The following is a 144,179-nucleotide window of genomic DNA, read 5'->3' as shown; positions in this document are numbered from 1 at the left end:
TAATTTTCCAAAAGTTATACCATGTACCAACTTTTTCCCAAAAGACTTTCAACATCAACTTTCCTGCCAACGGTTGCGTCTTGAATTTCTTTGTTGCAGGAGACGATGGATGCTTCCACTGCATGCTCTGAACCCACGTTTCATCACCAGTGACTATCTTCTGCAGAAAATCATCACCTTCTTCGTGATAACGGCCATGTGTCGGGAACAAACGTCTAAGCACTTGAGCTTATGCTCCTCTGTGAGCTGCTTAGGCACCTACCTGGCACATACTTTACTGAACTTAAAGCTGTCATGAATCAGAGCATAGGCAGATCCTACACTCACATTCAGCTTTCCTGCAACTGTTATTCTTCTGTTTTCGCAAATCAGTTCCAGGGTTCTTTCTTCATTCCTTGAATCTTTTGTAGTCGTGTCTGTAGCTGGACGTCTAGAGCGCTCTGCATCCGCCACACCAGTACATCCATTTTCAAGCCTTTCAATCCACTCATAGACAACTCTACTCTCCAAAGAGATACCCCATATTGAGCACAAATATGAAGATGAATTTGTGCTCCTGGCACACCTTCTGCCCACAAAAAAGCGTATGACAGAACGCTGTAACTCTTTGGTGCAATAAGTTTTGCAGCCATATTCACCCCAGGATGAAAACTCTTATACTACACTGCAAGGGCAGCCGGCTTGACAGACAGAACTAGTCACATGACACGCTAAGACACAACCAATTACTACTCTGCCGTTACCTTTTCCAATGAAAATATAAAAGTGCAGAAACTTTTCGAACATCCCTCATATAAGTGTGAGTGGGCATGGATAAATATGTATACGTGGTGATGGATGTCTGTATATATTTGAGCATGAATGTCTATGTATAAGTGTATCTAGGTATGAATGTCTATGTATAAATGTATGGGTGCATGCATGTATATAAGTGTATGGGAGCATGAATATCTATGTATAAGTATGTGTAAGCATGCATTTGTATGTATAAGTGTGTGTGTTTGAGCATGAATGTGTATGTATAGGTGTTTGTGTGTGTGAGCATGAATGTGTATGTATAAGTATGTGTAAGCATGCATTTGTATGTATAAGTGTGTGTTTGAGCATGAATGTGTATGTATAGGTGTTTGTGTGTGTGAGCATGAATGTGTATGTATAAGTGTGTGTGAACATGGATATGTATGTGTAAGTGTTCGTGTGTGAAGATGTCTGTGTAAGTGTTTGTGTGACATGGAGTGTGTGTTAGCATGAATGGTGTGAGAGGGCGTATTTACATATGTGTACCCGAGTGTGTGTTGGAGGGGAAGAAGAAGCAATGATGGCACAGTTAAGCTGTTTGGGGGTTAGAGTGGCCCTCACAAGCTGTTTAGGGGCAAAGGTGGCACATGTTGCTTTGTGGAGTTGGGGAGAGAGAGAGAGTGCAAGAGCGAGCTTTTGTAAGTGGGGCATAAGCTTTACTTATGTCCAATTTGGAGAGAACATAACAGTATAGGAGATAAATTAGAGTGGCATAACATAATGTTATGCAGAGACTAGATTTAGTCAGACAGATTAAGGTGCCAAGTATCATCTGATTTTTTTAAAAATTGTTTAATAGGCTTTGTGATGATTATCTGTAAATAACTGATCTTTTACTTATTATTATTTTTGTCAATATTATAGGTAAACAAAAGCTTCAATTACAAAATAAGATTATGCCCCAAAGCTATGAAAGGTACATTCAAAATATGTAATGGAGAGTCTGAGAGTTTATCTATGTACTCTTGAATATACATTTCAGAAATATCACAAAACGGCCATATTTCTTTATTCTCAGAGAGGCCTGCTACTTAGCAACAGCTAGTGAGTATTCAACATGCCTTATTGACCAAAGTTGGTCCCCTATGGACGTGTGTAGGTGCGTCACGTGATTACATCAAAGCATAAGCACTCCTCAGTTTTCTTGTTATCCCTCAAACTATATAAATGTCTTTCACTTTATCCAAGAAGAATGCACAGGGTCCACCCTCATTGGCATACCTAGGAACTTCTGGGCTCCGGCTACCTGGAGCCTTCCCTTGCGGGACGCAGCCAGGACTGCCCAATGACATCAGCGGGTAGTCCCGTGACATTGGTGGGAGTCCCCACTGACGTCAGTGGGAGGTCGCGATGATGTCAGTGGGAGGTCCTGATGATGTCAGAGCGTTCCCGATGACATCAGGGGTGTTCCCTCTGACATCAGTGGGAGTTTCCGCTGACGTCAGGGGAGTTCTTGCTGACGTCGGGGGCCTGTCAAGACCCCGCGACCCGGAGGATTCGAGTCTTGACCCGGAGAACCGGAGGAGCAGCGCTCACCCGGCAATCTCCGGGCAAACCCGAAGAGTTTCCAGGTATGCTCATTGCCAAGAAACAAGGCAACAGAGTCCACCTTTTGTGAAGTGTTACTCAAAAAGCTGTATAAATGCACTTTAATTTATAATGATAAAATTATGTGATTACTGGTTGAACTTTATCCTCATTAAAACAAAATGAACAATGCAGATCTCTATACATTTTTTATGGCTTGTATCACTGAATTAAACCTAATTAGTTAATTACTTTGATCATTGGATTCCAAGTGGTTTACTTTGATCTCATTAGATCACAACAGTTAGGACTTGTAATCAGTGAGCAATGGTGTGATTATGAGATACTCTTGCTAAATGTGTATGTGGTATTAAATATTTAGCGCTTGTTATTTAGATTTGTGCCTTGGGATTTGAAGTGGTTACCGGTGAGTATACAGTTAGCATGCAATCTACTTTTCCTGAAAATGTCTAGACTTCAGACAGCTCATTTGAGTAAGACCATTATGTCCATGACTGCAAAATAGTACTAGGAATAGTAATATCTTGAATTTTTCTATAAAACAGAAATAAACATTATGTAGGATAACATTTAAAAAATGGCTTTTTTGTTCTTGCTAATATTTTTCCCATGTATATTGAAATCTTAGTTTATTTTACTTGTTTTTAGTAGAGGGTATATTTGAGTAATGCCTCTTATGAGATCTAGATAACTTTAGTGAGTGTATCATACATGATTTTTTAAACTGTTATTGTTATAATTATTCATGTTTTGAAAAAAGCAATTAAATCCTCTTGTAAAGTGGCAATTTCATTAAAATATATTTCTTTGAGCTCATTTACAATTTGTCAGCGATAATAGCACGTTCAAAAACATTAAAAAATGAATTTGTTTTTAGTAAATTTCTTAAACATGTACTGTGTAATGGTGGATGCTTATTTCATATGATTTAATATTGAAATTACATCCACCTTACAGCTAAAGTATAATGACAAAATGTAAAAGATGTAAAATTAATTAATTGATTTTGTAAATGATTAAATTGTTGGTTTTTTTGGAGAAATTATCCTGTATTCAGGCTCTAAAATTGTTGCTTGTCAAAGGGGTGGCAAAAGGACAGCTGCTATGGGTTCCGAAGTTAAGCCTGAGTCCAGACCAGATGCCCCTTGATGACATTTTACTTCTTTTGCTGCATACTTGGGTTGCCAGTCGTAATGCTCTTGGTTCATGCAGATGAGATCTACGTGCTTACCTTTTCAGTTCCCCTTATTGGTTACCCATCTGCTTTCAAGAGATCATGGGAACTTATTTCTGAGCAAAGCCATGACTAGTCTTATGTTACCATAATTGCTGAAGACAATTAATAACATGGGCTTGCACTCATAGTACATGCTTTATGCTGCTTTTCCTACGTGTGAGAAGATCTATCTATCTTTATATACATAATATAAGCAAAGGTATTGGGACACCTGACCATTACACTAACATGGACTTTTATGACATCGCATTTTAAATACATAGACATTATTATGTATTTGCCCCCCCCCCCTTTGCAGCTACACCAGCTTCCACTCTTCTGGGCTTTCCACAAGAATATGGACTGTTTCTGTGGCTATTTATCCAGTAGAGCATTTGTGAGGTCAGGCGCTGATGTTGGATCAAGAGGGCCTGGCTCACAATCTCTGTTTCAGTTTATCCTAAAGGTTTTTGGTGGGGTTGAGGTCAGGGTTCACCCTCTACTAACTGGTCTCTCCCACTTCCCACCCTTCACAGCTTCAATCCCTCCTCAACACTGCAACTAGATTAATCTTTCTCTGTAAATTAGTGTACCCACACAAGTTACACATTGCTTTATTTCAGGACCAGAAGGGCTTTCTTTAGATGCCATTATGTTGATCATATTATTTAATTTATTATAAAAATATATATATATATATATGTGTGTATATATATATATATATATATATATATATATATATAGTGAAAAGTTGAAAAAAACACCTTTTCTTATTTTTATTTGTTTTTTAGTCATTTTTTTTTTTTAGCAAGTTATAGGGCAATAAGTACAAGTAGAGCTTTGCTATTTCAAAACCATTTTTTCCATCAGATCCAGTCATTCTGCCCCATGTGTATTTTGGGATATCTTTGAACCTGGTCAGCTCCATTTACCCCCACCAAACCATATGTTTTTTTAAAACTAAACATGCCAGGGTATTTTAAATGCTGGTATTTTAACTCTTTCAATGCACTTATTATACCACCAGCTTTTGTCAAAGTTTGTGGTAGTATTTTTTTGTGGGTTTTTTTTTACACAAATTGTACTTCAAGTATAAATTTATAGTTTCTGGCATATGTCAAACATCACCCCAATATGTGTACATCAGCATCTCGTGACCACAGTGATACCGCCCATGCATAAGTTTGTTGGGCTGTTTGGGGGTTAAAAGGCCATATTTGGGACATGCGCAATTCACTTTTTCGACTTGGATTTTTCATCCTGCCCCATGTCCTATTTGGGACATCTTTGAAGCTGGGCAATTCAACCCCATCGAGCCTTATATTTTTGAAAACTAGACACCTCAGGGTATTGCAAATTCTGGTATTTAAATTATTTTCATGCACTAATTTTACCACCAGCCTTTGTCAAAATTTGTGGTTGTAATTTATATTGTGTTTTTGTTCACACAAATTGTATTCAGGTATAGATTTACAGCTCCTGGAATATGGCACTGCCAAAAAAACATCCCAATATGTGTCCAGCAACATCTCCTGAGTATACTGATACCACCCATATCTAGGTTTGTCAGGTTGTTTGAGAGGTAAAATGACTACTACAAACTTCGACAAAAGCTGATGGTGGTAATACTGCACTTTAAAATGTTAAAATACCACTATTTTCTTGCAGAAAAAAAACATTATTTTATGCTCACCTATATCTCCCAAGTTAGTTTAGCTGCCCCAATTCAAATTCCCCCATATTTTTTTCCCCTAAAACAGTAGTCAACAAAGTGTATTGTTTTGTATACTTCTATTGTATTTCTATTGGTAAAATGTATTCACTTTAGGTAAATGAGGAGTGCTGTAGGGTGTGGGAAAGATATTTTTAAAATTATATTAGCACTGATCAACATATAGAGATCCACTTTGGGGTCTTTTATCAATCCAGGAATCTCTATGAGCACAGAAGGAATGAAATGTCACTGGTGGGGTTCCCAGCACAGCAATCAGGGTGTACCCCTTTAGCTGTGCAGCAGAGCATTCCCCTGTGGTCTTCCCCTCTACAGTAGTGAGGGGAATTCTAAGGGGGGCTTTGACCTTTGTATGCAGCCCTGTGACAGCTCTGTCATAGGGCTGCAGCATACCTGCATACACACACATTGTGCGATCAGTCAGTGATTTACATTAGCAGGGGACCTGATCAGTCTCTATAATGGACAAAATTTGTGACCTCAAACTTTTGAACAGTAGCGTAACTAACTTATGAACCAGTACACACACAATAACAAACTCTAATACATACAAATTCACTGTCACATACTATCACACATATTCATACTCTTACATATACACATTCACTGTAAAGCACACACTAAAACATATGCACTCCAGCATTCCATCACACCTTATTCTGTCAATCACACACTTTTACCACAGGGGTCACGTAAAGTCATGTTACATGACTCCACTGTGCTCCAGTCTCCTTGAATGCGCCAGTCCATCTTGACAATTGCCCCCTTCTGGGCCAGCCTGTTAATTGCAATCAGCAATACGAGGCTATGGAGCCCTGCTGGATGATCACAGTGAGATCATTGCAGAGGAGGAGTGCAGAGGAGAATAAAAAACATTTCTTCCTCTTCCTAAAAAGTAAAAAAAAAAGTGTTATTTTTTTAATGCATAGGGAGTATTTTTAAGCCTGTACAAAAAGGTGACACTCAACATATATGATGGCTGGAGTGTCCCTTTAAGCATTTGTTAGTGAATGAGTTTATGCTGCATTACTGAACAAAGCAGGGGACATAATGTTTGCAAACATTTTTAAAACTCTGCAATTACTCATCTGTGATGAAAGGACCAGCGCTGGCAATGTTTAATTTAAGTATAGTTATAGAGTGGATTCTTTTTAATATGCTTGTCCTTAATACTGCTATTTCATGGAAACTGCTATTATAGTTTATAGAACATTAATATTTCCTTGGATCATGCAATGCACAGTTAAATTTGACTTATTTAGAACCATGCGCTTTAGTTGCTTAGCTGCAAAATGCTAAGTATACATTAGTTCAGCATCATTTTCATATAATTTATACTCTACCAAATGTGCCAAAAGACTTAAATATCCACAAGTAGACTATATCATATGTATAGCACAGCTATCTGTGCACTAGTACCCCTAGGAGTAGGCTGGCCTGGAGGCAGGGGCAACTTCTCTCCAGGCTGGTTCAAAGGTATTCACAAAAAGGCTGATCTGGCTTGGACCAGCCCATTTCTGAAGGCAGGAACAAGGGAGGGAGTAAGTATGTATTATGCATGTTAAAGTGAGTGTATATGTGTTAGCATGAGCGTGTATGTGTAAGTATGTGTGGGAGCGTGTGTTAGCTTGAATGTGTACAGTATGTTTGTGTGTTAGCATGAGTGTGTAGATAGAGTATATGTTAGTGTAAGTAAATATGTGTGTGTTTGTGTAAGTATGTGTGTATGCATTTGTGTGAGTGTGTAAGTGTGTGTATATTTGTGTGAAAGTGCAGAACCAGAAGTCCTCCCCTGATTAGCGCCTCCAAAGTCAAAGAAGAGCTGCTCTGCTCCAAAAGGGCTTCCAGTCTCAATAAAGACAGAAAGTGCAGCACATTTTGCCTGCAGTATCAATTAACTTTATTATTCAGAAGACATACAGCCAGGTCCTGGTCACACTTGACGTGTTTCACACACAAAGTTTTTAATTGTAAATTAGGTGCTTTGTGCAATAATAAGCAAGTGTGAGCAATTTATGGTCCTGGGTTTATGTCCTCTGAAGAATAATAATAATAATAATAATTACAAATAGTTTTGATGTTGCCGAACACAATTGGCACCCTGTTTTATTTAGGCTATTCACACAATAATCCGTAATATGTATGTCTAAAAATGTAATCAGAGCCAAGTAATGTATATGTGGGCCTGAAAGCATGAATAGAGCGAGAAGGTGGTCTGTGGAGCCCATGAAACGTGGGCTCTGAGACCCCCATGTGGAGTAGAGGGAACAGGGGGATTTTCCTCAATCCAAGGACTCTTTCTACTCAATCATTTTTCTTTTTTTTGCAGTTATCAAGTAGTGTGCCAAAGGGTTTCGGTTCTAGGGCCAAGTCACAAGAGGAAATACATTTAAAGTGTGCAAAATGCTAGTGAACTAGTCACATCATTATGAAATATGCCTATAAGCAGTGGCATAAATATAAGTGGCTCTGCATCTAGTAGTAGATTGGCAGAGTAGCCAATATTTGTTTGAAGGCACACACCTCCGTTCTCTGCTCCTATGGCAGCAGATTGTGACAACCATACATGGGAGCGTCAACCCACCGACTCTAGGCCCCAGGACACAGGAGAGGGCAAGATGAACATTTTGACAGCTGGGGTTGTAAATGAATTCTTGGGACCTCTCACTACTTTATCCATTACTATCTTTTACACTTAGCCCCCACACCACTTACCAAATTAAAAGGTTTGTTATGTTAATTATGCAACATATATGTGGGCATACAAAACAAGACAACTGTAGTAAGGACATGAACTGAGTGATCTCAAACAATGCCAACATTGCAGATGTCCCAAAACCTGCAATCACATCAATTAGAACAAGGGTAGCTCTTGAGTGCATTTCTGGTTATTAAGTTTATGTAAAGCAGATGGAGCTTAAGAGAGCAATCATTATGAATGTACCAGTAACACGAAATGTGTTTACATAGCCTTTAGCTAGTCTCAATAGATTCTCATGGCTCATTTATGGTCCTTGCTCAAACAGTTTAAGATAATTTGAAGCCAAGTATCTACAGAAGGGACACAGAGCACAACCACTCTGTCCTAGAACAAGTTTTGAATTAAGTAGCACAGCCGGTACCACGTACATACGTGGAAAACATGATCACGTCATGTCTATTGACAGCAATTCTGGAAAAGCATTGGAATTAGTGCCCATGTACTGGATAAACACTTTATCAATGGCAACAGAAGCTGACACAACAAGCATCATGGGAGTCAGATAAGCCAATGTTTGATAATGATCTGCTGGCAGATGTGTGAATGCCAAGTGGGTTAATCAGGGTGCTAGGAGGATTTACTGTCTCAGCTGTGCTACGGGAATTGTCCTTAAAATCTGTTACATGAGGACACGTTGGATAAGCCCTAGGATCTTGTTTATCCTCTCACTTTTTGAAAGAAATATAGAAGTCATTTTGTAAACAGTTTAAACACATGGTGAGATACGCTTTACCCTAAAAGTAGTGTTCTGGGCTTAAAAATAATAAGTCCTTAACCTAAAGGTCCTAGAAATAAAAAAGTGTGAAGAAGTCATTTCAGGATTGCCTTCTTTTTGCAGCAGCTCCAGACACTGTAATTCCATACATGCTCAATGTCTATCCCCTGGAGCAAATGCTAACACACGTCCCAATGTGACAAGACCATTTAAAGTTGCCATTTCCACTATTCAAGTGTCTGTACAAGGAGTCTCCTGTCACATTTGTGAATGTTGCTATTTTTTGAATGACTCAGGTCTATAGCTTGTCTCTGAACCTGTGCTGCTGGCTCTGCCTTTGATTTTCTACTATTTCAGAACTTGTGCTTCTTGCTCAATTTTGCTTCCTGACCCTGGTTCTGTTGTTCCACAGAAAATTAATTTAGTGTACCATTGATAGAAAGGGTAAAGTGCATTTTGTGGCTGACACAAATCTTCCTTAGAGAGATTCTAAATGTTTTACATTTTTCTGCACAGCAGATCTATTTTGTGGCACTTCCACTTAGTCCCATGGAAGATAGGTATGTTTGATGCATAATCTCCTTATGCGAGCGAGGCAAGCTAATGCCTAACTAATTACCATTAAATATTATTTATTGATTTACATGGTGCCATCATATTTCACTCCAAAGTACCATGGGTATCAAAACCGCATTGTTGCCTATGGAAGCCACAGAGAATAGAATAAATAATGGGTGCATATTGCCCGTGATGGGAGCAGGAAGGTGCTCATGGTTGGAAGAGTTTCTGCATTTGCCTCAAAGCTTAGGGAATCACAACTTATTGTCAGGGCAGTCCTTTCATTTTCTGAATGGGTGGGTTGACCTTCTCATCTGCTGGAACCTATCCAGTTTTGCCCACTCTCTGCTCTGCCTGCCAGGTTCATGGGTGCTGGGTCAGATAGGATTCCCTGTACAGGGGCAGGGTTAGGCTCAGAACTTAGCTGGAGCCTGATGGGTGTTGATGGGCCTAGTTGGAGACAGCTGTCTGCTGTAGCCTTGGACATTTTCTTTGGGCCATCTATAGACACAAACTATAAGAAGCAGGGAGTCTAAGAACAGGCTTACAGCAAAGGGGTCTGTGGAATGGGCAGATGCCAACAGGGTCTGTCACAAGAAGACAATAATATGGTACCCAAGGGTAATACAAATGAGAAGTCATATGTCTATGGCATATGTGCATTGCTGGGTACCAAATTCATTACAATCTCTTTTTCTTTTTGTATTCTCTATGTTAGTGGCTTAAATTTTAACTCCTTGACTTATGTCTCTCTAACCTGTTTGCAGATGTGCGGAGACTGCTGGTTGGTTTGTAGCAACAAGCCTAGCGTCATCATTCTTACTAATGCAATGTGTAGGAGACTTATGTCTCTATGAGCTTAGATGGAACAATACTGAAAAACTCAAAATATTACAATTGTTGTAGTTCCCACCACCCTTTACAATATGCTGTTTTAAATAAAGCATTAACTATGTAATACCCCAATAATTACTCAACGGGACACACATGCATATCTTCAGGTAAGTTTTCCAGTGCAGTGCTTCACCTAACACCTACCTATGAAGCACAGATTACTGGGCACCCTATTGACTAGCTACCACCAATGAAAACAAAATCACCTTTGAATATGGCAGCATTCCTACTAGGTAATATTACATTGTAATGTGCAGGGATCAAATGTTTATCAGTAGCTAATTATGGGTATCTCCTTTTCAGTGTTACACATGTTAGTAAATATTAGTATAGTGCTGTTGATGGAGAAGACTGGCAAGATAGGCCAATATTCTAAGGGTGGCATAGATTTGGAGATTTAGGGTCACAACCAGAAACATTTTATTTTTGTATATATTACAAGAGTGTCTAAAGTAACAAGGGCTTCATGTAGCATTTGGACCTTGACTGAATTCTGTGCTCCATTTTAAGATTTTCGATGCAGCCGTTTTTGGCAAATGTGTTTTAATCGTGAATGAATGGTGCTATGCTGTGCATCAAAGGAGTTCAGACTGCTATATCACAAAGTTGGTGGCTAGACTTGGGCTAAAAGCTGCTATCCTCCACCTAATCTAAGATCTGGCCACTGCACATGTGAAAACCATGTTTCACTGTAAAACAGGCACTGTGGATGTGCAGCCAATGAAGTGTCAGTCTGTTGGACAGGACTGTTGGACGTGTTATTAAAACAATTGCAAACACAACACAGGCTTATCATAAAAAGTGAAATATATATGTAGCAGAATTATTGGTATCCCCATGAATTCATATGAGAAAAATATAGTTAAAGTATATGCCCAGTGATGTTTTACATTTTTAGTACACCTGGGTGACTAGGAACAGGAAATTGTTCAGCCATGACTTCCTGTTTCATAGGGGTATAAATATTAAGTAACGCACAGGCCAAATTCCCTGAGTCATCCATCATAATGGGTAGGACCAAGGAAAATAGCTGCGATGTGCAGCAAAAGGTAGTTGAGTTTCACAAAAAGTGGCTATACGAAAATAGCCAACGGATTTAAAATGCCCATTTCCACCAATAACGTCAATCATTAAGTAGTGGAGTGCACTGTACATACCTGCTGTTGAGTCAGCTGTTCTCTTCTGGTGTCCTGGCACACTTTAATCCAGAGCTCAATGGCAGCACAGCGTATGAGTGGAGCTACTGTATGATGTGGGGCTGTTGAGCAGAGTCGGATTAACGGAGAAGCACACGATGCCATTGCTCCAGGGCCCCAGAATTCCTATGGGTCCATACCTGTAACCTGTGCCCAGAAGCAGCAATCTGATCAGGTCCAACCATGTGCAGCAATCACCCTCCTTCACTGACACTGCACACCCGGAAATTACATCGCTTCTCACAGTGTGGTATGTCAGTGACGGAAGATGATTGTCATACATCAGGGAGGAAGCTGCAGGCCACGAAGGACATACAGGAAGGAAGTGAAGGATGTGGTAAGTACTCTGTGTATATATGTGTATATGTATGCACGTGTGCGTATTTGTGTGCACACATATATATACATGCACGCGGCCAGGACTGCCCACTGACGCCGGGGGCGTTCCCGATGATGTCAGTGTGAGGTCCCGCGGGAAACACCCCCATTTAAAGGTAAAATCGGCGGGGAGTGGGGCATGTCAAGACCCTGCTCCCGCGACCTGGAGGATTTTGGTCTTGACCCAGAAAAGCGGTGCTTCACCCGGCAATCTCCGGGTCAAACCCGGAGAATTCCCAGGTATGTATACTATAAAAGGTGATCATTGTTAACCTTATTTGCATTTGCCTACCCAGAATTCCTTGTGGTTGTGGCAGCACCATGGGATTTCTGGGGAAAAACAAAAAACAAGGCTTCTGGCTCGTCTGGTAGATGCAGATGAGTATAAATATATATATATATATATATATATATATATATATATGCATGTGTGTATATGTACATATGTGTGTATGTGTATTTGTGGGTTGGGGCAGAATAAAAGACAGGCAAGATAGAAAAAAAGGGGAAGACAATAAAAAAAGTGAGAAAAAGATGTCAGAAGTGAGGTGGAGAAAATATTAAGGAGATCTAGTGAAGGGGCCCTTCCTGTGTAATTGCCCCTTAATCCAACCTTGGGGCTGAGCCCTACCACTTTGGGGCCTGAGGGCTGAAGCATATGCTTTGTGTGCCTCTTGGTTAATCTGGCCCTGGGTTGATTAACTGCATTTTAGTAATTCAACCCCCATGGGTTAGGAATATCAAGGGAGTTAATGACTCCACCGCTTTATTGACTGACATCCTAGTGTGATAAGCTAATGGGTTACTGTTACCTGTCCAGTAGGACATCGTTTGGTTTAAGAATCATATGCTTTTGTTTTTTTTTTTTAACCTTGAAGCTTCATTTCATTTTCATAAAGCAAATAATCCTCTCTGAATTAACACATATACACCTCCTACATGATTTCCTGCTTTCCTAATTTGTGGTGCGTTTGCACAGCTGGTGATGTAATAAACAGCAAATAGCTAGGGAAAAGAACATTATGAAGTGGGTTCCCCCTGCTGAGATTTGCAGGAATGCTATAGAACCCTAAATTGTGTATAGAAAAGAAACCTCTTCATAAACACAGTACAGATTAACACACTGCTCCTGTTATGCCAATTGGAGTTTTAAGCATGCCAATAAATCTTGATCTGCCATGAAATAACTTGTTGTTTGCGTATTTGGAGGCCTGTCTGTTACAAATCAAAAACTTCCCCTGAGTGCTTTAATATAGGGGTGACGTAGAATCTGCAATCGAGCACAGTGGGTAAAGGGAAATTAACAGAGTAAGGACAGCTAAACTGAATGCTGGTGTTAATTCCCTTTTACTTCCAGAAAGACAAGACGTTAATAAGTAACGTCAGTGTGTATTCTTCAACATGACTCAAGAATAATCTAAGAGTTTTGGCAGATGGAAATTAGGGCAGTGGGTGATGGGATCTGAATTATCCCTGAAGGGCGATTCAAACAAATCAAGCAATAAAGTTTGAAGAACACGATCTGCTAGAAAGAGATTTATACAGGTTGGTAAATAATAGCTTTCTAGGGCACATTTTCTCATGATCTTAGATGAATATTACTCCACAATTTAATGCAGTAATAATGTTTTCTGGTTCCATAGCTCTGCAGCAGCTCTGTTATGTAAAATATTCATGATGAAAAAGTTAAAAGGGAAAGTGAGGACAAGAATATTGGTTTTAACCCTTCTGAGTTCCACTGCACTGAATGGTGATTGGTGATACATAACGTTTTGAAAATGGGTTTATAGCTCTATTAAAATTGCTCATAAGCGGCAAGCAATCACTCTTTAATATTTGTTATATAAAATGCTTGTAATAGATCTTGCATTTGGAAAAGTATTTAATTATGTTATGCTGTTCTTTCTATTTTATAAACTTGCCTTATAATGTATATGTGGGAGACTGACACATGTATGGTCATGCCTACATTTTGGGGTTTACTTGCAAAAGTGGGAATGCGATAGGGTCACATAAAGCAAAGTTAGTGAGTAGGAGTGTGTGTAATTGTGTTACTGTTAAAGTGAGTGTGTAGATTGTAAGCTTGCCTCTAGATTTATCTATTGTATTAAGCGCTGCGTAAACTGTTGGCGCTATATAAATAAAAGATAATAATAATAATGTGTAAGTGTGTGCTAATATAGGTGTGTGTATTAGCATGAGTAAATATGGGTGTGTGAGTACGAGTGTTTATGTGTAAGTGTGTGTTAGTGTGTGTGTAAATGTGCTTGGTAGTCCGTATGTTAATTAGCCAGGGACAAGGGGCCTATGGGCCCCAGATAGTGCCAGCCCACCCCTGGAAGATAATGAGAAACTATTTTCATTAGAGAAAGATTAACTTTAAAATACTTAATGATCTGCCTCTCAGATACTGTAATCTTCATAATAATGATCTCTCATGTGGAGATCAGTGAAATGTCTAAACGCCCTTATTCAGTAATGTCTCGATGACGAGTGCAAAAAGAAATGAAATAACATATTTATAGCAATTTTAACGGCAACATGAAATGTATGCCTTAAGCTACGATTATCTTTCTCCCTGACCTCAAGTGATACAGAAAAGGTGACTTGAACAAGTCAAAAAAATGGAAACCCTGCAACTGTTTTCTCTCTTGACGGGCGTACTTGATGGGGGCCAAATAGCGCTTGTCTGTCATCATATTGTAGGCTTTGTTGAGAAATTTAGAAACTTTCCATAGCAGGAGCCATGTTTTAATTCTAAATATGTTACATTGCAGTGAAAAAAATTACAGATTTTATCAACACATTAATTTTGTTGTACATATTATTAAGATATCATTTTTCTTTAATAACCAAAAATTATTTGCATTATTTTGTGTTTTCATTTCAAAATGAATTCAGTACATACCAAAAGTAACACTGAAAATCGATGTAAGTAATATAGGTGATTGAGGCGTGAATTGCAAAGGTTCACCTATTTTTCTTATATATGAGTTCTAAGAAAAACATATTGTCTACATAATTGCAGAGCTGGTGCAATATCAAAAACACATTTAATTACACTGAAAAACCACAAAGCTGCTGCATTCTCATTCTCATTCAATTAGCATTACTTTCTATGTGGGATACAGGGCTAATTGCATAGAAGACAATATGGATTCTCTGAAGAATATTATAAATTTAGGCTAAACTGAAATGGCAATCACCATTAAAAAAAACAGTTTATGATGATGATAGTGCACCATAACACATGTCAGGTGTATTGATTTATGGAAGCCTAAAAAAGAAAAGGGATGTTTGAAAAGAATTGACCGTATCATGAGCATTGACGTATGACCTGATAAAGCCATGGATTTTAATGTTTACATGGATAAACGTCTGTGAAAGGTGTTGGATAATGAAGTAGAAATCTTTGCTTTGTGGATCCCGGCTTCCCTAATGGGTAGTTTGCTGTAAACGAGCCATAATTGAACAATATGAAATAACCACTCTTTTTATTGGAAATATATTAAAAGATAATAGTTATAGCCTTAATGAATTGCAGTGGCTACTCAACGCTGTCTATTACTATAAAATGTTATATATAAAGCTATCAAAGGAATGATAAATAGTGCATACTTCTCAACGGTAACCTCTCTGCTGAATGAAATTGTGATTTTGCAGTTTACTTACACTAGCTAGTGAAGGTTTAGTAGAATACTGTTTATAACAAAAATCTTTTAAACTGGGATCTTGGAATTAAACACTGCTGGCCACTAAGAAGCCTCTCCTGCTCCTTAAGTTATTTGGGGTCAAGCCAGGGAGCTCTCACATTTAACCAGGGTTTGCCCCCAATATTTGAGATCCCTGCTTTTAGGTGAGAGTCCTAAGGAGCTGTTTTAAGATCAAATAGCACACCAGGAAAATATAATATCTAGTGCCCCCTTTTTTTACATTTTAAATACATAGTGAAAAAATCATAGTACAAAGTGGTCTTACGACCATAGCAACCAAATACATAAGTTTGCCAGCACTGAATACTTTCCTTTGGAATGCAGCCTGGACCATATTATATACCAGGCTGTCTGTAGCCAAGTTCTGTCTGGATGATTCTGGCCTTGGTTTGGAGGTCCTACATGCTCATTGATCTGATAAATAAGCGCAGCAGTCAGCTTGCACACAGTTGGCATGGTTGTTAGTTGAGCCGTACACTGGTTATCACATTTTCCTTTGCATGGTATTATGTTTCATAGCTCGTCCCAGAATTTTCCTGCAATATCTCGGATGAGCTAAGTATTACAGATGCAACCCGAGAGCTATCTGGATCTCTCATCTGACCAAACCGAGCACATTTGGCAGGTTTACAGATTTATAAAATGGAAAGTGCAGTGTGGGAACAGACGACCCGCTACTACTCTGATACCCATACAAAATAATTAACAGACCTTATTGCATAAACCTGAGGGTAACAGCAAGGCATTTCTCAGTGCTCGTAAATTCTACCAAAATATTTACAGTAATGGATGAAGATGCCTGCATTGGAAGCAGATGTTCACTTATGCCTTAATATATCAGGGTTTGGCTGTGCTGTGTAATGCTGGTGATTATGGATAAGGAGCAATTCTGCTGCGAAGTGTTAAACATGAGATAATCACCATAGCAACAATTAGAATGAACCTGCAGATTCCACCACGCGTTCTACTTCCTACCTGAATTTCTCTTTATATATAACACATGCATTGTTTGTTTTTTTTACCTATAAAACTTTGATTTGTTAAAATTACTATATTAATAGAGAATCAGCCACTGTCTTGCTCTCGATATTAACTTATTTTTTCTATGTGAAGTATGTATGACACTTGCTTACGATATAAGATCTGTATCACGCAGCTGATATGAGACATTAGACAATGAAGTGCACGGGAACTGCTTCAGGACAACGGTGTGATAAGAAACAGTGCTATCTGTGCTCTGATTACATGTTCCCTTTCATAAATCATGAAGGGTGCACGTGGTTTCATATTGTGCAGTGATCTGTACAGAAGTTGCGTAAATGTGTTTTCCTGACAACAGTTGTTAAATGCTGAATCCATTTAATCAATCAAATGCTCTCTCTTTGTATTCCTTCTTCAAGTACATTAATTTAAACCCAATTTCCTATTACTAAAGCAACTGAGACATTAATGCTGTTATGACAACAGTATACACATGATTGACACTATTCATGGATTAAGTGCATGACATTTTGAATATATATATATATATATATATATATATATATATATATATATATATATATATACATTGCCCTTTGTAAGCACTGCAAAGACAAGCAGGACACAAATCTTTAAGACACTTTAAACCTTGGGGGTGTTTGGGGTGCTCTTAGACAGGCCTAGTTCAGTTAATACTTCACTACTAATGGCAATGCCTGGTACACAAAAGGTTTAATACTTGGTATGCAGCTACTTTTATTTTCTAACAAAAAAATGGAAACAAGTCACCTCAGTCCTGGCTGTGTTGTGTAGTTTCAATGCGTGTTATGTGGTGTAATTAGTTATTTATTGAGTTCACTTATAGGACTCTGGTCAGATACAGTGCAGTCTAAGGCTAACAATTGCTCTGTTAAGGACCCGCAAAAGTTAGATTGTTGCACAACAAATCATATTAGGCGTGAATATAGGTGTCAGGGCTAAAAAGTGTATTTTCATTTTCAATTGTAGCAAAAACATTTAAACAAAGCTATCCTTGTTACGAGATCCTGATTTTAATTACATAGTTATATTACTATGATAGGTTATTCATTGCACTAAATTATTACCCAGTGAATATTATGTGTGTATTTTGATCAGTATTTTGATTACCGTTGTACAATAACAGTTGCTTAGAAGTGATAATATGCTTGGGTAGTCATACACCTCCATCTTTCATAATAATTATGACAGTTTTTTTTCCTTTACCATGTACGCAGGTGCAATTGTAAAGAGTACTTAAGCCGTACAAAAGAATTTGTTAGTTTTTCCATAGGCTTATGTCTGTTCTGCTAGTTTTCATTTCTGTAGCAATGCTCGCTAATAAGGTGGATATACTGGCAGATGGCTGGTTTAAATTTTACAGCATGTGCATTCATAGGTTTGTTTGTTAATGGTGTAGTAGTTACAATGTATGTTAGGTTGATGGTTAATAATATATTTTCTTTTAATAATGTAATTTTCACTTATAAAAATGCTGAATGAAATAGAACATCTATTTGTCCATCCAATCGGTAACATTTAAAGTTACAATTCCACTCCAAAATATGTATTCAGATGCAAAAAAAGAAAAATATTTATACTGCCATCATACAGTGCATTTTGGGATAGCAAATGAGGCATAAAATGTATTTCTATCGGCACAGGAACAACATATAGCTGTGAAACATAAAAAAATAACGTGAAAACTTTGGGTATAAATATAATTTGACATGATATAAAATAGATTGCTCTGTGAAGAGTTGTTTTTCATGACAAATGCACTTTAACGCCTTTGAATCATTATTCTGTTCTATATTCTCTTCCCAGCTGCCTATATATTTTTAATAGAATATAACTCGATTCATAAAAGTAAATTCTACAAGGATGTATCCACAATGAGCTTGTAATATTTCATATATCGGGGTTAATAGCAAGTTGCAATTGCATTTAAGGTGTTTATGCCTTGAGTCTCAAATGGATAGGCTTGTGTATTGTAAAGACAATGTAATAAAAAACATGTTAGCAATAAACACTGCCTGCAGGCTAGCTTTCTTAAAGGGACACTCCAGGCTCACACGCATGTGCAGCACATGGCACCCTGGAAACTAAGAAACCCGGAGTTCACAAAATACATGTTCTGTGACCACGGGGTAGTAGGGTTGTGGCAGTAAGGAGAGTGTGCAAGGAGCTTGCAATGAGAGTGTGAGCTTCAGTGAAGGCACCTCACTGTGTGGTAAGAAGGAGAGCGAAAGCTGTGTGAGGTGCACTGAGGATAGGAGAGGGAGAGAGTGTATGTATGTATGTGTAAGAGTATGGTGTTAGAGTGAGAGTGTGCATTACTGTAGGGTATGTGTATGGAGTCAGTATGTGTGCACGCATGGTGTTAGTATGAGTTTGTGTCAGAAAATAGTGTTAGCATGTGAGTGTTAGCAGGGCCGGCCTTAGCACAGGGCGCCACGGCAACAGGGGCGCCTGCCCAGGACTTAAATTAAAACATCGGGTTTTTTTTGATTTGTTTTTTTTTTTTAACTTTATTTAACATCCTCCATGTGTGTGAGCATGCATGTGTATGTTTAAGTGTGTGTCCATGAGTATGGGTGCATGTGTGTTGGCGTGAGTGTGTAAGTCTGTGCAAATGTGGGATTGAGTGTAAAAATGTGTGCCAGTCCATTGGTGAGTTACTGTGAGAGGCAAGGGAAAGATGCCAAATGTAATAATGAATAGGTGAGAGATAGGGAGAAGCAACAGAGATAATGAGATGGAGGACAGATAAAGAGATAGAAGAGAGATTGAGATATGCAGAAATGTATACAGAAATGCCAAATATAATAATGAATAGCGGAGATATAGGGAGAAACAAGAGAGATAATGATATTGAGGAGAGATGAAAACAAAAGGGGAAAATAAAGAGATAGAAGAAGAGTGATAGTGGGAAAGGGGAGAAAAGAGAGATAAAGAAAAGGGACAGATAAAAGAAAAGAGGTAAAGACAAAGGTGAAAAGGGGGAACAAAGAGACATAAAAAGAAAGGGGAAAGATAAACAGAAGGGGAAGAGATAGAAAGAGGAGGTGAGATGAGAAGGGGGATCAAAGGAGATAGATAAAGAGAGAGAGAACAGAGTTAAAGAAAAAGTGGAGAGATAAAGATAAACGTCGAGAGCTGACATAAAGGTAAATGAAAGAGATAAGGAGAATGGGAAGGATCAAAGAGAAGAGGAGAGGTGAATGGAAAGGGATTAGATAAGAGGAAACATCAAAGAGAAGAGGAGGGATAAATAGAAAGGAAATAGATAAAGGGGGTAATGAGAAAAGAGTGAAATGGCAGAAAGGGGAGATATAATGATTGAAAGGAGAGATCATGATATAGGGGAGAAACTATGAAAAGGGGGAGAGAAAGAGAGCCCCAAATCTCAACTTCATAGCCCAGAATAGAGACTCTGGCGATAAAGCATATCCCAGAGTCTTCATACAGGGCTATGGGCAGATCATAGATCTCCCTGTAAAGAAACGTCAAACTAATGCCGAGATCTGGCATATAACACCATATCTTGGTGCTCAGCACCAGTAGTGTTCGTATGCATATCGGTCCACCTCGGGTGCTACACGCAGGACCCCTGGGCCGGTCCAAACTTGTTCACAAAGGGCTGTTCTGAGCCGGTCCAGGGAGGACCAACCCTTTGTGAACAATTTTGTACTGGCCCAATGAAGCAGGAACAGCACATGGTCATGTAACGTGAGGTCTTGAGACCCTGCTGCTAAAGTGAGGCTGCTTGCAGCTGAGCTATGGGGGGCAAGTGAAAGAAGGAGTGATGGAGTAAGGGAGGGCAGAAGGGAAAGTGTATGTGTTTGTGACCATGTATGTATGGTATGTATGTATATATGTTTGTGTTTGAGTGTGTATGTGTAAGTGTGTATGAGCATGGATGTGTAGGTATGTGTGTTAGCATGGATGTGTCTGTGTGTGAGCATGGATGTGTGCATGTGTGAGCATAGATGTGTAGGTCTATGTGTTAGCATGGATGAGTTTGTGCCTGTGTGATCATGGATGTGTATCTGTGTGAGCATTGATGTGTCAGTGTGTCAGAAGAGATATTAAGGGAGGTCTGTTAATGCAGGCCCCCGATCCTGCTCCCTTGCGATGCACGCGGCAACTGATGCTGTGCGTCGGGATTTGATGTCATATCCCGGCACACAGCACTGAAGCCACGCCCACCACCTTCACTGCACCGGAAGGACAGGACACAGAAGAAGAAGAGTCAAGAGGAAGAACGAAGAGGAGGAGGAAAAGTAACTAACAGAGGAAAGGTAGGAAAACATTAAGTGAGAGTGGATTAGTAAGTGTGAGAGTGATGGTGTTATGCTGAATGTTTGTGAATGAGTGTGTGTGTGTGATAGCATGGATGTGTAAGTGTGGTGGGGTGGCATGGCATAGGGAGGCTGTAATCACATTCATATGATGCCCAGGTTCCGGCATTTACTGGCTGCCTGGGCATGATAAGAGTGTGATTGCTGTTAGCAATTATATATATATATATATATATATAATATAATATTGTTGTTGGGTTTTTTTGTCCAATTTTGGTGTGTTATTTTTAATAAAGTGGGTTATTTCTTTTTAAAGGGGGGGGTCATTTTCAGTTTCGGTCAAGTGAATGCTGAATTTTCGGATTCAGTCCAGAATTTTCATTTTGGTGCATATATATATATATACTAAGCCAGACACTGAAGCGGTAGGCCTACACCACATCAATGTTTGGCTTGGTATATAGTGATAGGGGTTATGCTACATTATTGGCAATGTCTGGCTCAATGTATAGTGATAGGTGTTGTGCTGTGCCTCAGTATATAGTGATAGGTGTTATGCTGTACCACGGTCAGTGCGTGCCTCAGTATATAGTGATAGGTGTTATGCTGTCCCACCGTCAATGTTTGCCTCAGTATATAATGATAGCAGTTATGCTGTACCACCGTCAATGAGTGCCTCAGTATATAATAACAGTTATGCTGCACCACTGTGCATATTTGCCTCAGTATATAATGATAGCAGTTATGCTGCAACACCGTCAATGTCTGCCTCAATATATAGTGATAGGTGTTCTGCTGTACCCCTGTCAATGGTTGCCTAAGATTGATTGATTCTTTATGCAGCCCGGAGCCCCCGCTCCTGATTCACTCATAATTAACTTTTGCAGTGAGAATTTCACCTTTAAAATAGACCATGGAGTCAAAAGGGTTGGAAATATATAGCTCCACCCTCCTTGCAATGTGATTTTGCACAACAGAAATTTTCTGCGCACACCACCTAAGAAAAATTAGAGGGAACATTGCCTAGGACAGTCCTGCAATGGGACTTTAGTCCTGGGCAGCATCAATCCAGGACAATGTATCGTCCCGGAATGAGAATTCTGAGCGAAGGAGGTCTTAGCCAATCAGGAAAGATTTTTCAACCATCCTGATTGGCTGAGAGTTCAGAAGCTACTCCTGATAGGCTGTGTCCCTCCTTCACACAGGGTCTGTGTAAGCTGCAGCCAGCACCAGATATGTATGTCTGTTTGTGTGACTGTGTGTATGTGATTGTGTTTGTTTGTGTGTGTGTAATTTCTGGTAACAAAGGGGTTAATTCTCTAAATCTGCTCACGTCTGGTAACAGAAGGGTTCATTATTTGAATCTGCTCATGTCTGGTTATAGAGGGCTTAGTTATCTGAAACTGCTCATGTCTGCAATGATTGTATGTATATTATAACATAAATATACGGTATTATTAAATCCAAAATTAATATGGTTCCCAAGGCTTTGTAATAATTAATATAAAATATAAAATGCATTTTATGTGTATGTGACGGAATGTACATGTGAATCAGTGTGTATGTGAGATATATATAATATAAAATGTATTTATGTGAATGTGATGGTGTATATATGTGAATCAGTGTGTATGTGAGATATATATATAATATAAAATGTATTTATGTGAATATTATATATAAAATAAAATGTATTTTGTGTGAATGTGATGGTGTGTATATGTGAATCAGTGTGTATGTGAGATAAATATATATATAATATAAAATGCATTTTAATGTAACCCCTTAATGACAAAGCCAGTACATGTACAGGATCAAAATGCATTGTTTTCAATGCCCATTGTCCTTAAGGGGGTTAATGTGTATATGACAGTGCATATGTGAATCAAACATATATATAAACCTGTGTGTGTAATCTCATCCGCTTCATAGTGTGTCCCTGAATGGCAAGAATAAAATGTGCGTGTTATTGTGTGCACTGTGCGAGAAAGTATTTATGAAATTACACAGAATTTACGATTAATGTTTGATGAGAATTTTGATATGCAATAAATATTAATATGCAGAGTTATGTCTCTACTGCAACTTTTTTGTGTAAGAAACATGTATAGTATTGAACAATAGTGACACCTAGTGGTAAAAAGGTTAAAAAGAGTTATCTGAATATAATTTTGTAGAGATTAAAGAAGCAGAGAGTTTATAGTCACAAACACAGCAGTGTTGTTAAGTTTTTTTTTTAATTAAAAAAGTTTTTTTTTTTAAACATCACCCCCCTGAACCCCTTATTAATCAAGATCAGGTGTAGTGGGCACCCCCTCTACCCCCAACCCCATTAACCTTACTGAGCCCCTGGCCCCTCATCCATGAAGCAAATGCCCAGCAACTTTTTTTAAAAATGAATCCTTGAGTTGCTGTTTTTAAACTGGAGTTGATTTAAGTCAAGTTGAATGCCTAGTCAAGTTGGCAATGGTAAATTTGCTAATTTCATGCAACTTGCTACTTGAAACTCAACTGCCTTAGACCATTACTGAATTGAAGCAACTGTGATGAGAAAAGTGATTGTGTAAACGCCATATGACTCATTTCATTTTTTCCTTTAATTTTTACCCATAGTAAATTAATTCATCACTGTTCATGGGAATTAATTTTACATGAGCATTGTCAAACTTTTCTGAATTCTCTGTCCCATTCCCTAAAAACATGGAATCACAACTTAATGGTAAATATGAACTGTTTGGCCCATGTAGCCTGACATTTTTAGCCTAATATAATTCCTAATTCCTTACTCTTTCCTTGGTCTTGCCTTGTCAGAAAGGTAGTACATAAAAACACATAAGGTTACAATCCCTACTTTCCTTTTGTGTGGTCGCAGAAACACTTAACCCCTAATATTATAGTCTATTGTTATAAGAACAATGCACAACCTCTGGATAAGTTAATGTTACACAACCAGATGCCAGAACTATGAAGACTGTCATAAAATGGCAAGAAGTAGATAATCTAGGTGTGAGCTGAAGAAGGGTCACAGAATCATACTGGCAGATGTCATCCCTTGGAAAGAAGCTGCTGTCAGCAGACTGGACATTAGTCTGTCTCAGGACATAAATTATAGTCCTGAAGTGATCAGAAGTCCCAAATCATACAAATTCATACTCTAGGCTACAGATTAGGAAAATAATCTTTCTTTGTCAAAGGGCTGCTGGTGACACACTTCCCACATGCTGTAAGCAGTACTCAGACCACAGCTTGATGCGGCCAAAGTGGTCAGGTCATGAGAACTAACTTATTCTTTAGGATCTCTTATAATGGGCAACACAGTATGGGTGATTATCCAAGTGCTCTCTAAACATAGGTAGTGAACTCCATTAAATCTGTTTTTTCTTCATCTCTGTATAGTGTTTTTAATATTAGGACATTTTCCAATCAGTCCAATGTGTTCCAACAGCACAGGCATTTTCCCTTTACCGGTTAGTAGCAGTTGCCCTCACTGGTTTATTGGTCATAGTGCCATAAGCTGGAAAAGCACAAGATTGGAAAACATCTTCCACAGTGTTTCTAATTCTTGACTAGACAGATAAGCAGCAGTTTTCAATATGTAAGATAGCAAATTACATCACAATAGAATATTTACTTTATTGTGCCATTTTATGGTTATGAGGTAATAATATCTCAAGGACAGCAGAAGGATTTATGAAGATAAGTGAGGCAAATAACCCCCTCTCATCTACCAGATACAAGGTTTTTGTCCATGGACCACACAAACAGGCTTAACTACTCTTTGATAAAACATAACATGTTTTCCATATTATGAGAACAAGGTCAGACACTTTTGTAATTATGTTAATTATAATAAAAAATCTTAGTAATAAATCCACAAACTACAATTTATCTCTCCCTCTCCTTTTCTGGAGTAAACTAGTCCCACCTGGAAACATTGCCTCATGAATAAACCTTTCCATAACTTTAATGTATTGCCCACCTCTTCCAGTTTTGAGCAATTCCAAGCCTGCCATCAAAACCTCAAGATAATACTAGTCAGTGGTGTATTTTGGTTTTGTGCTGCCCTAGGCAAGACTAAACTAGGGCACTCCCCTAATCTAAATTTGTCCCACCCCTTCCTGCCAAGACCACACCGCTTCCTGATTAAGACCCGCTGCTTCCTCTGTAAACTCCACCTGTTACCCTCTGTACATTAAAAGTGGACACTGAGTGCCTACTTATCTTTAAATAAAGTGTAAATTCAACCATTCAAGGCAGACAGCGACATGACACCTCGTTGTCTGCATGTGGGAGACAATCCGGCGGCAAACACAGTGAGTTTCAATCGGATCCTGCGGCGGCGCCCACAAGAAAGTAAAGGCTGTGGTTGAAATATAATTTCAAAATAACAGCTGAACTGGCAGTTATTTTTCATTCTTTAATATTAGCCCCTGCTGCCGATATATATTAATATTAGCCCCTACTGCCCATATATATTATTATTAGCCCCTGCTGCCAGTATATATTAATATTAGCCCCTGCAGCCAATATATATTATTATTAGACCCCGCTGCCAATTTATAAATATTAGATCCTGCTGCCAATATATATAAATATCGGACCCTGTGGCCAATACATTTTATATTGAAAAAATTGGACCCCAGGAAAGCATTTCCTTGGGCTGTGCTCCACACTCCCTAGCATGCAATCACTCCCTCCACTCCCGCACCAAAACAATATAAGCCACACTGACTGCAGATTAGGGGAAGACTGTGAGAGTCAGTGCAGTCTTCTCTCTTTCTGACCCTACTGTGACATTGAGAGGTCCTCTCCCCAGCAATCATCCCCAGAGTCCCTTTGTCCTCTCATTCACTAAGCCACACCTCTATGTTACTTACTCCCTGTAGTTATTGATCAAATAAACAACACATGTAAACAGCACATGCATGCATAGATCAACTGAATAAGACTCAGCGCTGAGGGTATGGGTCAAATAAACAACACATGGAACCAGCACTGCAGGTATTGATCAACTCAATAAGACATACAAACCCTGTATTTACAGGTATAAATAAATAATGTATGGAAACATAGCATGGCAGATATGGATCAACAGAATAACAAAAAAATAGATCAATTGGAATTCACATAAAAACAATATTAAATGTATAGATAATACCCCCTAAATTAGAGGCATAGATCACAGGTTTTACACCCCAAAGGTCAGCCCTGGCATCCACACTGCCCAAATAGAACCTGACCAGCACCCAAATTATACACATAGGACGTGCCATCTTTGTCACCAAACAGTTGCATGAGTCAACTTTTTCCCCAAACAGCCCAGCGTATGACATCTTTGTCCCATAAACCTGATACCTGTGCCATCTTTGTCCCATAAACACCCTGCCTGTGCCATCTTGGTCTCCAGGGCCTAAACATCCTGTTTCTGCCATCTTTGATACACACAAACACTTTTTCAGTCACTCACTAATTCACATAATTCATTCACACAATAATTTATTCTCTCACTCTCACACAAATCATTTACACATATTCATTAATCACAAATTCATTAATACACTCACTCATTCAGACAATTCATCCACACATTAATACACTCACTCATTCAGACAATTCATCCAAACATTAATTTATACTCTCACTCATTCAGACAATTCATCCACACATTAATTTATACTCTCACTCAGACAATTCATCCACACATTAACTTATACTCATTCTCACTTTTTACTTATTTAAATATTCATACTAACCTCCTTTCTCGCTATCTACCCCTTCCCCCCCTTTTCTCACTATATCCCCCCTTTTCTCATTATCTACCCTCCTCTTATCTCACTATCTACGCTCTCCCCCTTTGTAGTTCACTTACCTTATAGAAGTCCTGTGGTGGGAATGTGAGGCCTCGCGGAGGAGAGGGGCACCGAGGGGTTGCTGAAAACTTATTTACTGAGCGACCGCTTGGCGCCCCTCTCTCTCCTCCCTCGCGGCTACAAAAAAAAAAAAATGACGGCGTTTCAGTTGGGGGGGCCACATGGTGGGGCACAGCATAACCCCCTTTGCCTCCCCTTCCAACGCCACTGACTTGCAGGGGACGTTCGATGGGCGTTTGGGGCGGCGTTTTTTGCTGCCGTCCTGAAATGTGCCACCCAAGACAGTTGCCTTGTCTGCCTCGAGGCAGATACAGCACTGCTACTACTACTACTGCGAAGTCCATAAAAAGAAAACAGATAAGCTCATCATGTGGAATATGTGGAACTGTATAATAGTTGTTGAGGATAAGTTTTGGACATTTATTTAATAGTGAGCAAATGCTAGAATCATTAGGTTTTGAACCATTTTATGATTGAAAACTTATATTCGCCGGCGCGGATTACATTTAATGTTAAATTAGGTTAGCTACAAAATACATCACACTGCGACAGATAAAGAAAGAAATTGCTTTCCGAGAAAAATGCTGCTTGAAATGTACATTACAGATATTTAATTTATTTGCCCTAATCTATCCTTAGTGGAACATATTAACACACTTAAAATTAGTAGTATTATTGGACTAAAATGCTCTTTGTTTATATAAGTGTAAAATGTAAAGCTCCCTTACTATATTATTCATAAAAAGGGATTCACAGGGACTCATTTTAAAATTGACCTGTACCGGCGCTTAATATTCAGTAAATGGGCCCTAACCAAATATAAACTGAAATTTCTTCATACACACGTGTGTATAAAGTGCCCCTGTATGAGGGCTCATTAGCCTGTATTTAGATGTGTCATTCTCTGGAAAAAGGGCTCATGTGCCTGTATATAGGATTATAGGAGCAAATGCCTTTATTAAGCGCTGGGTGAGGTATAGAGCAGAGGTAACAATCCCATATAGGGCAGTGCAGTTAGGTGGGAGAGGTGGAGATCATTCCTGTATAGGGAGGGGTGAAGCTCTGGTATGGTGCAGGAGAGGGATAAGGATTGGTAAGGGTTGGGCGACTCAGGTACAGGTCAGGAGAGGGGTAGTAAAGTGTCGATTCAAGGCAATGTATGGTAAGGATCTGGTACAGGGAAAGGGAAGTTCCAGTATGGGGCAGAGCAGTTTTTCTGTGTGCTGAGATATAGCACAGCTCGTTGTTTCTCTATAGCACCATCTGTACAATGGCCCCACATAATGTCTGGGCTCAGGACTCTCTGTAAGCTATGACACCCAGGGTCCCATCTGTGTGCCCATCCCCCAGACCACCCTCAGGCCAGTTTCTGTTGGTAGAGAGGTAAGCCGCTCTCACTGTGAATCCTCCAGCAGTAATGACTCTCTGCCCTTTCCCTGGCCCCACCTCATGTTACTCACTTAGTTACCCAAGTCTGTCTTATTACAGAGATTCTAATCCAAATGCCCCCTTTATAAATGAAAAATGCCTTTATTTCATTGGGTTTTACTTTGATATATCTATTTTTTATCACATTATATCTTTTTTATCATATTGTCAGTTGGATGCATTCAGTTTCTTGTTGTGTACACTGTGCCTGCCCCCAGCAAGCTACCATTCAACATCAGGGTTATCATACACAGAAAGAGGGGAATAGAGGCTGACACTCCATACTGAGGTGTATAGGCCCTTCATTGCTTATCAGAGAGAGCCCAAGATCAGAAACATTTGTATTAGGGGCCACACAGGGCACCTTAAATAAATCAAACATTTTTGTTACTAGTATCAGATTAAAAATATTTTTTCAAATATACTATGATGTTTTCATTTTTAAAACAGTTCAAGTTTTTAAATAATGTAATGTTTTTGGGCAGTTGCATTTTAGCCACCCTAACTCCTTATCATACTGTGCGTGGTAAATGATAGAATGGCTCAGTCTTATTCAACCAGTTGGACACTCTAATAAAAATCTATGTAGAAAAGGATTACTTTGTACAATCAGGACTTAATTGTCATTACCATAAAGAATCAGCTCAATGTGGTTTTTAAGAAGGGAAAGTCACCCAAATTATCACATGATTAAAAGAATCACGATATTTGCTGGAACTTAGTTACAGTTATTTGGAATTGTGTAATTAGGAATCTGTTTTAGTTCTGGTAATAGGATGCCAATTATATGGATTATTTTATGTTATTTTTATGTTTTTTTTCTAGTATTGTTAAAACTGAACTGTGGATGTTTTTCTGTTTGTATTTCCACTTCCACATACCCCCAATATTTTCTGTTCAAATCAGGACACCTGTGTTGGATGGTGTACCAATTGGCGGTACCAGAAGTGTGTGTGTGTGGGGGGGTCCTTTAACCTGATTTAAAGAGCCGGCATGTGGTGCTCAGGTACAAAGTTTTGCGATTTGGCTATGTGGGAGTTGAAGTGGAGGGCCGTGCTGCAACACCACAGATTATGCAGCTCCTTGAGTTGGACAGGTGAGATCAGAGTGCTTCTCCATCATAATTCCCACTGTCCATAATATCATGACTGGTCCATTAAACATAGGGCTGTTGCTCTCATTCTACCTAGTATAACTGACCTAATGCAAGGGATAGCAAAGTCATTCTATGACTCTGTTGAACCTACATTATAACGTCTTTATCACTCATACTCAGCAGGGAAGGTATCTGATCAATATGGAGGTACTGTCAATGGCCCATTATAATATATATGTTTCCCAAAGGCTGAGCCTCGGGCATTACATTAACATTTCCTGAAATTTACACTGCCATCAGACACAGACTAGCCATCTGGCGCACCAGGAAAATGCCCTGTGGGCTGCTGTCCAACAGCGCCAAACACTCACCTGATCTGCCACTCCAGAGGCAGATTCATGCTGCACCGTGCAGGGAGTGGCTGGATACCACTGGGCACATGCTATGTGAGCGTAAAAACATAGAGTCTGGCTGTGCATATCCAGCCATCAGCTCCACTTACATCAAGCAGTTGCTGGAATGTCTGATCATCACCAGTCAGGTCTTGACTGCCATTTATATAAATGTAATATAAAATATACATAAATATAATATATAAATGTACAATCACAAATACTTCATGATATATTTTCATTGCTAAATGCTGCTATTAATGTTATGCGTAAACTGAATTAAGTGCATAGGGAATTCAGAATATAATGTTGCTCAACACTACCTCCCAGTGTTGGATTTGAAGTTTGTTTCAAAAGCTACACGTTTTTTGGAAAAATAGAATTCTGGTTTTTTTTTACCATTTTATTCACTGGTGACATACTAGGTACGTCACAGGAAGCTGGCCTTAATGACCAGGTACAGTCCTCATCTGAAAACCAGGATCACAGAAATAGAGTGCTGTTTAACAGCAGCCTTGTTTCCTTTGTGTTAGCAAGAGCCAGAATTGCTTGCTTTAAGCTGATAGATTCAATGTTACAGCCATGCATAAAGTGGATATAGAGGTGAAAGGTGATCATTGTTGACCTTATTTGTATGCACCTACCCAGAATCCCTTGTGGTTGTGGCAGCACCACAAAATTTGAGAGGGAGCTGTCCATCACCTTTACCCCACAATAACTTTTGCTATTTGTATATTTTATGTTTGGACATCAACTTGGGCATACTGCTGTACCAGAACCAGCATGATGCTCTCGTCTAAGCAAGCAGAGAGCACCTCCACAAGGGCACACTGAAGCAGGTGCACGCCATGCAGACACCCGGTACCTGAGGTGCCCAGTGGGATTAGCGTGTGTGAGTTTATGATGTTGTTCGTGTTACTGCATTGCATTAGCACGAGCGTGTCAGCATATAATGTTAAAGTGTGTGTGTGTACTATTGTATGGTGTTAGCATGCAAGTGGTATGCATGAGCATATGGTGTTAGTGTGTGTCTGTTATTGTGTGGTGTTAGTGTGTGCATGTCTGTTACTATATCGTGTTAGAATGTGTAATCTTATGTTAGTGCATGGTGTTAGCATGAGTGTGTGTGGTAGCATATGGTATTAGTGAGTGTGTGTCAGTGTATGATGATGGACTTTCAAGGGTGAGCCTAGGATTAGTGGCACCTAGGAGATTGTGAGGACGAGCAGGAGAAAAAACGTGTGTGTGATGTTAGAGTGAATGGATATTCAAAGGAGTTTGTGTGTTAGTATGTATGTGTGTTAGTTGCTGGTGAGGGGCCGAAGAGATACTGCACCCAGGCGCAGTATCTCTCATAAAGTGTGCTTAAGCGTGAATTTGAATATGGTGGGATGGGTGTAACATGGGGGGGGCAATAGGTGGGACAATGGGATGTAACTGTATAGTGTGTAAGGGGCTGTTTGGCCCTCATAAACCTCAAAATCCAAGTTGGGTATTGTTCTACTCTGGGATTTTGCTAAACTTAAACTTTTTAACAGCGACACTTATGCTGTGGAAATACTGAACAAAATTACCAAAAAATTGTGTTTTTCTATCTAATTGCTAATAAATAATCTGCACTTGTAAAACATCATTTGTATGGATACACTAAATGACAATTTAGAGAATTAAAGAAATTAGGGTTGAAAAACCAGCAAACGCACAAAATTTACAGTGTTTTTGTAGTTGTCAGAAAATAAAAAATGGGTTTAATTAGTAGATAACACAGAGCTTTAGAATTCATACCCATAGAAGGTTGCATAAACAGTTTTTACTGGAAAATATTTGTCATCACTGCTCGAGCACTTCCAGTCATCACTTTTGTCACTAAACACAACATTAAAAACATCTTTCGTAGTACGGCTGAATGTATGAACCCTTCCCTGGCGTTTGGCGTGGCTGCCTTGCATTATATTAAAGCTGAGCACCCTGAGGTGGCTGGCTGTGTAAGATGCGTAGGTGGATATGAAGATGTGAGGAAATGCACATGGACACACATGAAGGATGAAAATGAATAGTATGTTTTTTCATGTTGAACCTGAGATTAGCATGCTCTCTGTTATCCTTCATAGGATGAAACCATTCCCTTCAGTGTTCTTTTGCACAGAAAATCATCCACATACTTGGGAAGTCTCCAGGTTCTCCGAATCTCCAGGTCAACAAACAAATCCTTCGTGTGGCGGGGTGCTGACCCACCACCCCACTCCCTACCCATTTCCTCCATAAATGGGGGTGTGTCCCACTACCTCAGTGGGAATGCCCACTGATGTCAGCAGGACCACCTACTGAGGTCAGCGAGTAGTCCCAGAAGGGTAGACTTCTGGTAGCTGAAGCCTAAAAATTCCCAGGTATGCTCTCCGAATTATATTGTGTTATGCACATTTCTAAACATTCTACATGGACTTTGCCTGTAGTTACACGAACAGAACCTTTAATTTAGTTGTAAAAGTTGTTAAGTTTTGTGAAAACTAGTCTAGGATGCTGCGTGTTCTTGCAATATGGACAAGCGATAAGCCAAGGTTATCCAGCAATTAGCATCTAGAGTTATTTTTCATCACATCTTTGGCAAGCAATTAACCGTCTGAGGATAATTGGATTTGCAGTTTCACTTGAAAGCTATGGTATATCTTCTACAGGGATAAACCTTAATTATCTTCACAGTAAGTTAGATCGATTAGTGCCAGCCTAATGTATTGCTATTGCTGAACAAAGATGATACAAGGACATTTTTTGTAATTATTCTTGTTTGATTATTGTTTTATTGAGATTTCAGATTTTAACCATTATTTGAATGCACGCACCCCCCAAGCTATGTTCCTATACAGCCTGTTTAAATGTCACCATCTATTTGTAGAACACGTTGTTTTCCAGTAGTCTTAGGAACATTTTTGCTTATTTGTGCATTGTATTAATAGAGATTCGGAAAATGGGGACAAATCCTGGCTACTATATTTTTTGGCTGGCTCCTAGACCCCAAGCTCATTTGCCAAGCACTGATGTAATTGTTGAATAATGAAAAACAAGCACTGGTTGTTGGCAAAGATATTGAAAAGGCTTCTTAAGAGTGTATGTGTTATTTTGATGTGATTAGAAAGAACATGACAGATCTACTAAGGTGTATTTGCTTAACATACTAGAGGGCATGTTTTGTCTAAATGGACCGGCACCTTTAAAAGGGTACTCTATGCCTATAGTTCTGACTACATAGCCAAATCATATTAAATGAACAATGTTGGTGTAAGTTGCTGAACAAACCGTCCTAAAGGGCCCTCCCAATCTGTTCAGGCAGTTCTGGGTTAACTGCTTTTCACACCCTGTTATTTTGGTCTTCTGCAGATAGATAGTGTCTTCAACAAAAGCAAGGAATCTGTGCATGCCAAGCAAGCACACACGGCAAAGGTTATTTAAAAGCATCTAAAGAATAAATATTGGGGATTCCATCATATTATACCGCCATTTATTGTTTCATACACAATGCGACGCAGGTGGATCACGCTCAAGGTACCAGATCATCTAGTTGCTAACTGCCCCCTCATTGAAAAACAACAGGTCTCGAACATAGGGCTGCCCATTTTCCCTGACCTGACAAATATACGGAATGCTTTCTTAATAACAAAACAAGAGTTGCCGATGGCAGTAAACGCGGATATGACTTACCGTATTGCGTATCAGGCATATATCTCCCCTGTACGACTCCATAAATGGGGTCTACGTCCAGACAGCAATTGTCCCAAATGTGGGGCTCGAGCATTTCTCACAAAGGGGGATATCTGCAATTTGCAACTCATCCCTGACGTGGCAATATTAAGGCTCAATCAAAACAATGGCGGATCTGTTACAAGGCTGGAGCAAATAATGGCAGCAGTTGCAAGGAAAACTATTCTGCAAAAGTGGATGAGGGCGGAAGTGCATTGGGTATACTCCAAGAAACGACCTGGATTCAATTGTGGTTTAAGGATGTTTATTAATGTTTTAAGTCAGGGTGACTCCACCAGAGATGCTGCCCCAAGACATTATGATTATTACCAAACAAAATCATCGTGGGGCACATCGAAGGGCGCCTTGGGGGTCCACGGCAGGGAAACGCTGGTATCTCAATGTCTTTAATACCTCTAGTCCTCATAGACTTCAGCACTATCACGATGTTCTAACCGTTAGAGTCTGTATTTGGAAACCTGCGCATTGAACCTTTGGGGTATTGTTTGTACAGTTGACTGGATATAATACTAACGTCACCTTTTGCTGTAATAATATACTGCATTACCTGTAAATAAGAAAAACAATAAAACATTTTATATCGTATATACAAAATTTGGGGTGCTACTGAAATGACCGTTATGTACACACAACAAAGAAATGAATCCGAGCGCATCCAGCCTACTGCAAGTGCTGCTTAAGAGTACATAGATTATATCTACTGACTGACAGATGATCTGTTGAGCTGACCTGTTTGGAGAGCTCCTTGATCTTCATGGTGCCGCTTGCTTGGTGGTGCCTTTTGCTTAGTGGCGTTGCAGACTTTGGGGCCTTTCAGAACAGGTGTATATATAATGAGATCAAGTAATTAGATTGCACACAGATGGACTTTATTTAACTAATTATGTGATTTCTTGAGGTACCTGGTTGCACCAGATCTTATTTTGGGGCAAAGGGCTAAATACATATGTATGCATCACTTTTTGTTTGTTTTTTTGGGGGGGGGGTTAAAAAATGTGTTTCCTTCATTTCACTTTACCAATTTGGACTATTTTGTGTTTGTCCATTACATGAAATCCAAACAAAAATCCATTTTAACTCCAGGTTGTATTTGAACACAAGACGTATTTCTTTTTCAAAGATGTTTGGTGTGTTCTGTAAGTTAATTCTTTTTTAACATAATTCTAAAAGACTTAAGAATTTAGGCATAATAAATGAATATTGCTTCGCATTTTCACCAAGATAAACAAGTACAATGTAATTTACAAATTGTCCACTAGATGCAGCTGTAGCATCTTAACCTTTTTAAGATTTTAAACCCCAAGGATTGCCAAATATGTCCCCGTACCCTCTTCACCAGACTGTCAAAATCATCACCAGCATTCCTATTCGGTACCAGTATGACTTCAAAAGATGCCAATAGCTTGTTTTTACTTTACATATGGATAGCTAGGAACAGAACAGCCAAAAGAAAATAAGGTTTGTATCATATTTATACAAAATTGTCACATCACGAATACACAAGAAAGTTACAACTAGTGAGGTTTTTGCTGTTTTGTGCCGAGGTACGGTTACTGACAATGTCACTCGCATGTCATCAGACCATCAAGGCCATTTCGCCGCTTAGGATTCTCTGAATTACAGAACTTGAATTCAGTTTCACAGACATAAGTAGTCGTGAAGGGAAGCAAAACATTCATTGGCCTCATATTTTGAAAAGGACACTCTTTTGTAACAAAAAGAAAGGAGTGTCTAAGGTCTGAACGGAGGGAACAATCAACTGGGAAGACATTGGTGTTGACCATCCTAATTGTTAATTGGTAGGCAGCCTTGCCGCCTAAAACCATAACCATAACGCTGATAGAATCGTATCTAATATTTTTTTTGAGGTCATTAGATTATTAATTGTGAACCCCTGTTGTAGTGCTAAAGAAAACGTGAAATTCACCAAACGTCCATCAGAACACCGTCAATGAATATAAGAACAAACTCAATTTAAAATGACGATTTTATTAAATCAAACTGTTCTTAAAACAGTTACATAAGTTACACATAATGTTTAAAGTAAGTTTTCACGTTTCATTTTTTTCAGTATACAGGCAAAATAGTACCGTACAACATGTACATTAAAAGAAAAAAACCTCAGCATTCAAATAAGGCCATTGTAATAAAAACAACAAGTAGTATTTCTTTTGTCGTAGTTTTCTAAACTTCAAACTATCTTCTCAGTGTACAGACCTTCCTTCAATCAGTGACATTTTGATGATAGCTAGATTTAATGTTGTCAGAACATATTACATGATATGTGAAATAAGGCTCATTTTAGTAAATACAGCTGCCCTTGGAATTTCAGTCTCTGGTCACCATTAATTTAAAATTCACAAAGTGCACAAGAAGGATACGTAAAAAAAAAAAAAAAGGAAAAAATATATATTTACATATGTATTTTTTTTTTCAATTAACTCTCTATTCTAACTTGACAGCTGCCCATTCTTAATACTTAGTGGTCTATTAAAACAAAATTACAGTCTTCCAAAAAGAGAATGGGGGGAAAAAACCACCGTATAATATTAAGATATCTAGTTTAACTGTAAACTAAACATACAAAAACCATGATGTCTGGAGCGGCAAAAATAACCCTTTATGTGCCAGTAGGGTGGGCAAAGCAGCTCCCTCTGACATTCCAACATTTATTAGAGATACAAAACACTATAAATGACCAAACATTTTCAAAGAACAAGCACCACAATTTACATCAGCATTCCAGTTTTTAGTGTGTAACAATGTGTGTGTTCTACTCCAGCCATTCCACCTCATCAAACTCTGAATCATCTTCAGAGTCGCTGTATTCCACAGCAATGCGCCTGGACAGAATGGTAGCCACGTCATTTTCGATGCGTTCATGTTTCGCTTCCTGCTCCCGTTGTTCTTCAACTTTACGGAGCTGAATTCCTGAAATTGGAGGTATACAAGAACAAAGTTGTCGGAACAGCAGCACCAATCTTATTAATCGGTTAATGATGCAGAAAATCGAGGGCATTTTTCCTTTCTATTAAAAGTTACACAAATGTCTACCAATAATATTTGAAATGTATCTACCATAAAAGGTCAATAGACTTTTTTAATATGCCATCTTTACAAATACATCAAGCGTCATTATCTGAAGAGATTGAAATTTCTGTGAACTGGACTAATACCCAAAGAAATTACATTTGCTATAGACTGTTAAGATATTAATAATAAGATATTATTAGTATATATAAATATCAGACCATGTTCTTATCATATATGTAGTGCTATGTATTGTGAAAAGTACATGCCAAATGTGTGGATTTGGCATGATAATACAATAAAAATCCACATGGCCTACCCCAACACTGGGGCATCATGTAAAAGTGGACAGAAAAACATGTTTTCTGTTCGAATAAGGTTATACTTTTTTCTTGAAGCAGAAGCTTTACAGCTTGAGCTTCACTATATATGTAAAAGTAAACAGAACAGTGTATTACATTTTTCTTAAAAAGAAGATGAAAGCTTTAAAGCTTGAGAAATTAAACCTTGCAACTTGCATTGGACTTTTTAATGTTTACAAATTTTTTTTTTGTCAGTTTACAACTTTTCTATGCATTGCTTTTATTTAACATAGAAGTTGCGGTTACACTCATTTTCGAGCAGGGCAAAGCTCAAAAAGGCTTGGAACAAAGTACCCGTATAATAATAAAATGTATGTCATATTACATATCTATAGCTGCATACGTGTTCAAAAGTTTGTAATATGAGAACATGAGAAGTTAGCTCATGCAGATTATTTACAGATTTATTGCAATGCTTTTGCAAAAACTCTCTGCACCAAGAAGTCGTATTATGGTAATTTTGAGCTAGGTTCCAAGAAGAACTTTACAGAAAAATAATAATTTTTAACTAAAGTTAAATTTCTGCATTTTCGGGATTTAGTTTACCTATAGTGTGTAAACAAACCAAATAACATGTCATCAATCAACCAACCTTTTCGTATTGCTTCCAGAAGTACGCTTCTAGCATCACTGATGACCGGAAGAGTTGATGGATGTCTCTTACTCTCAGCAACCACTTGAGATGGTGGGGATGGGGGCAGTAAAGGTGCATGTGAACCGGGCACAACAGAAGCAAGAGGATGCAGACCGGTAGGAGGATGAGAAAGAGGTGGGACAGCAACAGGGGAAGAAGGTCGCTTTCCAGGTGGGGGTAGAGGAGGAGGAGGTGGTGGTGGGGGAAGCCCCTGTGCCTCCATCTGAGGAAGTGGGTGAACTGGCACATTTTCATTCACTTGAGCAGCACGTGATATCGGAGGTGAAGGCTGTGCAAGAGGAGGTGCTACAGGAGGTGGAGCAGGGTGGAGGACACCAGGTGCTATCTGGAGGGGAGTTGGAGGTGGTGGCATAACAGTAGTCTGCAGATTAGCAGTAGGTGGCGGAGGTGGTGGGGGAACAGGTGGAGGAGGAGTGGAGGATATAGATGATCGCAGTGATGACGCAGAAAGCGCAGATGGAAGGGGCGGAGGAGGAGGAGGTAGAGGGGGAGGAGGGGGTGGAGGAGAGGGGCTCACAAACATCTGTGTTCTACCAGTGGCAGGAGACTGTGGCCTGTTGTCATTCAGCCCTGATGTGGCACTAAAATATTAAACAGATTTGATGATCAGACACTTAACACTACCCGAAACTGCAGTCATTTAATCACATTAATAGTGAAAATCAGTGATAAAATCTGGAATGCAATTATCCAATGCAACACTGGATGTAGAGCTACAAACAAAGAAAAATGAAGCTTCATTAGGTGAAGTGTTCTCTATAAACATTGAATCGTATTGTGTTCAAGGACTTTGCTGTTTTAATGCTTGATAATTGGATGTGTTTTGCATTAAGCAACTCCAGATGATGAAATTACAAAACAATTCTTGCCAAATAAAATCTAATGTACCGCTCTGCTTTTATAACACGGACAGTTCCAGTTATCCAAGTCTCTTGAGTAAATCTGCAATGTCAACCACTATTCAGATACATATGCAATTACCTTACAAAACACAATGCAAAACTGCCAGTAGTCTTTCGCATGAGAATTCAAAATACTTGTGTATTCATAGCTTCAGAACGACATATGGCTGCATTATAGATCAACAACAAGGGTACCTAATCATTGGCGGCATGGCTTTTCCATCTCCTGCTGCATGCATTGGTGGAGGTGGAGGAGGTTCATGTGGTCTCACCAACACCCGATCTTCGACCCTGTTTAGGAGATCGTTCATCTGACTGTAGGGTAGTGCTGCAAGTGAGAAGGGTCCATCGACAGTTTCTCCATATGCTTGAGGTCTAGGCAAAGCAAATATAGCGGTTTTACGAATGGTGATAAGTTGATCAATATAAATGTACAGTACATTTATATGGGTGATCTTGAACTGAAGCAGGCTTAAGCTCCATATGCATTTAGGCTGGGAATTACACACACTAAGATACAGTATGTTTAAAAAGGAAAGAAAAACACACACAATTTGTTGAGTTCATTCTATCCAATTTGTGCTGTACAGATTTACAAAAAATCCATCCTGACTCTATGGACAGCATGCCAACAACAGCCCAGTTAATTCTTCAAGTCCTTAACATTACTTGAGATCATAGAGCTGTATAGCAATTACTGTGAAGAATGACTGCTGCATACATGAAAGCATGGCTCTTCCAATCATAATAAGGGACCTCGTGTCATTGGCTGTGTTCGTGGGGTGAATATTCACTTGAGGACAATTTATATGATCCTCGCGTAAACTCTGATGACAACACTTAAGAACCTCTTTTCTAAAATAAATAAATTCAAATCAGCTACACGCGCTTCACAATAAAAAATCTCCTGTCTTGTTTATTACCTTGTGGCCACCCCATGTACTCTTTAAAATCCAATTAAATGTTTCTTATGAACTAGTGGTCTTATCTGTGTTCTCCATAGAGGCAATGTGAGAGAACGAGCTCAAACAGGGGCACTTTGAATCAATACTGGAGTACTTGCAGGCTTGCATTTTGGCACTTAATCTAAACTCCATAAAAAAGAATGTAGAGATCAAAATAGCAAACAAAAATGTAAGCTGATTTTTAGAATACAGAGGTAAAACAAAACTACATTTGGGTATGTATGTATAAAAACTGACAAAGTGAATTATTACAGAAACAAAATATGAACATACCTTGTTTCATAGTGTGAAGCAGGGCCATTAGATATTTCCATTGGTTTATGAAGAATCTCAATATCATCGTCCGCCAGCTCCAGACCCTGAGCCAACTTCTGCCATTCACGGCGTCTATCATGTGGCGCTCGAGGCACCTTTTCTGGCTCATGTGGTCGATCTAGATTCTTTTGCTGCAAGGAAAGCATGGCTTAAAATACTTAAAGTACAAAATATGATGCTGGTGCATAGCAATTAGTGCTGAAATAATTAAAAGAACTAGAGTGGTCAATGGAAGTCAAAATGATGCATGTTCTGTAACATGAAGACACCATTAAAAGTCTAACACAACAGTGTCGTGGAACAGAAGGAGTGTTTGCACCATTTTTAAAGATTTTGCTGCTTTGGATGTGCTTTGCGGTTACCGACTCATGCCATGAAATGCCTTAGGATATTTTGTAGTGGTAGCATCACTAGACTAAAGTCCTTCTAGTTTGTAGTGACCCTCAATTACTACCAGTCAAATAGCAGTTTTAAAATATCCAGTCACCCCCTAAAGTGACATATCTGAAATTCATGTATTAAGCACAGAAAAGAAAAGAAGACCATAACTAAAAATAACATGGCCTGGAAAAAAACACAGGCATACCAACGAAAACAATGTCAAGTTTCACTTCTTTGTATGGTGGATCGAAACCCACTATTCGATCTCTACAGTAAAAAGATCTCTCATGGTCTGCAATGTGAGACAATATAATATTAGCTTATACGACTCAGGCAGAGGTGTATCTGACAAGCTGTCTTCAGTAGACACAGCCATTAATTTGCATAAACACATTTGATGAAATAAGTTTATTTAGCTGAAAGAGGAGGGACCCCCCACCCATAAATTCCATTACAAGCAAATAGATTTTTAAAAAGATTTTTTATATGCCATACTTTCTGCTTTCGCTTCTCTTTCCGCTTGTCCTCTGTATCCTGCAGCATCTTTTCTTTCCATAAGTCAAAGAAATAGGATGGATTAGTGTAAAATTTCAGACCTTCTTTGCCATCATCTCTGTTAACACAAAAAAAAAAATTAGAGTATTAAAAGTAACTGTTCATGTTAAACACACATAATTATTCATAACATCTGCAGATTATGCCTGTATCACTATAATTATTTGGCCAGTATGGGATACGTGTAGTAAGGTACGCAACACATTGAAATAGGGTACTTGCTGGGTGATCATAATTAACAGGAAAAGACTGCTTAAACACAGTTGTACCCACCATGGTGATTAAAAATCCATAAAAAATTATTTCTGGAAGGTTAAAAGTTAACAATGGGACTTGCACAGACATCATTAAAATTTCTCTGTGTTGTAGGTGTAAAAGTCTAATTAGGTAAAACCCTGTAACAATTTATTTGGCATATGGTTGCAAGCCTTTTATCTCTGGGATTAAAGGCACTTGTAATATGACCCACTGTTTCTTTCAAAATACTGGCAATACAGTAGGAACTCTTGTTTGAATACAGCAATTTCTATATTATATGACCTACTTTCAACAGCATCCACTGTATATATATTGCTCTATACGCAGCTCAATGCCTGACTGCACACAATGGAGGTTAACGCGTGTATCCTCCAACAGAGATGCCAGCAAACTGGTTTACATTTACATTCATTCTACTTGATCTCTACCTAAGATAAGAAACATAACTTTCTTTACATTTAAATCTTACTAAAACCTATTAATATAAGCCAAAGACATACATTGCAAAATTTCAAAGAGAGTAGGTAAGAAATGGAGCCCCTATTTCATAGGTGACTATGATGTATCGATTAGAGTTGATTAAGCTATTTATGTAACTGATTTATTCAGAAGTATTAATTCTGAACCATTCTGAACCATGAGAAAAGAAGGATGCCATGTGGAGAAGGGGGACAAAGGCATATGTACTGCAAACAGCAAATGCCCCACCTCAACATTTCAGGGGTATGCTAAAAAGACCTATAATGCCAATACTACCTAAAACATTACCTTATATTCCCCAGCTACTGCTTATGGAGCTCAACAAACCTCAGTCATTAGACAAGGGAGGGGGAGTGTGTGCTGTACTGTTAAGAGTCACCGTGTGTATATACATAGTGCTAGAGTAAGTGTGTGTATTGTGTTAGAGTAAGCGTATACAGGGTTTGACAAACCCCAGCCATGGCAACCTAAAATTGTACATCACCAGTACCGGTGAACCTAAATGTTAGCAATCTCCAAATCCCTTAATCCTGGCCACATACCCCTGCACACCACTGAGTCTGAGCATGGGGATATGATGTCATTTCCCAGCGCTCAGATGGAACCAGTGTGGAGGGTCACAAAGGAGTGTAATAGCTGGTAACTGTATTTTTTTTTACATTTTGGCATCTGGTCTGTTTGTGCCCATTCCCTATTTGGGACATCTTTGAAACTGGCCAATTCAATTTACTCGATCAAACCATATATTTTTGAAAACTAGACACCCCAGGGTATTTCAAATACTGGTGTTTTAACTCTTTTCATGCCAGGAAAAGTTTGGTTTTTTTTCTGTTTTACATTTTTTTTGGACGTATTTTCTTTGAACTGGATGGTTCTCTTTATGACGTCAGAGTAACCTCACTAGAGTCTTTCTTATTTTAAAGTTTTATTACATATATATATATATATGTATATATATATATATATATATATATATATATATATATATATATATGTTTTTAATTTTATTTTACTGGTCACAGTGATTAGTGAGCTGGGCTCCATTGACCTGCATGGTTGGCTGAAGTACCTGTAGTCAACCTTCAGGGGGAGCTCAGAGTTCACCTATGAACTCTTATTTTGAATGGGCGCCACACCATCTTGTTGGGCAGCATGTCCTCCTAGAAGTGATCAAACTCCTGACTTTTTTGTGTTGCTAAATGCTGATTGTTGATTCTTTTAGCCGCTGGGTCTAACGGGGCCCGTACAATTTGTTTGGGTGTTGCTGAATACTTCAATGTTGAGGAATTGCAGCAACACCAGCTGAGCAAAGAAAGCAATCATTGATTGCTTTGTACACTCGTTTAACCCCATGCCGTGTCAGGCACGTCAATTGTCCTCAAGGGGTTAATTATTAATGTGATTTATCAATAATTTAATGTATTTATCAGTTTATTAAATTTGATTGATGTTTTCACTAGTTTATCAATTCTTTATAAAATGAATTGTCATTGGTATGCATTTGCCAAATACTTGTATGTATTGGTCTATATGTACTATATAAATGTATTGGTCAATACTTTATTAAAACCTTACTGAAACTTTCAATATATGAGAACAAAAACATGATCAGAAAACAAAAACATCATTGGAAAACAATAACAAGCCTTACTAAATTAATACTTTAATGCTAACTATAGGGGAAAGCAAAGGAAAAATAGCAAAGGAAAAATAATACAGCAGGGGTGCATTTAACTAAATGGTAAAGAACACTCATTGAGATACTGAGAATGAGAAGGTAAGAAGGCTAATCCAGAAAACCCAAGGTAGTATACCAGAGATAATGTGGATGGACTATTCTGTAGAAAGACTCAAGCGTTAAGTAGAAAGCTGTTGGAAAGCTATGAGTGGAACCAAGGGGCACACTGTTGTGCTGCTTAGCCGTGATACATTGGCATGCAGTATGACTCCAGATGTACGGCCCTATTATCAGCATGGTGAATCAGGCCATATGGGACAGGAACCAGCTCATTCAGAATTCAGTTCACATTGCGCAAGCAACTGAAAGCCACAGCATCAACTGTGTATTTAAAGAATTAAGATGCAAACTAAATATCAGTATGAAAAGGTTCCCTGTAATGGCAATTAAATTTCTCACTTGAACAGAATGTTCAGAGAACAGTACATTTTTTTAATTTAATTGGTTTGCTTAAATAATAGGCATAAACTTGTGACATCTGTTGCACACCATGTGCTCTACACAGCAGTTTTATAATTTGAAAGAAAAACATATATAGTCTTACTTTACTGTAATAAAGTATTACTGACCGTGAAATTAGGAAGCAAAAAAGGCAAAACAAACTTAAGAGTTTGGGGGGGGGGTGAGTGGGCATAAGGCTTTGAACAGCCTATCACACATGGATAGGCATTATATCCTGCATCAGATGGAAGAACTAAGGGGTTTCCTTAAAGCTGCAGGTCACATAGCTCCATTTCTGTCTGTACCCCCTCACTGTCAATAAATTACTATGAAACAAAGCTTATTTTAGCTGAACAGTCAATCCTTGGATTGGGTGCATAGCTCTGAAAAACAGTATTTGTCTATTTCTTGTATTTTTGCATATTTGTCATACTTAAATGTTACAGACCATCCAACTAATTTTGATATAAGAACAACCTGAGTTGCCTTTTTAAGGTTATATCACAGCATCTCAATCGGTTTCAAGTCATGACTTTGACTTGTAAGTGAGTTAGGCCACTCCATTTTGCCTCTTTTGAGCCGTTCAGAGATGGACTTGTGTGCTTCAGATCTTTGTCCTGCTGCATAACCCAGCTTCGCTTGAGATTTCGGTCAAACTGACGGTCAGACATTCAAATTCTGAATTTTCTGGTAGAGAGCAGATGGTTCTATCAGTTATGGAAAATTGCCAGGTCCCGATGCAGCAAAGTAGCCCCAGACCATCATTCTACGTTTTACTGTTGGTATGATGTTCTTATTGTGGAATGCTGTGCTAGATTTACTGTTGTAGAATCATAAACACTGGCCTTTACAGAGGCAAGTGAGGCCTGCAGTTCTTTACATGTTAGTCTGGGTTCTTTTGTCCTGGATGAGTTGTTGATGCGCTCTTGAATGAATTACGGTAGGCCGACCTCTCCTGGCAAGGTTCATCGTCCTTCCAAGTTTTCGCCATTTGTAGCTAATGGTTGTTAACATGGTTCGCTGGAGTCCCAGTGCAGAAAACGATTAGCAACCCTTTCCAGGGTGATAAATGTCACTTTGTTTCCCATCTGTCCTTGAATTTCTTTGAGATCGTGGCATCATGTGTTGCTTCTTGAGACCTTTTAGCCTACTTTTCTTTTCAAGACAGGTTCTATTTAATTGGTGTTTAGAATCAACAGGGCTGGCGGTAATCAATTAGTGAAATTGAACCCAATAATCAATTAATTTTGGCTAATTGGTTGATTTAGTAACTAATGGAGGCAATTACTTTTTCAAGGGTTGAAAGGGTTTTTTCCTTCTATCTATGAAATTATCCATTTATAAACAGCATTTTGTGTTTATGTCTTTAATATTAAAATTAGTTTAATGATTGGAAACATTTAAGTATGCCAATTATGCAAAAATAGAAAAAATAGGGAAACAGGCAAATACTTTTTGACAGCACTGTATGTGGATGGCTTTTACTTTCTCTGGATTTTTATCTTGTTTTGTAAATATAAAATGATCTGTGCACTCACTGCAGCCCAACCTGACAAACATCCAAGATAGGGTAAGAACATGAGTTATTATGCCATGACCTACCCTGTATTTTCTGAAAGCAAACACAATGGTGTTTGCTTTCACAACTTTCTGCTCCCATGTCCTCTAAAAGCACCAGCTGTGGCCCACCCAGGAACCCTGGGTCTCTTGAGAAGCCACTGCCTACTAGGTATGTTTGTTGCCAGTATGGAATAGGAAGACTCAAAGTTTGAAGAGCTGAAGAAGGTATCACTATATAAGGTGAGCAGGGAGAGATTTGAGGGAATAGCGAGGAAACAAAGAGAACACATACATAGAAATACTACAGACATAGGCAGGAGATGTTCTCTTTGGCAATGCTGGTGCCACTGTTTGGAAGTTACCAGAGAGATAGGTGCACCGCTAGCAGAACTAAATATCTCTGGATCCACATGACAGAATGGAATTGGGAGCAGCTCAAATATTTTACAACTACTAATCTTTTGTTAGTTGCTTTTATTATATGCTAGTTCCTCCTGCAATCCTGATTTCTATGGTGTAGTTATAAAACAGTCTTCTCAGTAGCTAATTTATCACTTCAGACCACGTAAGGAGAAATCAGTTTCAGGTGCATTAGGAGTTCCTTGACTATTGATGTTACTTATCCATATTATTTGTTCAAATACAATTTCAAGGGCTTTGTTTGTCATCTGAACTGGGAACTGAAGCTGTATACAAAAGTGATGGAAATCCATAATTCATTTAATGTAAGCAGATGCCCTACTGATGAATACTGACCTGTAGGGAGTCAGAATATTGAGAGGTGGAGGATGTTCACATAGGTTATATGTTTCTTGGAGAGGGATTGGTAAAGATCTGCGGTCAAACAGCTGCTGATCCTGGGTTGTCGAGCTTCGAAAGGCTTTCCTCATAGTGATGTCTTGAAGCGAAACTGAAACATAACACAAAGGGCATTGAAATTAGTAACAGGACAATTCCAAAATAAAGCAAGCCAAAATGAAACAGTACGCAAGTACAAAGATTTATAGCTGGGCTAGCTTGACCTGACCATATATTGGATTTTCCTTATGACCAACAAGCTGACCCAGCTCTAGCTATACGTAGGTCCATAAACCAATACAGGATTCAATTAAAACTATAAATAAATACATATTGTATAAGTAACGACAAAGGTTTTAGTCTATTCAAATGGTTTGGGCAAAAGTCATCAAGATATAACTTGGAGCAAAGAAGAGAAAGAAGAGACGCGATAGAAACATTTTTATACTTAAAGGGATTTAACAAAATACAGGAGGGAAGTTTATTTCAATAGAAGAGAACTAGATGGCCAAAAGCATTTAAAAAACAGTACGTTTTGTCTGTAAGCACACTCAAGGAACATCACAATATATATTTTCTGTTATTCGTTTGCAGTTCCTGAGCAGGATGCTGCTCTAAGTCATAGCAGGAAATCCACAAAACAATGGAACTATTCGGAACATTGAGTCTGCACACTGTCCTGCTGTAAAGGCTCAAACCTTATTAATTCCGAGGTCTCGTCTTCGATAAATTTCACATATCTTAGCCATATGTGAAATATATAATTCTGTAAATGATTGCATGTACAACATGCATGACTAGCCAAAAGAAAATGCTAAGTGTCCAACTATGTTTAACATATCTTCACAGTGTGATTCACACATTTTCACCATCCAAGGGCATAATGGTTAAAGTATACCTGAAAATCAGACTGATCTTAAAGACCCATATTTTGACTTTGCCAGTATGCGGAGATGTATTCACTAATGAGGCTTTCATGAGAAACTGCCTTAGTAGTTCCAGCTCCCCATTTTATTAAGTTCCACATTTCTTAGTTAATGAAGTTGTGACAGCACCCTACCTAGAAATCTAGCTTCAGGTAACCGGGAATATCCACACTTGCTGTGAAAATAGGCAGTTGATGGAACACAACCCCAGGGATTTGTATCAGAGCGGCTAAGACTGATCAGTAGTCTATCTATAGGGGGGCGAGTGGTGAGGCTGCCCCAGGCACAGAAAGCAGGGGGCGATGCAATTTTTTTAAATTAGTGCCTGTGATCTGTGTTGAGTTGACGAGGACGCTGGAACAGAATGCATAATCTTCAACATGAGTGTGTAAACGCTATTGCCAAGCCGGTAAATATATAATAACATAATTATATAATAACATAAACATCTAAAATGTAATGGTAAGAAAATATCTATAAAAAAATAGAAGAAAATAGGCAGCCACAGCCTACTTCAACTATTTGATAACTGCGTTTACAGGCAAAATGTAAACACTTAATATCTGTTACTCATTTGACTAAAGGATGTCACTCCTTTTCGTCATTTAATGGTGATCAATTTTCATCATTCAGTGTTAAGTAGAGAAAAAGGAAGAAAACAGGAGAACAGCTACGCTATTTGGCTCTATGGATGTTTATAAAGACATTCATAAATTCGGCACTAGTTACTTTTTTTCTGTTGCGTTAGGAAATGCAATTCTCTTTATCAACAAATACTATAGTCTTTACATGGGTGGAATGAGTCTTACAAGCAGATAGACATGGTAGATGGGTGGGGGTGGTACTTGTGGGAGGGGGGGCACAAATTATTATTCTACTCTGGTTATACCACTATGGCTGATTTACTGAATATAAAGAGTAGACAAACAGTGTATTTATCTTAGTAAATCTCCACCGTTTCTATTGTAATAGAAATGTTTAATTGTACTATCTATATCCCTTTCCTTTTTCAAGCTGTGCAAAAGAAGAGTACTTGCTGAACTTAAGGGCTCATTTCAAATAACTTCCAATGTGCTGTTTTTTGTGCTTACGAAAACGACAGCAAAAATAAATAGTTTTTATTGCTGTTAATTATTCCGAATAAATACTTTTGCTTACATAGACACTCGCATTGATTTGGAACCAACCCTATGCAAACAAGTGGCAATGATTACTTGTGTTTGCAAAAGCCTTGAAAAGAAAAAAAAATCAATATATATTAATTCTATACATGGTTTATTTGAAATGCACGCAACAAAAGATCCCCAGCTGAGGGTTGGAGGAACAAAAAATGAGTGGTCAGGTCAGTAAGCGTTTGTGTAAATATACATATATATATATATATATACACACACTATATGACCAGAAGTATGTCAACATCCCTCCTAATTATTGAGTTTAAGTGTTTCAGCTGCCCCCATTGTTAACAGGTAGACATTGGCAGTAGAATGAGCTCAATGCCTTTTCAGTTTGTCCTGGTCCACTGTAAGGGAATTGGAGCCATCTAGGAGTAACAACAGCTCACAAATTAAGCTGTAGGCCACGCAAACTCACACTCAGCTCGTTGTGTGTAAAAAAACAAACAAAAAAATGTTTTTTTGAAGCATCACTCATTACACAGTTGGAGTGGTGTAAAGCACCCAGAACTGGACTCTGGAGCAGTGGAAACGTGTTACCTGGAATGATGAATCGTATTTCACTATCCGCAAGCCTGATGGATAACTCTGTGTTTGGCAGATTCCAGATGAACACTACCTAGTGGAGTGTATAGTGCCTACTGTACAGTTTAGTGTAGGAAGGATAATGGTCTGGGGCTGTTTTTCAGCCCCTTAGTTCCAGTGAATGGTAATGTGAATACTACAGCATACAAAGACATTTTGGACAATGCTATGCTTCCAACCTTGTGGAAGGCCATTTTCTATTCCAGCATGACTGTGCCCAGTGCACAAAGCAAGGTCCATAAAGACATGGTAGGACGAGTATGGTGTGGAAGAACTTGACTGGCCCGCACAGAGCCCTGATGCCCTGACCTCAATCCCATCGAGATGAATTGCCTGACCTCACAAATGCTCTACTGGATAAATAGGCAAAGATTTCCACAGTACAACTCCAAAATCGGGTGGAAAGAATTCTCAAAAGAGTGGAATCTGTTATAGCCCCCCCAGCAGATCAACTCAGAAACATCAGTCACTTTACGAGCGGGCCTGTGCTCTCCCAATTCAACCTTGCTCCGAGATAGGCAGAGCCAAGTGGCTTTGCCAGTTGCTTCACTGGAATGCAAACAGAGACACATGACTGGTGCTTTAATCTTAGAAATCAGATTGATTATAATGTTTATTAATTAAAAATTATAAACTGCAGATGATGTGGTAGCTTTAGTGATTTGCTTTGTAATGTAAAGCCTGCTACCAAATCAGAAATAAAGCGGTTTCTATATGAAATAATTAAATATAAGTATTTGCAGGTTTAAAATGAAAATACACTCCCAGGCAAGACAAAGACATAAATTCGAAGCATGATTAGCAAACATCTAATCTATAAATGAAAGCTGGAGAGAGAAAGAAGTTGTACTCAAAGGGCTAGTGTCATTGCACTGAATCAGTCTTTGTACATAAATGACAGATAACATTCATACTTTTTCTTCCATTGAGACTCTCAAGGGACTCCGTGCATGCTCGAATAACTAAATATTCCTGCTTTGAGGGATACATTGAACTGGTTTCGAAACTTTACACTGAAAGTGAGAATTACCAACTACTTAGGATATAACCTGCTATGAATATGCATTATCACCTGCCTTTTAAAAATGTGGCGTACAGTAAGACACACATTCGTATATAGAACTTCCAAGGTTAATTACTAACAGAAGAAACTTTCAAACATGGTTAACATTTGGATAATCAGAACATTATGATATTTATGTTGAATGACTTACCCATATTTGCTTGATTCTAAGGCGAGTTTTTTTTCAGAGCAAATGCTATGAAAAATATCCCTTGTCTTATATTCGAGGTAGTCTTATAATCAGACCTCTTGAGGTCTCACTACAAGACTAAGATCCAGATCCCCCGCAGCACTGCAGGGAACCTGGATCCTCCTCTCTGGCAGCTGGTGGGCGTCTGTGCGATGCGCGCAGACAACCTCCGCTGCTGCTGGCACTTCCTCTGGGGCTTCTATGATGGAGCACCGGCATCAAATGACCTTCTGTTGCTCCACCATAAAAGCCCCGACAACGTCGGTACTTCCCCCAGCCCTTCTATGACAGCACCGCCGTTACATGACCTTCCGGTGCTCAGTCATAGAAGCCCCGGCTGAAGTACCAGCCAGCAGCATAGGTTGTCTGCGTGCAGATCGCACAGATCTCCACCGGCTGCCCCCACTAGACACCAGGGAGTCTGAAACACAGGGGACAAGTCTAGGGATGCACTGGTAAGTTGGGGGGGTGGCATGGGTGGGGTATAAGGGTTTTCTGGAGGCAGAGTGGCATATAGGGGGTTAAAAGGCATTTCAGGGAGGCAGAGTGGCATATATGGGTGTATAAGGCATTTCTGGGGGCAGAGTGGCAAATAGGGGGTTAAAAGGGATATCTTGGAGCAGAGTGGCAAAGTGGCATATAGGAGGTATAAGGCATTTCTGGGGCAGAGCAGCAAATAAAAATAAATTAAAACAAAAACATAATTTTGCTCAATCATAGTTTTTATTAAATATGAAAAAATAGTTTACATGTGAATATTTACTAGTAAAACTTTTTTCCTATAGGGTAGTCTTATTCAGGCTTTTTCTTTTTTTCCAAAATTAATATTCAAATTTTGGGGGGGTCGTCTTATAATTGAGCAAATACGGTATTTCAACTGATGGATAAGATCAGGGCGATACTGTTTCTGAGTCTGGGCTTCCAATAATCTACATTATAAGTTTTACCTGTAATATCCAATTCCGCGTATCATCAGGACACTTTTATATCCCATCTCGACCTAAACCAAGACTGTTTATTAAAAGGTGACTGGGCTCGATTTTCAAAAGTAGATAAGGTATTATTATTAAATTCAAGTTGCATACCAATAATCTTTTGGTACATACCTGACTCTCCTTCCCTAGATAAGAAGTACTCTGGGAACCTGACCCAATTAGTATCAAAGTAAATGCAAAAGTATATATTTGCATACTTCAAAAAGATTTTTTAATTATTTTTCTCCATTGGTTAAGAAGAAATTCTCTCTGCTCAGTCTACTTGCCCCATTCCACTTGTAATGACCCCATGAGCAAAGTTCTCATCGCTGATTATAAGTAGATATAGCACATTGGAGAAGGACGATTCCAATAGTTGTTTCTTAACTGTTCTGTAGCAAGCGGTATTACAGTATTGGTTATAAAACGGTGTGCATGAGTTTCCAGATAGTATAGACTTGCTTTTAAGATGTGACTTTTCTTGCATGCATTAAATAAGCCAATTGTTCACATAGTGTAAAGGATGCGGTGTCCAAGTGGAAAGATCTGATAACAAAGGGACAGCATCTCACTCAGTGTCCCTGTTATTAATACCTCACAATGAATAAGATATCAATAAGGTCACCAGAAGGGTTCATTTCCTCCACAGTAAACACTACAAGTGATAAAACGTAAAGGCATAGTCGCCCAGAAGGATCTTAAGCGTTCAAACATATGACAGAGGCTGCAGGTTTCACAGTGCAAACCAACATAACTATCAATGCTGAATGGAACTGCCTTATTATAGGATTTGTTAATCATGTGGTGTCTGGATTAGAGGTTATAATGCTGGTAGATATGTTTTATGCTCTTTGATGCTGGCCACATGCAGGAGATGGCTGGTAACATGGTACAGTGGCCAAAGAGTGGGCTATTCACTCATGCCCAACATTCAAACAAAACCCATTAAATGAGCAGAAAATGGTCATGTGCTGGTAGCTGCTTAGTGTGCAGCCACATGCTGGATACACACACAGTCGCAATGCAAAAGTGTAAGCGTGTAATGCGTAGCAGCATGCATCAAGCGGGTGGCCATATGCATGTCATTTGTCAAACACTGGCTTAGACGTGCAAGCTCCTACATGAAACCCTAACACTAAAAAATTACCGTGAAACGAAAATGAAGGCAACCCGGAGAGGTGACATATTGATTCTTGTAATTATGGGAGTTTGTGCTTTTTTGTAACTTCGGAGCCATTAATAGGGAAGTGTCATAATCAAAGCTAAATTCATTTATTAAAAATATCAAAGCTTTTGCCTTGTTTCAAGATTACAGATTCCTATAATCCCAGGAAAGCGTAGGTCTGTAGCATTATGCATACCCTTACAAACGGTACCATACGTTTTGATCAAAGAGGAGCAGTAACTTAATAAAAGGGGAGCAAACTTTGCACAGTTTCGGAGGAAAGGAAGTTAAGATAGCTGATCTCATAGTATACACATAAACTGGGGTCTTAATACACCGTTTCATAGGGTTATTTAGTGTACTAAACTAAATTCTACACTATGGGATGTGTCTTGATGCCCACAAACCCCCCAAAAAAGCAGGGGGGTATTCAGGAGGCTCCTTTAGTGTATTGCCAACAGACTGAACTAAACAGAATCAACAACAACGTAGGCATAATCTCCTATTACAAAACCAAAAGCTTCTACCTACCAGCGATGAAGTGAAGCTGAATTAATGTGACAGCTAAAAAGGTAGTTTTGGGGTTGGGCCCTCTAAACTGTCAAATTAACTCAGCATCACTGCTAGAGCTATCGATGCATGGAGATGAGCGTAATTACGGGGTAACGCCATAGGGTCCACATTCTAATGCAAGTTGCATTGCATGTTTTTTTTTCAAATAAAAAAAAAATAATAATAAAAGCGAACATACAAAAAACAGCAGCAAGAATGAACATATATTTCCATAATCTGATACTTAAGAAACTAGGTTGAGTAAACAAACTAGCTAATTTACCTTCTGGAAAACAGTAGATGTAATTTCAAAAGGCTTCTCTTGTGTCGGTATCGGAACATCTACTGCGGAGGCCCAGCTTTGTGTGAAAGCATATCGGCCTTCGCACAGCTTTGTAGACAGCCAGTCACCCCGGTACATTCACAGTGAGCCTTATCGCAGCTCGTGTGTGTAGTTTAAAGGGTGCTGTTCTATACAAGCAAACTACTGAGTGTTCTGGCATGTTTAGTTTTGTTTTATTGCTTCTTCAATAGGTAATTTCTTATTCTTTAAAATGTTTAATCACATAAACGTTAAAGCTTTTCTGTTCCTATAGCAACATCAACTTCAATACTATCAGTGCCCGTATTGTGCATCAGATTTCTGCAAGATTAAATTATCATTATTTCTGGGTGATTCCTGGACATTCAGCAGCCCTACGGATATTGATCCTAATGAAATATTTGATCAAGCTGATTAAAAGGGCAGTAATGCCAGCTATTTCCTTTAATTGACCTGTGTGGTCAATATTTGGAATGTCAGGTCTTTTACAGTACTATATAATTAGATAAAAATAATAAAACAGAAAAACCTATACTAGGTAATAGCCCATTGATGCAAAGCTGAATAATGGAGATACAAAACAAGATAGTGGACCCTAAATAAGGGAACTGAATCCTAAATGCTTAAATGGTCTTTCATATAGCTCAGGTGCTTATTTTTGTTTCCTTTACTATTTTGTACAATACCTATCCATACCTCCCAAAATCTCAGGTGTCTGGAGAGGGCATGAGGTATGTGGTGACATGTTGGGAGGTATATAGTTAAGAGTTGAGGCCCATAAACCTACCTCACGTGTACAGCCACCCTGCAGAACGCTGATATATTATGTCATACTGTGGTGCTCATTGCAAGATGGCCACATGGGAGTCATGATTGACCTTGATCAATTTTACAGTTCAGTGGGCAGTCAGAAGAGATCCTCAAATTATCCCATGACCATCACTGCAACAGCAGGATGGTGGGGCAGTGCCCATCTACTTTATAGTGCTGAGACTTTTGAGCAAGGCACACATACATTTCACAAACCAAGTACTTCATGATTACAAAAGATAACTAGGGAAAGGTTCAGCTGAAACAAAATTAAAATTAAAGCAGATATATTTAAGTGGGAACAAACTAAAAATATCTCTGTAGATATTGTATGACATGCAACAAATGAAATTTGGCAGATTCAGAAATTTCACTATCATATCAGCTACTGGTGACCTTTCATAAAAGGCTTTTTTTAAACAATTCAGCCATTGTTACACCCAAATCTAGAAGTCCTCATCTGCTATGATGAAGTAAAGCTAACACTGGCATTGTTTTAAAAGACCAGGGAATCAAATGAGAGATTAGACATTAACTCAGACAGCTGCTCCTTAACAGTTTTCCCAGCAGTTGTTCCACAGATACAACAGCTGCTGTTTTCCAGAATGTTATTAAATTAGTGATTTTTTATTTCACAGCAACTAAACATCCCTTGAATTTTTTTCACTGAAAAAGGAAGCAATAAAGCAATGACCATGTAAATGGTGGTGGTTTAAAGAAGAAGCCTAACATCCATCTCTAATAATACATGGGACATTTCTCTGATGTTTGATGCAGTAAAGAACAGAATATTTTGCCAGTCTCTTTTTATGTGTATCTGCCAGAGGCACTGACCAAAGATATATGAACGCCACCAGATTCGGCATGAACAAACCTATAAAAATGTGCCTCCCAGACAGCGCATTGGACAAGAAAAGAGAGAAGCCCGTATACCAGTATACTTGTCCTTGGTCCTTTCTCTGCAGATCTGAACAGCCTTGGAGGTAATAGAGTGCTGTTTGTCAATTTCATCTGATGCTGATTTGAGTAATCAGTTTGGAGAATCAACAAACCCTTCTCATAGATGACCTCCACCAGGGAAAAATCGAGGCCACCAAGACTTTCAGCACTTGAGTATTTTGTGCTCCTCTATAAGCTCTAACAAAACCAGTACATCCTTCTTGTATAGTGCAAAAGTCAATAATACTCTCCAGCCAGCCACAAATTTTAAATACCTGACTGAATACGACTTGTGTCCATGGTTGAATTGTTCCCTTCTGAAGGCATGCCCAACAGTTGAACACACTTGCGGTGCCCTCAGCTTTCCTTTCCATGAGGTCAGAAAATTGAGCAGCATCTTCCATTAGGATGCTGGACTTTCTGGTGGCCTTTGCTAACATGGCAAATAGGTTGAAGAACTGCCAAATGGAGGCCTTCTACTTCTCAAAAGGAGATAGCCCCTTGACTTGGCATGACTGGTAAAAAAATAACAATCAGTCTCTTTCTCTGTGACCTCCTGAGGCAACTCTAAGACAGTGATGGCAGTAACGAGCTCCACAACCGCTACACTTGAAATAAAAAGCCTCCCTGCAAGTTGCTCTTCTACATCAGACGAAAGAGCAGGATGAGCGGATGGCTGCTAAACAATAACAGGGTCGCACCTACTGAAGAGGTAAACCCAAATACCCAAGACAAAAAAGCACTCCTCTACAAAAGCCTGACTCTACATGGTGAGTACAGCCAGAGAAAGGGCTTACACCTCCATCAAACACAACAGGAGAGGAAAAAAGAACCTATTCGTAGGTTTAGACACCCCTGTACTGTCGGAATCAGTCTGCAGATAGTTAACCTGCTGAGAGGCCTGCCGGAGGACTAAGCAGGCTGCCGGACAGACATTCTTTCCCATTTTGTCATACAAAGGACAAGCAGGGAGAAGGATCCAAGATCCAAAACAAAACCCAAAAACAAAACAAAAAAGGGTAGCGACAACAATAACCTCCTATCTGAAGTAGGGCTCTAAAACAGTGTGTATGTGTGTGCGTGCGTGCGTGCGTGCGTGCGTGCGTGCGTGATATATATAAGTCATGATAAGTGCTGCTGGGAATATCAACAGAAAGATAACCTCCAGCAGATAAGTAATTGTTTTAGCAAAAAACATCTCAAGAGTTGTTTATTCCCTTCCAATCACACAAAGCTATGCATAGTTCTAATATACTTCAGCAGGACTTCATTCTTTCCCATTATTCTGTTGTATTATATTCTGCAGTACTATGCTTAAAACAAGAATTATTGATATATTTGTTGGGATCACTTAACTGCCATGTTACCCAAAAGCAGGCACTAATAGCTAGTTGTCATAGAACTTAAAAAGCACCATAAATGTTTTTGGTGCTGTTTTGATGGTATTAAAGTTTTAAAAGAAATTATATAAAAAATGATCTGCTTATGTTTACTAGAGAGTACAATGATTGTATAAGCCGAACGGCATCTTCAATAACCTGGAGATACTCCTTTTTTCAACACACTACAATTTCCTTCAGATTATAGGATTATAAAAACTGTTATACGAAGTGTTGTCTGATTTTACTTCCTATAGCAGTCCTGGTGTCTCTTTCAGCCTAAAATCAAAAAACCAAATACGGTACATATATATTTATACATGACAATATATATGAGGAGTATCACTTTTAAATGATGAGTTTGTTTCTTTTCCCCTGCGCCTCAAGCTATCTTCATGTGTTTGTCGGATGCATTTCCTGGGCAGTCGTGGGCATACTGAACAGTAGCCATCTCCAGCATAAGAGTTCAAGGGGTTCAAGGTTCTTGCCTGTGATTGGCTGCTTGGGGCGGTACGCCGAAGCTCTGGTAAGTCTTATTTAATTATTGCAGGTAAAGAATGAACATTGCAAAGTACTTAAATAGACATTCTTCTTTCGTGAGGCATTTTAAAAAAACATGTACAGACTGGGTAGTTAAAGATATCATTCAGGGGCTTGCTTATTTTTGTATTTGTTGGTAAGTTAAATTTTATTGAAGTTTCTTACAAATTGCAATAATACCAAATAAGAAGAGAAAATGGGGGGGGGCATATGCCTGATCAGACATGCTGGTTAAGAAAAATTCAGGGCTTTATTCACTAAAGAGAGAACTGACAGGAGGGTTGCAGTTTCAACTTTACTATACCTTATGAAGGCCCAACCCCAGTGAGCTTTGGCTGCAGAACGAGCTTGGCTAGCCTTGTCTAATGTATAGTTAAATCAGTGAGAAAGTCTCTCTACACATTGAATTACCCATTATGCAGGGCCATTAAGCTCTTTTTCCTGAAGGAACATGCCAGTGTTGGCCCTTCATTATAAATAGTGAAGTAACTATTACTCTCCTCCCAACTTTCCCATTCAAACCCCAGTTTAACCCGTCATGAGGGCCAGAAATGTATAAAGTATTATATATAAATACTCAAAGCCAAAACACAAATAGCGTGTGGCCATTGAATTTTACAAAGTGAACCGTAAGTCTTTCTAGTGCATACGTGAAAAAACAAAAGTAGGCTTTTTTTTGGGGGGGGGGGCATTCTGCTTAAAAGATAATTTTTTACTGCACATTTGATACGAGGATTTTTGACCAAAACAGTAGAATTAATTTTGTACTGAAAACAAGTTTAATTTACTAAAACAACACAAACAAAAAGTGACCTAACATTGACAATTGAGATTGAGGGATCTGGGAAACATAAAAGTGGTACTATATTAAACAGATTTTCAGGACACAACACTTATACCCACTGTTTAATTAAGTACAACGGAATGTGGAACCTAAGGCGACCTACTTCAAGAGCTGACAATAGACACCAACTTTCCAGCTGTGTTGGTTTCTCAAGAGATTTGTCTCGGTGGCAAATTTTTTTTTTGTTGTACTAAAAGTTAGGTTGCTAAAAATATATTTTATTTTGGACAGAAAAAAAGCATATTAGGCACTTACGTTCTTCTTCTTTTGGATCAAGCTGGGTTACGCTAACCGATAACCGGTCCACGCGCTCTTGTAATGAATTCACTCTGAATGAAAAACTGTGTGCCTCGTTAAATAATTCCCCAAATACATCTTCTGCATATTTACCTAAAAGAGAAACATTGCAACTGTGTAAACGTAGAGTAGCAATCTCCAATAAAATTGCTTGGTTTCTGGTCCTATGCCAACCTATAATGCACCATTAATGGGTACTGTGAATGACCAAAGGATAAGATAAAGACATTTGCATTATATATACTGTATATATATATATATATATATATATATATATACATACACACACACACACACACACACACACACACACATACTGCACTCAGTACGTCAGGTACTTGACAAAGCCTATCTACGTAATTTGGAGTGCTGAGCGTTTATTCGGAGAATATACTGTTTTTCTTATCAAGACAGCAAGTTATTTAACTACAACATGTTTGCTGCAATTCATGTTGAAATAAAAAGGTGTCATTTGTATAAAATTGTGTCTGCGGTTCCTGTTCGTTTGGAATGAAGCTCTTTAAACTGCCTTTGTCCTCGTCTTTTTATGCACTACATGGACACCACTTCTATTTAGTGGATTCTCCTATTTCAGCCGCACCCAGCGCTGACAGGTGGATGGTATCAGGTACACAGCGCATCGGGAGTAGAATGGCCTGTGCTGCATTGTCACAATATGCCACCTTTTCAACAAACCAGTTTGTCGCATTTCTACCTCGCTGCCTAGAGCTGCCCTGGTCAACTCGAAGCTCGTTCGCTTGAAGCTGTTAAAGACTCTGCTGCAAAGTGATAAGTCATGCATGCTTAGTATAACAAACAAAGCAATGTGAAATCTTAAACCATATTAAAGTACTGAGAACTTTGAAGATAGGCAATGACGTTTGGGGCAATATTATTCGTTTCATGAAACTTTTGTCCAGTAACGAGAGCGGCTTAATAATGGCAGCCACCCTTCAACTGATATCTGCCTAGCCTAGAAGTGCAGTGAAGTTATCCATTGCCTCAGCTGCAGAGAATCATATGCAACGCAAAACAGGTGAGAGACCCACACATGGTTGACGGCAGGATTATTGCACAGCGTAAAGCTGTAGCTCACCCTCCAGAGGCCGTGCGTCTGGGCATTATTTTTACAGGAAGCATCCTCTAAGCACAGCTGCTTTAAGCCGTTTCCAATACAGACAGCGAATGAGGCATGCTGTTTTATTCGACAGAACAAACTAACATTAAAAAAAGATATACACACAATAAAAAAAATGCACATTTACTTTCTGGAAACCACACGGTGTTATTGGGTCTCCTGCAGCGTTAATTGCCCTGCTACTTTTATGCCTGATGTGCAAGCAATTGTTCTATTCATTCTAGCACCTTTATTCCCCAAACAAGTTGTTTATAGATCCCTTCAGTAAGAGGCGATTTAGAGTAATATTTCAGATGCTTTTTGCAAATACGTAGGAGTTAGTTAGCTGAGCTACTAGATTTGGATGTTTTGTCCTTCCCAAAGGAATTTATATATATGGTTTTAAATCAACATTAGTACTTAATCGGCAGCACCACTTAAGTTAAATATGGCACGTGTGTCTGGGTACATAGACAGTGATGGCATAAAATAACTAATTGGCCCACCTAGCCAGCCCCTTTTGAATATCAATACTACAGGATAGCTGTATGAACGCCCTAAGCTCTCCTGAATTCCGTTACGATGTCCCTAGAATGACACATTCTAGACTTTTCTAGAATGCCTTGTTAGTAAAACCATGGAAGCTTTTTAGTGACCCTTTGTAACTAAATGATTTATTTTTCTGAAGCCAGGTTCTCCAGCACTGGACACATTATTCTAAATAAACAGCTTCTCCCCTCTCTGACAGCTTGTGTATACAGTAATTTGGAGAAATTAACATGGAGCTGAGTTGGGCATCCAGTTCCCTTCAAGGGCTGCAGTGTTGGAAGACTTGCAATGCAGGTTAGTTTATAAAATAGCCTAGGGTCTGACAGGGCTTCAGCCACTCAACTGTTGGCTCATCTACTGCTACAAGAACCAGTTCTCCGTCCAGTCTTCAGGTTGGACCGGCCATGAACTGCCAGATGCTGTTTATTTAAGGTAAAGGTAATTTTTGTGTCTGCTTCGGGACCTCTGTACACGCGAGTTTGACTTTATTAGAAGTGACCTTATGTTCGCAGGATATTGAACACAACTTGATTTTTTTACTAGTTGGATTTATGATATTTGTAAGGTCTATAATATTCTTGACATATCTGTTGTCTGCTTTTTGTTCACATTTTACAACTACCTTTATTGCTTTGTTCATAATGATAAGCATACCCGACAGTCTTTGACAGATTTTAGATACTGCATCAAGAGTCTTTGCTAACTTTCATACAATTAGCTTTCATTATGCATTCATTTCCACACTAATGTCTCTTCCAGCACATAAGTAATTAGAATCCGGACTGTCCTCTACACATTATGTGGTTCTATAATTGTAATGGGGCCCTTCAGAGAGATTAAATGTCCTTAGAAATGTATTCTATTAGCTGTATTTAGGTTTTTACAGGTAAAAAAACTGCTGAACCATTAAACAAAAAATGGTAAAAACATCCAGATTGGTTTTTTTAACATCTTTTTTTTGTTTACTCCTTAAATAACAATAGAATTAGTTGAAGGCTTTTAAACCTCCGTTGAAAGCAAAGCTATTATATCTGTTGGATAATTGCTCTCCCGGACTTTTAACATTTAGCTTTTGTACCATTTCCGTTATGTTGTACATGATGGTTGAACCTACCACAACCATGAAAGAAATGGGCAGGCATCATAAGACCTTGCACGGAGATCAATACTTACTGAGGCTACTTAGTTGTCTGATTATGTTTGCTAAAGAAATATTTGTGACACATTCCAGTTCATTCTTGATAGCCCTGGGCAGGACAGTGTGGCATAGGTGCCTGGGCTCAATGTTTCTTTTGACCAGAGGCATTCTTGATTACTGGAAAAATCCCAAGACACCTGAAAATAAAGAAAGGAACTAAGGTTACTATCATAGTAAAACACGGTGTATTCAGTTTAGGTTTTATGGGGAGAATCCCTAAGACAAAGTCCTAGCATAAATTGAATGTAGATATGAAAACTAAAGACAAACTGTTTTAACCTGGAATGACTTGAAGCTTACAGAGTTCTCTATGAAAGTGTCATTTGATTAACGTCTCGCAACAATTTCTAATATATGAAAATAAGTACCAGATGATAGGACTGGGTGATATTACAGAATAGAATAAATGTCAGCTATGAATGAGAATTTACAGAAAATTGTCATAGGCAGGTTATTGCTTAAATCCATAGTATGCGACGTCATGCCACGGGGGTATTAAGAATAAAACATGAGGAATTCTCATTTGATTTGGTTTTCTTTCCTGAATAAAACTTGCCGTTCCAACAGAGATGACAAGCATTGTTAAGAAATTGTTCTTATCTTTGTGGCTTCTGCACGCAACCCTTGTACAAAATAGTAATTAACAAGAGGTCAACATATCTCGGTTGCATATTTCATTGGAGATCAAAAAGATTTGGTGAGAAGAAATGCAAGCAATAGAAGGCATTGCAGAAAGGGAGACACGCACGAGGACGATAATGTAGATGCCAGGGGGAAAAGCAGAAGATTTATTAAATGGCAGCCATCTTGAAGTCACTGAAGCATCTAGCACGTCTACAGCAGACTGCGCGCTAGGTATGAATTGCATTTAAATGACTAGCTTCGAGAAACGATAAGTATTAGAGGTTAAGCAAGAGGCACAAAGTAATTTACTGCCTGGTGTGTAATTCATTAACGAAAACACACCATGCATTTTCGCAGGGACAATGTGATGTCAAGGATGAAAATAGTTGCCGGCAACTGAGATGTCTCCCAATATTCCCAAAACAGATGGATGTTGTTTAGCGACCCTGATCTACCCTAATAGGAACACAACAAAGCATAGCCTTTCTTTAAAGTAGGACCCCGACCAAAACATTTTATTAATAGCATTGCATAAAATGGGTTTAAAAATAGTGCTTTTTGCTAGTAGTTTTTAAACAATTCTAGTTTTTATTTAATGTGCTTTAGGACAACTGTATGTTAGCCATTTGTACGTCTTCTAGCTCCGTTATCTTAATCCGATCTCCAAGACATGTACCCCGATTCCTTTTCATACTGCCTTATTGCAACGGACGGCTCTGTCGATCACACAAGCACTCTCGCTGTATGGAGCAAATGATTTTGTTGGGCAACCAGAATTTCATTAGCATTGCTATAAAGAATCGACCCAGTATGGGGTCATAGCAAGGAAAGCCCACCCAATATCATATGACGGACAACAATGGCAGCCCCCAGGGTCTGCAGATAAAGGAAGTTTATTGAAGCAAATAATAATACATTTCTTTAATACTGTATACAGCACTATAATGCTCAATTCCCCTTTGAAATGCCTCACATGATATAGAGTGCAAAGTCTTGTTCCTAGCATTGATGCTTAATATAGTACAGGGTGTGATAAATCTCAAGGCAATGACTGCCTGTTCATGTAGAAAATATGTAAATGGCAGAATATCATTAGAATGATAAAAGTTAGATAGGGAAAACAAAGATCTAATATATCCAAGCATGCATTGAATAGGAATCCTTATTCACAGGTGTTATTTCATCTACTCTGCTGATTTTACAATAAATAACTAAATGTAGCAATAGAAACATCATTCCTACTGCTGTCGGATGTCCAACCCCTCCCCCAGAAACAGCTCTGTATGGCTGCTATTCAGACAACTCTTTTAAACTTAGAAACCTGTTCCTAGAATATAAAGCCGTGTCTCGTTCTTCAATTTTTGATGGGAACACTTAATTGCCATGTGACTCAAAAGCAGGCACTGATAGGGGCAACAAGGTCTTAACTATTTCTGATGTGATATTCTCGTCGAAACACATGAACGTATACTTCAATAGTAGCAAAAGTTTCTATGAGCACATGAGCAGAAACAGGACCACTGAAGCAGCAGGTTCTCCTTATGGTAAGACCTAACTCCCCCCCCCCACCTTACGGTTTAGAAAATGTTAAAAGTATAAACAAAGTTCTTTAACATGCATTGTTCACTGGGGCTGCATGAGACACTGGATTGTCCCCTTATAAAAAATACACTCAGCTATCATATTGATTAGAGGAGAAGTCTTGTGGGGAAAATATACAGTACTGTATGCAGTGATGCAGGTTAGCACTGACATAAACTGATTTGATCTTATTTTGTTCCAATAAACTTCGTGTCAAGGTTGGGTGAACGGAGCACAGCGCAGAGAGATGCTTTAAATGAGGACTGGCCAGACAAGGAAACAAATCTCCCAGAAGAATATTTATTCCAATAGGTTCAGGCAGGTAGTAAATGAAATGGAGCCAAGGTCAGGGATTGGAGAGCAACACAAAAGTCCAGTTGTATAGCCGGGTAATCCACAAAGTACAAGGTATCAAGTAGGTGAGGCAAAAAAGGAGAACCAAGTAACAGGGATCAAGGCACATAAGGGAACAGCTTGAATACAAGCAAGCACTGATTGAACAGTGCTGGGGGTTTAAATAGCCCTGTCAGGTCTTGGCTCCTCCCACCAAACACTATTGCTCCTCCTCTCCACACAAATCCCTATTGGAGTGGATCTGTCCCTCTCCACTTCTCCCTACCCGAAGGCCACGCAAAAGCCCAACCCCCCCCCCTGCCAGCACTCGCTCTCCGCACCTTACTAGAGGCCGGGGATGCGGCCTACACCGCAAACACAAGACCCCGAACAGAAGATCTGGCGAATGGCTGGAGTTGTAAGGGGAGTGGATGTCCCGGGCTGACACTTCCTTTATCCAAATTCTTGGAGGCTGACATTGGTGCTATTTTAGGTGACCTTCTCTGCTCAACCACCACACTGAGTGTATTCTTTATGGCAATACTGATTAATTCTGTTCCTCAACAGACTTTCATTATTCAGCGTGTTCAACGTGATGATTAAGACTGAGTCATTCTATTATTTACCACAGGTAGTACGATAAGAAGTCAAGGTGTTTGTCCAGTAGAATGAGCTAAGAACAGAGAGCTAGAACACATACAAATGCCTAATATGAAGCTGTCTGAAAACTAGAATTGCTAGAACAAAAGCAAACAAAAAAACACAATGCTTTTGAAAACATATACTTGGTTTACTATCCAGAGATTAGTAATGCATGCTGGGAGTTTCCCTTTAAAGTGTATGAGGGATGGGGTGCACCTTTAAATACACTCCAGTAAAGTTTTAAAGAGATGCTTTTAGAATAGAATAAGATTACCAAGTATTGATTTGCAGAATCAAAAAAGTAGCAGTGAAGCTTGATAAATGGTTCTGCTGGAAATGATACAAGAATGTAAGAGCCTAATAAATAATGGACACGAGAGAACGACTGACTATTTCAAAAGCTATATACATTACTTATCCGTCGGGTTTTGTCCATAAAGACATAGCAACAACTTTTGGTGACACATTTCTGTAATTAATCTCAACCTGTTTTACCTTGTTCTACAAAGAACTCTATCAGATGTTTCAAACACAGTCTGGAGGCATGATGTAGAAGAATCACGAAGACACAAAATTACACAAAAACAATGTCTTGGCTGTGTCGGTTTCTGTTCTGAGCACAAATCTTACAACCAGGACCAGTTTTATGTCCCTGGTCCATAACATGCTTGAATATGAATTAGCTAACTGGCCTATGTATAGCTCTATGGTATAGTGAGCACAACAGTAACAAAAATTATTTAAAAAAAATTACCTATGGCTGGGTCCTCCCTCTATGTCACAATATGCACTTGTGTAATTACATCCTTTTCAGGTCCTTACTGGCTCTGCTAATCCCATGCCCCTGTCTGTTTTAAGGGTGCACACTTCCTATGTGATATCGGTTTATGGTAATCCAGAACACCAGTCTATATTCATATTATTTTCACCGTAACTGGACATGTTATATGACAATTTTAGTAAATGTGCAAAGACAATTTTAAGCCCAGAACCCACTTCAATCAGCAGTAGACATGTCACATAAAACGAGCATAAGAGTTGAACACATTTTTATAAAAGATTATATAAACTCCTTTAAAATTCTATAAAGTTATCGGAAATTTGCCTTGAAAATAAGTCGTGTTTCTAAATACATTAAATACTCTTTAGATTCTAAATTAACCCCAAACCTCAAGTAGTATATCCATGGTGTTTATGGAGATCATTGTGCCATCAGCAAAAAAATTTACTGAATATACGATTCATCCAAATAATAAACCTCTTAGCTTAACACATCGTATATTCAGTACATTTTTTGCTGATGGCACGATGATCTCCATAACACCATACTACTTGATCACATATCACAGAAATAAGATATTCAATACATAATTTCTGAAAATTAAAGGTCATGAAGCAAAATGCATTCAGATTTGCAAAGGATGATTATTCTTTAACCTCCTGTGTGGCTTCACATTTTAGTATATAACAATCCTCTGTTCCTTAGCAGGTCTAAAAAATAGGTAAATACAACCTCAGATGAACAACACATGACATATTACACCGTATCACGATTTATTAAAGTAAAGCCAAAATGAAGAAGCCATGTGTGAAAAACTAAGTACACCTTATGATTCAATAGCTTGTACAACCACTTTCAACAGCAATAACTTGAAGTAATCCTTTTCTGTATTACTTTATCAGTCTCTAACATCGTTGTGGAGGAATTTGGTCGACTCGTCTTTACAACGTTGCTTCAGTTCATTGAGGTTTGCGGGCATTTGGTTATGCACAGGTCTCTTAGGGTCCCTAATTGGTTTGAGAACTGGACTTTTACTGGGCCATTACAACACCTTGATTGTTTTCTTTTTCAGCCATTCTGTTGTAGATTTACTGGTGTGCTTGGGATCACTGTCCCGTGGTATGTCCCAATTTTGGGCAAGCTTTAACTGTTGGATAGATTGCCTCACATTTAACTACTACTATTAGAATACTTTGGTATACAGAGGAGTTCATCGTTAACTCAATGATTTCAAGGGTCCCAGGTCCTGTGGCTGCAAAACAAGCCAAATGATCACCTCTCCACCACCATGCATGACAGTTGCTATGAGATGTTTGTGGCTATATGCTGTGTTTAGTTTTCGCCAAACATGGCGCTGTGCATAATGGTCAAACAACTCCACTTTGGTCTCGTCTATCCAAAGGACATTGTTCCAAAAGTCTTGTGGGTTGTACAGATGCAACCTTACAAACCTAACCTTTTTAGGGACATAGGCTTTCTCATGGCAACCCATCCTAACAAACCATACTCAATCAGTCTTATTCTAATTGTACCGTGATGAAATGTTATAGTTAACATGCGAACTAAAGCCCGTAGAACCTGAGATGTAACTCTTGGGGTTTTTTTGCAATTTCTCTGAGCAATTGCATGGTTTGACCTTTTGGTGAATTTACAGGGACGGCCACCCCTGGGAAGATTGGCAACTGTCTTGAATGTTTTCCACTTTTGAATAATCTCACTGTAGAACGATGGACTTTAAATTGTTTGGAAATGGCCTTAAAACCCTTCCCAGATTGATGGGCAACAACAACTGCTTCTCTAAGATCATTGCCGAGGTCTTTCCTCCTTGGCATTGTGTTAACACACAACTTAATTCTCCACACCAGCAAACTGTTAAAACTTTGGCTTTTATAAGGGCGGTCACACTTGCAGTAATGTTTAGACGTGCTAAGGAACAGATAATTATGTCCTGAAAGGTAAAAATATTGAATTCAAAGAGGGTGTACTTTTTTCACAAGACTGTAATTCACACTAGTTTAAAATTTGCCTTTTCGACAAGTTTGTAAACTTTTAGCAACTGTACTTTAATCCTACCATATCTGCATTTATCGCCAACACACCACTAATACAGTACTTGTATTATATTAGCTCATATTATCTTTTATTCACAGTCCCACACAATATTTCGCCGTCCTTGTAGCTTTATTGTGCACCTAGGGTGTCAAAGAAATTATACTGCGTACATTTTGATGTGCGAGTGAATACGCGAAATATAACAAAGATAAAGACACATTGCACATTAAGTTTATAAAGAAAATAAATCAAATTCTAAGTTATGATTATATTCACGACGGCCAAATACTATAAAATATACAATAGGAATAAGTAAAAGCTTGTTGACTGCTAAATATTCCTGATTTAGGAAGAGGGGAAACACACAATGGTAAACGTACAGAACATTTCTGGGATATGACTGACGTTGTATACATTGCGGGGGTGCAGGAGGGCAGAAAACAGCGAAATGCGCATGCAGAATTGTACAGAATCCCTCCCTGCATTTGCAAGGAGGGCTGCATGAACGGCCCACACAGATACCATATGCACCAAGGTCTCTTTAAGAGTTGTAGATTGACAGTTGCTGTTGTTGAGCCCTGGTTAAAGGGTTCCTGGTGCCAGATCATATTGCAGATATCACCCAGTAACAATAAACATGCCTTTCAGGCCTCATCTAAGTCAGCAAATATCCACACTTAATATTTGTAACGGGCCTGTTTTGACCATGCTAGACATGCTAGTTCTTTGTACAATGACTACCTTTGCTATAAACTAATGATAGCAACGCGAGGAAAGGATAATCGCTTCCTTTCCTGACATCAAACAATCTATACACCAGCAAAGAAATGTTAAGCTGTTTGATGTGTAGAACACAGGCAGAAACTGCAAAAACCTTTTGCAGGCTCTAGAGAGGTGAATCGGCTTCAAAGTGAACTGGCATCAAACCAGAAAACATTAGCATTAGAAAAAAAAACAATTGCAATGGAAGGTTATATGCAAATGTAGAACTGGCATGTCAAGGTAGGAGGAAAGCCACTTGACATGCACAGTAAGAAATTCCCTGGGACTAGCTGTAAGCTGTACCATGTATAAATCTAGAAAACAGTACTTCATGCCCCGGTGGCTGCTGGCACAGAAAATAGACCTGTCTGTCTCCCTTTCACGCATAGAATTGACAGAATGGCAGCGTAGGTGCACCTGCAAGCAGCAAATCATTGGTGCAAAGGTAACCCGTGCTCTCGGGGACAAGTCTCAAAACGCAAGTAAACAGCAATACATTCGCTGGCGTTCCTAAAGAACACTGCATTCCTACGGAAGTGACTGCATGCCCACTAATCCATTTTGACTTTCTTTTGAAGTGCGAATAATGACTAATCGCTCTGGTTTCAGTCTTGTGTCTTGGTTGCAAACCTGTTATTTTCTTTGTCAACTCCATCAAACGTCATGAAAAATTTTAGTAGTTAAGCTCAGCACGAATGAGACAGGATACACAATTCTGGCTTCTGCAGCATTGTAAATGAAATATAGATTCATAGGCCAAGTAACAGGCGTCAACGCACAACAGCCTGCTGTTAGGTGCTGAAAGCAACCTCTAGGGGAGAAAGCTTTAGTAGGGTGCCAACCACTGCAGATAACCTGCTCTGCTAACAGGTGTAACAATGTATGTGAATGAGCAGTGTCTTAACATTCTCTTAACATGCTTTCTCTCAATGCCCCCATCTCCTCTTCCATCTGCTTCTTGTCTTGCCTGTTCTTGTTGTTCTGTCTTCTTCATTCTATTTTGGTCCTCTTTTCCCGCTGCATTACCCAGGCCTCTCGGAGTGCATCCTCAAATGGGTGCAGCCTCCATGCACACTCTCTCACCAACTGGAGGAATAGGGGATAGACTGTCCACCTGGGGCATGCCTTTTCCGGAAGAACTCTAATAGGGCAGAGTAATGCAGGTGGATAAGTGTAGAACGAGAAGGAGCGGCAACGAATTTAGCTCCTGAGCGGAAAATCCCTCCGAATTTCATCTTAACCCAAAACAAATGGACTAAAATGAAATGAAAAATGTGTCTGAATCATTTCCATGTGCATGTCTACTGGGTTATGGCATAAAATAAAAAGGAACTCACTATACTATATATACACGTAGTGTGACAGCTGTGGATAGTAACCTTGATCAAGTTAATGGGCAGCAGCCCCTCTGCTGAAAAACTGTAGGCAGACCGCAGAGGAAAGATTTTTCTCAGCTCACTTACACTACGCAGGTGTCTGCCTAGCCAGCACAGCCTCTATAAGTGCACCAGTTAATATAAATATATACATCTTTTTCACAGAACTGGTCAGACATTTTCAAGCATTGAATTCAGCAAGTTACGCAGGATGATGACATATAAAACTTAATTCTGACATCATCTGTGATGCACGAGTAAGGAGAATGTGACGGTCAAATTGAATATGCATAGATATGGTGCCCTCTTTTTCTTTTCTAGTTGAAAGCATGCAGAAAAATAGATCTCTGTGAGTGCAGAGGGTTTTACAATAGGCCAAACGCCCAATTCCAATCACAAAACATCTTACCATCTGTATGCTATATCATCTATATCACTCTGGAAAACAAGCACTGTCAGGGTAAGTACTTGCTCAGTTTGAGGGTGGAGGCGGCCATTGCTGAACGCTTGGGTACAACCAGCAACAGCCAACGTCTGTTAGTTCTGTGCATGTACTCGCTCATACAGCAAGCAACGCATGCAGCAAGCAGCATCCGACAAAGACAATGTCAATCTATTCCATGTGAGTGAGGCAGAGGCTTTTCCGCAAGGACCATGTCACCTCCATGCAGTGATCACACGTACTGTTATCAGGAAAGCAGGTCTGCAGAGCCCTGCTTCTTCATCAGCATATGAGTGTCAGGCAAGAATTGACAATAGGGGAAATGTTCTATTTCTAAAGAAATGAAACTAATATTTTGTGTGTGTTTTAATCGCACTACATCATACAGCCATAGTGATATGTACCCTAACAAAATCTTTATTTGCATGAATGGATCATTTCGGTACTTATTTTACGGCTCTCCTATACCGTTTCTTTGAAGGAGAAGTGCTCACTGATCATGTTTACCTTATATTTTCTCCTAAAAAAACCAACTAATTCAAGGATCAACAGATGTGGTTGAATATTTTGGCATATTGATTCTAACCAACACTAACCGGGAAAAAACTAAAATTATATACACACACACACACACAATCATGGTCTCACAATTGTTTAGGCTGTAAAATAAGTCTCTAAATATAAATAACAGACCAGTGAAAAATATAGAGCTTTGTGAGCATGTTCAATTATGCGCAGCAATAAATTATGTGTTTGGTTATATAGAATGAGGGTATGGTGCCACGTTACAACCTAAAAGGCCATTGGTAAAGCTTCCCGATTCACAGTATTTTGCACCCACAGCTGTAACCCTGGCAACATGTGGGTAGGTGTTAAAGAATCTATTCTTAGGCTATTTCATTTGCATTGTGTAGTTTTTAGTCTTTATACTTAGACTTCTGCAGTCACTTCTTTGTGGGGATGCCGGCAAGTAGGTTAGATCTTGGTCTTTGACGATTAATGTTGAATTCATATTATTCTGGGTGTTGACTTGAGCTGTTTCTTTCTTTAAAGGAATGTCTACCAAACCCAAGCATCCTTTTAGTTATATGTAGTGGTGTATATTTCAAGAAAAGTACCAAATGAAGAAAGATGAAAGTAGAGATAAGTGATAAATCATTTCATGATAGCAGATCTTCTGTAAAGCTCTTCCTGCTTACTCTGTGAAGAGCTAATGGGGGCTTGTGCTTGCCATTAGAATGCCAACAAAAAAGCAGCAACAAAACGTGCATCCCTAACATTAGAAATGGAGAATTGTTGTGATGTAGTAAAAGTATGGCATCAATGAATATTTTACTGGAAACCATCTGGGGAACAAGTCAAATGCTATGAAGGAGTCCCAAGAGAATACAAGAAACTAATAGTAAGTTCCAAAGCGTTTGCATCATTACTTCCATATTTACTTCCAACTATTGGAGCCTTTGGTAAATATGAGCAAAGAAGGCTGTAAAAAAAAAGGGGATCAAAAATATTCTGCTCTCATGGATATCAAAGAATTGCAAACACAACACGTTTATAAAAAAAATGAAATGATTCAATTTATGTGTGGCACAATTATTGGCACTCCTATGAATTAATTTGAGAAAAATAGAGTTAAAGTATATTCCGAGTGATATTTTACATTTTTAGTACACCTGGGTGACTACTAGGAACAGGAAATTGTTCAACCATGACTTTCTGTTTAACAGGTATATAAATATTAGGTAACACATAGGCCAAGATCCCGTAGACTTATATCACAATAGTTAAGACCAAGGAATATAGCTGTCATGTGCGCCAAAAAAGGTTGTTGAGCTTCACAAAATGGAAAGTGGCTATAAAAAAAGGAAAAGCATTGAAAAATGCCCATTTCTACTATAAGTCTATGTTGTCTCAACATGGTGGTGGCTCCTTAATGTTTTGGAGCTGTTTTTCTGCCAGAGGACCTGGGCATTTTGTTAGGATACCTAGAATCATGGACTCAACAGATATTAAATAAAGACCTGACTGCCTCTGCCAGAAATCTTAAATCAGACTGTGGTTGGATCTTCCAGCAGGGCAATAATCCAGAACATACAACACAAAAAATGGTTTACTGACCATAAAATCCAGGTCCTACCATGGCCATTCCAGTCCCCTAGCTTGAAGCCCATAGAAAATGTGGTGTCTACATGCGTCGACCTTTGAAGGATCTGGAAATATTCTGTATTGAGGAATAATGATCTTAGATCCCTGGCCATGTATTCTCCAACCTCATCAGGCATTGCAGGGAGGTAGCATAAAGTATTGATAATAATTTTGGCACACATATTTAATTTTATTTTGGATAAACGTTTGTTGTGTTTGCAATTGTTTCATATCCGTGAGAACAGAGTATTTTTGTGTACTGCTTGAAGAAAAGATCAAAAGTTAAAATACAATTTTTCACAGTCTTCTTTGCTCGTATTTATCGAGGGTGCCGTTTTTTTTTATGAATGTGCACGGAAAGGTAACCAATATAATTAATTTGAAAGTTTGAATAGACTGTCCAAACAAGATAGGCCATTGACAACCATATTGAATATTCTACATACTTACGTAATCCATCTAATGCTTTTTTGCAGAAGCACCTGTTACCTCTTGTTTCAAGCAGATTCCGGCCAATGTCTTAATGCAATCTGAATAATTACCTACCAAATCTATCCTTCAGAGTGGATGCATTCGTAGTCTGCTGATGACAGCAGAAGGTCTTAGATTCTGTCACTCAAATTCCCACAACACCAGAGTGCGACGAATTGGGATTATGCATGAGAAGTGTGACTTTCAATAGATTGCAGCGAGGCAGCTATATTGCTAGGCACAAAACCCAGACCAAGAGTCAGGTCATCTAAAAATTGGTTTGAAGGTTTAAAGAACCACATACTCGGAAACACATTTCCAAAAACTCTTGGTCCACTGAAAAACTGCAGAACACAGAATCAGTCCCACCGAATCCTGGATGGCTGGATGTTTTTATTGGGAAGGACTAAATGCCCCTTTGGGCTAATATTATTAGAACACAAGCTGTTTTTTTATTTTTGGAATGCCTCACATTCTTAAAAGGTCTTTCATTTTACTCCCAGGGGATGCAGGAGACCTTGAAACATAGTCTTCTGGCAATGGTCCACGTAGCTAAATGTTTTCTACATCAAGATTTACTCTAGCCATGCCTTGGCCCTTAGTGAATCAGGCTCCTTGCGTCTCTGCCTCTGCAAACTTTGCATGATGTACGCTATGCATGCTATAAGCCTGACTACGTTCAATTACTGCCGATTTCCATGGCCCTGTAAAATGAGCACTGTTCTGCTTCTCAATCGTCAGGGTAGGGTTTGCCTTTAAGGCACTTGTGAAATTTTACTTGCGTGTTTTAATGAACTGCTGAAGTCCCCCAAGCACCCATATTTCCTGCAGAGCAGTTCTATTTTAAACACTCTGCGTCGATGGCCTCTTTGTCCTTCTAGCAGGCTAGATTGCCAATGATACAGACAAGAAGACACTAGAGATGAATGCGGTGGGACGGCATGCCCACAGTGCCCATCTACAACCTGCAGAAACAAGATAAACATTCGCCATTTCTGCCTCTTTCATCTGATAATATGTTTGAGTTTAACTGTTTACACTATTATCTGGTAGTCAACTATGAAATACAGAGAAGCAATTCATCCTATTAACATTTTATCTGAGCTGTAAATGAAATACAAAGTAAATATTGATCGCAGACCAACAACCGGACCCCTTATTAGAGGATATTTGATAAATAACTATATTTACTACACGTAACTTGACTTAGCACTCTAGAAGGTGTGTTTATCTTATCTAGTGCATATGTAATACATAAGCAATTACTCATTCAGCTATGGAAAGTAATGGACAAACAATACCATTGCAGGCTACGATACATAATAAGCTAAAGGTCTACAAAAAAACGCACAAACTGAAATGCCAGTCACAAATAAACTACGTTCCTAGGGAATTAACCTGCTAGAAAAAAACCCCCAGTTTTGTATTATCAGGTCAACGGGAAAACAGGACGCAATCTACAGAGGTATCGGAGCGGACACAGCATTGGTTCTTTAACAAAGTGCCTTGAGAGTCACAAATTCAACTATTTGGGGGACATATTTAAATGGCAGTCTATCTACAACAAGTGCATCAACACAATTTGGAAAACATTAGTATATGAGGAAGATGGGCACTAGCAGAATCAATGCACGCAATTCCAGTTTCCGACATGGGGGGGGTCACTTGGAATTTAAGTTAGCTCAAGCATTCTGAGAATTTCAATTAGTACGTTACATGACACATATATATTTATAGAGAATGCAAACAAGGACTCATACGTACCATGCTCATTAACCTCAATAAGGCTGAAATTGCTTAAAAGGTCAGCTGACTCAAACATAACCATAACTCCTAGAGCTAGCAGAATAAGAGATGCACATTCATGTAGAAAGCAGTTGTGTGCCAGCCACCTTTGCACAGGGATCGCTTCCTAGCAGAATGTCAATTCTAATGTGTTGGGAGCAGATGCAGAAACCGAAAAGCAACTCCTCGTTCTTGTGATAGAACACAATCTGTCCCTCCCACATTTATAAGCACTGATGGCAGGACTTTGTAACTAAACATGCATCCGTAACATGTGTAATTATATATACGGTATATATACATATATATATAGAGAGAGAGAGAGAGAGAGAGAGAGATTTGTACAGCGCTACCAATGGTGCTATATAAAACAATAATCCTTCTTCTAATTCATTAACTAAATTATCGTGAATTAAGTGAGTTTCCAAACATTTACCTACAGTCTACTCTAGAAACAAGTATTCCGCGGGTATTGGTCCAGGGGCGGTCATCTGGTCACAGACAAAACTCATACAATCCTCTAGGCTAACAATGCACAAGGAAGCGGCCGGATACCATGCGAGTGATCAGCTCGCTCCATCCTCTTCCAGGAAGAGAAAGGGGACAGGTGGGGGTGGGTGATGGAGAAAGGGGATCGGATTGCTTTAATCAGATACCAGCGCTAGTCTCTGACACAGCACTATTTATATTCTGGGCACACACCTTGCCTGCGCACACAGGGAAATGCAGGTTGATGTTTGCAGTCGATGATGTCATACGCCTTACATATACAGGATGTTTGTATAATTTCAAACAGAATAAACAGGGTGCTTAAATGCGAAATTAAACAAAGTGACACCAAGAGTCATGGTGGGACACACAAGCTATAAATACCATGCTTTAAATAAAGCACAGCAAAGTAAAAATCACAAACACGGTTAGAAGAATAAGATTTAGGGGGACATTACATTGTCAAGACAATAAAACATATTGACGCAATGTCAATGTTTTGTGTTAATCATTTTAAAAGATTACCGTTTTCACCCTGAATTTATTTGCCTTATTGGCAAAGGAAGACATATCCATCTTAAACGGTGTGACAGTTCAGTGAAACACAAACACACATTACAGGGAACAAACAATACATTATCAATGCTGCACCGCCAGGTCTCATATATATATATATATATATATATATATATATATATATATATATATTTATATATAGAGATAGATCTATTAATATATATATAAATATAAATAGCTTGTTTCTACTAAATACTTTATTCTTCTTAACAGATCAGAGAGAACCATGCAGAACCAAAGCAATGAATCAATATTCATCATATGTTACAAAATGACAAAAAGCGTATAAATTCGAACTAGTAGTATGCGTGTGGCCTGTGTAGAGGACAAAATGTTGCTCAATGACCATTAGTCTATATATCCTCTCATTAGCAGGAACGAGGACACCTTTTAGACAGCACATCCTGAGCAATCTGCGTGACAATACTACGCTGAAATACACATGAAATATACAAATAATGTGTTCTCTTCTGCGAGAGAAAAGCAGAAATTTCAATTTCTTACACATACTGTTGAATAGCGCTGGATGTATCTATAGCAGCCTTTCCTTTATGCTGATTTCCAAGCAATGCAAATCAGGTATTCTGGCTTTCTCGCACGCACCTGTCATAAGTCTAAAGATCATAAGCAGCCTTTGATTGTTATTTTATTGAACTCCTATTGATAAATCTAGATAACTGAGCACACGGCATGGGAAAGAGATCCGGTACCTAACATGATCCTGTTTCTAGATGTACATTTTTCAGGTATTCACTGCATAACCGCCTTTGCTGACAGATCAATGACTGCCATTTCTGATTAAAATCCTGCTCGTGCCTAGTAGAAAGGCACTGAACCGCTGGAAGTTACACCTACGGACAGCATCCACCCCCTAGATACACACATTAGAATATAAGCTCCTAGGGCGCAATTGTCCCCAAATGATCAGGCATGGCTTTACATACAGATGTTCTGTCCATTGATATGTTGTGTGTGTGTGCGTGTGTGCTATATAACATGCACATGCAAAAGCCATAGACAGGCGCATACATACACACAGGGCAGTGCTGGGCTTCGGGATGAATGAAGCTCTCCTCAGCGCTGAGTGCAGCTCATCCTCTGCCTCTCTCTCACCGGGTACTCGCTCACTCCGTACGTCTCTTATTATTAGTATTATTTTTTTATTAATATTATTATTATTGTGACCGTTTAGCTGCGCCTCACATCCCTGGGCCCGTTGTCAAGCAGCGTTCGGAAAACAAGGACAACACTCCGAAGCAGAAACAAGAGCAGGAGCCGCTCGCCTGCCCTGCAGCAAGAGCTTGTGATGGGAGAAGGGGCGGGAACAGGTCAACAATGGGAGGAAGGGGGAGGAGGGCAATCTTCTGATCTGACTGTGTCCCATGCGAACACCAACCCCCCTCCCTGGGATAACGTGTAATTTGATGGCGCTGGATTTTACGTTTGCCGCATTACGATACCCTGCTTGTGGAATTTGGATAAATACAGAATAATATTGACGAGACTTGGTATCTTCCTCGCCCCCCAAAGCTGCCTGTTGGTTGGTACAACCCACCCATCCGCGGCTGCCTTCGGTAGATTCTTTTTTTTTTAAAACGTTCTATAATCAGGTTGAAGGGTAGGAAGCTCGCCATGTGGCGTCACTGCCGACCCGGTTTCAACCATATTTCATTTAAGGGGTTAAAGTTAGGGAAAAAACACAGTAGGTGTACTTGGTCAATATAGTAACCAATTATGTAACGTGGAAGTTATTACGATGAACCTTGTGTAATTGGTGTGTATGTACTACGATCTGAACATATGCATTCCTCTACATAACTCGTTGGGTAGCAATACGAAGCAAAGGTGTACAAACCACTTTTTTCTCCAAACTTTATTTAAAAGTGTATGAACGGACAAAACAGTGGTGCGTTTCATGCACTCTTCGTCTCCCAAGCTGCTGCGCGGCGAAGCTTTCTTGACGTACTTCCTGGGAAATAATGGCGGCAGCAAGTGCTCTTGTTTCGTACAGCAGCGGTTCCGAGTCAGAACCAGAGGCTGAGGGGCAAGAAAGCGGTATCCATCTTAAACCGTTGCCGCTGGGAGCTGGTGCTTTAAAGGTAGTGGATTCTGCACCCGAGGTGGCAGTGAAGGTGAGTCCAGAGGGGCCGGAGACATGCTGGGAGAGGGTTAGCTGAGTGTAACTCTACAGAACGCTATCCACGTTTTTAACTAACTCGATGATTTCCTTTTTTATGTAAAATCAGATCTTGTCTTGTACAAACGTCGTTCCCGGGCTATATATGTAACTATATCTATATATACACACACACACACACACACACTTTTCATGTTGTTCTTGAATTGGACCTCATGGCCTGTTTTGTACTGTAGACCAGTTACGTTTTTAACCAGTATCCTAGTGCCTGTATGTAGGGGATGAAAAATAACCATTTGCGGCAGGTTCTGAGAGAAAAACAAGGGAGTTCAAAACTTTACTTAGTGCAAGCTTCCATGTCTGTACTCAAGTCCTCCCCAGCCTCCCTCGCAGCACTTAGTCTGTTGGGGCATTGGTTTGGCTCTGATGGCTGCACTCTTCTACAGTCATTCAGTAGGTAACTGTAAGCTTTATCAGAGATAATGTTAAAATGCACCCCATCATTCAGTCATAATACGCCCTGCCAGGAAAAGTTGTTATGAATTATACATTATTATTATTTTATATAGCACCATCAAATTCTGTAGTGCTGTACAATGGGTAGACAGGACATAACAAGTAGTATGTGACATAACAATTTGAGGAGGGCCCTGCTCAAATCAGCCTACAATCTAGAGGGATTTAGGACAGGGCTTGACAAATTTGTTGGGAATCTAGGCGCCAGCTAAAAAAAAGGTAGGAGCCAGTTGGTCAGGTGTGATTTGATCATCATCAGCCCACTTACTCAACTCGCAGCATTTGATCAGTGCTGTTTTTTTAAAAAAAAAAATATTTTTTTTAACTCTTTCAATGCTGATGTTCCATTGGAGCACAGCATTGACTGATATTTAGGCCCCACAAGCTTGTGGGGACAAATGTTAACCCCTGCAATGCCACAAATGTGATACACAATTGTGGCATTGAGGGGGTTAATGCTGCACTGTCACGCTAATGCAGCAATCAGGCAGCAGGGGAGGGTTGGGGCTGGTCTCCACACTCATGTCGAGACCGAAGAACCCTCTCCCCCTGTCCCTGAAGCTGTCTCTGGCAGCTGGGACGCAATTGTTGGTCTATAGACCTGCCATTGCAGAGAGGAGTCTCTTTGATGACTCCTGTAGGCTTCCATGCCTTGTGGGGGCTCTTTTTGCTGTTGCTGGTCTGCCTGGGCTTCCAGGCAGACCACCAGCAGCAGTGCCCCGTACAAAACAGGAATTAACCCCTAAAATGCTGCAGCATTGAAGGGGTTATTGCTGCACTTTCGCTGTCATGGAGCTGGGGGGTGTTGTCAGGTCCCCACAGTTGTGTGGGGACCCAATCAACACACAACCCCCTTCGAAGTTGTCTGTGGCAGCTGAAACCGCAATTGCTGGTTTGCCGGCAATCGCATTTTCAGCCTACAGAATCACTCCATGGGAGTGATCTCAGGCTTGGGGGGCGGCTCTAGGTGGCTGTAGCAGCGCCCCCGCGATCTTGGCATTGTGGGGCGGTTTTTTGGGGATGTAACAGGCTGACAAACTCCTAGGCGCCAGGACAAAATTCTCAGTCGCCACGGTGACCTGGCGCCTGGGATTTGTCGAGCCCTGATTTAGGGTGTATTACACAATAGGTAAAAGTGCCGTTGTTAGGGATAGACCAGCCACACTAGTGTAAGTATTGCAGGAGAGGGACTAGGAAAGGTGAGCTAAAAGAATATGGGAGGGTGTTAATGTTTTATGTTGTAAGCACCCTTAAAGAAGTGGGTCTTGAGGGATTTTTTGAAGGAATAAAGACACGGAGAAAGGCGGATAGACCCGGGGAGGGCATTCCAGAGGATAGGGGCAGCCCTTGAGAAATTTTGTAAGCATGCATGAGAGCAAGAAATCAAAGGAGAGGATAGAAGGAGATCATTGGATGAGTGGATAGTACAGTCATGAGGCTTGTTGCCAATGGAAGACCTCAATACCTAGGAGAGATTGAATTTTAACCCAACAATTCTTAAGATGATTGAGCATGTTGTGAATGGTGGAGTGCAACACAGATATATTACTAAACAGGATCTCCTATTTAATACGAACGACTCCTAAAATTCATGTTCACCCACCCAAAGATACACAAGAATCCTATGTACCCCCCAGGCTGATATATAGTGTCTGCCTGCAGGGGACACTTGGAACCACTTGGCAAATGGCTGGATTCACAGATGCGATACAGAGTACCTATTTAAGGGATACAGGGGACATGATTGACAAGTTAAAGGTTTTTTGGCTTTAAAGTTGAATTTCTTTAAATTTGAAAGTTTAAAAAAAAACAAAACTATTTATACAAATCAATGGTACTTCAATGGGGGCGGTGATGACCCCAGCCCATGCAAACGCCTTTATGTATGTTATTGAAACTACCAATATTCTGGATATAATACTTTCCACTAGATTCACAGATATGTTTATGATCTGGAAGGAAATCAGACAAGTTTTGAGGATATGATGTTAGCTTTGAATTCTTTACCAGGAGACAATTCACTTATAGATGCAACTAGAGCTCAGTTTAATACTATGGTTATTGTTTAAGTGCAAAAGCATTTATATAGTGTAAAAATATCACTGTTTAGAATTTCAGCACCAGAATTTTATGGTGGTGGGGGGTTATTTTTAATGTGCAGCATGTGCGGAGTTAAACAGGCAACTACATTGTTTGGGGATAAAAAAAAAAACTCCTTATATGCATTTTAATATTTATACTTGGTAAAGATCTCTGTGAAGCGACTGAAATGTGTGAATTAAATATTTTTTATTATTGATACGGGGTGATTTATTAGGGATATATAAATTTATATAGATATGTGTGCGTGTATAATAAACTGTTCTTGGTGAAGCTGCTTGTAAGTGTGATTTAGAAACACTTACTTTGTATTACATTGCTATTCGGGTTCATGCCATTTTAAAGCTCATGTCATGTTTTTGTGTGTCCATGTTTTGTGTATATTGATACCCTTAACATTTCTTAAATGATTTTATAACAATGACTGCCATCCTATAAAAGAATAGAATCCAAAATCAAGGTGATGTAGTAAGGAAAAGAGCAATTGTTTAAGACATGACTTTTATTAACAAAAGTAAATCAGCCAGTGTCTTACTGTTCCAGCCAGTGTGCCCAAATATCTACCAATTCACAAGCAGGGACACCGCCGTAATATAAATTTCCTGTTACTGGTAACCGGAATGGCATAAAACCGAAAAGCCTGACTGGCAGAAAAAAGGCCTGGTTGATGCGCTTCCTTGTACCGCACCGGCTTCCGAAAAGGCACCTAACACGCGTTTGGCGGGAAACGGGATTACATTACTTTGAAATCCAATTATGTTCAGTAAATGGGGGGGGGGTCATTATTGAAGCGTTTCATCCGAACCGTGGCTACCTAATACTTGGGATTTGTCCATTTCTTTTATTTATTATAATTGGTAACTACTAGTTTATGTATCACCAAATAAAGAGCAGCCTAGTGGATTTGTACAATATGGATTCTTGCACCAAGTGGATTAACATGAAATGCAGTCCAAAGTGCATCTAATAAAATGTAATTTTAAGTTCATTTATTAACCACACTAGTTTAAGAGCTGTTCACATCATACGTGGTCGCTAAACTGGCTTCTATGAAGTGTTAGGAACAGCGTTTTGTTTTCATGTATGTGGCTTTTGTCCTTGCAGGGAGATTTTGCTAAGGCATGAAATGTTTCAGTATATAGTGCGTGGAAGTGGAGAGAGCGCTCTAGTGTTTTTATCCTTTTTGTGCTCGAGGGGGGCCGAGCATTTAGTTTCTCACGACCCTGGCACTCGGAGGTGGAAATGCAAGGCAGCAGGTATTGCTTGACAACCTTTTCCCGCGGCTGCTCCCTGAATTCAGGCTCTTATGTGCCGATACCGAGCACGGACGGGGTTTGTGTAGACAGAGTACTGTGCCCTAGTCGCTGTGCTGTCACCTTAAATTCCCATTCGGAGCTATTTATATAGAGCACTTCACACGATTTAAGTAGCTTCACACGATTTAAAAAAAAAAAAAGTGGATAAATAGACTTTAAAAGCCTCTTTACATGTTACCGGAAAATCTATTTTATATAAATATATTATTTCCCGAAGTTCTTTTAAACGTGTCACCTTGGCAACGTGCTGCTAACTTGAAAGCCTGTCTGTTCTCTCCCACGCTTGGCAGTTCACATCTTTCCATTTTGTTGAGGCTGATTTTATTTTTTTCCTTCCCTTTTCAGAGCATTTAATGTCAATCGGATTTTTCAATAAAGCCTGATTTCGGTTATTGACCTGGGAAAAGTAACCGTAGTTAGTGGCATACAGGCCATAAGGTTGTTTTCTCCCGTTAGTCTAGTGAGTAAGATTTCTGAAAGTGATGTGTAAACTGTTGTCTCTGTTAATGTAGGGCCTTTTTTAGTAAATATTCAGGCGTGTGCTTTTATCCGGCATGTGCATTATTTGTGTTCCTTATTTCCTGAACCCACACAAACTATACATTCTTTTGCTCAGAAGTTCTTTTAAAGTCATAGAAGTACATAAAACATAATTATTGGTGATTAATAGAAACTCAATACTAACATACAAAAAAATATATATTTTTTGAAATTTTGCTTAATTCTATTCTGTAGGTGCCACAGCTAAACAGTGACCCACCTCGGGATTGTAAACTTTCGAGCAGGGCCTCTCCACCTAATGTATCAGTTTGTCTTAATCTGTCAATTCCAGTCTTGTCATACACCTTGAATGTAAGAATAAAAAAAAATTCAACAACATCTACTGATTAAGTTCCAGAGGGCCACATGCATGCTTTACAAATTACCCTATTTTACATACTTTTTAATACTATTGGCTCAAGTGAGATGTGTGTGTGTGTGTGTGTGTGTGTGTGTGTGTGTGTGTGTATATATATATATATATATATATATATATATATATATATATATATATATATATAATCATTTTTTTTTTATTAGCGCTAAGGGGGCAATTAGGGAACAAAATGTATGTATGTATGTCTTTTTATTTTTGCACTGTTGAGTATGGCTCTCTCATCTACTTTTTTGATGCCATGGTGACATCACTGTCCCAATTAATATGTTTTAATTTATTATATTTATATTTAAATTCTTTTTCTCAAAACAAGCATAAAGCATGTGGGGAAAAGAAGCCAAAAAATGTAATTGTTTAAAGAAACATGTGAATTGTCTGGTGTACACTCAGCTATATATTTAAAATCCAAAGGACCGCACACATTAATGCATAGTTTGTGTTGCTTTTCAGATGGATCAATAAGCTTGATATGGTTAATGTCACACATTATTTCTGTAAAGCACCAGATGTTGCTTACAAGAACTACCTTCTAGTCTGAGAACACCGTAGATATCTTACTACAAGTGTTTATTTGGATCTCTTTCTACACCTCCAGCACCATTCAAAACTCTGTGCCTGGAAATTATAGACCTGTGAGCTTAACTTCCGTGGTTGGGAAAGTATATGAAGGCATATTAAGGGATAATATTCAGGAATTCATAGGGAAGAACAGTATTAGCAAAAATCAGCATGGTTTTATGAAACATAGGTCCTGTCAAACTAATTTTAATTGCATTCTCCGAAGAAGTAAGTAGAAGTGTCGATCAGGGTGTTGCAGTGGATGTAATCTACTTGGATTTTGCCAAGGCGTTTGACACGGTTCCACACAATAGGTTAGTATTCAAACTGAAAGAAATTGGCCTAGATGCAAATGCTTGTTCTTGGGTAGAACATTGGCTTAGAGGTAGAGAACAGAGAGTTGTTATAAATGGTAAATTTTCAAGCTGGTCAAAAGTGGTAAGTGGTGTCCCTCAGGGTTCTGTTCTGGGACCAATTTTATTCAACATATTTATAAATGACCTGGCAGTAGGTGTTGAAAGTCATGTTTCTGTGTTTGCAGATGACACTAAACTAGGTAAAGTTATACAGGGCAAGCAGGATATTACTGTGCTGCAGAGGGATCTAGATAGACTGGGGGACTGGGCACTCAAATGGCAGATGAAATTCAATGTAGATAAATGTAAAGTTATGCACTTCGGGCTAGCGAATGCACAAGCAACCTACACCCTAAACGGTAGTGAATTAGGGGTAACGACAAATGAGAAGGATTTGGGAATTGTTATAGACAACAAACTAGGCAACAATGTGCAATGTCAGCAGTTGCTAAAGCCAGTATAAATCAATGGTAAGGCCGCACCTCGAATATACTGTGCAATTTTGGGCACCTTTTCTAAAGAAGGATATCATAGCACTAGAAAGGGTGCAGAGGCGGGCTACAAAATTAATAAAAGGAATGGAGCGCTATAGTTATGAAGAAAGGTTAACTAATTTAAATCTGTTTAGTTTAGAAAAACTTCGCCTCAGAGGGGATATGATAACGTTATATAAATATATTCGGGGCCAATACAAACCACTGTGTGGAAATCTGTTCATAAACAGGACTATGCATAGGACACGTGGTCACGCATTTAGACTGGAAGAAAGGAGATTTAGACTAAAGCAGAGGAAAGGGTTTTTTACAGTAAGGACAATAAGGATGTGGAATTCTCTGCCTGCAGAGGTAGTTTTATCGGAGTCTGTACAGACGTTTAAACTGCAACTGGATGGATACCTGGAAAAACATAATGTTCGGGGATATAATCTTTAATTATGGGGAAACAGCTTATTGATCCAAGGAGAAATCTGACTGCCATTTTGGGGTCAAGAAGGATTTTTTCCCCTGGTTAGTGCAAAATTGGAAAGAGCGAAACGGGTTTATTGCCTTCTTTTGGATCAACAGCAACAAATTAACAGATATAGGAAAGGCTGAACTTGATGGACGCATGTCTTTTTCCAGCCTATGTAACTATGTAACTATTAACCTCATTGTTCTGGGAGAGGGATTTATGTATACAAGAAACAAAAACTGTCTGCGCTTCTTACCCTAATAAAGTTGGCAACAAATATATAAACATACCGTATTTGCTCGATTATAAGACGACCCTGATTATAAGACGACCCCCCAAAATCTGAATATTAACTTAGGAAAAAAAGAAAAAGCCTGAATATAAGACGACCCTAAAGGAAAAAAGTTTTACCAGTAAATGTTAATTTATGTAAACTATTTTTTTAATAAAAGCTATGATTGAGAAAAATATTTTTTTTATTTTTATTTCCTTGTATTTTCCAACCTGTCCCCCAGTAACGCACATCTGCCCCCAGGCTTGCCACACCAATATGGCCATGATATGCCTTTTAACCCTCTATATGCCACTGTGCCCCATGGTATGCCTTTTGACCCCCTATGTGCCACTCTGCCTCCAGAAATGCCTTATACCCCTATATCCCATTCTGGCATTTAGGGGGTTAAAATGCATATTATGGGGCAGAGTGGCATATAGGGAGGTATAAGGCATTCCAGGAGGCAGAGTGGCATTAAGGGAGTTAAAAGGCATTTTTACCCCCCTTAGAAATGCCTTATACTCCTATATGCCACTCTGGCATTTAGGGGGTTAAAAGGCATATTATGGGGCAGAGTGAAATAGGGAGGTGAAATGCGTTATACCTCCCTATATGCCACTCTGCCCCATAATATGCTTTTTAACCCCCTAAGTGCCAGAGTGGCAAATAGGGGTATAAGGCATTCCAGAAATGCCCTATGCCCCCATTTAACACACTAACACACACACACACACACACACACACACACACACACACACACACACACACACTTACCGGTGCTTCCAATTTCATGCTGTTTTGCCGGGGCAGCGGGTTAACGTCTCCTTCTGCTGCAGCCGGAAGGAGGTGGAGTTGGCAGCGGGGGTTTGTCTGCGTCCGTCTCGAATACCTTCCCCGGCTGTCAGGGGAACTCTGATCTCTGACAGCCGGGGGAAGGTATACGCGACGGACGCAGACAAACCCCCGCTGCCAACTCCACCTCCTTCCGGCTGCGCGGATCGCTGCCCCGGCAATACAGCACGAAGCACCGGTAAGTGTGTGTATGGGGGGGGGGAGACAGGAGGATCCAGGTCCCCTGCAGCGGTGCGGGGGATCTGGATCTTAGTCTCCTAATCAGACCTCTATTTGAGGTCTGATTAGAAGACGACCCCGATTAGAAGACGAGGGGTATTTTTCAGAGCATTTGCTCTGAAAAAAACCTCGTCTTATAATCGAGCAAATACGGTAATATAAATGAGAGGTTTTGGTTATATGAATTGGCCAAAGCATAATTAAGCTCACCTGCCACGTCAAGGCACACTCTCAATAGGGTGAGAGCCTACTCTCACCTCCTACATAGTGGGCACACAAAGCAGTCTATACTGCTACCAAAACCTTATTAATGTGTTGGGGAGGTGCAATTACAGCAAGCTGCAACCAGACTGATGAGGAGCCAACAACCTCAAATATGTGCAAACAGGGAAAAGAAAAAATGTCGGTGCGCTAAGCTAGTCACAGGCTCAAATAATATAAACGTGTAATACGAGGCCTACCAAACATCAGTCTGGTTGCAGCTTGCTGTCCAGGGGTTAATAGGGAGGAGGTTTAATTGCACCTCCCCCAACACATTAATAAGGTTTTGGTAGCAGTATAAACTGCTTTGTGTGCCCACTATGTAGGAGGTGAGAGTAGGTTCTCACCCTATTGAGAGTGTGCCTTGACGTGGCGGGGGAGCTTAATTATGCTTTGGCCAATTCATATAACCAAAACCTCTCATTTATATTATGTTTATATATTTGTTGCCAACTTTATTAGGGTAAGAAGCGCAGACAGTTTTTGTTTCTTGTATACATTGTACAGCCAATACACTGTTTCTTGCAGCATGCTTACACCTGTTTGGTAGGCCTCGTATTACACATTTGTATTATTTGAGCCTGTGACTAGCTTAGCGCACCGACGTTTTTTCTTTTCCCTGTTTGCACATATTTGAGGGATTTATTTTTGTGACATCAGAGTCTCTAATCATCATGACACTTAATTGAACGGGAACATTACGCAATGACAACACTTATAAAACATATTTTTTTTATAAGAATAACCATTAGTGTATAAGCAGGTGACTTGATTTTTGTCAGCCAAGTGACCATCTTGAAATTGGAATCAATCTTACAATTATGGCTCCTCTAGCCCACAGAATAAAGGCAAGCACGGTATGTGCGCAGTGCCAAGTATAGCTCTATTTGCATCATAGATTAGTGAAGGGAGAGTAAATCCGCTGCATTGGATCCTTTTCCTGTAAGTTCCCAGGAAGCTAGTTTTGTGTGTGTGTGTGGGGGGGTGACATGACATCACATCACGTGACCCTGCAATAGACAAGGAGTGGGAGACGTGTCCAGTTTGGTCGACCAAGGTATTTTTTTGTGCGTGCGCATTATTTTTGGCAATGAATGTATGATGGTGTGACAGAGTGATTTTCATTAGTAGTGACAAAAATATACTTTATACTAGTAAACATAGTTTGCATGCTTTAGACGTTACCAGCTGTAATGAGAATCAAGCCAAATAGGTCAGTACTCTTGATTTAATGAGCTCAGAAAGACGGGACAACTATTTTCTGTCTAATTTTAGGAGTGCAAGGAAACAGGAATTCAATTTGGTGTGTGTGTGTGTGTGTGTGTGTGTGTGTGTGTGTGTGTGTGTGTGTGTGTGTGTCCCGCAGAACAGGCTGCTAGTGCGTTGGTCCGTATGGCCGTGACTACCTTAATGGGCACAGTAACAAAATCCCATGCAAAGTAATGGTTTAGATGATATGTATTTGTTTATTTGCTATGTTACGTTCAGCTTTGCTTTACCCTTCATTCTTTATTTTCAGTATTATCATGGCATATATCTTTAGAAAGCCAAATGATTATTTTCATTGAACAAATTTTTTTTTTTTATATAAAGGCTAACAAATACACACCCCATACTTAGACAGTAGTAAAGAGCACTGTCTAATTGCTGAAACTGGAACCCAAGCTATAATAATAACCTAAGTCAAAGCCTTTCTCGACAGTACTAATTATGTGCTTCAGTGTTAAAATCACAAACGAAAGTGGAGAAATTACTATTTTTTTCCCCCTCTGACTTTTCAGACCTAGTTTACAGGAGGAAACGCATCTTATATCACAATAGAATATAGCCTTACTTAACCTACTGTTAATGTACAGTATATTTTTTGTTATGTTGATAATGGTGTCGCTTTTTGGCAAGCAGAGTGTAAATAATTGAACGTGTGTGTGCTATTTTGCAGGAAGATGTGGAAGCTGGCGTTCATCTGGACCCTTCCATCAAGGAAGTCCAGTTTAATCCTACCTATGAAACCATGTTTGCACCCGAGGTAAGCCTTTTGTTTTTTTGGCTGGAAGCATCCTTTCCTGGCTCCTAAAAAAATCTGTCTTCTAAGATCTCCATATTTTTTGTGCTAAATGAAGTCCCCAGAGTGGTGGTTTCTTGCTAGAATACTTGGTAACCATCCTTCAAAATATAGTGCAAAATTTGAGGTGAGCAGTGCTACATTCATTAATGCAATGAATACTGATATTTTATATCGTTCTAAATGCAGTTTGGACCCAATAATCCTTTCAAAACACAGCAGATGGCTGCACCAAGAAACATGCTCTCTGGGTACGCGGAACCAGCTCACGTCAATGACTTCATGTTTGAACAGCAGAGGCGAACGTTTGCAACTTATGGTATGAAACAGACGTGTTTAAGTATGTGTGTATAGACGTGTGCGTGTGGTTAGGCTTTATGGGGTGGATTTTAGATCGGTATGTATTCTTACCCAACTTCTAATGAAATCCGCTGAGCTTTTTTAGTCTTTTGTCTTGGTCTAATAAATTTGAAGCAAGCAATATAGATTTACTAATTCTGTGAAATTGTCATATTTAGTTAAATCCCAGGCTTGACATCTTATGTGTTGACGTCCACAAGGCGGCTCTCTTTCCCCAGTCAACTTTGTGCTTGTACAAAAGTCCTTTGTTGTCTGGATGGCTTGAGTATCATTCTATCAGCATATTGTCCACATTTGTTGTGGAAAAATAGCAAGCAAAGAATGTACTGTTGTGGGCTGCTTCCACTTTTCCATAGTTTCACAGAACAGTTTAATACTGAGGGCCACTTTATTGTTGGACTTCAGTAACATAACATGTTTACTGTCGCAATTGTAAAAATGTAACGACCATGTCTTCTGTTGTAGGCTATGCCCTCGATCCCACAATAGATACTCAAGAAACGGCCAATAAATATATTGGTTCAGTGGATGATGCGGAAAAGAATCAAGGTGACAGTCATGTTTCCCTTTTTTTTTTGCCTCTGTCAACCGACGCGTGCTTCTATACACCTTAAATTGCTCTTACATCATCGCACATCCGTGCTTCTTTGAGTCGAACAAGAGCAGGCTTAATAAACTTTGACATTTCCTGCATACAAATATGTAATTATTCATTGTCCCGCATTGTGAGAATGTCCCAGTCATCTTCAAAGTCTGGCACTGGCCCTATTGTGTGATGTAATATTCTTGCATATCCATTGTCTATAAGAGGACATCTCTTATCTACCCTTCGCTGTGTGCATTGTATTACTTGGAAAGTTTTACTTACATATAAAGCACTTGTCTGAACTTCTGGTCACCTACCACAAGCCTGTAGCATTTTAAAGTTAAATAAGCAAAGCATGAGAATGTAATCCAGCAGTTTTTACACAAAGTACTGCCACTGTTGTGCTTGGGGGAAAAAGGAAATGATTGAGGTTAATTATGTGAACTGAATGTAATATTATTAGATTAGAATTCCATATTTAGGCCTAAAGATCTCTCATCTAAATGAAGTAATTGTCTCTCGTACATAGCCCTACTTATTCCTTATTGAATTGATTTCTGTAAACTCATGCTTTGCGGTCTTTTACTCCTAGGATTAACGGTGTTTGAAACCAATCTGAAGAAATCAGAAAAACGGAAAAAAGTAAAAGGAAGTGATGCGTCAGACATAGATGGCTTCCTTGGTCCTTGGGCTAAATATATCGATGAGAAGGATGTTGCGAAGCCCTCAGAGGTAAATAATGCAAGCAACAACTAATTTGATGTGAAAAATCTGTTTACGTGAATTTTTAAAATCAAGGCTTCCATTGCTTATTGGACGCCATTTATTTTCCCAGTTTTTATGGGTTATGGGTTATCCAGAAAGCCTTTCGGGTTTTGACTCCTTGATAACAGGTTATGTCTTATGGGTTATCCAGAAAGCCTTTCGGGTTTTGACTCCTTGATAACAGGTTTGCCCACCGCTACTCTACGTAGAGCCCACTCTCTTTATTTAAATTTCCAAATTAGGAGCAGCAGAAAGAGCTGGATGAAATCACTGCTAAGAGGCAGAAGAGGGGTAAACAAGAAGAAGAAAAGCCAGCTGACGAGAAGACCATCTTGCATGGTATGGCCACAGTTCTTTGTAACACATTATTCAGTCCAAAACCATCTACCATCTCACATCTGCAAGCGCGTGTCATTCAAAGCTGCTTTTTAATGTGTAAAGTGGGGCTTGGATTTTTTTTTCCTACTTTACATTATGAAAGGGATAATACTTGTGATATTATGTAGGGTCAGCTTAGCCCAACTAGCAGGAGAAACGTGTCAGAGCTGGCTCTTCATAATGCATACTGACTTCAGTGAGTTGAAACTGCAACTTCACTACCATGGGTGATATTGTGGTTATGTTTACAGAGTCTTGGCTGCCCTGCATTTCAGTACATTTCAAGTCATTATTCGTGTTTTTAATGCGTTTTCTGGTCTTCCATTTATTAGTCAAAGAAATGTATGACTACCAAGGCAGATCTTATATTCATATCCCTCAAGATGTCGACGTCAACTTGCGCTCCACTGAAGCACCTGATAAATGTTATCTTCCTAAGAAACAGATCCATGTTTGGTCTGGACATACTAAGGTTAGTGCACTTCTGTCCCATTGTTGAAAACACTGCTAACCAGGTTGTTATGCATTTATATTTAGTTGTATAATGAGAGTTTGCATTTTTTTAATATTGCTTGTACGTTTAGTGGCTCATTCAGGTTTATTAATAGTAAATGTTAAGTAATGTTCTGCCAAGCTACGAGTTCTATCTATGATCTATGATTTTTCAAAGCTGGCCATGCTTCTTTAGTTACAGACCTTTACATTTCTGCTTTGAAGACAAAATAATTATTAAATGTTGGGTCTTTTGAATATTTGTTCTCAGGGTGTCAGTGCTGTGAGATTATTCCCTCATTCTGGACACTTGCTGCTCTCTTGCTCAATGGATTCTAAGATTAAGGTAAGGAACATCTTATTTCCTAAGAGTAAAGGTATGTCGGTAGTAAAATTGTGGTTAGTTTAAATATGAGAGGTTTTATGGTACTGCTGTTTGGCTGCTAGCTGCAGTATCTGTAATGCTCTGATCTGGCTGTATTAAGAATATTAGAAGGTAAAGGGTAAGACTTAGAGTATCAAGAGAAGAACCCAGAATGTTAGCGGTCTACGAGGGACAAGCATAGCATCAGTTTTTTTTTTTGTTTTTTTTTTTTTTACAGAAATAAAAATTGCTACACAAATTTGTATCCAAAAGGCTGCTTTCATTATACCGAGACTGAGTATTAAGCATAAGAAGCAGCCAGAGTTACCTAATGATAACCACAACCGATAGCATTGCTTTCTTCGTTTGAAAAAAACAATGCAAATTCTTTTGCCAAATCATTTAGAAATTAGACATCTTAGGTTGGGGCATTGTTTGAAAGGGTGGTTGAGGAGACTGGGGAGAATCCTTAGTAGGATGAGGGAAATACGGAAGAACAAAATTTTGAGGTGGATTATTTTACTTTTATTTTCTGTTTCCACAGCTTTGGGAAGTGTACAAAGAACGGAGATGTTTACGGACATTCATAGGTATGGTGCCACATTGAGTCCTTTTTGATTGCTTGATTGTTCTTGTTTTGCTTTAGTGCACCCAACATTGGAGCAGCCGGGTTTAAAGATTAATAGATAATTTACTTTTTTTAATTATTTATTAAAGCCTTCTTAAGCCAGATGTTTAGCAGTGATATTAAAAATACCTGCACATTCAATTTATATCCCTCTACAGTATGACTTCTCCCCAAATACATCTTTCCTGTTGGCCTAATGCTAAGTTACACAGCATCTCGCGCGTATTGTTTCTCTTGATTGTATTATTGCTTTATAAGTTACATTGCAAACTTATTTTAATAGCAGTACTATTTTACTAAAGTGGATTGATGCATATGCTCTGAGTTATTTTGGTTTAATTCATAGGTTTCTAACGAATTACCCCACTCTCAATACAGAGCAAGATAATGTTCCATGCACACTGATCCCCGTGGAGTTTATGCCACGTGTGGAATGTCGACTTTTAGCGTACATTAGCTAGTCTCCTGAAATGTTAATACTGTGCTTAGGATTCCTCTTGGAGAGAGCCGAATTATTTTGATAACATGCCATTTGACTGTGTCACAACAGTAAGTAATTCAGTTGGTTCCTTTTCGTTATCTTCGCTCAGGGCACAGTAAAGCCGTTCGAGACATCTGCTTCAACAATGCTGGAACTCAGTTCCTAAGTGCAGCTTACGACCGTTATCTTAAGCTGTGGGATTCTGAAACAGGTAATGTCAAAATCCACTGTGATCGGAAGCAACACGACGTTCCTGGTATTTTGTGCTCCTGTATCTCATACATTTAAGCTTTTCTTGATATCGACTTTTGTGTATTTGTATGCAGTAAGCCACTGTAAATTGCCTTTTTTATCATCTGCTTCCAAACAGACCAAAAACATTGTTCACTGTTATTTGTACTCGGGCTTTTCGCTTTCCCCAAATCTTTCATTTTGCAGTTTTATACACTAAGTATATGCAGCTGTTCACAGACTCAAATAATTAACATATCTATATAATGGGGATGGCATGATGTTTATCTTAAGCACATATCTATGCGGTGAACTTCTATACTAATTATCACCAAAACAAGTGCTCTGACTGCCATACAAAAACACAACGTAGTTTTAATTAATTAGTCTAATTATGATAAAAGTTGTAGTCATGACATTTTCCCTTTAAGGAGCCTGTTAGGCGTTCATTTATAAGCCTGTGACCGTAAATCTTCTCTTCTGACTTTCCTGCCATAACACACTTTCTGTGCATAGGAATTAATCCTTATCTGCTTGGTTCTGCTATCTGTAACAGCACAGTATGTTTATTAATGTTATTTTGAATGATTGTTTGTGTTTAGGTCAATGCATTTCCAGATTTACAAACAGGAAAGTACCTTACTGTGTAAAATTTAACCCGGATGAAGATAAACAGAGTCTGTTTGTGGCTGGCATGTCTGATAAGAAAATAGTGCAGGTGAGTATCTGAATGTCCTACAGTTTTTCCTTTTGCATCTTAATTGAAACATCTGTGTAATAAGTACCCTTTATTTGATAGTGGATCTCAAATATTGTATCCCCTTCCTGTTATAGAGCTTTAACATATTAGTGGCAGGTTGAATACAGAATCTACAAGACCCATTCATTAGAAACACAGCATTGGGATTTTATTTACGGAATGGTACGCACACGCACACGCGCACACACACCTTGTATGTTGACTGGATCCGTGCCTAAATGAATAGTGAATGGTAGTATACATCAAAAGCAGGAAGTTATTGCATGTGAATCAAAAATGAGGACCATACCATAGAGCAGATCCAGTCTATCCCCTGAAACTGGTACTGAAATTAGGTACTGTGACAATAATAGCTGGGAGATAATGGAACATCATCAGTTGAACTGATAAAAACCCCAATGAGCAGCTTAACCATTTACATTCATGTTTTCTTTTATGCACAGTAGTTTACATTTTCAAAATTTCAAAGATCTGTCCGGCATACCCGTTCATATAGATCATAGCACTGACCGACCCGTTTGTACCATCACTATGCAGACTTGTGATATTACCAATGCCCTTTCATGCCAATGCACATAAGGACAGCTCAGTGAATGATAGTAATGTACCCTTTAGACCTAATCTAGTGTTTGCTTTAAAATTTCAGTGGGACGTTCGAAGCGGGGAGATCGTTCAGGAATATGACAGGCATCTGGGAGCTGTCAACACCATTACGTTTGTGGATGAGAACAGGCGCTTTGTGAGCACCTCTGATGATAAGAGTTTGAGAGTCTGGGAGTGGTAAGTTACCCGGTGCCACATAAATCACTGGATTTCCTGGTACATGTGTGTGGTTTTTAACATTTCTATCGTGGGGAGAACAGGTTTGTTTTTCATGTTTGTCCTGCAGAAAACCACCTATCTTTCCACTTACCATATGGTCTCATTTGGCAGATGGAAGAATCATTTCTTCTTGCAAGCTTTTTTCTTTTTTTTGCATCCCGGCATACATTTGCATCTTTAATTAAGCTTTAGCAGTTTCAGCCAATTTTGTTGACTGCTTATTTTTATAGCACAATGATTTCTATAGTTCCCATATGAATCTGCTATTTTATATGATTGAGTGAGAGCCAAGTGGCTTTATTGAATTCTTTAAAAAGTGATTTCAGATTGATTTTTTTTTTTTTTTATTAAAAACAGTATTCTTATAGAATTTCCTCATTTTTATTATGAAAAAGCATCTTAAGATTTGAAATTGTTTGAAATCTAAATTAAAAATAAGTTTAGAACTATTTTATGTTAGCCACGCACCTGCGATGTTCATAAAGTTAACTTTGGGGGTAATAGACTCCTAAAAGGGGAAAACCCACTTTACTCTTCAACTTTCTAAATTTGGTGTGACCTGACTGACATGCGATTTTCTTTGGAAGGGATATTCCTGTGGACTTTAAGTACATTGCCGAGCCAAGCATGCACTCCATGCCTGCTGTGACATTGTCACCTAATGGTGAGTAAACAAATAGCCCCGACTGCATATAACAACTTCTCTTTATTGGCTTCCTAATTTGTTCTCTTTGCCATTCGTATCTTTTGTTCCAAGCAAAGAAGTCCCACTGTGACAGAAAATTAAATGTCATGTAGAAGCGAGAGACTAAAGGGCTTGCTGTTCTCATGTTGGCCTCCTGAATTCCTTGAGACCTTTTTATCCACACAAGTGCTAAGGGAGACCTTAAGAGTTTTTGTTTGCATAACAGGGGACTTTTGTTGGAAAATAGTGTGTTTTTCACCATTTCACTTCTTTTATTCCCAGGTAAATGGCTTGCATGCCAATCAATGGACAACCAAATTTTAATATTTGGAGCTCAGAACAGATTCAGACTGAATAAAAAGAAAATTTTCAAAGGTCATATGGTAGCAGGCTATGCTTGCCAGGTTGACTTTTCTCCGGATATGAGGTTAGTAGAAACTTTTGCGGATATTCTTAATTGTTTCTTAGTTGCTGTTTAGTTCATGGCGAATTGTCTAGTTACTAATTTGTTTTCTAAAAAAAAAAAATTGTGACCTAAGTGGTATGCATCATTTATTGCAGTGGTACCCTGTGATATTTCTAAAGCAGAAACACAGTTTGTATTTACAAGTTCAAATGTGATGCATGTTGAACCCCTTCAGGACTGGCGTCCCTTGAAGACCGCAGTTTTATTTAAATATTTTAATTCTGTGCTCGTGATTCGCTTCAAATCGATCACGTGCACGGAATTGAGGGAGAATGGCTGCTACGGATCGCTGGGGATACCCAGCGGACTGTAGCAGCTGCCCCTCGCGATCCCAGCGTCCATAGCGACACTGGATCGCGCATAATCGATGACGCGCCTGGTACGTCCCGGTCTGTGGGTGACGCCCAACCAGGAAGTACCAGGTACGTCAATGGTACGGAAGGGGTTACATTCCTCCACTACTTCTGCTTGGAGACGGTTCCATTTATCCGCTACTCTCTTTGTAAAGTAGAACTTCCTTACATCACATCTAAGTATCTGACCCTCTAGTTTTAGACCATGACCTCTTGTTCTAACATTGTTCCTCCTCTGAAATAAGCTTGCCTGTACTTTGTTAAATCCCTTTAAGTATTGAAATGTTTCAATTGCATCTCCCCTCATTCTTCTTTCATCCAAGCTATACATGCACATCTTTTAGTCTATCCTGATCATTTTATCTTGCACACCGGTTATCATTTTTGTAGCTCTCCTCTATCTCTCTAATGCAGGGCTCGACAAATCCCAGGCGCCAGGTCGCCATGGCGACAGAGAATTTTGTCCTGGCGCCTAGGTTTTGTCAGCCTCTTACATCCAGAAAAAATTGTGGATGTAAGAGGCTGAGTCACCACACAGGGGCGCTACTGCTGCTGTCTGCCCAGGAGTCTGGGCAGACAGCACAGCCACTCCGAGCCCGCCCCCGAGCCTGAGATCACTCCCACGGAGTGAGCCTGTAGGCTGAAAACGCGGTTGCTGCAAAACCAGCAATCGTGTTTTCAGCTGCCACAGGCAGCTTCAGGGAAGGGGGTTGTGTGTTGATTGGGTCCCCACACAAGTGTGGTTACCTGACACAACACCCCCCAGCTGCCTGATTGCTCCATGAGAGCTACAGTGCAGCGTTAACCCCTTCAATGCCGGCATTTAGGGGTTAATTCCCGTTTTGTACGGGGCTCTGCTGCTGGTGGTCTGCCTGGAAGCTTCCAGGCAGACCAGCAACAGCAAAAACGACCCCCCACAAGCCCTTTGATGATTCCTGTAGGCATGGAAGCCCCTGCAATGGCTGGTTTATAGACCAGCAATTTGAGTCCCAGCTGCCAGAGGCAGCTTCAGGGACAGGGGAGAGGGTTCTTTGGTCTCCCCATGAGTGTCGAGAGCAGCCCCAACACCCCCCTGCTGCCTGATCGCTCCCTGAGAGCGACAGTGCAGCGTTAACCCCTTCAATGCCACAATTGTGTATGACACATTCGTGGCATTGCAGGGGTTAACATTTGTCCCCACAAGCTTGTGGGGACTAAATCTCAGTCAATGCTGTGTTCCAATGGAACATCAGCATTGAAAGGGTTAAAAAAAAAATAAACAAAAAAAAAACAGCACTGACCTGAAAGTCCAGGGTGCTTCCAGGTCAAATGCTGTGAGTTTAGTAAGTGGGCTGATGATGATCAGATCACTCATGACCAACTGTTAGTTTAAAAAAATCCCGGCTCCTAACTTTTTTACCTGGCGCCTAGATTCACAACAAATTTGTCAAGCCCTGCTCTAATGTATCAATATCCTTCTGGTGATGGAGGTCTCCAGAACTGTACACAATAGTCTAAGTGAGGCCTGAACAGAACTGTTTTACATGTCTTCCTATTTCTCTTTGCGCTTTATATATATAAAGAAAAAAGATACTGGACAATTTAAGGTACATTACAGAAATATATATATATATTGTTCTTTCCAGCTATGTGGTCTCTGGTGATGCTGATGGGAAGCTGAACATCTGGGACTGGAAAACAACAAAGCTGTACAGCAGACTGAAGGCTCATGATAAAGTCTGCATCAGTGCTGTTTGGCACCCTCATGAAACATCCAAAGTTATTACATGCGGATGGGATGGTCTTATCAAACTATGGGACTGACGACATCAATCCAGGAGCTGTGTGCTTGTAATCATATATATAATTACCTGCTCTTAAAGTGACATTGTGGCTGGTTTTCCCAAAATCTATCTGATCTGTGATATTTTAAAATATCATATGACCAAATGGCACAGTGGCTGGTCTAGCACCACACATCTTCATCATGTATTTAATTTTATAATCTGCCTACCAGATACCGAACATGGCCGACCAGCCGAAATAACCATTAAGTGTATCTGTTCTAAATGGTATATGAGCTACGTGGTCACAGAATAGATATTTTCATGATATTTTTTTACCAATATTTTGTGGGGAGGAAAATGTAAAAATATTTAAATGTTCTTTGGAGGCAAAAGGTATATTTGACAGCTGATATTTGCGCTAGTATTTTTTTTATTTTTTATTATGTAAATGACTCGTTCTATGTTTTGGTCATTTACATAAAACTGTGTGAAATTGTGTATATATGCTTGGACTGGCGCATTACATAATGTAAGTCATCTATGAGCTCTGTGTATAGCTATATTGTCCTTTTTATAAGTACAAATAAACTTTTAATTTTCTTTTTAAAGTATTGTGTAATATCCATTATATTACTTAAAAATATAAACAAAAAACATAGGCATGCTTTCTATTAAAAGTTTGACTTGGATACTAAATGTGGCCAAGGTATAGTAGAATGGCTAGTGTACACACATCTTATTAACCAATCTCACCTGTGTTAGAAATGCCGCTCATCGTCTCAACTTGTTGTCTGACAAAAGGAGGCAAAAAAAATCCACGTGGCTTTCAAGACTCTCAGTCGCCATACTACCTAGGGACCGAAGTTGGCATGAGCTCAAACTACAAACATCTCACTGTTTGACAAGAGCACATATTCTGTGAAAATAGCAATGTCACCAATGAATACAAATTTTTTTTTTTTTAAGTTTACTTTAATTTGTACCACCCTGTTGAGTTGCTAAACTGCTGATTAATTTCTTAAATACTACATAAAAGCAACCTTTTATTTCAGTATACGCTCGGTCAAGCAAGTAAATAGTATATATTCACATTTTATACATGTATTTAAATGTAAAAAAAAAAAACACTCAACACAATCCAGTTGTGTTTTTGCATTACCAAATAGAAAATATTACATCAATTTTTAGAATTTTATTAGTGAATTGATCATCAAGGATACTTACCATGCTAACCTATCCTGTAAATAGGGCAAGTGTGCCATATTTATCTAAAGCAACAAGGGGTTCGACTGATGGTTTAATTTGTGACACCTCAATTTAGGAATTGATAAATAATGGTGATTCTATTACCTTCTATTTTTCATTATACATAATATAAATTTACCAAATGAAAACCAGTATTGAAAAATGTTCCTTGTCATAAATAAAACATCACTTGAATGCCAAGCTGTGAGGACTTTATAGGTCGTAGATACGGTCTGTGATCACACTTATATAAATATATAAATTTCAATGTTCTGTGTGTAATAAATATATATCCCTTCACTGTAGGGCCATCTTAATTATCCAGGTGATGTAGACTTGATACTTGATGGTATAATAATGTCTTCACACCAATAAAATGATGAAAAGTGGCCTTTTTTTTTCTAGTCGGACAGTTTCTATGCAGCACACCTCTGTGGTGGTGTCTCATGTCCACCTCGTATTTACCCAACTCAGTATATAGCTGCTGCTTGCATTGAACAGGTCCTTTTTTAATAGCATCTGTGGTTTTGTCAAGTCCTTGTAGGTGTAGAAAAGTTTGAAGTCCTTGTGTTCCAGTTCTTTGAACAAGCTGTACCAGTATCTGACAACGGTGCTGTCGTTTCCACTGACCTCAAACCCAGGCCAGTGAAGGTGAATCTCCAGGACCAGCTGCCCTATCTGTTCCACAATGCCTTCTAGAATCAGGTTTTCCAAAATCTTCCACTCTGCACTTTCCATGTCTGCCTTCAGAACATCAACCTGTAAATAGAGGGGAGTTGCTTAGGTAAATAGCTATTGACCCTATTTATCTGTTCACCAACCTAATCTTAAAATTGATATGAATATAAAGATGAATTTAGGATGCCCAAAGTATGCCATTGCCCTGCAGATTGTTAATTCTTAATTATAGTACACCAAAACGACACATTTTGGAAGTCAACGAGTATTTCTATTAAGGATTGGCGGTTATGTTCTGTAAGTAAGGAGTCTTGTTTTGAAATGAAAATGGAAGTACGATACAATAATGGAAGTACGAAACCCTTTGATGTTTACCTTCTTGGGATAGAGCATCCCAGAAAGAAGGGAAAACAAAAGCTCGGACATAAAGGCAACAGAGCTCTCTCTCTGTGCTTCCAGTCCCAGATACCTTTTAAGTTCTTGGTATTGCTTCTAAAGACTTAGATTTGAGGGCTTTGGAAGTAACTCTTGTTGGGGCAGGACATTATAAAGCTAGTATCTAGGAGAAAGGGGAAGGAGTAATGTGAACAACCAGTAGGTAGAAGACAATACCTACAGGTAAAGTGGCCTAAGCATCTCATAAATACTAGGTTCTACATAAGTACGAGTGTATGGGGTGGGGGAGGCAGTTCTACTAATTGAAATAAATTGTGTAAAAGTGTCATTCCTATACAGTTTATTTTGTTTTGAGTATTTTCAGTAACCGTACCCCATATTCCAAAGTAGAAATCCAAAGTCCAAAATATAAAACCAGAAGATTGATCTGACTTGCATACACTTCTTGGATTTGCTACAAACCATATGGTAATTATTATTCACATCCTCCTCAGTTGGAACACTTGATTTTGGCTGCATAAAGTTATAAACAATTATATACTCTGCAAAAATCGTGAATCTGCTGCGATTTGATTAAACATAAAATTTGTTAATGGTTTTATTTGTTACATATTTTCTGTAATCATAATGTTAGACCTAGGATCATCTACATATTACAATTTCAGCATTCTGGAGTGCTGTTTTCAATTAAAACGAATGTTCTACTAATACCTATTTCTCAATGTTTATGCAACAGTTGAATCCATGAAAAATATTATAGCAACCAAGTAATAATCAGTGTGGACATCTATGGACGGGGCTGACCATCTGGAAAACTGGACAAATGCCGTGCAATCCAGTGCCAGAAGGTACAGGTCAGATCTTTAATCCCAGGACCAGAACCTGGTCTACCATTCCACCACTGTCACATGTACATAAGGACTCAACAGTGTTTATTTACTAAAGAGAAAATACACGGGATAGTTTCGGTTTTCTCTCTCTGACTTCAGTTTACATTATAAAGAGTCTGCACCAGCGAGCATCTGCTCCAAGAATAACTTGGATAAAGCGTATTTAAATCGGTGAGAGTTCTTCAAAGCCACCTCACTCACTGAACTATGCATTATGCAGAGCAGATTGTCTAGATGGCCCTTTATAATGCATAATGAATTCATGAAGTTGAAGCCACAACTGACCTGCTAACACCTCTTCCTACTCACACTGCAGTGAGCCAGAGTTTTTGCAAATTTCTTTCAATGTTTCTACAAATGCTAATTAAGTTAAAATGCATGATAAAATTAAGAGAACCGGAAGTTTTGTATTTTCTTGCTTGAGAAACTACTGTCTCAACTTTAATAACTGTGTACCAACCTGAGAAAGTTACATTTAAAGAGGGGAGTCAAAACTATTTTTCTTTAACCCCTTGATGACAATTGCCGGTCCGGGCACGTCACGGAAAATCAAGTCGTTAACGACAATTGACGTGCCAGGACCGGCACGTTTTTAAACGGGTGCAGAAAGCGATCTACTTTCGCTTGCTGCACCCAAACGGCGTTGCTGTAATGCCTCGACCTCGAGGCATTCAGCAATGCCACGATCAGCACTAGGGGCCATCTCTGGCCCCTCCCCCGGGCCTCAACATCCGCCATACATTGTATGGCGGCGGACGCCCGTTTTAAAAGCGTTTAGGAGGCGATCAACGATCACCTCCTAAACTTAAATGGTGTCGCTGGAATGCCTCAGGAGGCATCCAGCGACACCAAACACTTACCTCTGGATGGACTGTGACCGGGGAAAAAAAACAATAAAGACGAAAAAGTTCGCTAGATGGTCTCCAGACCCTCTAGAGAACTCTGGCTCCACTTGCAGGTTGAATACAGGTACTGCATTCAACCATGCAAGTCAATGGAGCCCAGCTTTCTAATCACAGTGTGATTAGTAAAAAATAAATTAAAAAATAAAATTAATAATTAGAAATTTTTTAAAAAAAAAACCAGTAAAATGTAAAAATCATTTCCCACTGATGTCACTATCAGGGGAACCTTCAAGTTGAAAAAACAATGTTACATTTTAAAAAAAAAAAAGGCAAAAAAAATAAAATATATATATAAAAAATATTTTTGTGAGCAAGTCCTAAGATTAGCATATTAGCTTAAAACAATTCTCGCATGGAAAGAGTTAAAATACTGGCATATTAAATGCCCATGGGGTGTCTACTTTAAAAAAATGTATGATTTGATGGGGTAAAATGAATTGGCCGGGTTCAACAATGTCCCAATTAACACGGGGGGAAGGATGGCCACACATCTAATTTCCAATTAGAAAAATGCACACGTACCAAATGTGGCCTTTTAGTTCCCCCAAAAAATGACAAACCCATGCATGTGGGGTATCACTGCACTCAGGAGATGTTGCTGGACACATATTGGGGTGTCGTGTGTCAGCGGCATAAACCAGGAGCTGTAAATTCATACATAAAGTAGGTGTGTGGGGGAAAAATACACACAAAAATATACTACTGGAAACTTTGAAAAAATTCTGGTGGTAAAATGTGTGCATGCAAAGAGTTAAAATACCAGTATTTAAAATACCCTGTGGTGTCTAGTTTTCAAAAATATATGGTTTTGTTGGGCACACTGAAATGGCCCGGCTCAAAGATATACCAAATAGGGCATGGGCAGTGGATCCCCAAATGCCAAAGTTCAACATTGAAAAATGCGCATGCCCCAAATGTGGCCCTTTTGCCCCCAAACAGCCAGGCAAAATCATTCATGTGAGGTATCGCTGTACTCAGGAGATGTTGCTGAACACATATTGGGGTGTTTTGTGATAGTGACCTATACGAGAACATTTTAATTCATACCTGAAGTAAAATGTGTGTGAAAAAACAAATGCAAAAAAAATTACTACCATAAAGTTTGACAAAGGCTGATGGTAGAATTAGTGCTTGGAAAGGGTTAAAATACTAGCATTTGGAATACCCTGGGCTGTCTAGTTTTCAAAAATATATGACTTGATGGGGTAAATTGCGTGGGCCGGCTTCAAATATACCCGAAATGGCACATGGGGGGAAGAATTACCAGATTTGGAAAAAATGGCTTTGAAATAGCAAAACGCTACCTGTACTTATTGCCCTATAACGTGTAGAAAAAAGCAAAAAAACATAAAAACATTGGGTATTTCTAAACTCAGGACAAATAGTAGAATCTATTTAGCAGGTTTTTTCATTACCTTTTATAGATGAGTAAAAGATTTTTCAACTAAAAGTTAGAAACAGTAATTTTTTTCTAAATTTTTCACCATATTTTATACTTTTTGGTAATAGTAAATAATATGATACAATCAAAACAATGTCATCTAAAGAAAGCCCTTCTTGTCCTGAAAAAAAACAATATCTAATGTGTGTGGGTTCAGTAAACGGGAAAGAAGAAAATTACAGCTAAACACGAGCAGCGCAGAAATGTTAAAACGGCCATTGTCACGAAGGGTACAAAAAGTAAAATCAGCCTTTGTCACGAAGGGGTTAAGCATTAAACACAGTGCTGTGTATTGTGGTGCAGTTTAGCACTGGAGCTATATTATATTTTGTTCCAATATATTACCTTTATCTGCAGACTTGGCGGGTAGTAAGGGAGACGGTCGTATATACCCCAAAACGAGAACACTTTTGTTGGGGGGCAGAAAAGAGGTGGAGCTGAGGTTGTGGTTAGAGTTGAGGCGGGGAAGGGCCACCTTTCATTAGTCAGGGTGTCTGGCAGTGTTTAAGACTGAGTCTATTCTATCAGGCAGTATGATAAGGAGTCAGATAGAGCTGAGATAACTGAGCTAGAACGCATACAAAGGACTTATACGCAGCCATCTGACATGATATTATGTAAAATCTAGACCTGTTTTAAAAAGGAAAACAGCTCAATATTTATGAAAACTCATTTTTTTAATACCAAATTAATAAAAATGTTGGTTGCCATTCCCCTTTAATTCTTTCACTACCAACACCCTGTACATTTCTCTTGGTGACAAAGATCTCAATAAGATATTTACCACCACTCATATGCATATACTGAGACTGAGAAGGAAATATCGACAATGGGACTTAAGCATATTTTGTGAATTGTTTAGATTATCACAGTGGTCGTGACCAGGCCTAACATAACAAAATATAGGCATCAGCAAGCTGTTCAGGGTCTGATTTCCATGTTGCTTTACATCATTGATTGTTCGATGGCTACTGTTTCTGCTTTCTTTCAGGTGTTCTATTACCTAAGTAAGCCTGTTAACTCCCGATTATTACAAAACTGTTGGAACATATGCAGAAGTTTGTAAAAATAGTGAAAAAGCTACCTAATTGTGTATCATTGGTACCATCAGCAATTGCCTAATGGCAAAACGCAACACTTCCGAATGTCTGAAAACAAGGTGGCAGAGGATCCAGTCGCTTTATGCTTCATGTCAGAGAGTAAAGGAACTGGGCTGTCTGATGAGTTAAAATGCTCCAGTGACATTTAAGTCCAAGTATATCTCAGTGGACAAACAGGCATCCAGGCAGTCAAGGTAGGTTGTGATTCATGAAGTTTTCACAGATTACCGCCATGCTGTCATTGTGATTAAAGCGAACAGACATACATCTCATATGAAGTCACAAAATGTAAAAGCCAAGTGCAATAATGGGGTAAATACTGATAGATCTCAAATTTCTTCTTCCAAATAAGCACATTTAGCTCAGAGGTACAAGGTCCTCAGTCCTAGATGACCGTCCTCATGCTCCATAATTCTGCAGGATGTTATGAATGTATTGTAATACTTATAGCTCAGCTCCTACAGATGTCGGCTGTGCTACATATTTCTGAGGCTACAGATAACGTGTGCTCTTTGTGAGCGAAGACTTTCCACTCTTCTGTACACAGCCTGTCAAGTAAAATCTATTTATATCTTATTACAATCCTTTTAAACGTGCAGAGAACTGCTCTGTGCACAATAAATTCCCAATTTATCTGTAACACGTTATTTGTAGAGCTCCAGTATATTTTCTAGCCCTACTTCAATAGGAAAGAGTTGAGATTAACAATAAAATTAACAGTGACGATATACACGATTGACAATAATATTAACTTGTTGAAACTACTGGTACAGGAGGAGAAGACAGCCCTGCTCTTGTCCTGAATACGATCAGAATACAATTTCATTAATACACTGAAGCATCATGTTAAATGTTCTACACACCTATTATATTTGCATTTCTATACATGTTTTTACTTTTTCTTTGAAACTAAACTATAAAAACTATATTGGGTATAAATAATTATGGTATGTTACAGTAAAAAAATATTGTAAATATATATTTTCCACTTTCATGCTATTTATATGGTACAAATCATGCGGTGTTCACTTTGTATGGCAGTGTTTTAGCAGTCTTCTGCTACATAGTATATACTTACTACCCCTTTCTATGCAGACAAGTGGATCTGCTCACCAACCGGCATTAAATGTACTAATTTTGTGCCATTATTGTATCAATAACAGTAAAAAGAATATATCTGTCTTTAATCAGGAGTTGTATTAGCTGTTTTAGCACTGTGCTTCTATGGAAAGTACATTTAACAATATACTATGATTATTTCCTATATCCCATCATCAAACTATTTTAGCCTTCCTACATGTTATCTACATGCCTGCTTCTTCTTTACACCTCCACCCAGGACCTTTAAGTGATCAGCTAGCGTGGAGCACAAGATCCCTAAGGGATATTAGGATAAGGAATGTCAGAGGGTAAATTATAGCAAGCATTCCCCATCCTCTGCCACAAGAAACCTTCAGTAGTGTGTAATGTGGAGAAGAGGGCATAGCTCCCTTTTCTGTCATTCTCTCATCCATACAATAGGCCTGCTATTCAATTTATCACGTTTCTTAAATAAAACAACGGATGCTCTTGCAACACTTACCTTCCAATGGCCAAACTCATTGATAATGGTGCCCAGTTTCTTAGTATTGCTCTGTAGTTTATGTGTGGCAATGGCAGGATTGGGATCCCTCCAATCAACAGATAAGCGATGGTGCCAAAGACGCTCCCCTTCGTGAATATGAGCAGATCTAATACTTGGATCAAACCGATGGACCTCACATCCTCCATTGGCCATGTTGGCTTCAAATACGTAGTCTTCTTCTCCTAGTCTGCAAAAAAACAGCATATACCTCAATATTACTACCAAAATGATAATGTTTCAAAACGCTTAGATAAGAAATGAAAGCTGAGATGTTTTATGATGTTTCTGCTGCAGCATGCTGGGCGGGTTGTGGATTGTTAGTTTGTTTTTAAAGACTACATATAAATTAATTCTAAGAGACTTCTTAGAGGAAATTTAATTCCAGCTGTTCCTTTATGGTCTCACGTGGATTTTTGAGGCCTCCTCTGTATTGTAACAGACACCACATTATGGATATTTTCCTTATTTATATTTGGTTTTTCTTTCAATGAATACAGTTTCGAGAATAAGATATCTACTATGCTGCCTGTCATTGGTGATAGTTAGTATAATAACGTTCTTCGGGACTAGATTCCGATGCTTCTACAAATTAGGTAACAGTGGGATGACTCTGGATCAAAAGGCTAATATTCTAGGTCCTTGGGCATTTATATGAAAGTATTGTCCAAGCAGCAGAAAGAGCAGCATCCTAAATAAATGCAAACAGTAAAATGAATTCTGTTTCTCAAGTAGCCAAACAATTTTAATAATATGCAACGCTGACACAACCAGTAAATAGGTTATGCCAAGAATTGAGCATCGTAAGAACATATGTTTTCAATAACGTGAAAAATAGGTTACGTAAACTGTCTGTTAGGAGACAGCCAAGTCAGAGAGCAGTGACAGTGCGTACTGAATGGTGCATTCATCCCAAAGATAATGAATGTGCAGCTTGTGTGGTGTAAAGAATGTTGTCATAGTGACACAAAATCTCCGCAGAATTACAAAGTGGAATGTACGGCTTATTAGCACAGTTTGTTTTTTTTTACAGTTAGGTCTGGAAATATTTGGACACTGATGCAATTTTCATAATTTTGTCTCTGTACACCACAATGGATTTGAAATGAAACAACTGAGATGAGATTGAAGTGCAGACTTTCAGCTTTAATTCAAGGGGTTGGACAAAAATATCCTATAAAAACGGAATTGTTTGGGAATTGTAACCAATTTTATACACAGTCCCCTTATTTCAGGGGCTTAAATGTAGTTGGACAAATTAATACAATCATAAATAAAGTAACGTATTTGCTCAATTATAAGACAAGGTTTTCTCTGAAAAATATCCCTCCGTCTTATGTTCAAGGTCGTCTTATAATCAGACCTCAAATAGAGGTCTGACTACAAGACTAAGATCCAGATCCCCCGCAGCATGCAGGGGACCTGCAGCTGAGGGCTGGGATATGACATCATATCCTGGCATCATATCCTGGCACTGAAGCAGATGTCTGAAGAAACAGATCTTGTCCCCACCAACCAGCCCTTCGCCCAGCCCCCAGTACATGTCAGGGGAAAAATGAGACAGTTGGCCACTATGCCTGAACCCGCAGCAATTTGTGTATGTCACACAAAAGGACACACATTTTTTATTTCTGGTAGCATACTAAACAATCTTTTAATAAAGTGAGCCAACAATAATACTACAGTATGTCTTCAATTTAAGATCCATTAGTAATCACTGAGTTGCAGTTCATTTGATGTTGCTGCACTCTAAAACAGAAAGGTAAAAAAAATATTTATTTCTTCCATGATTTGCATTTACATAAAATACGTTTGGATCTGGAATTTCCAAACAAAGGTTTTTGCCAAGTATGAAGACTGGCTGCCAATAAGTAAGTGTGCCAAGCTGCTAGAAGGATAGGACAAAGCCTACAGGGAATTACAACTGCCAGCGAGAAGGAACCTACGGTGCAAGCTTGCTCCACTTTCTGCAGAATCACGATAGAGACCTCTACAACTTTCATTCTGATTCTGGGGGTATACATGAGGGGAGCGTAGAAAGCTAAACATAGAATGTATAATTCAAACACATTGCTGCTTCTTTTATATCCATCCACTGCGACAACATTAACACGCATTAAAATACTGGAATGGAAACAGAAGAGGGACCTGCTCTTGTAAGCTTACAATATTACTGTAAATGTCAATTATTACTATAATAACATTTTTTTACAACTGTATGAATATAGTTTATTTTTTTAATGGAATATGAATAGCCTCATTAAAAAGCCAACAACTTAAAAGGATGTGTTCAACACGGAAAACAAGAATAGAAGAGCAGAGTCAAGCATTTTTCTCCTTGTCAGACCATGACCCTTCTTGTAAAAGCTTCCATTAATAGGTTTACAAGGGATAAATATGATTCTATCAAAGTAGAAACAACATTTTCAATTACACCGCCAGGATTTTTTCCTTATATTTTACCCTATGACTTGTACCCTTGGGTTATTCAATGTCAATGAGCTGTCAATGTTTAGAACTCTACCTTTGTTCAGTTTGCCCTGCAGGAGGCTTTTTCATAAAGAACAATTATCGTGACAAGTGCTAAATGCGGCGCAATCAGCAGGAAAAATCTATTAGTTTCCATGGTGGCTGATCTACTTTTAACAATTTGTCCAGAACTGCTCTTATTAAGTATGGCCCATTAACTACATGGTTGCCAACAACTGTGAATTGGTCAAGGTTGCCTGCATTTAATTTGTTTGGGACTGTTAGCAAAGTTTCAAGTGCCATGGTTGTTTTGTGTTGAAATGGGTGCTGTGCCAGCTCAACATTGTTTAAAGAAATAATCAATTACCTAGATATCACACTTCTTTTACTTAACCTATATAATGTTTAGATAACGTAAGTAGATAGTGATACCCACGTTTTTTTTTTAGAAGTCAGTGAAGCAAAATTAGTTTGCTTTACCGATTTTTGTTTTTCTACCAATGAGAGACGTTTTGGATACAACAGAAAGCACCAATGCATTCCCCATTAGAGATGTACTGACGGGAGAATCTAGGGTTAATGGTATTCCCCCCCCCAAAAAAAACACATACGCATACTAACATGCATACTAACTCTAACACCATACACATGCACACACTATATCCTTACTCTCCCTCGCACCACTAACATCATACACTTACGTGGACACAGGTACTGACACTAGTGTAAATAGTAATACAGACTCATGCTAACTCCATACAAATATGTTGACGCATAGACTCATGGTGACACCATACAGTAGCATGCGCACGCACATGCTAACAGCATACACTCATACACGCTAACACATGCACATTCTAATGCCATACAGTAACACACGCTAACACCATGAGCTCACATGCATGTGCTAGCAACATATACTAACACACACTGTACTGACATACAGTACCACATACTCATTCTGACACCATACACACAGTCTTCAACACCACACACTAACACGTATTCATTTACAATAACACAATACACGTACACATACATACGCACACGCTCTCTCCCATCATTAGTACAGCGTGCCAATTCAACCTCCCATATGCTCTGCTGGTGCCCTCAGTGTCAGGTATGTGACCCTGCTGGGCACCTTGGTTTAAGGGGAGCCTGAGTGCTGCCCAATATATGGCGCTATATAAATCAATAAATAATAATACTCATCAGACATTTAGAGCTCCTAGAAAAGATGAAATCAGGGAGGAAACGGGCATTTATGGAAAAAAGAGGTACTGTCCAATACAAAGTCACTTGGAAAGTATGACATTTTATACACAAACCTATTAGATTTACTACAATTCTCTGAAATTCTCTGAAAAACCCTTATAAAGCAGCATTACTGCAGGAAAGCACGTGGAATAACATATCGATGACATAATAGTGGTGGGTCAACGAGTGATAATCACTATTGTTTTACAGGTCCAACTAAAACAGATTACAAAATATTAACCTTTTATAACTGTATAACTCTTAATAATTCCAGTTTAAACTACTTGTCACTTATGTGACATCATTTAAATATTTTAGAAGGCTCTTACACCCAAGTAGTATTACAGAATAAGGTGTTAGTTACCCCAGTGAGTAAACCCGACATTGCTTGCTTCTGATCTGATGAGATAAATCAAATTTAGCATCCAGGCAGAGGGTCCATGGCTTGATGGTGTTATCCAACTGCTCTGTTATGCCATTTCTTATGATATGAGAACAAGATATCTGTGAGTGGAGAAAAAAAATCGTTAAGGACGATATAAAGATTCTAATTATAATACTATAATCCTCCATGTCAAAAAGATGACAGCATTGCAAAAGTTTTTTAAAAAAAAAAAAAACCTAAATATTGCATAACTACAATATTGTATCCTAGTACAAGATGGTTTCATCGATGAAGATTGACTGAATTCCAGCATGATTGACAACCCAATCTTCATAACTGGTGAAAACCCTCTTGTACTTTACATGGATACACTGCATGCAAATATCCTAAATATCAATTATAATGGAAATGTTAAAAAAAAAAAGATTCTAACACAGTAAAATGGTTATAAAAATAACCCCAGCAATTCGGGCACCCATTGATAGTTTATACATTACATATACTGTATATATATTGAAGTTACTGCTCATACATGTAAGCAGAACATTTTTAAAATCAATGTGATGATGATAATGTGGAGGGTTTTAAATTTCAAATGAATTAACAGATCATTTATCTTAATTAAACCTAATGGTTTGCTTTGATCTGTGGGGATGTTAAAGAGAAAATTGTGTTTGTTAAGAGGAGTTACATGTGCTTGCAAATGCTCCACAAGCAAGCAGCTTTAGCCTTGCTTACCTGAGGTGTTGTGATGTAGCGAAGAAACCTTGTGGCCTCATCATTGAGTGAGTGTGAATAACTAGCCCAGGGCTGCATGTCTATATGCCAACGTACAATCTAAAAGACAGAAAAAGAAAGTGTTACAAACGAAAACATGTACGTCCCCTGTATTATCCTCTCTGTGCCACAGATGCTACACGATATGCAACTACACATTGTGAATGGATGACATTATCAATTTTTGGCACACTTTGGAACTTCCCAGCAGGCCTGGATTGGCCATCTGGTGCTACTCCTATGTGAGCATAAAAATGTAGCGTGCCGCGGGGCGTATGCAGATGTTGGCCGCCCCATCATCCCAGTCTGGCCCTAGTTCCCAAAGATGGCCCCCAAAGCCCTCCCTCTCATGCTCCTTATTTGATGCAGGAGAGCAGTGTGGAGTTAACATGACCTTCCGGTGCTCCACCATAGAAGACCCGGCAGCAGTGGCGACTTCCCCCGGCTGCCATGAGGATCCCCCGCGCAGACAACTTCCGCTGCTGCCGATACTTCCACCGGGGCTTCTATGGCGGAGCACCGGCAGATGTGACGAGAAGCAGCAAAGGTTGTCTATGTGCATCGCGCAGACGTACATCGGCTGCCCCCACTAGGCACCAGGGCGTTTGGGGGTGCATTGGTAAGTCGGGGAGGGTCAGAGTGGCATATCTAGTGGGGCATAAAGCATATCTAGGGGGGCAGAGTGGCATATCAGGGGAGCAGAGTGGCATATCTAGGGGGGCAGGGGGCATAATGCATATCAGGAGGCATACAGCATTGTAGAAAAATTGTCTTCCACAAAACCGGTCCCTGGTGCCAAAAAGGTTGGGGACGGCTGTTGTAAAGAACTATTTTTTAATGGAACATCTTCATAGGTGTACAGAGGCCCTTTACCAGCAAGCATCACCCCTGTGTTCCAATGCCTGGTTGTGTTCGCTAATTCAAGTATAACCTTAAAAGGCAAATTGATCATTAGAAAACCCTTTAGGGGGCCATTGCATTTATTCAAAAGCAATGGATTTAGACAAATCTGGATAGGGTGTACAGGCACATGATGGAGGTGAAATTATACTAAGCCAAATTCAATGCTGAACCAATTGTAAGCTTGCGAGCAGGGCCCTATCCACCTAATGTATCGGTTTGTCTTAGTCTGTCAATTCTCGTCTAGTCATACCTTTAAAATATGTATTGTATTAAACGCTGTGTAAATTGTTTGAGCGATATAAATAAAACATAATAATAATAATAACGGTAAATTGGGCCCCCTCTTTGGCTGATAACCCTCACATGGACATTCTGGTCTACTGAGGGGTTTGGCTCTGCTTGCATCCTGCCTTCGCTGAAAAAGGCTCATATATGCCTAGATTTATTAAAATCAAAATTTTATGGATCTTGTTGACAGAATGCAAAATAATTACATTTGCAGCTATAAAGTTATTCCTTGTTATACAGTTACAGATATGGGATTAAAGTGAAATATTTTTATGCAGTTGCTAAGTATATTTATTGAAAGCTACGATCATCAGAGGTTTCCAATGAGAAAAACATTGCATTCGTCATGTCTCATTAAACGCATAGCAATCTTACTGCAAAAGCATTTGCACAAGATATCATCCCACTCATTTACTCTCACAATGAGCCACAGGAATTCAGACTTCAAACACACTAAAGTCCTCTTACTCCGCTTAAAACATCAGAACCAAGTAAACTAAGTGAACGTCCCCCACCTCACTCGCATACCCGAAACCTTCTCAAGCACGTTTGCCCTTAGAACCTTGCAGGTTCACACTCATGCTCTTTCCTACTGAGTTATACTCAGGGTGCATGACCTTAGCCAGAACATATCTGCATCCAAAATAAAAAAATCAGAAGAACGTATGTGGAGAGAGAAAAATAGGATATTTCCCTGTTGTCAATAATAATGTTAAAGGAAAGGGTTACTAAAGAGATATGGAACTCTGTATCCAAGCCTGTGTTTCATGCACTCTTTATGGGGTTCACAATAAAGGGTCACAGGTAGGGTTTACTCATTAAAAGGCAAAATGTATATAAAAAAAACTCCTGTCCCAAATGTAAAATTGCAATAATTAGGATCAATTAATACTTAGGGACACTTAGCGCCAGTTTCATTACAAAGTATAATACTATTGAATAGTAAACAATATGAGGTGCTTGATTAAAGAAATGTATCATTAGCAGCCTCTGTAATTACAATATATAGAATATATAGAATATATACTGTATGTCCCCTTCAGCATGCCAAAATGTTTTGGACAATGCTACGCTTCTAACTTTGTGGGATCAGTTTGGGGAAGGTCCTTTTCTATACCGGCATGATTTTGTGCCCCATAAAAACATGTCTGAATTTGGTGTGGAAGAACCTCAATCCCATCGAACACCTTTGGGATGAACTGGAACAGAGATTGGGAGCCAGGCCTTCTCATCCAACATCAGTGCCTGGCCCACCAAATGCTCTACTGGATGAATGGGCAAAGATTCTCTCAGAAACACTAACATTTTGTGGAAAGGTGTAATATCTGCAAAGGGGGGACCACCTACATATTAATTTCTGTGTATTTAGAATGTGATGTCTTATATAAAAGCCTCTGTTTTTGTTATGGTCATGTGCCCCAATACTTTTGTCCATATAGTGTATTTATTAACAACGTATTTGATGCTCTTATATTGAAGCTTTTAAATATCACACTACACAGCTAAATACGAATAAAAAATATTTAATTTTATATTTAAGGCAAAATGGGCAAATTCAATCTTCTAACTGAGTGACACATATCAGTTATTATATCTCCTGCAATTTTCTAAATTTAAAGAATTATTCATTAAATAGGCTGGTGACAAATGATACATATACTTGAAATGTAATTGTAACTTCACATTTTCATTGTGTGATGCTGTCATGGTAATGATGACCTCCACTTGCAGCTATACATCACCGGGTATATATCACTTGCAATGTGACAACGTCTCTTTGTTCTCCGCTGACTCATGACAAACTTCCCGGCATGCAACACCTTGAGCTTATTTCTCTCAAGATGCTTTTGTACCTACAATAGTATTGTGGCGTATAGATTTTTCAAGGTATAAATAGCTGAGATCTGTCACTTTTAACATAACTTCATTCAGTTGTTAATAAAATCTATACCTTGTGCATTTTGTTTTGCTATCAGTGTGACTATAGACATTTGACTTACATGTAAGGGGTTATATCACTTTAGAAAAGGTAAATGCCATGCCATGAGTGTTAAATGGTTAATATATGTAGTCTCCAGTAAGGGGTAGTGGTGTTTTGTAACACCTACTCACTGTCCAGGCCCTTTATGTCAATAATCATTTCATTTTGTGAGCGAATTAGGACACCACATAATCTTTCTGGGAGCTGTGGTTGATCATTCTCTAATAACCATACACATAGTACAGGTGAGTGGGCAACTGGTTAAGGGTAATAGAGACGAATACCACCTCTGCACATCAAGGGCCGTTATGCCGCTGCATGAGCAAACTTGGGCTTGGAACAGAATGGGTCAAGGAATTTGACTGCATGGCTCAGTTCATTAACATTTGTTCAGACCTTCCCCTTTGGAGCAAGAGCCTAATATAAATCGTCATTACACATGCTGGGTATTGTCACCTTTGACAAGAAGATGTTATCTGCAGACGGGTGAAGAGCCAGGCATCCTCCCTGGTAGGTGGAGACAGAGAATCAATGGACACAGGGCAAAATTATTGAAGACATAATGTCCGAAATATGATGGGTCCATAACTTCTGGTGCCCATCATACATTACATCACTATGCTTGCGATGTGCTGGTTTCATGGAGAACAAACACAACATGCAGGCATGATCATAACAGGACTTATAAAAAGCTTCCTTTTGCCAACTTATGGAGGTGTGGAGTTAGGTATGAGAATGGTCACCGGGACCAGAGAATGATGATGGCTCCGGATGTCACAATTATTCCAAGCTTAGCTGGCATCTCATTGCATATTTTGTGATACGAGGCAAACGTAGGGCAAACACGAGGCCGTCTTTGGGGAGTCATAATCTGCTGAACCCCTACTCCCATAGGTCAGGTGACAAGAAAATAGCTGTCTTGAGGGTAAATAGGTGGGTAATTGGTAATTAGAGAGAGCCTATTTTACCATAGAAAAGACACAACATCAAGGCTCCAAGGATCACAAATATGGTATGATACTTTCTGTTGTGCTTTTTGTTTTGAAACTGTTTATGTACTTGCATGTATGTCTTTATCTTTTTATAAGCATTTTTGGTGTAACAGCACTGTGACTTATTTTATACTTATATTAAATACTTTTAATCAGTTCTTTTTATATGTTTCATGTTACTAAGGGGTTAACTATATAGATATTTTGGTCAGTAAGAGAATTGTGTGTGCTTTTGGGTAAATGAAGACACCAAATTTAAAGTTCTTGGTGGTGGCAGCTTTTTTTTTTTTACGCTGGGAGTTTTGGGGGTGACCGTTTGAGGTTCATAGTAGTTTCATGGTGATTTTTAACCATTTCACACCCATACATCGATGTCATGGCTCAGCCCTACCCATGACAAAGACTGACACTATTTCCTGAAGGCTAGATAATCACCTGTGATCACCAGAGCCTCCAGACCAAATCTATAGTTTCCAGGTATACTAACAACTAAATGAATAAATGGCAATGTGGAATATGGTTAATGTTCCAAGCTCTGGTAAATACATGGCGCCATCTCTTACATAGAATACACTGGGTTTAAGAATGCATTTTACCCATCCACTATTGCAGAATCACAGCTTCTTTGAACATCAGCCAATCTTTAGATAGTGGAGATGTCTTGAATTTCTTACTGATCATAACAACACAGAACATAATAAAATAAATATTATATTTATAAATCTCCACTTCAAAACAACATTTATGCTTGGTTGTCATGGCAGGGCTTGCAAATAGTACAGACTTTGACAGCATATTGCAGATGTACATGTGAAACAAGTACATGAGCCAAAGCGCAAAAGCACCAGTTCATTAAATGATTTCACACATAAATCTCTTGCAACTTCTTTTCTTTGCCTTGTCTTTCTTATGGTATGCACAACGGACAGTTGTGTAAACACTCTTTGCAACATGCAACTTGACATTTCAGTCTGCGGCAACATAAATGCGGTGTGGACTCGTATCAAAGTCCCTTTCCTTTAACTTATGCCACGGTACGGAAAGGGAACCATAGCCTTTGTCTTTTTCGTTCTTCATGTCTCAGGAGCGTATGCTGCGATCTATTTAATTTAGTTATTATATAAGGCATGAGTGTGTTATAGGTAAAAATGGTGGTTTTTCATATGAACTAGCTTTATGACAATGGGTCGGGTCAGCACTATGTATTAGACTTGGGCGCCAGCCAAGTCTTCGTGTCCGTCTTCGGGAAAAAACCCTTCGTATTCCACGAATATGTTCACCCATCCCCGTGTTCGTTTTGGGCAAATACTTGTATACATTCTTTGTATTTGTTTTTTTCTTCATTTTCTGACAGTTTTATAGCAGGGGTTAATACCAGATTAGCAGCAGCTTTGCCCTCAGGATTTTAAAGGTCCGTAAGAACGATTCTATTGGCCGGTGGCAGGGGGCTCCTCTGGCATCAACCAATTAAGGGCACCTTCAATCCAGGAGAACCGGGGGAGAGCCTGCCTACGTGGTACACGAAGGCTCCACCTTTATGCAGAAGAGTTCTGGAAGGCCTGGTCAACAGAGCTGATACCGAGCAGAAGTGGACAAAGAAACAAAGCAGAAGAAGAAGAGACAAGAGACTGAGAGCATGTGGTGATTCAGAGATAGCAGCATTTAAATGGTTAATTTGATGATTTATTCACTAAGGGTTTTTTTTTTGCATATTACTGACAGCTATTGTTGCTAGAACATAAATGCTAAAATGAGTCATTAGGTTCAGAGACATGCAGAGTTGTTAGCATATTATTTAGACCCGAACATAAATTGTTTAATGCTGTGAAGCTAATTATTATAGCAACTATTGTCAATCAACCAAATGCAAAATGTGTGATAATATATTTTAAAAATCATTAATTCAATAAAAAACTACATTACATGTTATTATTATTGAAAATAAACGCTTGATGTCAAACACAAGAACATGAAAAGATGTTTTTAAATATTCCACAGGCAAAAGAATGAGTTTAATCCTTTCCGCTGTGCTTATGAACATCCCCAAATGATCTGAAAAGCAAATTATAACCTTGGCAGTTTTCTTTTTTTCCTCAATATACTGCACACCATAACTCCTGTATAACTCTTTCTGTTAATTTTTTTTCAATTCTGTTGATGACGCACAGCTACATATGTACCTCTTCTTTCCAAGTATATCCATGTGAATGACATGTCAGGGTCTGCACCCAAAATATAGTACTCATGCGCCAGGAGATATTCTGATAATTATTAAAGGGCCAGCCATGCCCATATTTAAGCAAAAAATTCATTCATCACTTACCACTCCTGACAGCAAGTCTTTGCTAGACTTACCAACCAGGAGCATCATGCCATTAGTGGAAAACTCAAGTTGTCCACCTGAGGTAGCAAGAGATTATCATATGTCTCCATGAGGACCATTAAGCTTAAAAGTGAAGACCCTCCGACATGAAAACCAGCATCTCTTCGCAAATTCCAAGCTATTTCAGCAATCAAAGAAAGAAATGGGCTAAAGGTATGCTCAAAGGGCTAGGATGATAAGAGTTGTAAACGTATGGGGGACTTTCTTTAAAGGAAAGGGGCTTCCCTAACTTCCTTCACAGTTCTCTGGCCTGTAAAAATATGATATCTTGAAGACCTTTATAAATGTATATGTTACCCCTTTAAGTGTGTTCATGTTTTTAAATTACAAGATAGTGGTTTTTTTTGTTGTGATAATATGGGACCTGCTAAACATATTTCTAAAGTCTAAAGTGTTCTAAAGTGTTATTATGGCAAACAATATTTACTATAGCACTGGAAAAAATGGAGGAATTTCCTAGAGGAAAGCCGATAAAGAACAAAGAAAAGGATAGGATAATCTGCTGGATTTGGAGAATTTGCAAAGAATACAGAAAACAATTGATATGTTAATGCTATAGTTCCAAGAAAAGCAGATTTTTTGTGAGATCAATAAAATCCAAGAGATAACATTCAAGTGAATATATCAAATATGTTGGTGAAAGATTTTTGAGCCAGCTCCTAGAACTCGGAATTAAAACCAAATGTATAAGAACGCAACATAATGCTTGTCACTTAAAGCTAGGCTTGTTCAAACTCCACAGAGTTACAGTTTCTGAAATGATTTTTCGGGACAGTTTTTCAAGGAGCTTTAATTACATGTGTAATTTGTCTCATCTTCTGTGCACTAATATTGTGTTAAGTCATATTCTATTAAAAAGAAAAAGGATGCATATCTAAAAAAAATAACTTGTCCCTCAGCCTATCCCTATAAATTTGTATTGAAAGTCACTTAGAAAATAGATTACTATTCAACATTTATAACAAGGATGCAAGGATTTTCCCCATTAGCCTCTGCTTCACTCGTTACACATAGTAATTATTTGGGGTGCCGGGTGTAGAAAGGTACGTTTAATTCTATAACATGGTTGGCAAAGAAAAGTAGGATCTACACACTACCACACATTGACAACCAGGAAACACGATGGCAGTTGGACCTCTAACCGTCAATATGATCCTGTCACAAACTGGTGTTAGCATTAAACTATGCAGAGGCCTACTATGTTAAAGTGAAGCCTACTGCAGCAATTCACATGGCTACTTTGGCTTTTGATATTCACATTGAGTAATATGTGCAACATAAAAAGAAATTGAAAGAAGGGAACTTAAACCAACTATAGAAAAAGAATATCTGCCCTGTACCATCTGCAGCACAGACAGCACACAAATAATGCCAATTTTGCTACTGCTTCCTTTCAATATTTGCAACAACAGTATTATATTAGACCTCAAATTATGGAAAAAAAATGTAACTGTACTTCCTTTAAAGTTCAATTTAATGCTTAACAATTTTAGTATTACCGGGAAATAATAGCAGCATTGGGAACCAAGTCTTACCACCATGACCTGCTTTATGGGAAAACCATGAAAATAGCAGTAGTGGCATTTAATACACACAAGCCAAGTGGTAAAACAGCCCTCTTCCCAAGTGCATTTATTTGATTATTGGGCAACAAAGGGGTAGAGCCTAGAATAGGTCATCGTAGCAACGTTGGCAACATCTTGGAGGATGTGCTCAGCCAAGTGAACCAGTAACATAGTATCTTAACCCCTTGACGACAATTGACGTGCCTGGCAAGTCACATAAATGGATCCCATTAACGACAACTGACGTGTCTGGTATATCATGGGGTTAAGCTACCTTTGGTTAGTGCAGTACAGTCAAGGTGTAGATGCTATCTAAGGTCCTTGTTACTAAACAACATGGTCAGTAGGTTTGAAATAAACCAAAAGGCTTCTATCGCCAGATACATCAAAACAGTCACGCTCCCCTTACCAGATCCTCTCTGACATCCATACAAACAGCACACCATCTGCGTGGCTTAATTTACATGTTTTCTGCCACTGCTTCATTAAAGGGACACCCCACCCATCAAATGCATTTTTAACGCAATCCAATTCAAAGCAACACTTTTCGCCTTTGTAAATGCATGGAGGAATACAGGAGATACAGTCATCTGAACACATCTCTTGTTTGCCAGTGCACATGTTGGCTTCATTGAGAGTTCTATGGGGTCCATCGAGGTGAGGGGTTCTGGAGCTGCAGGTAAGTCTGTTTTTCTATTTCTAGGTTTTGCACAGGGGAACTGGAGTGTCACTTTAACATGCTGTATGCGACTCTTAGCTTGTCCTTCAAGGTCTTAGCTTGTCACAGCTTCTATGAAGGGTCTGTACGATGATAAATGTTCCCAAGTATGCTGACATCACCTAAATTCCTGTTCCCTTTAGATCGTCATTAGCCAGGTATGGGTTAATAAGTACCACAGGAGGAGACAATGAGGTCAGAATAAGTACTTTCTAGGTACTGATTAACTAGCTATATTGCACACAAACTGTGTAACTCTGACACCTTGCCATGTTTATTCTAGTGTTAACTTGTTATCTGCCACAATGCATTGCTCCCTGCCTTGAAAGCACCGAAGTGAGTGCAGGCAAAGAGGATTATTTATCAAAAGTAACCGTACTATACAAAATCCTTAAAGAATCAGCAATCAAGTGGTTTGTTGTAAATGGGGTTTACAAAGCCTTCAGCAGGCCTATAGCACTTTACTCATTGCATTCTTGCTATACGGAAATCCAAAGTTGTGAGACATTTTGTCAACTTGACCTTCAAGAAAAAGTAAAGTGTGCAAACGTGACGTTTTTGATAATAGTACACTATGGACAATATGACTGAACTAAAGCTTCACAATTTTAAAGGCTCGTTTGGGCACATGAACTATAAAATCACATGTGTGGGCACTTTCAGCCTTTACAACACTGAATAATGTGAAAACAGGCTGTACATTGTGTTAAAAGATTAACAGGACTAAGAAAGTGTGTTTGCTGCATCCCTTATTATTGCAGTATATTTAATTTCTAGAGAGCCAGCTGATTCCTAAGTGCTATTTCAATAGGGGACAGTGAGCATTAACAATATTATTAAAATTGTCAATAACATTAATACATGTTAATAAACACTGGTGCATAAAGAAAAGAGGGCCCTGGTATATCTCAAAATATAACATTTCTTCTGCACAAAGGATAGTTAAACCTGTGAGATCATATTACCATTATACAGGATTTACTCAGCCCTTCTTGTAAGAAAAGAGTCATCAGGGCTGGCTCTTATTGTTTCATCTTGTCTGACATTTTCATGTAATGAGTAAGTTCCAATATTTAAAAGCAGTGTGTAGAATCCATTCTACTAATACTGCCTTTCTAAGGTCCCACCAGCTTTAACCATTAACTTCTAATCTATTGTTATATAAATCACTCCAAATTCCAGTCCGAATATGTACCTAGTACTGCTTTCCAGTTTTATCAGATTCTTTTAAACATTAGGGAGTATATTTTAGAACTGACTCAGTCTTGTCAGTCAGCCACAATTATGAGCAATCAGTATATTCTCTGTGTTATAAGAATGATTGTAAAACTATACTTCCCTTCCAGAAGCATTCTATCCTGGCCCATATGTCCACCATTGGCACAGAAGGTAAGTGAGACCCTTGTGGCAAACTACATGATGAAATTTGGGCATGGGGCCCTGTGATGCTAAGCAGGCTCTCGAATCCATGTTGGATGATGATGCTATTGGGAAAAGAAAACCATCACAATGATTATATTTAATAAATATATAAAACCATCACTTGTTTATTAATCATTAATTAATGTTTATAGCCTATTAGCTTACTAGGTTTTACACCCCTCTATTTCAGAACGGAACCTTTAAACTCCAAAGTCAAATTCCAATCCCCACACGTTTCGTCATATATCCAAAAGACCATTAATCCACAATCGTCACATTGATACTAGTCCGGTATTCACAGGGGTTCAACTTACAGATTTAGAAATCAACAGTATCTTAGCCTTGTCAATTTGCTAGAAGTTCATCTCTTGGTTGGTATTAATGATGCACATAGAAATTGTTTCTGGCTAGGATATATAGTGCTAATTGTGCCAAGATAGGAAAGTCATGCCAGTTAGGAATAATCCCCAGTAGTAACCCACAAAGCATCTTTCTCATATTGTACATCATCAAAATTCTATTCCAAATAATATTCATGTAATAGGCAGAAAGCACATAAACTGATTATAAAGAGGATTTTGGCTTTGTTTTCCTGTCCCCTCTTGTTTACTAGACACCATTGTTATATTTAATGAGGTTAAATGACTGCATAGTGATGCAAATGCTGTTTCTTAACCAACAATAATAGTTCAAAAAATATAACAGGATCTAAAAAATAAATAAATAATGGGGCAGAGGACATCAAAGAGTATTCTTTGCCAGAGGTGCTATCTGGTCTAAGACCAGCCCTGCTTGATATTCCATGACTTTGCCCTTTTACTTCTAAATTTAGCTAATAAATGTCACAGGTACAAAAATGGAAACCAGTAAATGTGGATATTTATCAGCGTTTTTGATAAACGTGTGTCACAAAGACTTAAGGTGAGACAGTGACAGGCAGATGGTCTTCCTGCTACAAGCAACATAGGACAGGTTCCATAATATGTTGGAATGGTGTTCTTAGGAACAAACACTTGATCATACACATCATTCAAACTCATCACAGACAATCACAAACCCATCTTCTGTTGGATTATGTACTTCTCCAGCACTCAGGTGCCTCACTAAATATTGGGATCACTAACGTCACACTTGTACTCCTTCCATCTATTTAGGAGGGACATTCCCTCTGTGTGACCTGAATCCTTCTGTTCTGCTTTCCTCACCTCATGTCTCTGAGTTTATGACAATATTCTAGAATATAAATCCTAGCATCTGAACATATATATATATATATATATATATAAACATCATAATAAATATTTTTCTAATTAAATTAATATCAAACAGATTAAACCCCTGCTTGATTTAATCCAAATAAATCTTCACCTCCTGATGTTTTTTTTTTTTTAAATTGTTAATACAAATGTAAAGAAGCTGTTGCACTGAGCATTACTGCTCTATACCTTAGATGACTGTATTTAAACTGGGCAAGGTCAGAGGGATGCACAAGGAGCCACAGCGGGCCCCTTGCCCCAAGTTATGACCCTGAAGCAATACACAGCTGGGGTCATGGTTTTTTTTTTATATATAATCTATTAATCAGTGGTAATGTTTGGTTAGAAATGTTGCAAAATGCTGAGCAATAAACTGGATTTGGTATAAATATTTGCTTTTCAGCTCTTGTTTTCTATACACATTTCCTTGCTAGATAAAACGTATTTGTACACTGAAATGGTGGCCAGCTGTGGAATCTTGTCTATGTTCAGAAAAGATAAGCTATATTGGGACAGTGACTTAGCCTTGTAATCCTTGTAAATATTGTTCTCCTGAAATAAAAAAATATACCAATTTGTTCTGTTTTTGATGGTATGAATACAATTATCTACATACTATGATAGCAGTACACAAGCCCTGCCTCCTCCGTGATATAAAAAAGTATGATAGACTACTGCATATGTGTATAAATATATACATTTCCTACCCATTTGGTTTGGACAAAAATCAGAGAGCATTTTTAATTTGTTGCCTGAAGCCCACATTCACTTTTATTCACTTTCGGCAAAAGTGGTGGGCAGAGTGGTAGGGAAGCATTTAGAGAGTGTGAGAGAGTGAATGAGAATGTGAGTGAGTGTGAGTGAATGGGTCCGCAAATTTTAGACAAAACTCAGAGCTTTTTGCTTCATTTTCCTCCGTTTCCTGGGGGGGGGGCTTGCCTCATTTTAGTGGCTTCATACAAACTGCTGAAATTGCCAAAGTTTGGTAAATTTGTAATTCACACAAATCTAAATGCACAGGTCTAATATATAGTAACCCAATGCACCAACACACCAACAGCTGATATTCTTCCTTTTGGTACAACTAAATATCAGTCCACACTGTTAACCAAATTACTGGCACATGTATAGATTTTTCTCTCTTTTTCTTTATCTATTCCGTGTAGTGCACAAATACATAGTTTAGAACTCTATGCCCTACACTGCTTGCTTATAAAAGACATGGTAACTGTTTTCTATAACTACAATTTGAAATGCAGTGATGCTGGTTAAAAATTAACAATTTAGATTCTTCCCATGACTTCAAAGCCTGTGAACATGCAATCGGATTACAAGATTAGTTATTGGCTGTAATCTGGGTAAAAATAGTTCAGTAACATATTTTAACGAAGGCATGCCTTTTGTTACTGAGATGCCATAATTCTGACTTTTTCTGTGACATCGGTCTAACCCCTGTAAAAGCGGCACCTGAAAGCTGAAAACCCAGAATCACTGGGGCTTGTTCTTTCCACCGAGTGTTCCTTAGTGAACCACGGGCACGTAAACCAGTTTGGCATTTCTCTCCATTGCAGGTGAATTCATGATATTGTCAGTACACGTAATTTCTAAATTAGAAATAAGTAAGTACCTATTAAGTAATTAAACGTGTGCTAATTTGGTAAAGATGATACCTTTATTGGCTAGCTGTATTCTATTTCATTGTTACGGCCTCTTCTTAAGGCATATTATACCTATATATAAATGATCAGCCAGTCACTATTTGGTAACTAGAATTTTACCTATGAGCACACCATTAAATCTTATGGTATACATTTGAATTTGTACGTATGTCTTGCACACGACCTTGTCTGAATTATATTTTATACATCAAACGTTGATAATAACAGTAGAAATGAAGGTCATTATTGAAACATGAGTGTCAACCCAATGCTGTTAAGGGATAAGTAACACAAAATGTGAGAGCTGGTGCGGTCAAATGTCGTTCCTCTACCGAGAGAAAAAAGAAACTGACCCGGAGACTCCAGGTCATGCAGCTAATTCTCCTAATAGTATCAGTGTATCTTTTCTAAAGAGGTGATGTCCAAGAATTTAGTATAGGATTGTGGTTCATTGAGCTATTCAGAAGACACAGGCATCAACGTGTTAAAACAACAGCAGGGTGTTTTCACCAACAATAAAGGTGCTATTACAGTTAAACAAAACATTATCCCCCTAGGATATTAAGTTAATGAACCATAGCAGATCTGTAACTTTATTCTTTCATATTACAGTTTAATAACACACAAAATGACATACCCTATAAACACGTAAGAGGACGTTACTGATTCTGTGTTCCTGATTTTGAGTCAAAATAGGGAGACTTTTTGTACACAATAAATTTGTTAACCACAACATCTTTGCCTAAGAAACCACTTAATAGGAAACTATTTGAAATATTTCTTGGGGCGATTTCATTGAACCCTCCTTGATAAACTAAAACCTGAGAACGGATGAATTCCAAACGATATCTTGAAATAATAAATCCTCTACAGACTGGAAATCAGATCAATCCATCTTTTCCAATGAGAGATTGTCTTTCACGGCAGGATTACTTGTAACTAAAGCCACATGGCAGAATTTTACATATATTACTTGTTACACCCGTATTTGAGCAAAATATTTATAGTTTGGGAAGCTCGGGAAGTGGTGGCCGAGTTGAGAGAGATTCTAACAGAAACGTTTTACAAAGCAGAGCAACTGAAAGTAAATAACAAAAAAATGTTTATTTTATTATTTTAAATAGTTGTCTCTTGAATCTGCTAAATGGAATAATATAATTGAGTTCCATTAGTACAAAACCAAAATAATATTGATATGTTTATCTCATACCCCAACATTGCAGGTGTCATATCAGACACCATCGTTGGGTGAGTGCGGCCAAAGGCATGGAGGAGTGAGGCTGGAGGTGGGTAGGCAGAGGCAGAAGTGGGAAGGCAGTTGTTGGAGGCAGGGTGGGACCAGTATGCTGTCTTTATATTTGACACACTGCTGGAGAATATGAGGGTTCTAAATAATAATACTTTCTAGAAACCCAAACACTTCAGGTGTCCAAAGAAACATTTCATGGGATGTAGCTAGAGGCATTTGGTTGACATGGCTAGAGGCAGGACCAGTAACAGGACAATCCAGGACAATCCATTTTCCATACACTTGGGATGCCAGAATATGACGCCATATTACAGAGCTCTGCTTCACTACATTTTGAGAGGGCCATGCAGAACCTACAGCACAGACCTCAATCAATTGGCAAACAGCACATAACAAATAACACACAACATAATTTGGGCATACAGAACAAGGAGAAAGCTACTTAAACTCACTTATAATCTATTCAAAGCAAACAGATTTGAACACTAAGTAAACCTATGTAATGGTTAAACATAAACAATATATCTATAGTAGAAACCCATCATAATGTGTACCGTTGACACAGACATCTCAGCTTCCAGTTCTGCATGGTTATTGTCTATCACCGATCGTTACATTGAGGATTGGTTCGCACAGCCTTTAAGAACAGGTGGGGCTTCAGGACAGAAGATTGCTAATCCATTACTTTTAAACTAATTATTTTGAAAACAATTACATTGATTGCCAAAATGAAAAGCACAAGCTACTGATATTTTTCACAAAGTTAATTCGTTATACTGAGACATCTAACAATCAACAGCTTGTAAGCACACGTGCAATTTTAGCAAATGTATCAATCCGTCTTAAATATATAAATATATATATATATATATATATATATATATATATCACGTGCTTCTTGTGGGATACTGTAGTCTAGAGTTTTACTTATCAATGAAAAAAAGGCATATTATTAATTCTTTAGTAATAACTAGCTCTCGAAAACTTAACATAAAAAAAGCTCCATTGCTGCCAGTGTGGAGTTACTGAATCTCAACATTTCTTTAGTTCATGCCAAGATACTCTATTTAATAGTGTGCTGGTGATAAATGGGGATCTTATGCCAAGCGTAATGTTGTTAACTATTTGTGTCGGAGGAGTTAGTAATACATTCCAATGTCACCCCTCTGGCATGTTTTGTTTCTAAAGACCTTTTTGTGACCTTGGCTATTATTATGTCTGTGTTCTGATATAACTGTCGGGTATGTGGAGATATTTCCAGCTAAACATCCAGCTGAATAGACAAAACTGCCATACCTTTGATTAATAGGATTTCGTATGTTAATTCTTAAAGATTGATATCATACAATTTAATATTGTTTTCTTTTTTTCTATCAATATTTTCTTAAAAGGTATATAAAATTTGTATTACATACTCTTCATACACTATATGACCAAAAATGGACATTCCTCATAATTACTGACTTTCATCCACACCCATTGCTAACAGGAGCATAAAATCAAGCACATTGACAGCCATCTCCATAGACAAACATTGGCAGTAGAATGGGTCGCACTGAAGAGCTCAGTGACTTTAAACATGGCATTGTCATAAGATGTCACGTTTGCCACAAGTCAGTTCGTGAAATGTCTGCCCTCCAAGATCTGCCCAACCCACTGTGAGTGTTATTATTGCGGAGTGGAAGCATCTAGGAGTAATAACAGCTCAGCCACGAAGCAGTAGGCCACGCACACTCACACAGTGGGCCAGCTGAGTCCTGAAGCGTGTAGCATGTAAAAATCGCCTGTCCTGTGCAGTATCACTAAGTACAAACTGCCTCTGAAAGCAACATCAGCGCAAGCACTGTCTGTCGGGAGCTTCATGAAATGGGTTTCCATGGCAGCTACATACAAGCTGAAGACCACTATGCACAATACCAAGCGTAGGCCGGAGTAGTGTAAAGCACATCGCCACCAGAAAAGGTGTTCTGTGGAGTGATGAGTCTGGAAGTCTGATGGACGAATCTGGGTTTGGCAGATTCCAATAAAACGCTACGTACCGGACTACATAGTGCCAACTGTAAAGTTCAGTGGTGGAGGGATAATGGGCTGTTTTTCAGGGTTTGGTCTAGACCCCTTAGTTTCAGTTTACATTTAATGATGGTGCTATAGCATACAAAGACATTTTTAGACAATTTAATGCTTCCAAATTAATGACAACAGTTTGAGGAAGGCCTTTTCCTCTTTTTGTAGAACTGTGTCCCTGTGCACAAAACAAGATCCATTAAAGGCAACGTCTGACAAGTCTGATCGACTGATCTTCACAGAACTGAATGGGCAAAGAATTCCACAGACACACTCCAAAGTTCTGTGGAAATGGAGCAATGGGGTCAATTTTGCATAGACTCTAATGTATTCTGCACTCAGATCAGTGCTTCAATTCCTGCCTACTAGCAAGGAGCATACTTGGGTACATTTCCTGCAAATGCATTATAACACGCACATTGAGCACCCGCTGAAATTAATGGCTATTCAACTCACATACTGAGTGACACTCACAAGTTCAGCTAGAATACATGTGGTTTGACTGAAAAGCATACACGCTGCTCCAGTAGAAGCAGGCTGGAGAAAGAAAAGTAAGACAGAAGTCTCATTTTCTAAATCCCAGAAAAATGCAATACATGCACTAAAATGCACTAAAGGCAAGCAAAATGGACTTCAATATGCACTTAAAAAACGCAAATAGGGACTGAAGTGTACTTTGAATTCATCTGTCCGTGGCCTGAGGGCAAAGCATTATTGAGAGATGAGCGGCGGTGCCCTCTCCCCAGGCACCGTTTTTTTTTAAACAGTCTAGAGAACAGATTAGAATCTGGAAGTATTTGTGTCTTTAATTGCTCTAAACCTGTCACCATTTTTCTTTTGTATTTAATGCAAGAAGATACTGAGATGTCATTAAACGTGTAGATTTTTACTTTTGACTATTTTTTGATGGGAACTGCACAGTACATCCTAAGAGCTGAAAATAATCCTTATTAAAATAAGTTATAGGGACCAAATGTCTCAAGATAAAATCTTGGCTTATATTCAGTCACTCATTGTTATCATATTATAAAAAATATATTGGTATGAACACATTCTTAGTTGTATGTTATCCATTTTTTTTTTAAAGCTGGCAAAAGTTAGGTGGCCTTCTGTAATTTTTTTTTTTACGGGTGCTGTTCCACTTAGACAAAGCATTATTTGTGCTCTCCTGTGTGTTTAGCAAATAACCATAGCGTATTTGTCATGTTATTCTTCCGAGCTGAATGTTTACTCATAGGAACAGAGAAACTTTTAGGATGCTTCTTCCCGTTTCTATGGCAACAACCTTTCAGTTCATGACAAGCGAGTGTTGTCAGGCAAACATTTTCCTTGATTATAGAATAAATAATGGTTAATATAATAGTATTATAATGATGGTTTGAATGCTGCTGTTAAAATCAACAAATGCTTTATTTATTTATTTTTGGAGGACCTAGTCCAGACTTTACCACCCACATTTAAGATTGCCAATATTGGTCCCCACACCCATATACTTTATGGTGTTTGTTTCATTTCAACATCTTTCCAGGTTATATGCAATCTACAAGAATATTAACAATTAAAGAAGCTGGGCCACTATTTTACTAAATGATTATTATTATTTTATTATTATTACCTTTTTTTTATTAAGAATCAACAAATTACATCCAAGGCACAAATGCAATAATGAATTAAAAATGTACCAACGGCCTAGGAGAGAATTTGTAAAGAAAAATATATTTTTGGGAAAAACAATACCTTATTATTTTACGCTTTAGGTTGGCTAAGTTCTTAGCCCAAACACTAATCCAGGAGCCACAATTCTTTTTTTTTTATAACAGGAGGCACGCTTCCATACATCCAGTAGCATGAAGGTGATGAGTAAAGCATTGGACACATGAGAAGATGGAAATTGGCTCCATGTAACACAAAACTAGGTGTTGGCACCCAGAGGAGATGACGAGCAAACCTGCAATGCCTACCTTCCAGGCTCTTATAAGTATGTGCCAGCCTCACCTACTGGGAAATTCAACCCTGAACAGAGGTGAGTCAGAGTTACTGATTAAACCGCAGACTGACTCACCTACCTTCAAGCATGTATATCCTCAAGCCCTGGCCTGCTAAAATTGCTTGAAGACACACAGGTAATCTTCCCCACATGCACCAGAAGCTGTTTGCCGCTGTCTACCCTGTTTGTGCCAACTCTTAACAGCCAATGCGAATGCTAAGTATAAGGAATAGGTCCTCATTGCGCATACAATCATTTCAAAGCACAAAAGTAGAGGGATTCCATATATAAGTGATCATTCATCTAGTTTTTACACCAGTGACGTTAAGGAGACTGCTCCACTGGGTGCTGGCTCCTTGTAAGTACTACTGACCTTCTTGGTGTCTCTTCTGTGCACCACAGAGCTGTCAGCCTGTCTTCCTTTTCTGCTTCTCCTTACATAAATCACTTGCCTCCTGCTGGGTACTTCTTCTACTATCCTGCTTTGTTCTTCTCCCAAGGGCTCCTTAAAGGTGGTCTGTACCTGCACTGGCACTCCGGCCAGGAGCCATGACCTACGCTTCAGCTCTGCAGTCAGGTGAGTGCAGAGGAAGGCAGCCAGGCAAAGGGCGAGCAGCCGGAGGGTACAGCCTCTCCAGCGCAGCCTGAAGTCCCTCCTTAGCATCCTCTGGCCGGGACCTGGGTCTGTCCGAGGGAAGAGGGGAGTCACTGCATGGACCGAGCTCGCTCAGGGTCCCAGCCAGCTGCTGAAAAAAGTGTCCCAAAGCCTGTGCCGCAGCCGCAGCTTCCCCCTTCCAGTTAATGAGTGATGAGAAGAGCAGCCATGCATGCAGGGCAGGAGGGCTGCATTTCTTAGAGGTGACACCAGTCTGGGGCTGGAGTTAAAAGTTACCAAGGAGAGTAGTGTTATGCAGCTGATTAGGTTGTAGGAGCCTCCCCCTCTCTGCTAACTCTCCTCCCCGTGCTGTGCTCCGGCTGCTCCTCCAGTCCCATGTAACCCTATATCTCCAGCTCTGTGTCCTTCACAGCCCGGGCCTTAAGAGCAGACAATAAAAAACATGACATCCTATAGTCATATATACTAGATAGATAGATAGATACTGTATATATATATGTATATATATATATATATATATATATATATATATATATATATGTATATATTCATCCATATATAAGTATAAAGATGCATTTGTGAAGAAATCAAGAAGCATATTAATACTTTTTTAAAATATATATATATATATATATATATATATATATATATATATATATATAAAATGTATATAGTGCCATCAGAAGCACTGGACAATAAATATATATATAATTGTTCTATATCAGCCTACCTTTATCCTATAAAATGTATAATGTTTATATACATTATAATGTGGCCTTAGAACACTAAAGGAACACTTACGAGGAATGTTGATGTCCCTTCATTAATGTTTAGTGTGTATGAGTGTATTACAGCAATGAACATATTTAAAGGGCATGAAATGTATTTAAAATGTTCTTAAAACGAAATATTTAGAATTTTAACAATTACATTCATAGCTATTGACATGCGGCACAAAACAAAAGTGTTAGGAGTTACGCAATACCACCAAAGCCACGTAACTTTAAACAAACGATTAAATAAAAAATGTAAACATATCCCATTTATATTTATGTGAATGTATATATTTGCCTTTATTTGGCCTGATAGTCTGGCTTAACTTCTGTGTTGGAGACATAGATTGGCACACAAATGGGGGGTCGGGAGTGTCAGTTGTTATTGGAGGAGCGATGGTTCGGTACAGGGCCGAACTGGCGATGATGGGGAAGTCCTGGCACATTAATTCTGCATATGCGCAGCCACATGCTAGGTTTTTGAACTCATACAGCATGTGGCAGCACACTGCAGCACCCAATTAGTGAGTGTGTGGCGCTGTTGGCTAGCGGCCCACTGGATTTTTGCCCAGTGTGCCAGATGGCCAGCTCTGGCCTGGTTTGGTAGGCTACCCCTTGATAATGTTCCTGCTGCATGTTGTAGAAACGTGACAGTCCGGTGACGAGTATACTGTGTGCCTGCATCTTTTCCTAAACTGCCTACCATCGGCATTTTCAGCTCCAGACTCCCAAAATAACATAACTCAGCACTGTCACTAATTACTTAAACAGAACAATCCGCTTTTAAAATGAATCACTTAGTTTACAGTTGAACGTAGAGCTGTGACCCCTTCAAAAATTTGGGGTGAAACCAAGTAAAAAAAGTAGCATACTCTTCTTCAAAACATAATATACATATGAAGAGACCCCGCGGTATACATGCATTGGCATGCAGCATGTCAGCAAAGTGCACATAGTCTGTTTATTCGCTCACTATATGTCATCTCTGAGCTAATCTGTCACGGATTGATGCGCCCCCAAGCCCCCTAAAGCCCCGACACAGGTCAGGGGCAAACATTTTAGGAACATGTAGCCTGAGTTTCTCATTACTGAATTTTTCATCTATAGCAATATCACTTTTCTCTACAAATGCATATTTTATATGGAATACTAAAAACACACAAACAGCCTTATCTTAAGGTTTTGGAGAAAAAATATATATTTTATTTACCGGTAATTCAGCAAATATTAATTTGAGCTCCATAAAAGTTAAGAATGTGAATAATACAAATTTCCTTTGACTTGAGACATTTGCTATTTTTATAGTGCTTTTGTGGCATTTCCCTTTAATAGAGCAGGGAATTGCAGGGCTCTTTCACATATGAGGGATTGCTAATTATATGTTGTTGAGTTATGATCGGAATTCATGGAATTGATGGGTAAGCACCCTCTGTTGAATGGATAGAAATTGTCAAAAGATAGGCAAACTAGATTTTGAAATGACTAGATTCTGCCTAGCCTCACTGCGCTGACCTCTAGTTAATGCATACCTGTCTGTAATACCAATTCACGCTGTCTGATCAATACTATTAAGTTACTAACACGGTATATACGCAGAATTAACATTCAAAAGTGGGATTCGGCTTAGACTACACTAAATGTGTGCCCCAGGCATCTGTACACAAAGGACACCTGTAGTGTGGGAATATAAGGGTCAGGAGTCATTCTGTCTTTCCTAAGCCTGTCTACTCTACGCTTAAGTATACAAAACAAAGATAGCATTACTCCGGGGACTTTCTAATGAACAGATCTGTTTTTGTCTGGTCCCATAAGTGAAAGAATTCCACCTGTTGGAAGACCCAGATTCCAGAGCTGCCTATACTAACAAAGGCCTTTTCAACATATTACTCGCAGTAGCGAACCTTAAAAAAAAATGCAGCATGTTAATTAGTGTTAAGGCTTTGGTTGTTTCCCACAACTCCTTTAATTTAATTAATTTAATGAATTTCTTAATGGTTGCTGGAGTTTTTAAGAGCCCTCCTCACCTGTTGTTTCGGCAAGTCAAATTGTTATACACTATCTGTTATCGCCTATCTACTCATTGTACAGCACTACGGAATATGGTGGCGCTATATAAAACAAAAAATATTAATAAGATTAAATATTTGAACTAGCCACTATTCAAAACAGGGTCTGAAATCCTAACACTCTAAGTTCTCGTTCAACATTTCAATTGTTTGAATAGATCTGTCTTCTGCAAAAACACTTTTTCGGGGATCAACAGAGCACATAATATATTTTATTAATACGCCTGCCTCTATCTTTTACATCTCACACAGTCTTGTACTTAATGAGTTGGTTGTTTCTTTAAAGACAACATTTCTTTTGTATTTAGTAGATGACACAAGTATAGTTGGTTGCTGCTAACCCCTAGAGTAATTTTGGCTAGTGGTTTAAACATAGAATTTGATGGCAGATAAGAGCTATTCAGTTCATTTAGTCTGCCCTTTTATCCTGACCATAATCAGTCTTTGGTCTTGTCTTTCAGAATGTCTTATGCGTATCCCAAGCATTCTCTTGCTGTATTAGCCTCTGCTACTACTGCGGAGAGGCTGTTCCCACCAATTCTCTACCACCCTCTCAGTAAAATAAAATGTACTTACATTAAATCTAATCTCTGACCCTCTAGTTTTAAATTATGACATATTTTTGCAAAATTACTCCTAATTTTAGGCTTACTTCTCTACTAAACTTTGTTAAAATTATTTCTGCTGCATCTCCCTTCCTCTGAGTTATACACACTGACATCTCTTGATCATTTTCATTCTGCAAACCATTTAACTATGTTTGTAGCCTTCCAATGAACTCTCTCCAAAATGTCAATATCCTTCTGGAGATGAGGTTTCCAGAGCAGTACACAATACTCTAGGTGAGGCAAAGTGGTATAGCTACCTCCCTTCTTGCTACTAATGCCCTTATATAACCCAGCAACCTGCTTCATGTTTCCTACATTTTAAATTATTGCATGCTCACATTTAAATCCCCGGAAATAATTACTCCTCACTTCTGTTGCCACTGACAGAAAAGTTGTTGCCATATTCTGCCTTGGAATTTTTATGTCCCAAATCTTACATTTGTCACAATTAAACAGCAGTTGCCACATTCTTGGCCTTTTATTTGCATGTCAGTTTAAACTCTCTGAAAACTAGATCAGCTCTTCATTGGTACCACGGGATTGACACCGCTCCCTCTGGATCACCTTGAAATAGTGACTCTTTGTCGGGTGGGCATTGCTGGCCCTAGAACTGTATGGAGGCACCGGGCTGTCTGGTAGTTGATGGGATTAAACCCCTAATCCTATCATGTTTGGTGTATAAATATCTGTTATGTCTTCAATAAACTGAGTTCTGTTTTACTCCTACACTAAGTTAGTGCTTGGGGGCATATAAAGGGTTAATCCCTTGAGCATTTCAGCATTTAGGGCAAGGAGGATGTCTACTCAGTCTGAGGGTCTCAATCACATTTGGTGGTAGAAGTGGGATGTCCTTTCTTGCCGAGGTAAATTCAAACCACCACCAGGATACCTTCCTCATCCACCTATGAGTTACAGCTGATGGAAAGACGCTACTAGAAGCACAATTGGTGGGAGGCTTCCATTCTGCAGGGATTGACTGACAGGACGGCAGACTTCGGTCACCTTGATGGGGACATGGACAAGGCAGTAAAGTACCAGGGGCTGCTGCGGGTCATCCTCTCCTGCTACACCACTGCTCTGCCTAAGAAACAATACCTAGAACTGAGGCTTGAGGGTCACTGATTTGAGGGTCACTATGGGAGGTGGCACTCCAGGAGACTGTTATACACTGGGATCAGTGTTTTCCAATATCCGGACAAAGGATTAAAGACCAGCAGGAACTACAGATGTCATTGCTGGGACAGCGACCCCAGGAGAAATGGGTAACTGAATTGGACAAGCTGGTCCAACAGGAGGTAGAGCTAGACAATCGATATCTGGCTCTGCAGTGGCATGCAGAGCAAGCATATTTGGGGACTGTGACAGAATGGTCTCCAAAGGACAGTGGTGCTCACTCTTTCTTGCTCATACTGTCTCACACTCTTGCTCTAACTCACCCTCTCTCCCACTCACTTACACTGCTCCCTCACGCTCTCTCTCTGTAAATGTCTCCTTACCTTCTCGGCCAACCACTTCCGCATCTCTATCTCATTTCTCGCAGCTTCCCTTCCTGTATCTTCTTGTTCTTCTGTCTTCTTTCTTCGTCTACTTCTCCACAGTATCACATCTATTGCACAAGCCTTGTCTTGTTATTTGAGTTACAGTGTATACTGTAGACAATATGAAAAAAGAACGACGAATACTACCTTGAAACTGATTACCCGACAGAGCAATATAATTATTATCAGTTTTAGGGACAAGTTATGGTAGGAGACAACCCTTGTTGAACAAGTTTGTTTGAAAATGAACAAGATAAACTAAGTAACATTTTTTAGTTGTAAATATTGTTCCTAAAAATCAAAACAAAAGAAGGGCTGCTTTTATACCATGCTATCTACTCATTGTATTATATAATTTAATATTTGTATCTTATAATCCCTTTTGAAAGAGGCATATCCAATTTCCCCTTGAATTTTATGTATTTGTTAAAAAAAAAAGTGCCTCCTCATTAATCAGGTTCTCCACTGAGGAATTTGGCATGGGGATTTTATCTCTATGTAAATTCTAGTTTGGCTAGGTTTTCATTTTAATGCTTTTCATGCCAGAAGATCCCTTATTGAAACCAAGAACTACAGTATTTTGATACAGGACAATAACCTTAATTCTAAAGTTAAAAGAATATAAAAAAAAAACACTCTTTCCAAACTAGTTAATTTAACTGGAAGTGTTGATGTATAAGTGACGTTATGAGAATAAGGATTTTGATTGAGGTCCGAATTTGAGCTATGCAGAAGAAGGTCAGTGGGGAAATTAACCATGGAAGGAGCAGGCATAATGATAGTAAACTTTGAGGTCTTAAATATACTTCAACAGCAGTGGTATGGGGCAACTTATATATAAATATGATTAAATGATAGAGAGTTCTGAGAGAAGTTCCCAGATGTACAAATATGGTTGCCGTAAGTAGCACATATGCTATAACCCTCTTTGTCTTTTAACAGAGGGATATGAGTGTTAGTGAAGCGATAGGTGAGGAAGATTAGTCTGGTAGCAGCATGGAAGTAGAGATGGAAGGACAGAATCTAAGACAGAAGGAGAGGATAGATAGATCTGGGTGTCATCAGCGTACAGGTGGTATTGAAAGCCAAAGGATGCGATTAGTTTGCCAAGTGAGGAAGTGTAGAGAGAGAACAGAAGGGGTCCTAGAACTAGGCCTTGGGGTACCCACACTGAGAGGGGGAGGGGAGGGAAGTATTACAGGACACAGAGACACTGAAGGTACGATCAGAGAGGTAGGAAGTGAACCAGGAGAGAGCAGTGTCACAGAGACCACGGGCATGAAGAGTTTGAAGGAGAAGAGGGTGGTCCACATTGTCAAAAGCAGGAGAAAGGTCCAGTAGGATTAGCATGAAGTAGTGGTCCTTGGATTTGGCAGTTAGTAGGTCATTTGTAACTTTAGTAAGGGCGGTCTCAGTAAAGTTTCAAGGGGGTGAAACCAGATTGAAGAGGGTCAAGAAGGGAGTTAGAATCAAGAAATTTAGTTAATTGTGTATAAATTCTTTCAAGAAGCTTAGAGGTGAGGGGAAGTAGAGAGATGGGATGGTAATTGGACAAATCAGGGTCAAGGGAGGGCTTTTTCAAGATTGGAGTAATGGTAGCATGCTTGAAGGAAGATGGGACAGATCCAGTAGTGAGGAAGAGGTTGGAGATGTGAGCTAGTGTAGGGACAAGAGTAAATGAAAGAGACTGGGTGAGATCAGAAGAGGAGGTAATAGAAAGAAAGAAAATTTTGTTGAATACTGAAATATCTCCAGGAGCAATGGCCTCTGCATCTGAGTGGGAGAGATGATATATTGTGCTAAAAAATTGACAGTGCTTCCACCCAGAGTCATTATTTAAAGAGAATATTCTCAAAGTATGGAAAACAGACAGCTAGGACAAAGGAAGCACACAAAAAACAGTTCATTTAATAAACACAATTTATCACGCTGAAGCATATAAATCTTAGCTTGAAAGCAAAAAGGCTATAGCCAAAATTACATTTTCTACTGTTCAAAAGTTTAGGTTAACTTTTCATGGAAAATAAGCAAATTTCTAGCTGTAACATAATTGAGAAAGGATTTCCTAATGATTAGCCCTTTAAATGTAAACTTGGATTAGCGAACACAACGTGCCATTGGAATAAGGGAGTGATGGTTGCTGCTAAAGGACCGCTGTACACCTAAGATGTTCTATTAAAAAGCTTACAATAGTCATCACATCTAAGAGCCTCTTAGACTTTACCAGTAGTGTATACGTACGGTATATATATATACCTTATAACATAATGAATACATAAAACTGTGGTTCATTCTCTCCCCTCCATGGCATGTCGATTCTTGTCACTGATTGGCTGCCTGATTTCAATGGAAGCACTTTCTGTGCATCTGAACAGACCCCCATCCACAGCATTCCCAGTGCCAGCAACTGAAGGTGAGTATATCACATGCACTGAGTTTAGCTGATCACTGTGACGGAAAACGACCTGTACCCCAACTGGGTACACCCCCCAAATGATCCTTTCTTCTCCCCATGGCCACCAGGAACACGAAACTTCACCTGTCAGGCAGGACTAGCGTCAAAGACAGCAGGAAACATAGCTCTTTGGGAACCTCAGCAGCACTGTAGTACACAGAAGCATAGCAATACAGTGCTTTACCACCCTGACATGGGCAGCACTGAGGCTTACCCCAATAACAAGACAGGACTCGTATAAGGAATTACCTTTATTGAGGAAAGAATCACCACCAGCCTCCAAGAGACTTTCAAAAGGCTGGAGGTGGGTTATGACCAGCATGCATCACACCATATGTAAAGTGTAATATGCAGATCATATGCAAATTAGTTATAACAGAAAACCACACCAACTTAAACAATCCTGCTATCAGAACCAATAATATTGGTCAGACAGGCAGGAGGAAGTGGGAAACTGGGATCTAAAGAGCTAAATACAGTGTTCAACCGTCTATAATGGGAAATACAGCCTCTAGGCGCCCCCCAACTCACGGAGGCTTCCGTGACAATCACATCTTGTGCATGCAAGATATCTGGGAGAAGGGGAAAGTACATATGGGGGAATGCTACAGATCCCCCCATGCATTTGCAGGGGAACACTACACATTAAGCTCCCTTTAAGAAGCACCAATAAGAAACTGTTTTCATTTTAAGTAAGCAAATTTATACTTTCTTCTCTGGCAATGTCTCCCTTTTGACTGATCTGTCATCTTTAAGAAGTGCAACAGCATCTTGGCGGTTCTCATTTACTTTGCAAAGATCTCATATTTTCTCTCTGTTGTGGAGTCCTGCTTTTCGGTGTCAGGATTTATAGCCACAAATAGTTCAACTTGATTTTGTTATGGCCTTTACCAAGCAAACTACCCTCATTCTGTTGACAACTCATTTGCCACTTTTTAAGATACCTGCATTGAAAGACATGCCTTTCTGCATGCCTACACATTGCCCACTTTCCCTCCCAGTAAAGGTAGTCTTTAGCTACTTACAGCTAGCCCCAGCTCAGGCATTGATAGTCCCATCTCCACACACGACAAACCCTAAGCCTTCATGAAGTCTCTTTCTTAAATGATGGAGAGTTCTGAGAGAAGTTCCCAGATGTACAAATGTGGTTGTCTTTTAACAGAGGGATATGAGTTCTGGCAGTAAACAGAGGCAATTGGGAACATTTACGTACTGCACTGGGCAGAACTGTAACTGTGATATCAGTGATCTCAATTTAACCAGCTCATAGAGAAGTGGCGCTACCATGGACCTGTTGGAAAAAAAATCTGCTAATACACATATATAGATAATGTATCTCAAATACATTTTTTGTGCATACAGACAAAATGTTAATGTCAAAATGTAAGATGAAGAAAGAATGTGTAATTAACTTCATATTTCTGAAATATGAGGCAGATTTAGTCACATCTGTTTGGCATCACATATGCAAACTAATTAATTCATAGAGAACAGAAGGTAAAAAATTAAAGAATGTGCCCAAAATGTCTGAGCAAGGGCGAAAAAATATCTTCTCAAATTAAATATAGAATTGAAACCTATTAACGTAATTAATAGAAGGGGTATTTAGAAATAGTTTGAGATAAATGTATATGTATATATAACTCGAAACGTATTTATATTTCATGATATGATGAATCCTGAAATGTAACTTGTCTCCTACCTCCTGATTTACATGTCTTTTTGTTTTCACACTTTAAAATTTCCTAACAAATTTTCGAACTGGACCATAATCAGGAATCAGGAGGAGTCAATTTCAAGATCTAAAGAAATTGACAACATGCCAAAGTTAATCTTTTTTTCTTAAACACTTTTTTTATATGTAAGTTAATCATTGATACACACTTACCAAAATGAATAGACGTGGTTTCTGAGTATGTCCAGGTGGGGTCTCTTTAGACCACTCTTAAGACACTTACTGAAGTCAAATACATCTTCTGCTCGGCAAAGTTGGAGTGTGGGGAAAGGGGTGAATACTTATGGAGCCATACAAATCTCCTGCACAGCAAATAGGGAGGATAGGAAAAAGGGGCTAATGCATATGGGGCGATTATGGGTCATTCCACAATCAAGATTGGAAAATTTGAGGTCTGCAACTTCTAGGTCAGTTGACGTATAAGGCAGGAGGTAGATCTTGAGGTCAAGCACCAGACAAAGCGAGAAGCAAAAAGCATAGTGCACGTTGATGTCACGGAAAGGAGGAGAGTTACAGACGTTTGCTGGAGATCAGTCACGGCTTTTATCGTAGTAAGGCTGCTATGGACTATTCTGTCAGTGGACTCAGATTGCACTGAAGATAAGAAATTTGCTTTTAACATTAAAGCTATTTTCGTAAACTCACCTTCCTTTATTTCTGCCTTCTGATCTATGCTCGAACATCTGAAGTCTCTGTACGTGATCCGTTGAAGTGGCCTTTGTGTGATTTAAGAAGATGGTTTATGCCCCTTTTGCTGTAAAGGTCTCTCTTCTTACTAGTTAAATCTATATACCTTATATTAACATACTACACTATATGTGTTTTTTTGTTCCTCTTCTGAGCTTTTTTTGTTCCTTTTATGAGCTTGTTGGGACCTTGATATACACATTATGATTTATTCAAGGGGATTTTTATAGTTTCTGTTACTTCGATTTTTTGGTTTTATTGTTTATTTATTATCTGTGGGTGGGCAGACACTATTTTGTATTGTTGGATTGTCTTTCTGGGCTATTGGGGAGTTTGTTCTTGTGTTTTTGCAGCACCACTCCACACAAGTGTGTTGCTCGATTTTGACACACATATTGTGTGTTACCTGTTTCTGTTTTGGAAGTACATTTTCAGAATTGATAAAAAAAAAAAAACATCTTCTACCCTATGTTGATACAATGGTATCTACTAAGTGCTATAAGATAAAGGAACACACAAATGCATAAGAAAAGTATATTTAACTGTAAAGCATTAGGTGTCTTATGCACTCAAATATGAGGGGGGTTCATAAGAATCCTCTAGGCATCCTCTTGACAGGATTTGCGGAGGTCAAAGTGAGTATTTTATCAAAGTAAGTAGCTTTTTTCTGCCCAAGTTAAGAAATACATAGTGAAGCACTTGCCAAGTACTTTAACACACATTCACCATTGGTGAGGCTGTTTGTAGACAAAGACTGTGCCTTTAACCATCCGAAGAAGGAAAGATTTAAAAAAAAAAAAAAAGATTTTATCTCGGTAATAAAGTGTTTTAAAATATAACCCTTTTAATGCTGGCACATGTTTAATTAATATAATAAATTAACTCTAGGCACCTCCTGCATCACATCAATTATACTAATCTGTATAATTAAACTTTCATTTCTATTTCTTATCACTGGTTGAACACAATTAGATTTCAACACATTTTGTTATAGTAAATCTAACTTTAGCCACCGCCATTACAACCAATTCTGGTGCTCCTTTATGAGCAGGGCCGGCCCAAGACAAAATACCGCCTGGGGCGAAGTTTAAAATGCCACCCCCCCATTATCTACCCTTCCTCTCCCTCCCTCCCTATTATCTACCCCCCCCTTGTACTTACCTTTCAGCAGTCCTGCGGCAAGTCTCCCTGTTTGATGACGTGAAGATGACGTCATCTTCCGGCGCTCAGCATTACAAGCCGCCACCGAGACCGAGCTAGAGGGCTCGCAGTGGAGAGAGAGAGGGGCGCCGAGCAGGTACTGACAACTTGGTAAGCGAAAACCACTTGGCGCCCCTCTCTCTCTCTCTCTTCCGCTTTAAAAAAAAAAAAGGGGCTTGGGGCGGTAAAGTGCCGCCCCTTTAAAAGTGCCGCCTGGAGCAGTTGCCCCACTCTGCTCCATTGTCGGGCCGGCCCTGTTTATGAGGCAAAGTGGAAAGGGACTGTGTGTAGGATATAAACGATATAAACGACTGATAAGTAGTAGTAGCCAGTAATCAAGGGGTGGGATCATTCATGATTATGGCTGTGATTGATGAGTCCAACAACCTGTGTTTTTTTCTTTTATTGACCTGGCCAATCAACAGTTTCAAGGGAAAGGGACAAGCATTAGATTGATTGTGAAGCAGTCAGTGACAATGACAGCTTAACAGAGGCTGAGTTTGATGTTCACTGCTCATCTACTACACTGCAAGTTCATTAATAATAGTTTACTTTAGTGCAGAAACTGTACTGGTGGCTTGGAGAAGCTGTAGAGTACATCAGTTAAATACACTTATAGAGGGACTGCAGCAGACATCTTTTTCCCAATTTATTTTTAAGTCAACACAAAACAAAAATATTTGTGGCAAAATTAGGCATTCGCCTATGCTTGCAAACAGTGTGTTTTAGTTGTTTATTAAATACTATTCTGTTCCTGAGTATACTTTTGTAGATTTAGATAGTTGCCCATTTCCGCTACTAGTCAAACCACAAAAACATAAATTATTATCTTATCATATTTGTTGATAAATATTGGTCACAGATTCTGGCATTTTACTGGGCTTGTGCAGTGTTACTGTGTTTCCTTTGTTGTTTAAAAATTAAAATCTGTTCCCGAGTAGGGTTGTTTAAGACAGTTGCCCATTTACGCTACCAGCCAATTTCTAATTTGTGGACAACACAATTTACTTTTATTATTATCTTTATCTCATATTCATTGATAAATATTGGTGACAAATTCTGGCATTTTACTGGGCCAAACCTCTAATTTGTGGATAACTCAAAACATGTTTTATTATCTTTATATCTTATCATAATTGTTGATATATATAATATAATAATATATATTAGTGATAAAATCTGGCATTGGAATGTGTGAAATTTCTGAGTAGGGGTATACATTTTTTTTCCATTTGGAAATGTCTGTGGGAAGAGGTGATTTTTTTGTGGGTTGGGGGAGAGGTTGCGGCAGGCATGTACAGGTGACACCTCCAGTTATATCACTCCCAAGTACGCAGAAGCCTTCTTGCTGGGACTCAGAAGTTGAGACGCATTCAGCAGCAGCAGTACCAAACATCCTCAATCTACTACAAGTACTAGAATCTTGTCCAACCCTCCAACCAAGGACTCACTGAGGGGTCATGTGCTGGTGGCCTGCTGGGATCCAATGCGAAGGTAGCTTGTAAGCTATTTTATGGTGGAGCACAGAATAAAACCATGACTACCAGTGCCACCACAACCTCTGGTGCTACCTCTACTTTAAGCACTGCCAGCACTCCCTAAAGAAAAAAAGGAAGGCACTGTCAGTGAACATAGTGAGGAAGAAGAGTAAAGGTCTAGTCTTTCAGCAGGTGTGGACCTTACTCAGCCTTGTGCCCAGGTGGAAAAGGATATGGTTATCAACGACACTGTTACATTAGAGACAAGCTACACCTATTCCTGTAATAATTTCTCTATTAGATGTGTTGCTTCTTCCACTCAGCAGCAGCAGTGTAGCTATGCCATGGGTTCCTCTACATGTACTGGCAGCACTACCAGCATCATCATTACAACCACCACAGAGAATATTGTCATGGGGAAAAAAAACATCACCTCCAGTTATATAACTCCCAAGTACGCAGAAGCCTCTTCTCTTGACAACAGTGGCATGTTCTAATATCTGATATCGTAGTTGTGATTATGCCCAACCTCATGAAAATGTCTAGCAACGTATTAATACAAGTAATAGGGTTTGGGGGCACTTTATGTGAGGGTGGATGCAACGAAAAGAGGCAACCGTGTGAAATGTTTGCATACCAAGTTGCTGTTATGCTGCGATAAAGAAGCATTGGTGAATATACACAGACATATGGAGTGCACATTTCTGTTTTCTTTTATATGGATTCCTCAGGCTTCTGCAGCAGAATTTATTCAAAAAACAACATGTCCCAAGCAATGCTCATCTAATGACAGTCATATGCTTAATAATGTTGCCTTGCCAACGACTTTCCCCAAGAACTAGAGGTTACCCAAGGTTTGGTTCCTATATTGATGATGTCTCTTCTGTAAAATTATTAGAAATTATATAATACTGTGTTGAGTACAGGTATGTAGTCTCCACCTTGATGCTCAATGCCCACAAGGCCCAGACAGTTGAAATATTTTCACAGCAGAAGCAGTTCTTTCATTTAATTTTTTTTGTGATGATACCATGAACAAGGAGTGACCTGGGTATTAATGAGAGTCCAGGAAAAATAACACCTTCATGGAGAGTATGAGGACTATGGTTGTTAAGCACTTCATACAATACAGTACTACAATAGTTATTATTATAACCTTTCATAAAGAAAATATATTGATTTACAAGGCTGATACAAAGATGTGCTTCACACACATGAAATGACCAGCTGCACTTGGCACAATTGTGCAACATCTGGATCCCTGCCAAATTCAAATGTAAAACAATTTACAAAACTCAGAAGAAACACCCCAAAATTTATGGATCAGGGGTGGACTGCTTTCTAGGCTTCAATTATTTGAGGTATTTGGGATCAGCACATTTTAATAGCTTTCACTCCATGTTTAAGCTCATGGAGATTTAGAATAGACTTGTGTCATATTTTGGCTGAATATGTAACATGAATGGATTACTTCTGTGCTATTGGGATAGAACACTTGTAAAGTAATCTTGTGGCTTGGGCACAATTCATCAGTTCAGATTAAATACGTTGGTGTTACCAAGCCTGTTCCTGGGTCTTTTCCGTAGTAAGCCATTGTGCTGACCATCTCACCATGCCAAAAAGTTGACACATTGACAATATATTGAGTCAATCAATGAGATCATTAATTTAAAAAAACCTGCATTTGCAAAATACAAATAATACCCAACGTTATAGTTAAACAAGCTGATAGTATAACAAATGTTAGAGAGCAATGGCTATGGAAAGAGAATGTGAATTAACAAAATATTTGGAATTTTATTAAGACTGATAAGACCTGCCACATGCATTTACTTTGAAGCAAAGCTCACTACACCATCTAGTGGAAACCTTGCAAATTGCTTAAACTGTATCCAAGGGCGATTAGTAGTTTTTCTTCTGGAAAGAGAAAAACAAACAAATTATGTAAAACAAGATTTAATGCTGGACAGCATTGTTATAAAAAAAAAACTATTGTAAATCCCTTGTTTGTGTTTTAGAGGTACCCAGAAACTCTAATTATGCCCAATCATAGCCAAAGACAATTAGCTTTAGAAAAGACTTAGGGTGCCACTTACCACAATTTTGTCTGGACATTGGTTTTATAAGATGTAATTTAAGTAGATAATCAGCAACAAAGATAATCTTCATTAGAAGCATCCTCAGGCTACAAACAGCTTAAACACAGAGGAATTTTGATTGCATAACATGTATATACTTTGCAAAACCAACTGATGCAGAGATTTACACAAACTTCAAAAGTAAAATTGCTGCATAATTACACTGATAAAGGAAAATTGTTCTGGCAACTTTAATGTTCCAGGGTGGAAAGTGATTTAATGCCTTTGAGGTAAATCTTTTTCAACTGAAAGGATTCTTTTTCTGCAAAGAACTTTTGAAATATTCCTTCTCTTTTCAGAAAGGGAAACTGTTAACTTATTGAAACCATTGACACATATTTTAGCACAATTTGTGTTTTTTCCTTGTAAGTCAATGTAATTATTTGGCGTTATTAAGTCTAAATGTTTATCTTATGGTAGCTGAAATAATACAGCAAGCACTATCCCCTTGAGGACCAATGATGTACCAGGTGCATTAGAAAAAAATCCCTAGTGGATCAGTGATTTACCTTGTAAATTGTGGTTTAAAATTGATAACAGTGCAAATCCCAGGAAGAGGGCTGACCAATGACAGCCTGGCGTCACTCTCTGTTAGCAAGAGCCAGCATAGCTGGCTGTTAGTTGACAGATTCAGTGTTGCAGAACTCGGTACTAGAGCCGGTTACACTGTAAGTATTCGAATGCCCAAACCAAGGGCATAACAGTTATAGTTGCAAGGGTTACGTTTGCGACTGGGCGTGTCGCCAGTGGCGTAACTACAGGAGTTACAATGGTTGCAACTGCGACAGGCACCTATCTACGGGGCCAGGGGTGACCCCTTGTTTTGTCTCCTCCTACGAGTTCAAAATTGTTCAGAAAGGGCCCTTCTGACCTGGATCTCTCTGGTTGGAAGGGCCCTTTCTAAACTATTTTGTACCGGCACAAGGAGACAGGAAGGTATTGGGGTCATGTTGCGTCATGTGACCCCGCAGTGAAACCAAGGCTGCACGCACAGTGTGCAATTGTGTATGTGAGCAAGTGTGTGTTAACATGGATGTGTAAGTGTGTGTGTTTGAGCATGTATGTGTAAATGTGGAGATATGCAGTGTGTGTTAGCGAGTA

General features: G+C 39.0%; 3 protein-coding genes across 6 annotated transcripts; 1 reads left to right on the top strand and 2 right to left on the bottom strand.

Moving 5' to 3' along the window:
- Positions 1 to 35,323: 35,323 nt before the first annotated feature.
- On the bottom strand, positions 35,324 to 76,178 carry WASF1 (WASP family member 1). Of its 4 annotated transcripts, none has more exons than XM_053460047.1 (9): positions 75,508 to 76,178; positions 60,395 to 60,556; positions 57,514 to 57,648; positions 45,753 to 45,906; positions 40,460 to 40,577; positions 39,542 to 39,714; positions 38,499 to 38,678; positions 37,339 to 37,982; positions 35,324 to 36,285 (listed from the first exon to the last, which is right to left on the bottom strand). In XM_053460047.1, exons 2-9 carry the CDS (start codon positions 60,525 to 60,527, stop codon positions 36,128 to 36,130), a joined length of 1,695 nt encoding a protein of 564 aa, XP_053316022.1. In that variant the 5' UTR covers positions 60,528 to 60,556; positions 75,508 to 76,178; the 3' UTR covers positions 35,324 to 36,127. The 4 variants fall into 4 exon arrangements, with proteins under 4 accessions (XP_053316022.1, XP_053316023.1, XP_053316021.1 ...); XM_053460048.1 differs by having other exon boundaries at positions 75,516 to 76,178; XM_053460046.1 differs by having other exon boundaries at positions 75,512 to 76,177.
- Positions 76,179 to 76,411: 233 nt separating this feature from the next.
- CDC40 (cell division cycle 40) lies at positions 76,412 to 96,762 on the top strand. Its single transcript, XM_053460045.1, has 15 exons — positions 76,412 to 76,610; positions 86,895 to 86,981; positions 87,207 to 87,336; positions 87,843 to 87,926; positions 88,556 to 88,695; positions 88,971 to 89,067; positions 89,439 to 89,578; positions 89,870 to 89,944; positions 90,507 to 90,552; positions 91,181 to 91,282; positions 91,905 to 92,020; positions 92,709 to 92,842; positions 93,472 to 93,548; positions 93,852 to 93,996; positions 96,014 to 96,762. The coding sequence occupies exons 1-15, from the start codon at positions 76,458 to 76,460 to the stop codon at positions 96,189 to 96,191; spliced, it is 1,704 nt and encodes a 567-aa protein (XP_053316020.1). The 5' UTR covers positions 76,412 to 76,457; the 3' UTR covers positions 96,192 to 96,762.
- An 879-nt stretch (positions 96,763 to 97,641) lies between these two features.
- METTL24 (methyltransferase like 24) lies at positions 97,642 to 128,705 on the bottom strand. Its single transcript, XM_053460054.1, has 5 exons — positions 128,158 to 128,705; positions 109,280 to 109,378; positions 108,521 to 108,660; positions 104,392 to 104,620; positions 97,642 to 98,158 (listed from the first exon to the last, which is right to left on the bottom strand). Exons 1-5 carry the CDS (start codon positions 128,446 to 128,448, stop codon positions 97,844 to 97,846), a joined length of 1,074 nt encoding a protein of 357 aa, XP_053316029.1. The 5' UTR covers positions 128,449 to 128,705; the 3' UTR covers positions 97,642 to 97,843.
- Positions 128,706 to 144,179: the final 15,474 nt, after the last annotated feature.

This window comes from Spea bombifrons, chromosome 3 (assembly GCF_027358695.1).
Source record: "Spea bombifrons isolate aSpeBom1 chromosome 3, aSpeBom1.2.pri, whole genome shotgun sequence".
Taxonomy (NCBI): Eukaryota; Metazoa; Chordata; class Amphibia; order Anura; family Pelobatidae; genus Spea; species Spea bombifrons.
Note: the sequence above shows the minus strand (reverse complement) of the source record. Positions and strands in the feature narration are given on the sequence as shown.

What these genes read in the sequence shown, in the direction of transcription:
- CDC40 (XM_053460045.1), top strand. Translation starts at nt 76,458, where the DNA reads ATGGCGGCAGCAAGTGCTCTTGTTTCGTACAGCAGCGGTTCCGAGTCA. An exon ending in CGAGAAGACCATCTTGCATG is followed by an intron (nt 89,068 to 89,438) that starts GTATGGCCACAG and finishes TCCATTTATTAG; the next exon opens with TCAAAGAAATGTATGACTAC. An exon ending in GACTTTTCTCCGGATATGAG is followed by an intron (nt 93,997 to 96,013) that starts GTTAGTAGAAAC and finishes TGTTCTTTCCAG; the next exon opens with CTATGTGGTCTCTGGTGATG.
- METTL24 (XM_053460054.1), bottom strand. Translation starts at nt 128,448, where the DNA reads ATGCTAAGGAGGGACTTCAGGCTGCGCTGGAGAGGCTGTACCCTCCGG. An exon ending in ACAGAAGAGACACCAAGAAG is followed by an intron (nt 109,379 to 128,157) that starts GTCAGTAGTACT and finishes TCTGTCTTTTAG; the next exon opens with ATTGTACGTTGGCATATAGA. An exon ending in ATGAGTTTGGCCATTGGAAG is followed by an intron (nt 98,159 to 104,391) that starts GTAAGTGTTGCA and finishes CTCTATTTACAG; the next exon opens with GTTGATGTTCTGAAGGCAGA.
- WASF1 (XM_053460047.1), bottom strand. Translation starts at nt 60,527, where the DNA reads ATGCCTCTGGTCAAAAGAAACATTGAGCCCAGGCACCTATGCCACACT. An exon ending in GCCATGCCGCCAATGATTAG is followed by an intron (nt 37,983 to 38,498) that starts GTACCCTTGTTG and finishes TTAATATTTTAG; the next exon opens with TGCCACATCAGGGCTGAATG. An exon ending in TCTGGAAGCAATACGAAAAG is followed by an intron (nt 36,286 to 37,338) that starts GTTGGTTGATTG and finishes CTCCAATTTCAG; the next exon opens with GAATTCAGCTCCGTAAAGTT.